General features: G+C 35.5%; 2 protein-coding genes across 6 annotated transcripts; one reads left to right on the top strand and one right to left on the bottom strand.

Annotated features, from left to right (window-relative positions):
• Positions 1–837: 837 nt before the first annotated feature.
• On the bottom strand, positions 838–97,801 carry XRCC4 (X-ray repair cross complementing 4). 5 transcript variants are annotated; one of them, XM_087958229.1, is made up of 9 exons: positions 97,598–97,801; positions 91,412–91,665; positions 88,889–89,040; positions 86,115–86,302; positions 64,646–64,812; positions 62,947–63,099; positions 59,773–59,876; positions 37,042–37,186; positions 838–3,397 (listed from the first exon to the last, which is right to left on the bottom strand). In XM_087958229.1, the coding sequence occupies exons 3-9, from the start codon at positions 89,025–89,027 to the stop codon at positions 3,292–3,294; spliced, it is 1,002 nt and encodes a 333-aa protein (XP_087814355.1). In that variant the 5' UTR covers positions 89,028–89,040; positions 91,412–91,665; positions 97,598–97,801; the 3' UTR covers positions 838–3,291. The 5 variants fall into 5 exon arrangements, with proteins under 5 accessions (XP_087814355.1, XP_087814357.1, XP_087814356.1 ...); XM_087958231.1 differs by lacking the exon at positions 97,598–97,801 and adding an exon at positions 97,458–97,569; XM_087958230.1 differs by lacking the exon at positions 91,412–91,665 and having other exon boundaries at positions 97,458–97,801.
• Positions 97,802–97,897: 96 nt separating this feature from the next.
• Positions 97,898–105,240, top strand: TMEM167A (transmembrane protein 167A). The gene is made up of 4 exons (XM_026672147.2): positions 97,898–97,937; positions 100,332–100,441; positions 101,931–101,965; positions 104,171–105,240. Exons 1-4 carry the CDS (start codon positions 97,935–97,937, stop codon positions 104,239–104,241), a joined length of 219 nt encoding a protein of 72 aa, XP_026527932.1. The 5' UTR covers positions 97,898–97,934; the 3' UTR covers positions 104,242–105,240.
• Positions 105,241–144,179: the final 38,939 nt, after the last annotated feature.

The raw sequence follows: 144,179 nt of genomic DNA on the forward strand, positions 1-144,179 counted from the left end.
ATGAGGTTGATATAACGATTGTTTGTAGAATTTATTTATTTATTCCATTTCTATACTTACTTATCTCAAAGTGAGTCTGGATGGCAAACAGGTCCTAATAATTAAAACCATGAATACATACAGTTACAAATTACACACATAAGCAACTGAATATAATTTATTTATTTAGTACTTTAATTTATTTGGTTTGGTATGAGATTTTATTATTGACAGCCATCTTGGGAAAACTGAAAATATTTCAAAGTAAGAAAGCATTCTCTGCAAACTTTCCTTAACACAGCTACTAAAAAGATACTACAAAAGCTGATTTATAGCTTCTCTAGGTCCTCTTTGTCCTGAAACTGGGCAGTACTTTATAGTGCCCTACTAGTTGGATCCAACTACCCCTGACCTGTAATCTACCAGATTAGAATTCTAGAAATGGGATAATTACCTCTTTACTACTAGTTGGAGTTTACATTTCATAACAAAACAGTAATCTCACGGATTAAATAATGCTCTTTTTACAACACAGAGTTTTATGTTGTTAGAAGAATACCACATTTGTATGTAGTACAATAAAAAGACTTATTGCAGCTTAAATTGTGCCTGGTATCTGGGAAACCTCTTACAATCATGTGACCAAGCCAGTTCTCTTAACTACTCCATTTTCCTCTTTTTTTCATATTCATAGGATCATCTTTTTCCCTTCCTCCAGGTAGGCAATAATAATAGCCAAATGGCTGACTTCCTCGCTACACTTTTTTTTGTTCCAAGAGACTTCTTTTGAGGAAAATTGTAAGATGTACGAGTTATTTTGATTCTGTCCTTTCTATCAAAAAAACCAAAACAATGCAATTGTTTGCAGACAATATTTTATTCTCATGGATGGTTCTTTCAAATTAACTGCTTTCAGCATTCCAGACATTTTTAAAAACTGCTAGCTCCATTGAGGACTATTTCCAGGTTACCTTTAAAACAAAGCTAATACTTAAAACTGTATTTTAATTGTCTTATTAAAAGAAAGATTGTACAAGCTTAGTTGGGGGGGAAGGAGAATAGAAATTCAAGGCTTCTAGAGCAAAAACTAAAACAATAACACAAAAGTTTTATCCAACAGAAGATACAGGTTCAGTAGGCATAACCAGAATTATATGCTGAACAGAGTATTCAGATATTCTGTAATTAAGAAAGTATTGAAATGACCTAAAATTATTTCTTATAGGAGTACTTTACATAAATCCTTAACACTAGGATCATTTCCATAGTACAATACTTGTACAAATAAAACATCAAGTGGTTGTGTTTATATGAAATTTCAAGGCAATTTTTCAAAGGTCACATACTTTGTAGTAGTGGGGAAAACAAGCAGAAAAATACCCTTCAGATTGAAAAAATATAAGATCACAGAATAAAAGATAGGTTCAGCTCAGTGCAATCTGGCTTCTAATGGCTTTCTACATTTCTAACTTGGCCTGTGTTCCTAGTGATGTCTTTAATAAACTGTGTTGACATCAAATGGCATGGGTGTGATATCATCATTGTTCAAATGATTTAATTACATACATGGGCTATGAGGTCTGAAGTAAGTTGTCAATTAGCTAGTTGGGATTGGAAGCTCTGTTGCTAACCAACATGACTGTAAAATGTAATGTCACATGACTGTATCATCTTAATAATAGCTGTTCCGGCAATTTCAGTTCTTGTAGAACCCAATCTAGGTTGGTCACTGGAATCAGAGGTTTAGTCTCCGAGCTTTCAGACTTGTGCTGGAGCCCATCCTCAAGAAGCTTCTCTCTCACCAGAATGAGAGATCCTGGGATACGTACATTTGCCTTCATTCATAAATTTCAGTTGTAACCATTAGGCAAATGCCACAGGTAATTTGGTGTAGCATCATGTGATTACCATGGACAATCTCCTGCCAGCTTTCCCATTGACTGTCAGAAGCTGACAGTGAAGGTTGCAAATGGTCAGCACATGACAGTGACAAGAGGCAACTCTCATAATTGTGAATTAGTTGCTGTTAAGTGCTTAAATCAAAATAATGTAACTACAGAGATGTTGCAATGCAATTTCAAGGACTAGCCATAAGTCTCTTCATACAGTGTCATTGTAACTTTGAAAGGTTGCTGAACAAATGCCATTAACCAAGATGACATCATTAAGTACATGTTGTCATGTGCTTCCCAGGGTCCCCACAGCATACATATGTGCCCATTTTCTTATTCATCAGTTTATAATCCTACTTTTGCTCCATATCAAGATAATACATATAGCAGACTTTCATCTTTTTTTTTAATCCATAACAATCCTGTGTAGTTCGCTGAAAGGTAGTGGCTATTAAAGTTGTTCAGTAGTGATATTTGATAGCTGAAAATAGAACGTGAATATTTTCAATCTTAATTCACCATTTTAATAACTAATCTATTATCATAGCATTTTTCAAAGTTTTGTGCAGACTTTCCCCAATCTCCTAGATTTAAAACTGGCAGAATTCCTTCATTGGCTGAAAGTTCTGGAAGTTTTAATTCAATATGCCCAGATATAAGACTGGGGACAAACTGGCATATTATGGCAATATGGTAATTACTGAATTGTTCAATTATTTATGTATAAGAATTCTCCAATTCAAAATGTAAAACAATGTACAACAGATTGCCTTATCTCCAAGATGTCATAGAAACCCTTGCTTTTGATATTCCAAGTGTGCTGGTAGAAGTTGTGGGTCACTGCTTTTGTTCTCAAAACAATGGTCGCTAGGGACCATTACTGAGCAGGAAATGGAGTAAAGGCCTGAAAATAACTTTGCAGCAAGAGACTTCATTTTGGACATTTAAAAGCTATGATCAAACAGAAGGAAAATATTTGTCAAATGGATTAGACACTGTATCTGTTCTTAATATAGGAAATATTTTCGTTAATCATAAATCCACTATAGACAATTTTAAGACACCTTTCTGCCTGAAGTCTTGAGTCGCAGCCTTTCATCTTTCTTCCCAGTTTTCACTGCTGCCATTTTGATGGTCTAGTAATTGTCCTTCCTAATCCTGAGGATAAATTAACTTTTCTTACTCACATGAACTGGAGACAGATTAACTTCCTGAAGTCTGTAATGCCTTCAATGGAAAGTATTGACTGTTAGTGATTCATGGGTACAACCTTTATTAGCAAAAGATAAAACATTAGTTGAATATTATTTTACAGTCAAATAACTCCTTCCACTGCTACATGTAAAACAGTTTCTTTGAAAGAGATAATGATTGTATTTTTAGCAGCTTGTAGTAAAATCGCATCCTTCTTCCAGAAAAGTCATATATCATCAAACAAGTCTTCAGGGTCACCTGTGCTTTTCTCTTCCTCTGCCTTTTTCAAGGTCAGCTCCCTCTCCGTTGATTTTGATGGAGCAGAATGTAGTCTAAAATTCAAGACATATGAAATAAATTTATGCTTGTTACTTTAAATAAAATTAAATGCCGGCACAACACTGTAAAACATTATATTTTAATATACTCTATGTACTCTTTATTCAGATTTGGGAGAGAAAGAATATTTTTCAAAGATGCTTGTGGCTTGCTCCTCTTAAAACAGCATTTAAACTATAGAACTGGATAGTCTCACTTTTGCACTTAGTATATTGTCTTAATTCCAAATATATATAAAATAACAATTTAACCAATGAAGTAAATGGTAATGTGGAGGTGTTTTAAATTTTCTCATATGCAACTGATAATATTTTCAACTGTTTTGATAGTTGAAATATAGCATAAATCACATTTCACATTTCCCGGGCTTTATATTCTGTATATCCAGTAAGCAGTTCTTTCCCTTTTTTTAAAAAAAACGGTATCCAGGCATTAATTTTTTTTGTGTATCCTTCTTAGCAAGTGGCAGAACCTAGTCATTCTTAACTGTTCTCAAAACTGTAAACAAGGTCAGACCTGGTTAGACCACCAAAAAAGAATTAGGGTTAGCCATTTTCTTTTAACAACTGATATAGTTATTTATCTGGCATTACATCTGAATGATTTCTGAATTCAAGCATATAATATACAGTGAAGCCTTGTGTCGCGACCATAATCCGTTCCCAGACTCCTGGCATGACTTGATTTGGTCATGTCTGGACGCACAACCGACTGCGCATGTGCAGTAAAAAAAATAGCACCAAAGGAGAAATCAGCACAGAAAGGAAATCTTTCCGTGGCAATTTTGTTCGCCACCCGATTTTTGAATTGTGACCCGATTCAAAAATCGAGTGGATTTTTTGTTTGCCACCCGATTTGGTTACAAACAGGAGCGTTCGTGACCCGAGGTTCCATTGTACATGAAAAGATATCTCAAGCATTGTGCAAAAAGTATTTGAAATCCTGAAAGATTTTAATGAAATCTATTTAGTTCAAGGCATTAAATACTAAAGCCCCACTACATAATTCCCCATATTTAAACTAGGGGACAAGAGTAGCCTAAGACATCCATTCTTCGAAGGCAGCCTGTCCTGTCTTCTGCCATATCTCCCTCAGTACATCACCACATTAATGCAGTTCCTCTCCTGTCTACACCATTCTCTTGTATTCCATTCATTATCACAGTTGATGGTGAATGATTCTAGTACCACAATTCCTTACTAGTCAGTCACATTACATTCATTCCTGTGGCTGCTCTGATGTCACTACACAGCCACCAGCCTAACTATCCATAAAGAGCCATCAAATTGAACCCCTCTGAAACTCCTCCTCACAATCCCCAACCTCAAGTTCCACTCAAGTCAAGTAAGGAGACGGCTTCCGCTGGAACTCCTGCTGGGGAGAGTGTTCCCCTGCCTGTCTCAAAAATGGCTGGAAACTGCAACACTCCTAAGTTCAAATACTCTGAAGTGCTTTCACAACTTCACTTTCTCTTTCCATATTGGGCTGATGTTAAATTTATTGCTGATTTAAAATTAATGGGGCCAAAATGAAACCATGCATGAATACACCTGCCTTCCAATGTCAATATAATTCCAAATATGGAAACATGTATGACTATGAATTACGCCCAAAACACAAAGAATGAAAACAAAATTTGCCTTGTTTTTACAGAAAGTAAGCTTTTTTAGGTATGAGGGGTTTTTTTTTAAACTGAAATGAGCTACACAAACTGAAAATGCAAATGTGAGTATTTCAATAGAAAAATCACAGAATCCAATAACCATCGTATGTGATATAGTGCCTATCTTAATATTAACAGGAATGAGGCTATGTAATAGATCAAAGTAAGTTAAATACTTCAAGTTTCTCCATTCTTAGCTAAGGGTCAACCCTTAAACCAGGGCTCTCTTAAACCAGAGACTTGCTGTACACTGACATCTCAGCCTGAAGAAGAAATTATGATAATTTTGCATTTATTAAGATTAATAGGGTTAAATTGCCAAGATTTTACATAAGATCTACCTATGTGTACAATATTTGGTTCCTCCGCAACTTGTCATATCCATCAGTTACTGACACTTTTACTAGTCTTTTGTTCTTGAACTCCCCGTGTGGGATTTGAAAGGCTACATATTGTAGCATGGTTCAAGTATTATGAAATGTTTCCCTAGAAATTGTAAGAAATATTATGAAATGTTTCCCTAGAAATTGTAAGAAATATTCAGAAAACCTTTTGGCATGGTTTTATTGGTTTCTCAATTTTAGTGTTTTATTAATTAATGGTGCATTGCATAAAAATAATGGAAATTGACAAATGTCTCTGGGTTATAAAATGAATATTTGCATTCTATGTTGAGTTTTCAGATGCTAAGGAGTTTTGCTTCCAATCACTATGCAAAGCAACAATCTATATGCTCATTCATGGAGTGATACAAATTCTCACCAATAGTCCAAGTGATTGAAGTATTCTCCATATTCTTGGAATTTGATCATTATTCCCAGCCAGAAAGGTCAACTCTAAATCTAAACACATCTGGAGGGCACTAAATTTGGGGGTTGGGGGGGAGAGACTGGACTAAAACATTATTTGCATATTTAGGTAGAATTCCAGGAATGAAAAAGTCAAATCTATTTTGCACAGCAACCTGCTCCAACTAAAATTTTCAATCATTTTAATTCAGTTATTATACCTATTTTAATATATATTTATGTACCTGACAAAGGTAATTAGAACCACAGTTGATCTTAAATTTGGCTGCTGTTTTGTAGAAAAACTCAGAAAGACAAGTCTGGGATAAATTATCTCCACCTCATTCCACCCAATCTGGTCTCTGTGCTGTAAGAGAGATATTGATTTCATCCAATATGTAGCTCTGCATAGCCATGTTTCTGACTTTACTCATCTCAAATCAATAGTGACCCTAAGACACTCAGATTATCTAAACTAAGTTTGCAAGTGAGGACTCTATTTAGAAACTTCGGGAAAGTGATATATGCATTTTCTAATTGATGAAAAAGAACACATCCTCTGTTACATTCTCAATTATCTTCTCTTCTAGTATTAGTCATTTCTAACAACCAATAAAAATAAAGAGACAGACTTCTTTCTTGTTGCCATTTGCTCTCAATGTGGCTTCCACAGAGGAAAGATTCCAAAGCACTATTTATATTCTTTTTACGTACTGATTCCAGAAAGGCAAGGCAACCTAATAAAATCTCATATCATATAATTTGGCTGGGGCGAAAAAATGGAGAGCTCAATATCAAATGTTTCTAGGAGGGAACCATCTCTTGCCTTAGGAATAGCTCATATTCTGGGGAGGGGATGGTAGCGGAGTGGGAAAAATTGATCAACTCTGTAAAGTACAATGCATTAATTGGAAGTTCACCTAAAAAAAAACTCAACCAACCAACCAAAACCTGACATTTGTCTGTCCAAAAAGATTGATATGAGTCTTAGCTATCTGCTTCATGTGTCCAGGACAGAATAGCATGTTTTTGAAAAGATATCTGGTGATGCTGAAAACAAAGAGCCAGAGGAGAAGAGTTGCTCATTCATACTTTTTCTAAAGATTAGAGTATCACTAAAGTATCGCAGGTATCCTCATCTGGCAGAAATGTTTGGTTAAAAAGAAAAAAGAAAGCACCTGCTTAACTCACAGCATCATTACACAGAAGGTGGCTGGAATTTCTAGATAAACACTTTCTCTAGGTGCCAATTTAGCAAAGCATGTGTAAATTCTAGACTGAAATTTAATAGTTTTCCAGTCTGGGATTAAAATAATATTGGAATTAGATGTAGAAACCCTCATACTTTTATGATATGTTTAGGTATGACTATTAAATAAACTAAACACTATCCAAATCAAACTTTTACTAATATGGTATCTACCTTTTATGTTTGCTGAACATAGGTGGTTAACCACACAAGTTTATTATTTTTAATTAGTGTCAATTAATTCAGCATTTACTTTATATAGCAACTGTTAATTATCTTGGGAAAATTCCTGTTTCATTTTAATTATCTTTTTTCTGTTGTTGCTTATCTACCAGTGCAATAGAGATTATTGACAAATAGACTTTTCTTTCCCTCATGTATGTATTGCAAAGCTCCTTTTGAGTGAAGAGGATTCTCTGGAGTAGGGCAAATAAAGATACAGGAGAGAGAAAAGGAGAAGTTAAAACATGAGGCAGTTACACTAAATTTAACCCATTATTATTTATAGTTTGTTGCACAGTCAGCCAGTTGTTCAAGTTAGATTTGGCATTTTGTCCATCTAATGAGTATTATTATTTATTATCATCAAGCCTTTGACTCATTGTTAACTCCTGATGGCTGCAGTTTTCTTGCCTCCTTCCAAAGGTGAAAAGTGACTGGGTGAAGAACTGATGGTCACCCAGTTTCTAGTCTAGAACCTTAACCACTACACCAAAATGAGTGTCTAAATGTACACTATCATTTAAAATTATAGACAAAGTTTACAAAGTTAGAATTAGAGACTTTAATGAAACGGATTAGCATTTGTCTTTGCACAATAGAAAAAAGGTGCTATGTATATACCCTACCCGAACAAAGCTGAATACCATACATGTAAGTACCGAGAAAACTTAGAATGAATATATATATATATATATATTTGTTTTCTAAGTTGAAATTGTGAATCATAGTTGTTCTTTGTTAGCATATATATAGATATATATATATATATATATATATATATATATATATATATATATATATATATATATATATATATATATATATATATATATATATATATATATATATATACATATATACATACATACACACACACACACATATATACATATACATATACATATACATATACATATACATATATATATATATATATATATATATATATATATATATATATATATATATATACACACACACACACACACACACACACACACACACACACAGCAATCATGCAAAGTATTTTAAAGATCAATATAAAAAAGAATTACTGTTATTAGTATTTATGGACAGTGAATTAGAAAATATGGTACATTGATTTTGCATATGATAATGCAGCAAAATTATTGCATGCACAAAAATGGAAGACTAATGAAATTCCTGCAGTGGAGGAATATATTCTGATTCCTCACTTTCTTTCCTTTTTTCCTTTCAATTTATCTTTTACTCTATGAAAAGTTTTTTTTTTTAAATGAATGAATGAATGAATGAATGAATGAATGTCCCCCCACATGGTTGTTGAGGCCAATTCATAAAAATTGCACAAACTTGTACAAGACTTCCCTATTAGTGTTTGGAAAAAAAAGTCTTATGAAAGAATACTCAATGGATTCTTGATTTCATCATGCATAAACACATTTTATACCAAGAACCTCCCTAGCATAGGCTCTGCTTAGCTTTATTGGAAAGTTAAGAGGGAGCTCCACATCAAGTGCTTCTATGATATCAGTTCTTGATCATTTAAGAATAAGACATGAGTTCATGAAATACAAAAAAGCAGAGTTTGTACTTAGTCCTTAGATGGTCATTTTCCTTTCCCCTGAAATGCAAAAAGGAAAAGCCTGCTCTGGTTGCACTTCTCCTCTAGTGTTCATCATTTTCCATTAGCTTCAGAAATAGTTGTTCAAGGTAAATGTTTAATGAGCATTAAACTAACATCTGCCAATAATTTATACACAAAGCTTCTTACAATGTCAGGTGGGTTGTTCTTTTCCCATCTCTGGGAAAGAGTAATTCATTTTGAAAAGAGTGGCTATCACATTCTGTAGTGGGTTAGTGGGTTAGTCTTGCAGACAGGAATGCTACTATCAATTCTTAATAAAGTTGAAGGGAGTAAATTATTTAACTTGGGAGCTAATTTCCTGTCTGCAAACAGAGGCAGATCTTACAGAAGAATGCTTTTGTGAAAGTCAGGTAGACTGAAACAACTTATTTCATCTTGAAATAACTCAATCATGATCCTCTGTGACCTTCTCAAGATTTTCTTGGTATAGAATTACATCTTGGAAAAATAATGATATACTAACCCCAGATTTGTTGATACTTGATTGTTTTACTGAACTTCCTACAACTCAATTCAACACAACTTGTGTGAACATAGTGCAACTACAGACATACAGAAAACAGATACCACTACCAATGGAAGAGCATATTTGTTGCTCAGGGTAGAACTGTGGGATCCTTTGTGCTCTCTGAGCTTTGTTGTTTTCTTGCATGTGTTTCATTACTAAACTAGTAATGTGCATGATGACATTTGAAGAAAAAAAAACCCGACACACTACAAATACAAACAACCAAACACGCTGCAGGCATGAAAGGACATCATCTGCCTTGATTCTTCTATCCCACTTCTGCATCAAATATTACAATGTGCTTTTATACTTTCAGTTTCTGCTATATATGAGCTGCCCTGACAATTGCACCTATCAATAAATCTATAGCTGTTAGGTACTGTATATTAACAGTTTATTTCCTCTCACACTCCAAAATGTATGAAGTGGTTTTGTTTGACCATTGTCATCGCAGGCTTGTCTAAATTCTGCATACTGCAAAATAGTGAAAAATGCTATGGAGGTGGGTTGGGGAGAAGAAAAGAGAAGGTAGTTCTCAACCCACAACCACATTTGGGAACATAATTTCTGCTGCTAAGCAGGATAGTTGTTAAGTAAGTCATGACCAATTTTACAACATTTTTGTCATGATTAAGTGAATCACTGCAGTTAGGTGAATCATGTGGTTATTAAGCGAATCTTGCTTTCCCCATTGTTTGTTGAAAGCTGGCTGGGAAGGTCAAGAATGATGAACACATGACCCTGGGATGCTGCCATCATAAAAACATGTCAGTTGCCAAGGTTCCAAATTTTGATTATATGACGATGATGACATTGTTATAGTCATAATTGTGAAACTGATCGTACATCATATTTTTCAGTGTCATTGTAAGTTAAAACTGTAATTAAACAGCTGAGTTTAAGTCAAGGACTATCTGTGCCACCAAATTTATAGTGAATACAGTATGAATAAATTTGATATAAAAGTAAATTATGACTGCATACAGAGTATATTGATGAGGAAGGCTTTTCCCATTTGTCTTTCTTTTTTCAAAGTTTAATTGATTCATTTAATTATTGTTTTATGAAATGAATTCCTCTACTGCCCTACCAGATAGAAAAAAAGGAAGAACGGGTGGATAATATTTTCCAAGCATAAATGTTTCATTTAAAACTGAAGATGTATGGTTTTCTCTTCTGAAAAATAAATAACAATAATATGCTTATAATTTGCTAACATGGGGAATGCTCTCATCTGCAATCATTCCAGGGGCGGGATTCTACCTGGTCGGACCAGTTCTATAGAACCGGTTGTTATGATTCTGCCCAGTTTGGAGAACTGGCAAATCACATTACCGGCTGGCCCCTCCCCTCTGCCCACTCACTCCTTACCTGGCATGCGCGCCATCAAACTTGCCTGCTAAGTTGCTATTTTTACTTTTTCCCCCCCTCAACCATCAGCTGTTCTTCTATGCCGGGAGATTTAGATTAGCTAGAAAGCAGGAAATCGTTGGATGTCTTGCTTTCTAGCTAATCTAAAAGCAGAGCTGAACCTTCCTTAGGACTGAAGCTTCTATTTTTCAGTGCAGACACAGGCAGCAGATTGCAGAAAGGTAGATCTCTGAGTGAATCTGTGATCCTGTGAGCAACTCAATCTGCCTGCCTGCTTTGCCTGATTTTGGGTTAAAGTTGCTCTTTTTTAATAAAAAAATCAATATTTACATAAATATTTACAATATTTACATACAAGCGACGCCCAGCCAGTCACATGACCACCAAGCCACACCCACAAATTAGGCCACGCCCACAGAACCATTTGTTAAGAAAATTGAATCCCGCCTCTGTATCATTCCTTAAGTAGAAGCACATTGTTGTTTATGCTGTAAAACCTGGTTTCATCATTCATGCTGAATAATCCCGGGGGCAAAAACTATCTTCATTTTATACTTTGGAGTAACCATTTATGTGGGTCCAGGAAGGACTTAATTAGTAAGAAATTGCTGAAATAAACAGAACTTTAAAACTTAGGATTTTAAAATAGCTGTACTATATTTTTGTGTTTTGAAATCAATGGCAGTTGAATAAATTCTGGAGACATTTTTACTTTTTTTACATAGAGATTCTTTTACTTGCAAGGTTCTGTTAATGAGTTTTACAATAGAGTTAGTGCATCTGGTGGTATGTCATGTCTGGTTTATCTAGGAAGGCTGATATCAATTTACAAATCTGAAAGTTCAAATCTTCCACCTTCTCTTAAACAGCACGAGAAACTAGGGAACATCCCTTCTCAGTTGCTTTCTCCACCCATTATAGGTTATGGCCTCTCTTATCTCATCATTCCCATTTCTTTACACCATGTCTCAAGGTCATTCTCATATACCATGACATACACAAGTATTTCTTAATGACAACATTCTATAATAGAAAGAGGGCTAGCTTTCCCAGATCATTATGGTCATAGGAAAGGATTCTGACAGTGTTTATAATCATATTATTAAATCCCTAGAAACAAGGCATATTTTAAGTTAATAGAACTATCTAAGAACAATTCTGCAGATTTCAGTATAGTTTATTTTGTGCAACACATTAAAATATTAACATGTAACATTAACCTAAAAAATTAAATCCAACTTTATAATTATTAATTTATCAATATATCAGTTCCTGGTGATAAAAGTTGGATTCCATCCTTTAGGTTGATGTTACATGTTAATATTTTAATGTGTTCCACATTACAAGATTGTATACACACATTTACAGATTTATTTATTTATATCCTGCCTTTATTATTTTTACAAATAACTCAAGGAAGTAAATATCCAACACAGCTTCCTAGTTGAACCAAATTCCTGATTTGGGGATTGCTAGAGCTAAACTGGGAGGTTAAAAATCATCCTGGAAAAACTACTTCTATAGTATTTCAGATAAAATAATGTCAGTGTGTTCACGTCTATTCTAAGGGGTCTTTACCACTGTAATCATATGAAACCTGGAAAGATCTAGATACATCACTCAAATTTCTTTTGTTGCTGGTATTTCTAATAAATTGTTATTTTATTAAAATTAACATTATATAATATCTTTAACAGGTATGTTAATTTTGAATCATCACAACTATAGCTTTTATGAAGCTATTTGTTTTTTAAATGTTACTATTTGGAAAAAAATATTTGCAAGCTCATTATATAAAGTATATCAATTTTATAGGTATGTTCATATCTGACTATGTGATAAATTATCACATTAAAGAGCAGAAATAATCAGAGATGAAATAATTGTATTTTGAAAATGGTTATGCATGTACTGAAACTTGTTTTTCACTTCTGTCCAATGGAGTAAAGGAGAGATGTGTACAAAATATAATGAGTTAGTCCATTATTTGAAGCACAGGCGAACTTTCATAAAACTACCATCAATAGTATTGGCTGATGAAATTGGCCTTTTCCTCTAAATAGCTAATGGTAGCCAAAACAGTGACAAACAGAGTAATGTTTTGGGTAGACAAGAGAATTAATGAACTCAATTGAGAAGAGGTTGCCAGCAGACAGCAAAGGCTAAATGTAGTCATCTCTAGATAGACGGCTAAAGACAGCTGTCTTCTTAAATCTTTAATGCCAATGTTACTTAGGATTTATAGCTAGGCAACTCTTCTGACAGAAGGATATGCATGTTCCACATTTACATTACTTTCATTCCACAGGTGTAAAAACAAGCATTATTATTTATTTATTTGCTAATTGTGTACTGTATCCTACTGGACCTGTTTATATTCTGAGTAACTTATAATACTACCATGCAACAGTTGGTAAGATACAAAGAATAAACTGAAATGTCACAGGAAGAAGAGTAATGCAATCAAAAGAGATGTGAATAAAATAGATTAAAAAAACCAAAAGGAACAAAAAAATTTGTTCAGTAGCGATAAAACAGTCGAACACTCAGATTTACTAAAAGAGAAACAATCAACAAAATTCTTTACCAATGTAATTAAATGACAAACATGAATCCTTTCAGTTAATTTGATGCAAACTGAGCAAATCAATACAACAATCAGCAGGAAACACAATTGAATTGTATATTTTCATGCAATAGCATATGTAATCCTTTTAAAAAAATTAAATAAAAAAGAAGAGAGTAAGCCAATGAATATAAATACTACAATAATGCTTCACTGTATAATATTATTTATTTGATTGGTGTGAAATAGTACACTGGTGGACTTATTTAAAAATTAAAAAGCTGAGTGAAGAAATAGGTAGCTCAGGGAAAGAAAATCTCAATTCCATTGTAAACCAGAAGTATTTTGTGTTATAACTGCTAGTCCACTGAGAAAGGAGTCTAACAAAAATCATAGTAGAGTTTCTTGAGGAAAAGCGGGACAGAAATGTTTATTTTAAAGATGGTTATTGTTGTGCCCAATTTATGAGCATTTGATAGATACACACCATATGCAAACACACACATACACGCACACACGCACACACACACGCACACACACACACACACACACACACACACACATATATGTATATGAGAGAGAAGAAAGTTGGGAGGCTATTGTGTATGTGTGGTCAGATATTAATTGCATTCTATCAAGTTGCTTTTGACTCCTAGCAATCATAGAGATAAATTTTCTCTATGACAATCTTTCCTGGCCTTTCAAGCAGTTGACAAAATATCTTGATCTGAACTGGTTTGCCTTAACCTAGCTTAGGGTTAAGTTGGTATTGGTTCAGCACAGGACAGGCCATGATTTGAGGGTGGATATTGCGCAGGCAAAAAAGTATAAATCATCCTAACAGATTGATTTTAATTTATTTTCAAAGCAATGGCACTTTCAAAGGAAACGCTAATACGGGAGAAATATTCTTGCTGTAATCGATCCCGTTTTACGTCTCTTTAGCTTACATAAACACAAATAAAAATATGTGTGCAAACTAAGTTGTCATACTGTTCATTTGAATGATCCAATTTCTCTCCCGTTTCCACTACCACCATCACTATCAAGTTATTCAAAACAGATTTGCTTTTAGTGAAATACGCTATGGTCTAAAACTGAAGACAAAAATTCATCAAAGCCAATAAAAAATACATTAAAAGAGAATGTCTGTGTTTCTTTGAACACAGATGTGGCAGCAGGTATCTCTAATAACATATGATGTAAAGATCAATTTGAATATCAAAGAATATATTGAAATAGTTTCAAAATTGCTACCATTTGGTTGACATAAGTGGACACAGCATAGAAATGTAATGAGCCCCTACATCCTTGCTTTCCTTCCTACTCTCCAAGTGAAAACACTCACAAATTATCTTAAATGAGCAGGCTGCTATAAGGCAGGAGTGAAAAATGTCACATTAATAAAACTATAGAACACTTACTTCATTGTTTGCGCATTGAAAACAATCTGTTTAGAAATGACATCAGCACACTTCAGTAAATAACTGCACTTATAAACCTTTTTAGCTTAGATATAAGGCAAGAAAGCATAAGGCAAGGAAATGTAAAATTGCCAGTTGCTTAGAAGGAACAAGTCTTTAAAACACAAGATCTCTTCTGTTGTAGTTTTAATAGAAATACAATAAAGAAATATCCAGAATAGCCATATCTACACTGCCTGCAGAAAAAAAAGAGGAATGTTTGCATAAAATTTCTATCCTGCATCATAATGACAATGGTGATGATATGATTATATTTAAATAGAAATGCAATACCACTCATAGGAGTATATGTCGAAACCAGATAAACTATGTGTAGATTCCAACTACGATTTTATTCAAACATAAACTGTTCTTTGTGAAATAGGACTTTTGATACCTGAGATAAACCTTGATCCAACAGTGTTATCTATCTTTGATATTTCTATACCACCACAATTACTCATCAGTAGATGTTTCACAAATCAATAAAAATGGCAAAAACCATAATCTTCATAAAGTTCATAAAACATCTATAAAATTAAAAATGCCAATCTGATAATGACATGCCCTACAGTTAGATCAGACTAAGAAAGAGATGCTGAGTTGCCTAAAATTACTTTTATTAAGATAGCCTATTCTCATCAAATCATGAATGTGCTTCTCCTTTGATTTTTGTGTGAATTTGGGTTATGTTTGTCTTAGATGCTTTTGCAATGTTTATCTGTTCACTGCCTTGGTAACAGGTCTTCCTTTCTCTGTCAAGTTCATCTTCTTTATTCTTTACAGACGGGAAGTAAAGTAAATTTGGCGTTAGTCACCAAATGCCTCTCAGAAAAGCGGTTCCAACCACTTTGGGAAATAGCCAGATCTGGGGGAAAGCATATTCCTAAGAGTGAGGGGAGCTTCTGGGACCCCACTTGCATAACTTTCTAACTGAGGAAAATCAGAATATTCATTCATTCATTTCAAACAGAAATGAACATTGTGAAAAAAATGTGCTTCAGTCCCATAAAAAGGAGTATCTCTGGAGATCACCAATCCAAGCTTTGACACATGGTTGCCATTACTGTGAATCTGATCCACAAATACAAGTGTCAATTGCACCTGTTTCTGGACTTAGAGCCCCAACTCCTCTCTGGCATTCAGCATGCAGTCTATGCTCCCTATCCCGATCCTCTTCTGCTTCTCACTGTGGATAGTAAAGAGACTCCCACCTATTTCTGCCGCTAGTCTTCTTTTGCTGGAACAGGTCTCTGGAGAAAGCCAAGAGGCTGTTCATACAAATCATACATGACAGGTTCTATAATATTCCACAAAAAATTGTAGAAAATGTCTTGCAGTCAAGGCAGTAGCAGCAAGGGCAACAATTGTTTCTAAGCGGCCTCACTAACAAGTCTAAACTCCCTTTTAGTGATGATTGTATCAGTCGTCTTTCCTTTTCTTCTTAGACCATCCTGTTTCCCAACAATTGCGATGATGCAAGAAGTTACGACTTCCCACCTTTCCCTTATATCATCAAATTTATACTGTATTCACCACATCCTTCAACCTTTTCTCCAGTTGAAATGTCCTCTTTAATCTTTATCTTTAATCTTTATCCATGCTTTTAAAGAAACGAGATGGCCATAGAAATTAAATAAAAATAAAATAAATAAAGGCAAGTTTCTCTGTTTTAAAGAGCAAAAGTGTTAAAAACAGAACATAAGAAAAGGACAGTATCCTTTTATACTTACAAAATATGTTTTGTCAGCATATACCAATTTCTTTCGCAATTCTTTCCTGTACTATTTTTATTGTTTTCTACTCCTTGCTATTTTTTAAGCAGATAAGAAAACAAGCATATATATTACCTTGCATATTCCAAGTTTAAAAACTTTCAACATTAGCTTGGAGAGAGGGTTTGCATGAGACTCTAGAGACCTGTCTGCAGTCAGGAGAAATAACTGTGCCAACTGACAGACTTCAGGCCTCACTGGCAATTCATGTCAGTTCACATTTTAAACCATGAAAAATAGGCTGAAGTTTATGTGCTAAGTACTTGGCTGCTATGCTACTTTTGAAAAAGGCAAAGAGATAAGGAAGAACCCCAGAGATCTGATGACTTTCAGAGAGGACATTATAAAAGTTTGTGAACCCAATATTTATAAATGAGGCTGTCAACTGTCTCAGGCTGCAGGCTAATATATTTAGCCATTACTAAAAGGATTGTTCATTTCCTCAGTATAATGGTGACTAGCAAGAAATGTCTCAACAATCAAACAGCAATCAAATAGTACAATTGCATCATACAGAAATGCAGGAAACATTAAGGAGAACTGACTTGCAGATGGAAATAGATGAAGATTTCATTTTAGGCAATGCTTCCCTCCTTCCCTCTTACCTGTATAAATGTGATGTGCATGGTTTGGATTTTATTTTTATACTCCAGTTAATTTTTAAAATTTTATATACAATTTTAAATGATTCAGGTTGTTTTAATCTATTATTTCTACTTTAATTATCTGTAAATTACTTTAGTATATGTAACAATAGGAAATAGTATACAGCTAATGGTTTTGCAACCCAACAGACAGACATAGACTTCAGAGGATAATTAGGACTGCAGAAAAAACAATTACTACCAACCTGCCTTCAATCGAGGACCTGTATACTGCAAGAGTCAAAAAGAGGGCTGTGAAAATATTTATAGACCCCTCATATCCCGACATAAACTGTTTCAATTCCTTCCCTCAAAATGACGCTATAGAGCATTGCACAGCAGAACTAGACACAAGAAGTTTTCCCCAGGGGCGAAGATATCAGCTGTAACTTCGGAGCCCCGAAATTACAGCTGTAACGCGGCGACGTGGCTCCGCCTTCTCCTCACAAAAAGGAGTGGTAAACCAACCGATACACTGTCTGTAAATTTATGAAGAATGATGATGTTCTTATGTTATGTTTTATGTTTTATGTGTTTTTATTTGTTGTTAAAATCAATAAAACTTTTACAAAAAAAAAGAAGTTTTCCCCCGAAAACCATCACTCTGCTAAACAAATAATTCCCTCAACACTGCTCAACTATTACAAAATCTGCACTACTATTACTGTTATTTTCTCATCACTCCTTATCACCCATCCTCTCCCACTTATGACTGTATGACTACAACTTTGTCGCTGTATCTTTACAATTTATATTGACTGTTTCCTAGTATGATTTGATTGCTTATTGTACCCTATGACTATCATTAAGTGTTGTACCTTATGATTCTTGACTCTTGACGAATGTATCTTTTCTTTTATGTATACTGAGAGTATTTGCACCAAGATAAATTCCTTGTGTGTCCAACCACCACACTTGGCCAATAAAGAATTCTATTCTATTCTAATTAAATAAATGCAATATTATAGTATTAGCACAATAGTGCTTAAATGCCTTGGCTGTAATCACAAAAATGTGGAGTACCACTTGAACACCATGGCATTGACAAATTCACCATCAGTCAATTGCAAAAGGCAGCTTTACTTGAAACATCTTGTGACAATATCTGCAATTCCATCAAATATTCACATCTCCAAAGTCCTTTTATACTTCGATAGGCAGACAAAATGCCATATTCAGTTTGAACTGCTGGCTGACTATGTGACAAATCATATATCAACACTTACATTATTTTATGCATTATTTTTTTACCACTAACAGTACTGTATTTTATTTTCTCTAAGATGACAACTTTTATGTAAAAAGGAAGATATTTCCTCATATTTTATACTTTACTAAGTATAATAGTTAATATTAATATTTATTTAATATTTAATAATATTTAATATTCTAGATATTTAAATTTGTTTACTAAATTTATTATCCTTCTCATCTTGCCTATTACCTTCTCCTATTGTATCATGATTATATCATATTTTTATTTGTATGTACACCAAGAGCTTATGCACTGGAGACAAATTCCTTGCATGTCCAACTACACTTGACCAATGAAGAATAATAAACAAATAATAAAAATAATAAAGAAATAATTAAAATTCTGAAAAACTATATATTTTTACCTGAATAGGACCATGGAAAGCATGCTTCTTCCCAGAACTGTGGCTTTTTCTTCAATACATTGTTTTCATGTTTTAATCATACAAAACAAAATTTAACTGAATCAAAGAATTTTATCTCTTCATTTACAATATTAATACATGTAACTAATCAATAATGAGTTCATTTTTCAGCACATTAATTTTTTCAGTGTGTTTCTAAATGTGCAAAAAGAAAAAAAAGTCAGAAATTAGTTACAAGACACAATAAATTACTATGCTACTATTTATAAAAGTGTTTGGTTGCAAATTTAAATATGGCATATGTGTGCTTAGGACTCAATGAAAACAATTTAAATCAACAAATAGATGTAGTAGATATACATGTAATAAGATCTGTGATAAAGTCATGGATTAGTGCAACCTTCCTCAGCTTCCTCACTTGTGAACTTACATTTAGTGAGAACAACTGAGTATAATTTTCATATTTGTCCATTTTCCTTATATGTTTTCCTCTTCCATTCAATGTTTATAGGAAGAAGAGAAATTATAAAGAGAGAAATGGCAGATGTAGTAGCAACATAATCTTAGTCTACACATTTGGTTTACAACTGACTGCTGGCAATATCAGCAAGCTGAAAACATGCCAATAATTTCAGTTTCATGATTGAACAACAGAATATAATATTCAAATATATTATAGATAAAATGTGGCTTTCTCTCTGGCACATTGTTTTCAAGTTTTAACTATACAAAACAAAATTTAACTGAATCAAAGGATTATTTTCATTAAATTTATCAATACTTGTTACTAATCAATAATGAGTTCATTTAGCAGAAGATTGATTTTTTTCCCCAGTGCATTCAAAATATGCAAAAAGAAAACAATTTGTTTTGACAATTCTAAAAATGTTGGGAAATATAGTAATTCAAAATGCTGGACTACAAGTTTAGCTACAACTTTAAAAGTACCCTGAAATTATGAGTGCTCAGTGTTAGGGTTTGGGGATTAACCCTGGAAGAGTATTGCAGCAGTAGTCAAGCCAGGCAACCAAAGGAGAGCGGAAGGGCCCCAGAGTATGCACACACTGAACACAAACAATGTTTGTAGTTTAAATAGTTTTTAATCCAGTTAGAGTTTAAGCATTGTCATTCAGTCCATTAAGTCATTCACAGTATTTCCATCCAGTAAGACTCACTATTACAGTCCAAGTTAAGAGTCCTTGCAATATCTTTATCAGCCGATAAAGATATCTTCTCTCCTCCGGTTTCACTCTCCAGAGAAACAAACGCTGGATATTCAGCAAACAGTAGCAAACAATAACAGTTCAGTCACAGGCACTCACAGTCAGTAATCACAGTTAGTCGCAGCAGCACACAGTTACAGTAACAGACAGATACAGCCAGTAAGCTTTCCAGCTTCTAATGCTTCCTTATATTGTAACTTCTAACCGCACCCTTAATCGGCTAATTGCCTGCTGCATTGTGCTTAAAGTGATAAGCACTTAAACCATGATATCTAAGTTTTATATATTTATTCACCCAAACCATATTTGGTATCAATGTTATACCTAACATACTCCCTTTTGGGTGAAATAAATATATAATACCTTTACAATCTAATCCCATATTTTTCACAACACTCCTGGTGCTTACTGGCACCTTGGGCTTTAGTAAAATTATCAGCTAAATTGTCCTCCGACATACAGTACTCTAGCTGAATCATCTTACTTCTTACAGATTGTCTCACGTTTAGGTATCTTAGATCTGTATGCTTGCTCCTTGTTTTTACTCCAATATTTGTGGCCATTTGAATTGCTGCCTGATTATCTTCATGTATAATTATAGGATAATCCACAGTTATACCTATATCAATTAACATTTGTTTATACATTATTAATTCTGTACATAACAATGATAAACAGGAGAATTCTGCCCCATAGTAGACAAACTTATATGCTGTTGTCTTATTGACTTCCAGCCTATTAATGTATTACCCAGCATTATGGCTGTTCCTGAAGCTCGACTTTCTAGTGTCTCTTTCTGATGCAAAGCTAGCATCTGCATATGCACTTAGAATTAAATCACCCTTTGGTTCTAAATACAATGAATAATTCATTGTCTTTTAAGATATCTTAATATCCTCTTAGCTGCAATCCAGTGTCTTTCACATGGTGCAGAATTGAATCTAGCCAACTGATTCACGCAGTACGATATATCTGGTCTAGACCAATTACTAATATAACTCAAACTACCAATTAAAGATTGATAAATCACCTTATCAAACTCAGGGCTTTGTACATCAGTGTTGCTAAACTCCTGACTCATTGAGTCTTAGCTGGCTTACAAAGCTCCATCTTGTAATCTTTTAGCAATTTACTTATCTTATCTTCCTGAGATATCTTATAACCTTTCCTTGTTTTCTTTATATTCAAACCGAGATACTTCTTTATCTCCCCTAATTGCTTGATCTTTATTCTCTTTCCTAATGATGTTATTATTTTATTTGCTTCATCATTAGTTTCAGTTATCAATGCAATGTCATCTGTGAATAGTAATAATAATGATACTTTCCCATTTGTCTCCCTCTTAAACAGACATGGATCGGCTAAACCAGCTTTAAATCCTATATTGTCTAGTTCCTTTACAATATACTGGTTCCATTCATAGCCTGATTGTTTAAGACCATAGAGACTTTTCTTTAACAACCAACAATCATTATTATCCTTATTTTCACTTTTAATACCAACAGGTTTTTTCATATAAATAATATGTTTTAATGGGGCGTGCAAGTAAGCAGTTTCCACATCTAGATGGTTAACTATATAGTTTTTACTAGCTGCCCACACTAAAGCTGCTCTCAAGGTTGCTGCCTTAAGACTAGGTGCAAACACCTCATCGTAGTCATTAGCATTCTGCCTAAAACCTTGGGCTACTAACCTTGCCTTATGGATTAAATTACCATCCTTATCTGTTTTTACCTTAAATATCCATTTGCAGCCAATGGATTTCTTTCCTGCAGGTAATTTGGCATTCTCATACACTTTCATATCACTTAATGAATTCAGTTCCTTATTCATTGCTGCATACCATCTTTCTTTTTCCTTAGTAGGATACTTTTTAATTTCTTCTACAGAATTAGGAACTTGATTAATCTGGCACACTGTGTTAGCCTGGTACCTATCAGGCGGTCTAGATACACGTGTAGTTCTTCTGGGAATTACAGGGCTTACAGGAGGACTTTGTTGAACTACTACCTGTTCATCTTCCTCATCCTGTTCAGCTATTGAATCTGTTTCTTCCTTTATGGGCACTATTTCATCCTGTATTTGTCTCTTTACTTTATTTTTAAAGTTACAGGGATAACTAATGGGATTTCTATAGGATTCAATAATTACATCTTTATTGGCATCCTGTTCTAATTTCTCCCATCCTTCATGTTCTAGAAATTGGGCACTAGCACTACATAACACTTTAGATGTGCCTTTCTCCCAAAATCTATATGCCCTATGGTTTGCTTGATAACCAACGAAGAAAAATCTTTAGCTCTATGTTGCCCTTTTTTTCTGAGTTGTGCAGGAATATGCACCCATGCTGGTGCACCAAATGTGTGCAGGTAACTTAGGTCAGGTTTCCTGCCATGCCATCTGGTGAATGGAATTTCACCTGTTGTTGTATTAACAACGTTGTTCAATATGTTATTAGCACACATTGTAGCCTCCCCACAAAGAATCAGGTAACCCAGAATCATTTAACATTGTTCTAACCATTGCCTGTAGTGTTTGGCCTCTTCTTTCAATAAAAGCATTATGTTCTGGCCTGTATGGAGCAGACTTCTTATGCTCTATTCCAGCTATCTTAAGTCTGTTCTGGAATTTGTTATTAATAAATTCTGCACCATTATCTGTCACCAGGGTTATCAGTTGTCGCTAGACTTTCTTTCAGCAAACCTAAGCCAATTGAAAAAATGTTGATATGTTTCAGTTTTGCTTTTCATTAAATAGCAAAACCCATATCTAGAATAATGGTCCATAATGCTCAGTATATATCTAGCACCCCCATACTGGGTTTCTTTGGACCTATTATGTCTGCAAATACTACTTCTAAAGGTTCTTTTGTTTTGAAACCATTTAGCCTATTTGCAGGCAATACTTTGCTCTTATCTTCACAGCAAACATTACAACGCAAATATTTATCACAAGGTTTTAACCTTATTCCTTCAGATAACTCAACTGTACGTTTTAGCATTTTAAAATTTACATGCCCCTAAACGCCTATGCAATAAATGGATACATTCATTATGAGGTTTTATATTATTAAATACAGTATATGCCTCCCCTTTCTTACTATTATCTAAGACATATAATGTTCCATTTAAAGCTGCAGTTACCCTTTTGTTATCTTTTTCAATTATGCAATTATTATCTTTAAAAGTAATTACATAACCTAATTTATCTAATACCCTTACTGAAAGCAAATTAAACTTTAGTTGCGGTACATACAACATTTTTATATCCTGGTTTATGTACGGACAACGTGCAAAACCTTGACCTTTCGCTTTCAGGTTCCAGCCATTGGCAAGAGATATATGTTGAGAGCTTTTAGACATTTTTATAAATTTTGTCTTATCTCTTGTGATGCAGTGGGATGCGCCACTGTCAACCACCCATAAATTATTCTTCACATCAGAGTTGCTAAACGTGGCTAGTTCAAATGCTTTCTTTGGCTTTTTTACATTCTGGCTTTTTCTCTTTTGCAGAATCTTGCCAATGTCTCTTCGCCTCCACAATTAAAACACTTTTAATTGTGTATGCCGTTGAAGATAAATTCTCTTCTTCCAGGTGCTGTAATTTTCTTTGCTGGTTTCTTTCAAGCTTTGAAGATAATTTCTCTTTCTTATCTTCTCTCAGCTCGTCACGCCACGCCTTCTTCTGGCTTCTTCTAGTAGCCTGCCTGTAATCTCGGTTAATGAGAGGCTTTCTTTTGGCAATACCTCTAACGAAGTCACATAGTCATCATAGCTTTGATCTAATGAAGATAATATTATGTAGACTTGTTGCAGTTCATTAAATATAAGCTCTTTTTCTTGCAAATCTTGAAAAATGCTCTTCATACAGTTTAAATGAACTAACATATCTCCATTCCTCTGAAGATGCGTCAAAAGCTTCCGTGTAAGATTTATATGTGCTCCTACACTGTCCCGAACATAAATCTTCCTGAGGTTCTCCCAGCAGTTTGCAGCATTTTCTTCTCCACGAATATGGACAAGCTGCTGATCACAGAGAGTCAGTCCTATGATGCATAAAGCCTGCTCATTCTTCAGTTTAAAGTCTTGTAACTTTTCGTTATCATCATCATTAGCAGGATCCCAGCTACTCACATCTGGTGGGTTTGCTATAATGTCCCACAATCCTTCTCTGCGTAGAAGTAAACTACATTTCATTGACCATGAAACATAGTTTGTTCCATCCAGCCTGGATATCATGGACAGTTGTGTCAAATTTACTTGTGCCATTACTCTTCAGATATTTTGACTATTTTAAACTAATTAAAACAGTTTGTTTTTACAGTAATGTGCAACTCACACCAACTCTCTCTGCTATATCCTGGTTAGTTAGACTATGCTGCTGGGCCCATAACCAATGTTAGGGTTTGGGGATTAACCCTGGAAGAGTATTGCAGCAGTAGTCAAGCCAGGCAACCAAAGGAGAGCGGAAGGGCCCCAGAGTATGCACACACTGAACACAAAACAATGTTTGTAGTTTAAATAGTTTTTAATCCAGTTAGAGTTTAAGCATTGTCATTCAGTCCATTAAGTCATTCACAGTATTTCCATCCAGTAAGACTCACTATTACAGTCCAAGTTAAGAGTTCTGCAATATCTTTATCAGCCGATAAAGATATCTTCTCCTCCTCCGGTTTCACTCTCCAGAGAAACAAACGCTGGATATTCAGCAAACAGTAGCAAACAATAACAGTTCAGTCACAGGCACTCACAGTCAGTAATCACAGTTAGTCGCAGCAGCACACAGTTACAGTAACAGACAGATACAGCCAGTAAGCTTTCCAGCTTCTAATGCTTCCTTATATTGTAACTTCTAACCGCACCCTTAATCGGCTAATTGCCTGCTGCATTGTGCTTAAAGTGATAAGCACTTAAACCATGATATCTAAGTTTTATATATTTATTCACCCAAACCATATTTGGTATCAATGTTATACCTAACACTCAGTCCAGACCAGAAGTGACTCCACAGTTTTCTGAGCCATAGAAGAAATAAATACTCTTTTGCCTTATGCAAAAAATATTCACCTGCAAAAGCAAGATCTCCTCCAGATAAAATCCTTGTTTGACTTCCACTTTAAGTGTATGAATTACCAATGGGATAATATTGAATTTTAAAAAGTAATTTGTTAACAAAGAACTATTGATATTTTTCCAAGTCATGCTCTTCTTCCTTTATTCAGCTGTCTGAAGAACAATGCCTTATCTGTACTGAAAGAAGTTACTCATTTGCTTAATTTACCATTTTCATTTTCGTAAAATCTATCCAAAACTACATTTCTAACTGAGTTAACTGTGAGGAAAAGATTACATTGCTACTTCATTTCTTCTGGTTCATTAGATAATTGAAATTATGCTAAAAGAAATGTATTCTAGTTTACCCCATGGGCATAACTAAATTGGATACTTGTCATTCAGGAAGCCAGCATTTCCACCTCTGATCAATAGCTCAGGATATACTTTATTTTATGTAGTCTTGGGAATGCTGCAGTAGTTAACATCCAGTCGATGCACTGAATCAGAAGTTCTCAAAGAAATTCAGTAATTTTAATGGATGTTTTGCATCCAGAGTTTTTATTCAATCAGCTTAATTCAGTCTCAGCTAATCAACTACTGTATTAAACTTAACTAGTTCACTCAAATCATGAATTTCAAAGTATATTGCATGCCTAATATTTTAGTATATAAGGCAAAAAAACCTCACCCTTACAACAGCATTTATGATTCACATTCAACTGTGTTCTAATTCTCATATACAAACATTTTTCTGTAATAAACTGGTTTACATGAAAATTAAAATTCTACAAGTATAATAAAGCTTAGTCTCATAAATCTGAATATCAATGAACATTGAAAGCATTCCAAACTCAGAATTTTTATGTCCAAAATATTGCACAAGGTTATTCTTGAGACCTTTTTATAGCTCTCTAGAATTTATACGTTGTAGATTGTATCTTATTTACATTTTCATACACTGGCATTGCATAAGGCTTAGGGATTTTGAGTTGTTTCTAAGAAAAGATATTGAGGCATTTATATGTTGGTCTGGCATCCATTAGTGAGTGGCACAGCTGAGAAGGGATTCTATAGTATTCATGAAAACATTTTGTGGCTTAAATGTTTATGGCCTATTTATAATACATTACTGTGGTGTTGATTATCAATTAAGCTGAATAAACAGTGAAAAAACAGTGAAAAAATAGTATGCTCCTGGATGAAATTGGGTTTTAAATGCATTATTACTAAAATCTCATTAATAGACTCACAAACTATATTCAGATTTCAACATGGAAGTAATATTTTTAGCTCTCTTAAACGCAACAGATACTGAAAGTGGAATCAAGACAATCCATCTCTTCAGAAAATTAGAAGAAATGCATTTTTTCTGATTGCTTTATATTTTCAGTAAATTTTGGAGGACCTTTCATTTTAAAAAGTAAATTATTTGGAGAAAATCTTATCTTTCAGATAAATAGTATTTTTCAAAACAAAAATAAAATGATGCCTTTTCCCTCAAAGGAACATTTTTCCATTAGGTCATCAAAGTATCACAGCTCACATGTGATGATATGTAAATTTCAACATTGGAAGTATCTCAGCTGTTGCAATCAACATTTCTTTCATAGAAACTTCATTCACAGCTGTGAATTAAAAAGGTAATTTCACAGCACTTTACTCATATAAGTTAGCGAAAGCTTTATTGTAACTTACATGAAACTACCTATGTGAAAAACAGTGACAATAAAGATGATCTTCTCTAGAGAAAAATGTACCACCTATTCTCAAGGTCTGCCTAGATGGTTAAAAACACATCTGCTTTAATTAAAAATAACAGTTGCATTGCTTCCCAAGTTTCATCTATTGTTACATAAGCAGATTTTCCTTTCATTCCTTCCTCTCTCTGAACTTAAACACAATTATTCCAGAGGGTTTCCTAACTTTTCAAAGATTTGGAGATGCAAAGGGATTTCAGGAAGATGAGGAATGAGAATGAGATTCTATCAATCTTATCGTATAAGATAGCTTTTTTAAAAATCCCAATACTATATTGAAAGCAATAAAGAAAAAGAATAAAGTCCTATGCTTAGCACCTCCCAACCTCTTGAAATAATTCTAAGTATAAAATGGTAAAGGTTCCCCTCACACATATGTGCTCGTTGTTCCCGACTCTAGGAGACGGTGTTCATCTCCGTTTCAAAACCGAAGAGCCAGCGCTGTCCAAAGACGTCTCTGTGGTCATGTGCCCAGAATGACTAAATGCCAAAGGTGCATAGAAAGAACACTGTTACCTTCCCACCAAAGTGGTTCCTATTTTTCTACTTGCATTTTTACATGCTTTCGGACTGCTAGGTTGGTAGAAGCTGGGACAAGTTAACGGGAGCTCACCCCATTGCTCGGTGCTAGCAATTCGAATCACCGAACTACCGCCCTTTCTGATCAACAAGCTCAGTATCTTAGCCACTGAGCCACCGCGTCCCTAATTCTAACTATATATAAGTGCTATTGGAGATACTATAACACATTGGGTGTCAAACTCGATTGCATCATGTGACATCATGATATATCACAATGTTTTTGGCCTTTGCGGAACCAGGGTGGGCATGGCCTGTGCGTTGAGGTATCCAGCCCACAGGCTGCCCATTTGACAGGCCTGCTATACATGTTAATTTTCTCAGCTAAGATACAGCAGTTTCTTCTTCCATTTCTCCAGAATTTTGTTACTAGCTTTTTTTAAAATCAAGCTTTTTTCTATTCAGGAGAGGGAGCTGTAAAGGCAGGCCAACCTGTGTGACAAAGATATCTAATTCCTATATGACAAAGGACCATTTCCACTCTTATAAGTTGACTGGCAGTCAGATGCTATCAGGCTGCCAGTAAATGAGGGGTGGAGATTGCAGCCTGGACATTCATGACAAACACTCTATGTATACTATTTAATACAGACTAAATGCTACAAAGAGGTAAGCACTTGACAAAAATGTAATTTAAAAACTGCCAAGACAGGGAAGACTTGAACAGGGCCAGGTGAGACATGTCTGAGCAATTAAAAGATATTTTTTTTAATGCTAAAATAAGTTTACTAGGAAGTTGCAAATTACAATCTGAAAAAGTACAGAATCCATTGTATATCTGTACTACAATGAAGAAACTAAAGCTCTGTTGAGAACAATTTTTCATTGATCAAATATTTTTAGAGTTTGGGCCTTAAAATTACCTCAGAGGTGGAACAGACACTTCAAAGTGGCTTTCATATATGTATTACTAAGATGAGATTTCTGAAAATAACCCATGTAATGAAAAGGTAGTTATTAAAGCATATAGTAACACTAGTTTCTAAAATATTTCAGCATGTGGTAGCATTTCCTTATTTCTATAGGGTCAATGTAATATGAAACATAATTTTACAATGTTTTCCAAGTATTTGATTAAGAGATTATGTTACTCTACAAAACACAAAATTAAAAATAACTTCTTCTTAGACTCAAGCTATAGTATGTCCACACTGATCTTCCTCAAATAAATTATTTAGAAGCTTAGTTTAAATAAGTTTTAACCATCAAATATTTTTATTTGTGAAAGTGGTTCACAAAACTCCTTGTTTAAATACTGTGAGCATAAGTCAAGAGTCACAATTACAATATTATCACTGAAATCAGTGGGGCTTATATTAATCATGGACCTTTACCTTCACCCTAATAAAACTATCTTGGTTAATGACATGCTAACAATTAGTTTGATAATAAAAAAAACATGTAGAAAATAAATAGTTGGAACCATAATCCCAATCTGTCCAACACACACTGAGGTTTTTTTTGTTGAAAATTTAAGAATACTGTATAAAAACTTTTCTGTGATAGATCACACCATTTGTCCATCTTTCTATATGTAATTAGACCTGAAGTCTTATGCATCTTTTCTATAACTACTAATCTTGTTTACTCAATATTCCAGGAACTGAATTTTATTACTGAACTATGATTTTGTCCCAAAATACAATGGAAAGACAAAAACCAAAATTCTAACTCAGAATGTGAAAAGGATATAAGAATGACATCATAGCATAAAAGAACAACAACACTTTTGGGGATCGACTGTCAGACCTTTAAGGTAGTTCAGACAAGAAGCCATGGGTACTAAAATTATTTTTATTGTAAGATTAGAGTAACAGAATCTTGCAAATCTGAAATCTTTTTACTTTACTATCCCAAAACTAGGGAGTGCTCCTTCTGAAACGCTTCCCACTTCCCATCTGTTTTTATGGACTGACATACTTTTTGCATGATGCTGGGCTAGTCTAGTCTATGGCTCTTCCTCCTGCCTCCCAAAGTCATACTCACATACTGTTAAACGAATACATTTAACACAAAATCGGCCAAATTCATTTAAAAGTAATCACGGTTAAGGCTGAAGCCTTATAAGGAGATACATTGTAATTACTGTAGCTCATAGTTCTTTTTCCCCAGTAATAATTATTTAGAATTATTAAGTGGCTTCACTTATGCAGTAATACTTGATCATGGTTGATTAGCCAGATATGATATAATTACATTTTTTTCAGATTTGAAAGGAAACTTCACTAAATTGATCAATATTTCCCAATTGTAAGGGCAAATTCTAAATTCATGCTTAGGTCTCCTGTTTTTATTGAGTGATTATAAAAGGAAATCTGTAATTTATATAACAAATCATAGGAATAATTGGAGAGGTTTAGTGCTTAAGACACTAAACACCATGTTAGAAACCAGGAGATTGTGACTTTTAGTCCTATCTTAAATATGAAAGCTAGCTGGGTGATTTTGGGCCAGTCACTCTCTCTCAGCCCAACCCACCTTCACAGGATTGTTGTTGTGGGGCTTGAACTTGTCAATTTGACATAAAGTTGTCTAATCTTTCAAACTTTGATTTTGAATTACAAGAAGTTTGGCAATACAAAAAAAAGCCAAATAAGCTCAAAGACCATACTTTTATATAGAGTGTAGATTCATAGAATTAGTCACAGTTGTCAAAATTCAGCTGAGGACCAAGTTCTAATACACCTTTTTAAACTAAATTACATCAGAGCATACCTTCATAAAACACATACACTAAGCCTTTCAATTATTATAGAGGAGACAAATGCAGTCTCTACAACATATTTTGTTCTGTAGAAATTGTACCATAAGGCTGCAAACATCCAGATGATTGCTAGACAACAGCAAACACATTTTTCTACATTCCCTTGTTACCATTTAATTGTCAAGATTTTTCTGCAGCCCAGATCTGTTAAACATGAAAAAGCAGCAATACAGTTGCTAGAAACAATGCAAATAAATTAGAGAAAATGTTCAGTATCAATGCACTTCTACTTTACGTACATGCATAAAAAGTTGTGTTTCCTTTATTTATTTAATTTATATACTGCCTATCTCACTATCTAAAGGAATTCATATTAAAGGAATTTGTTCCCAGAATACTGTCAAATTTCAACTACTTATATACAAATTTATTAATGAATACAATTGAAGATAATTAGGACTTTAAAGGTCTCAATGGGATCCAAACAACTAGATAAACCACTTAGTTTCACATCAATTTCTCAAACCCACAAGGCAGGAATTTTACAAGTCTGCAAAACCAAAATCCCTTATAATGGTAAATTAATGGTAAATTAATTTATATAACACCACTCCTGGATGAATAAAAACCTAATGGTTTTATTATGGATAGGCTTGGAACCCAATAAGACCAGTTAGCCATCACTAAATTGTTCCAGTGATGGAGCAAAAGTGAGCATACCCACATTTAGACCAAATTTAATATTTAAGATGAAGAGCTTTCTTTCATATAAATTGTTTTATTATATATTCTTATTTAGCAATTTAAACTGTTTTCTAAATTGTAATTCTGCTTATATAATTGAAAATGTGCAGCCTATGGCAATGCAATTTAAAGGGGGGGAAAGTACTATCTATCGCAGTTTCAACTTCCAAAGACCAATCAAAAGCTTATTCTAAGAGAATTATTTAATTCACTGACATGAAACATAATGAACATCAACATCACATCATTTTTTAATAAACATGACATGAAAGCTTTACCTACAACTCAAGTCTTCTAGCTGGCTACTATAATTGGAATTATGCTATATTTCATGTCACCTCCCACTTTTATAGTAACATGAGAAAAAACAATTAATTAGCTTTGGGCAAACAGAAATGATAGTATAGGTCTAATGTTTTGGCTCATATTAAAGAGAGCATATAAATGATCTCTCTATCATATCTCCTCCATTTCTTCAAATTCCCCAAATATGAAAATAAAATTAGCATCAATTTGACAATGTATTCCATTTAATATCCAATCTCCATGCCACTCCTGTTCCTCTTCCTCAAAGAAGCCAAACACTCTGGTACTTTATAGCAGCTAATATGATTAAGTAATGAGACATATCTCTCATTTCATTTGGATTAGGGATATATTAAGTATTAAGTAAAGATTTTAGTAACTCAATCTGTCCTTCTAGTTTAGATAAGGATACTTTGCTACCTAAAACAAAGAACAAACTAGTGATCCCTGCCTGCAAAGTTCTACCTTTTGCATGAAAGTTGGCTGCTGATAGTGAGCTGGACACTCTTAGCCCAACTCAACTCATATATGTATTGTTATGGGGGAAATAGGAAGGAGTATTAAGTATGTTTATCACCTTGTTTACTTATAAAATAATACAGACAGGATAAAAACTGTAAAGATTTCAAAATTGGTTTCAGGGTTCTTTTTAAATACTGAGGTAATAGATGGGAGAAAGTTATAACTGAATAACTTTCTGGGATTAAGAGGTAAAGGATGAATAAGAGAGTTTCTAGCATATTACTGTTTGAACTGTTTTAATTATTTAATTTGGATTGCTAAGGATTCTGTATGAAACAGACTTAAAACAGAAACTAGAAGACAAAGACAAAGTAGTATTCTTCCCAAAAACAATTTATCTGTATGAAACTCTTGCAAAAGAACACCATAAAAGCACTAAACACCCAGTAAATTAGAATAAGTAATTGTTTCTAAAATGCAGTGCAATGTTAGAATGTACTGTATGTTTGGAAGAAAATGTTTTTTTTAATAAAGGGACTGCAGTATAAACTTCATACTCTCAGTGGGCTGTGGAAAAGGTTGATGCCTTTTTATATGGGCATCCAATTTCAGAGAGTTAAACCTTTTCAGTAAAATATTGCCTCATATGAGACAACAATACCAACGTCTGCAGGGTCCTCTGAGAAAGCTGAAATTCAAGATAAGCCAAGGATTTTGCAATTTGAATCACTGGTAGTAGCAAACCACATTTTAAACAAAGCTTGAATTCAGGGCTTAAACAAGGGATCCACAAGCAATAAATTAGGCAAAAGAAGAGATATAATCCTTCAGGAATTCATGATGTACCCCAGACTTGCTACGCTTTTAAGAAGGCAGAGGGTTATCGAAAGAAAAGCTGTTTATGTCCTCTACAGTGTTTTGAAGAAAATCCTATGCAACTTTAGCAAGACATTTCCCAAGGAAATAATATAGATTACTAAACGAGGTGGTACAGGCGGCCATGCACTTAAAATTCCCATGAGAGTTTGCACAGGTCAGTCTCACACCCACCAGAAGGAAAACCCATAACGTTAGTCTTTAGTTTTCTTTGATCCCTGTTTGCAACCCACTCCAATTCAAAGTATAATTGACAGAGTGGCAGCAGGAGAGAAGAGTTCTCAGCATCAAAATGCAAAGCCGTGGCTTTTCAGATCCGCCTGACAAAAATGTAGCAGTTGCAACAGAATTCAACTAGCATTATTCAGCAAAGACTGTTTGTATGTTAGGGCTTTAACACAACTAAGACATGAATTGATTTTTAAAAAGGAGCAAACCTTAGTTAAATATCAAGTATCCTGGCTCAGTTATTTTGTATTATAACTTGTAACAAGACTTCCATAATAACTTTACCCATCCTCAAAAGTTGCACAATGGTGTTAGTCTTTAACATTCTCATTTACAGATGGGGGAATCAGCCCAGATAGCATCTTGCCCAGGGCCACCCAGTAAGACCAGGACTGAGCTGGGATATGAAATGAGATTTCTAACATCCAAGCCTAATAAACTATTCACTGGACCACACTGGTTTCGGATCCAGATGCAAAATGAGTCATGACCCTGAAAATAAGCTGAATATTTTTGCCATAGCTAGGATAAATGAATCATTCATATTTCCTGCAAATAATAAAACAGGCTTCGCTTTTTTTCTCAGCATGCCAAGTTCAATCCTGCCCCATTTCAATGTTCCTGTGTTTTAAGGAAAGGGGCATATGGTTAGAAGCACCAATGTTACTGCTTCCAAACCAATTTCTAGAACGTTTGTTCTTCTATACCCTTCTGAGTAGACACAAACATTTAGTTGTATTTTTATGTCAAACATGCAGGCAGATAAATAAAATGTTCCTAGCCTATTGTTGTTGTTATTATTATAGAGCTTCTCTTTGAAGGAGATGGGCAGTTAAAAATTGTGATAGATAGATAGATAGATAGATAGATAGATAGATAGACAGACAGACAGACAGACAGATGTCTTATAGTTTTGACTAAGAACCATCCCTGCCCTTTGTAAGAGACAGGATGTCTTATAGTTTTGACTAAGAACCATCCCTGCCCTTTGTATATTAAAATATAAAGCAGACATTTGCTTAGAACTTTATTGCTGTAACTTCTATATCTTGTTATTTGCAAAATGGAAAAATACAATGATCATAATTTAGCAGGTATTCTGAAGATTCCATTTTGAAATTTATGTCAGTTGCCTTCCAAAATCTTGATATACAGAGTGATTTTGTTCCCCCGAGATTTCTTGGAAATGCTTTTACAAAAAAGCAAAAGAACTCTATTCCAACCAGAATCCCAGGATAGTAATCTTGTGTTCCACTAGGTTGCTAAAAGTTCTGTCAAGATTTCAGCCCAAAGACTTACTTTACTATGGACTTTACTGGTATAATGACATCTCTTTCCATAGAGTACCTTATTGCATTTGAATTACAAATAAACCTTTTTTTCTCATACAATGCCATTTTGTATTTCTTGTTTGCTTGTTTCATGAAAGGGATAATAAGAGCCAAAACATATAGTGATGCTTTATCTATTGGAACAATTAAGTAAATAAAAATGTAACATCAAAAATTTAAGTTATAAATAGAAAACCGCATGAAGATTCTGACCTCTCCCATGAAAATATAGATTATTGCAAAAATATCTGAAGATCATTTATTTGTAAATACCCATGTTAATTACTAATACAGCAATGAAGCTCTAACATTACTTTTTGTCTTAATTTTAAAGAGTTATCTTAAATAACATTTATTTAAGCAAATAGATCTTGGAAGTTTAAAAATAGCTTTAATGACTGCTTACATTTATAAAATTTATAAATGGAACATTACAAATGCATGAAAACTGGCTGAGTGACTTTTGGGCCAATCATTCTGTCAGTCCAATCCATCTCACAGGTTGTTTTGGTGGGAAATATGGGAGGAGGAGAAAGTATCAGATTTATTTATAAAAATAATAAAGGCGGAATAAAAATAATTTAAAAGAAGAAATGTGACGAAAAATAAGTTATTTAAAATATATTAATCACATATGTTGAATCTATCAATATGCTAATTTATTAAAGATATAGATTAGTGTCTTGAAAAGAAATATGCCACAGAAAAATCAAAAGTATGTTATCCTTTTCTTCCTTGGAATGGATAGTTCCAACAGAAATAGAAATAGTTAAATTTCAAAAGAGGAGGGAAAACAATTAGTTCTGAAGTTTAAAAATAAAATCATACAAGAAAATAATAGTACAATTTTACATAATACCTAACTAACAATTGAAATATTAATATTAAATTAGCCATAATTAAAATGTATAATTTAAACAAGAAATCTGGATTAGACAGATTGTTTTATGACAGAAACAGGTATGATTAGAAAAAAATATTTGATTTTTTAATTACTCCAAGGGAGCAACAGCAAAATTAAAATAACATTACCAATTCTAATTAAAGTACTGAAAATTCTTAAGTTGCCAAAAATATTAAGGACAGTTAGAAATCATTACCAATGCATAAAAATCAAGGAAAGCTGAAAAAGATCTGGTTTATTTCAGATTTTATGACATTTAACAAAAATTCTAGAATTTATCATATGTAGTATTTTCAGTTATACTGAACACCAGGAAGAACATGTAACCAATTTTGTCCTATTGGGATTCATCAAAATAAGTAGATAGATGTTATTTTATAAGGTTCAAATTCTTTACGAAGAATTGAACTCACAGACCTTCATACTTTAAATGATTATATGTAGCACATTAACTTTAGGAACTATCCATGTCCTAATGCTCAATAGTTTCAGAACTAGTTATATTATGTTATATATGCAGTAGCTTCCCTTAATTACTATGAGCAGTGATACTGATGTTACATTATGTCATCATGCCCCATGTTTGATATTGTATATGACTTTCATTCTCCCTCATGAGGTGTGAATAAGCTAAAATCCATATATGGGAACATGACATAATGTAACATCTATATTAAAGGAGCATAGTAGCTCATGTGGTTAGGAGGCTGGGTTGAAGGATAGGATGTCCCTATTCAAGATAGGAGTGCTGCTGCATGTTGGGGGGTGAGTTTCTTCAGGTCTGACAGGGACAAAAAAGGAACCCCCAGGGGCATCCCTCGGCAACAGTGATGTCCTTGACTAATCCTTTCAACCCAGAAGTGTCTTAAATGGTATCTCCAACATGAACAGGATGGGGCACATCCAGGGGTGGGATTCTACCAGTTCGCACCTATTCGCTAAAACCGGTTAACATTCCAAGCAGTTCAGAGAACCGGTTGTTAGAAGAAATTACTGGCCTAATCCCGTAAGGAAGGCAGGAAGGAAACATTCTGGTGTTGCTTATAGAAACTGCCTCTCCATTAACCCTTATTACATTCTTGGCAGGACTAGACTTCCTGTCTCAGGAACTTCTCTGAGTTTTTTCCCCCTCCTTTGCTGGTACTTTGCTTGTGTGGAGTGACCATTCAAAGTTACAATGGCACTGAAAAAAGTGACTTATGACCATTTTTCACACTTACGACTGTTGCAGCATCCCCATAATCATGAGAGACCAGGCAAGGAGATGCGTGCCTCGATGTGAGTGATATTGAGTTGGCCACGCCCAGCCAATAACATGACCACCAAGCTATGTCCACCCAGTCACATGACCACCAAGCCACACCCACCAACTAAGCCACGCCCACAGAACTGGTTAAAAAATATGAATCCCACCCCTGGGCACATCTATATTTCTCTCCTTGGAATGAATGCTTATGTGATGGCAGACACTATATGCCATTCTGTTAGCTCATGGGATTTTTATAGGAATAATCAGTAGAGAAATCATAATTAAAAATCATTTAGATTAATGTAACCAAACATTTGAAATACGAAGACTATAAAAAAACCCTAAAGAAATATACTTTAGTAAGTACAGCTTCAGTAGATGCAAAATTTGATCAAATGTCTGAAACAGTAAAAGTCATTTTAAGAATTAACCTTTCTGTCTAGTTTAAGGATTTACAAATGAACACATAATTTCATTTTTTTCTACAGCCAAACGGCATAAGATAACTGATTTTAGGCAGAGTATTAGGATGTAATTTTTTTATCTGGAAAAGTTTATACACATATTATTTTTATGTCATTTTGGTGAATAAAAAAAGGAAATAGATAACGTTATATAGTTTTATACTTCACTCGTAATACTCACAGTAAAAATGAAGTATTTATGTACATACCAAGATTTTTGTATTATAAATTTATCCCTCATGTATGTTTACAAAAGCTTACGTTTCTTTTGAAGTAGTTTGAGCTTCTTGTAATGTCACCTTTGGTTTAGTGTTTCCATTTTTTGAAGTCAGTTGTCTTCTTTTTCTACTTGGAACAATATCAGTAATATCTGGACTACCAAGTAATGGATCTCTTCTGGGTTTGACTGTCAGAACAGAAAAGATAACATGATAAGACAGGGAATTAAATTATCAATTCTGGGAACATTATGAGAAGGCTGCTTATCTATGGTACTCTGAATGGTAATTAGAGTAGAAATAATTCAAGACAATTATTTTAGGCAATATGAATAGCAAATGTTACAATTGTTGATGCCTTGACAAATGCACATTTATCTCTCTGGGCAAATTTTAGGCCATATTCCTCTATTCATCTTACATTTGCTTCTGCTCACAATGTTAAGTTTCCTCTTTCTTCACTTTATAGAAAAATACCAAATCCAGTCTAAACTGACTATGCAACCAACCTTCAAACCATAATAATATAAATAAATAAATATTAAACTTGTATGTAATCCAACTCACAACAACTTTGGACAACTCACAATTATCAAGCAAAGGAAATCCCATTAAAATCAGGAAAAGGTAAAAGATGGCCAACAAAAAAGCCAACACAGTTCTAGTCTGCATAAACAGAGGGATAGAGTCAAGATAATGTGAAGTGTTAATACCACTTTATAATGCCTTGGTAAGGCCACACTTGGAATGCTGCATTCAGTTTTGGTCGCCATGATGTAAAAAAGATGTTGAGACTCTAGAGAGCAAGATGATTAGGGGACTGGACACTAAAACATATGAAGAATGATTGCAGGAACTAGGTATATCTAGTCTAATGAAAAGAAGGGCTAGGGGAGACATGATAGCAGTGTTCCAATATGTCAGGGTCTGCCACAAAAGAAGAGGGAGTCAAGCTATTCTCCAAAACACCTGAGGGCAGGACTAGAAGCAATGGATGGAAACTAATCAAGGAGAGAAACAACTTAGAACTAAGGAGAAATTTCCTGACAGTTAGAACAATTAATCAGTGGAACAACTTGCCTCCAGAAGTTGTGAATGCTCCAACATTGGAAGTTTTAAAAAAGATATTGGATAACCATTTTTCTGAAGTGGTGTATGCCTAGGCAGGGGGTTGCACTAGAACAGGGGTCTCCAACCTTGGCAACTTTAAGACTTGTGGACTTCAATTTCCAGAGTTCCTCAGCCAGCAAAGCCCACAAAGTCCACAAGTCTTAAAGTTGCCAAGGTTGGCGACCCCTGGACTAGAAGACCTCCAAGGTCCCTTCCAACTCTGCTATTCTATTCTATTCTATTCTATTCTATTCTATTCTATTCTATTCTATTCTATTCTATTCTATTCTATTCTATTCTATTCCATTCCATTCCATTCCATTCCATTCCATTCCATTAAATTCTATTGCAAGCGTCACAGTGCAGATAGAATGGAGTAAGGAGTCCCACTTTTTGGTGTCAAGGTCTTCATTGGAGTTCTAAACAACAGCAGAATGAGGATCATCCAGATTCAGGCGAAAACTTATTCTTGAGGTAGGTGCTTCTACAGAGAAAGTGCACTTCCAGAATCCCGATAAATAACATTGTTTAATCCAAGAAACCCAAGGTGTGCTAACCCTGCAATACTGAAGAGGTTGGGGAGATACTGTACAAGACAAATAACCAGGTCCTGTGCCACAAAGGACTTTATAGTCCTTTATAGTCCCAACCATCCCCTGAATTAGATTAAGAAGCAAGCTGGCAATTGGTGTACCTATGGGCATACTGAAACATCCACATCACTGCTCATACTTCTGCATTCTGGATCAGTTGAAACTTCTGTATAGTCTTCTATGTCAGCCCTGTGTAGAGTGTGTAGCAGTGAAATATGCTTTAATCTAGTAACATACTACTTCCAAGAGTAAACTTTCATTTTATGAACTTAAGAGTTCTAAACTTTTTTAAAAAGTTTACATTCTCTCTAGAGGTAGCTCTACCATTTTTTTTAGCATCTTCAAACTTTTATTTTCTTTAGAAACATTTCCAAATAAAGAGATCAAAGTTTGCAAAAGAAAAAGACGGGAAATTCATTTTCCAGATTTCCCTTTTCTGATTTGAAAGAAACCAGCTTGATGGCATACAATCTCATTTTTACGTTTCCCAAGATGCAAATGTGAGAGGAAATAAGCTTTTTTCCCCATTTATGAATTGATCCCCAGGATTTAGGTTAATAGATAGAACACACATTAATTCAAGCTTTTAAACAGAGGATAATTCCATTACTAGAATAAGCATACTGGTCTCAATAGGTCTCATTCCTAAACAAATAAAAGATATTAGTGATAATAGTTTCACTTATTAAATTTAAGTTCTCACAGATGCTGTTTGATTTTTCTCCATCATATAAAAATGTTTTAGTCATATCAAGACTTAACATTTCAGTTCACATGTAATATAAGTACTATAAATTATATAAAGAAACTGTATCCGTACACATTTAAAAACAAGATATTTTACACAATATAACCTCAGATTAACAATAATCACAAATCCTTGCTGTAATAATTTAAAACAAACTTGTTTCCTGATGCATTCTATTCTGCTATACTAAAATGCACAGAGGTGAACTCTTGTGTGAAACCATTCTAGGAGTCGAAGCTATACAAAATATTTAGTTTAGGCACCCCAAAAGATAATAAAGAATAATCAAATATCTGCTTCTGCTCAAAGCATTACAAATATTCAACTGATTTTATAGAAAATGTAAATGTTATATTTCTTTCAGTTTGGTGTAGTGGTTAGGGCATCAGGATAGAAACCGGGAAATGTTCTGACCTTAGGCAAAGAGCCAACTGGCTGCCTTTGGTCCAATTACTCTGCTGAGAAAATTGTAGGGACTTATCCAGGCAGTTGCCAGGAGTCAAAGAGATTTGAAGCTCCCTCCCCCACAAACACACTTATTTCAAATGTGGCATGACCCAAAAAGTCTGTTCTCTTTTGTATTAAGGATGAGATTCCATAATTTCTATCAAACTCTTCTTTTTTGTTTCATGAGCAAGCAGGCATGGGCATGTAATGAGTACATGGGAAGAGAAAAAACAATTAATGTTTGCCATGGTGGAGAATCCATTTGTTTGGATCAGAATCTACTGATCTTTTAAAAAAGAAAAGCTTAAAAAGCGTTTTCTTTGCTTACATAATGTTCATAGAACTATAAAGTTACACATAATTTGTCAAAGAGACAAACTATATTTGTCTAACTGTACCTGTGCTCCTTAAGATCTTCAGGAATAACTGTTATTAATTTTCCACTTGAAAAATTCATTACATGTTATGTAGTATCTCTTGAAATGAACAACACAACGTCAAGCAACTAAATGAAATTAAGATTACTGGTTTTGGTTAAAACTAGCACAAATATTTGAGGTACTAAAATACATCCCTTTCAAAGTAAAGATTATATTTTTTTCTAAATATTTCTGTTATGATAATTGCCACTAAAGCCAAAAATGAAGAATAAGGGAAAGAGATAAAATACCCACATTTATTTGCATTACAACCAAATTGAAAAAAAAACACAAATGAATTTTAGCCACACATCCTAGCCCTGTGCTCTAAGGCACTTATTGCAATAGAACTTATATCACTTCACAGTGCTTTACAGCCTTCTCTAAGCAGTTTAAAGAGTCAGCATATTGCCCTCAACAATCTGGGTCCTCATTTTACTGACTTCAGAAGGATGGAAGGCTGAGTCAACCTTGAGCCAGTGAGAACTGAACTGCTGGCTGTTGGCACAATTAGCCTGCAGTACACTTCCCACCTTTACAAGATATATCAATCAAACAGGGTTTAAGTAAAATGAATCTTTAGCTCAAAATGAGAAAAATAAAATTATGTCGCGACTACGCAACACACGCTTTTGAATCGAAGCCACAGCGACCTGAAGGATGGCATTCCTCTTCATCAGAATAAACTCTGTATCATAATAATATGCGCAGTCTATGTAAAATGCTTTGAGATGAAGCTATACATATTAACCACGATTCATGTGATTGAGTTCATACGAATAATTATCATTAATAACGGTAACCATGGGTAATAAGGATAATCAGGGGTAATGAAGGGTAATGAGGGGAAATTATTATAAATATCGAATCCCAGGAAACTCGGGTTAGATCCAACTTTATTTTGTTTGCTTAGCTATTATCTCGGATGCCTTGCGGAGGAAGGAATAAACAATAAGCTTTTCTGTTACCAAATACTGAAGCGAAGAGTGTCTTATTTTCTCCCTGCATTTGTGCCAAAGAGTAGCTGAGAGGAAAGTTGGATCTAACCCGAGGCTACAAAAATGGATGTATGGATAAAAACGAATAATACTGCCTGTTTATATAAAGATGGGTTGTATTGGAGAGGGGATAAAATATATGTTCCATCAAATTGTAGGAAAAAGATATTATCCCAAAGTCATGATGTAAGGCAGGCTGGACACTTTGGATTTTTAAAAACACTACATTTGGTAAGGCGGCAGTTTTGGTGGCCACATATAAGATCAGAAATTGAACAGTACATTAAATACACGTTTGTGCTACTACGAAACCTCAAGTAGGAAAACCTTTAGGACTATTACAAACTGTATCGGATCCAAACCGGCCGTGGACTTTATTGTGGAAATGCCCAGCAGTAACGGATATACAGTAATCCGGATTATCATAGACTTGTTTTCAAAACAAGCTCACTTTACACCATGTAAAGGATTACATTTGGCAACAAAATTAGCAAACCTATTTATAAAACATGTATATAGATTACATGGCACACCCAGGAAGATAATTTTGGATAGGTGTGCAATTTACAGTACGATTTTGGAGAGCGTTTGTACGCCTTTTAGGATGCTCTCAAGGTCTTAGCTCTGCATACCATCCCAGCACCAATGGTGCTGCTGAAAGAGCTAATGCAATGATTGAAAGATATTTGAGATCATATACATCTTACCAAAAGCGAGAATGGGCTGATTTACTTCCATTTGCTGAAGTAGCATATAATAATGCTATACATGAAAGCACAGGATATAGCCTATTCCAGGTAGTAAATGGGATAGAATTTGTGCCAATCCCTGATTTACAGTGTGACGAACAACAACCCATAAGTGTCCAAATGTGGTCGAAAAAGGTTCAGGATAGTTGGGATAAAGTAAAAGAGACTCTCAATAAAACAGCACTAGAATATAAACAACAAGCAGACAAGAAAAGAAAAGAGTATAAAACATTCAAACCTGGAGACTATGTTTACCTATCAACTAAATATATAAAATTACACCTAAATAGTCAAAAATTGGGACCAAAATGTATTGGACCTTTCCAAATTACGAAAGTGATAAACCCCATAACTGTAAAACTTAAATTGCCACCACGGTTACATCAAACACATCCTGTGTTTCATGCTAGTTTACTGAAACCTGTAGAACACATTGATATACCTCAACTTGAGGAATCTGTAATAGCTAAAGATGTAACCCATGCTGAAACTGATAAAATTCTAGATTCGCGGATATGTAGAAAAGTGTTACAATACTTAGTGAGATGGAAAGGGTACCCTGAAACAGAGGCAACCTGGGTGAAAGTAGCAGATGTGTGCGCAAATAGATTGATAAGACAATTCCATACCAAATATCCCAATAAACCTGGACCACAACTAGAGAAATAATTAGTGATATAATGTATATTGTTTTATAGACTGGTTCCTGGTAGAGGGGGACACATGTCATGATTATGCAACACACGCATTTGAATCGAAGCCACAGAGACCTGAAGAATGGCATTCCTCTTCATCAGAATAAACTCTGTATCATAATTTGCGTGGTCTATGTAAAATGCTGTGAGGTGAAGCTATACGCATTAACCACGATTCATGTGATTGAGTTCCTATGAATAATTATAATTAATAATGGTAATCATGGGTAATAAGGGTAATCGGGGTAATGAAGGATAATGAGGGGAAATTATTATAAATATCGAATCCCAGGAAACTCGGGTTAGATCCAACTTTATTTTGTTTGCTTAGCTATTATCTCGGACACCTTGCAGAGGAAGGAATAAACAATAAGCTTTTCTGTTACCAAATACTGAAGCGAAGAGTGTCTTATTTTCTCCCTGCATTTGTGCCAAAGAGTAGCTGAGAAATTCTAAGCTGTTTCCTGTGAGATTTTCAGTGGTAGAAGAGACAAAAAATAGAGAGCTTTTATAATAACAGGCAGCATCCTAAAAAAAACTCCTTCCACCCCATATATATGCATATGTATGTTACATATGTCTGTGTCTATATATATTTCAGGAAATATAAAGTTCTAACCAACCATAAGATAATGCTGGTCTTCCTAATTTAGAAGCAATTCTAATGAAAATGGTTCTACTTTGCACAAAAAAAAAACAACAACACAAAATGACTGAACCTTGTTCTGTAAGCCACCTTGAGTCGCCATGGACGAATAGGCGGCAATATAAATTCCCTAAATAAATAAAATAAATTTTAAAAAACCCTAAGATAAAGAAGCATAAACTAACAGACCCAGATTTTTTTTTATTTTTTCATTTTATTTATCAAATGTATATGGTCATCCATCTCACAAGAAAAGACTGAGTGTTGCTTGGGGGGAAATTTTGGATAGGGGATAGATTTAGAAAGATGGCAGAAATTATGGTCTCGAAACTATAAAATAACAATGTCAACAGCATATAAAGAGAATTTGTTAAGATATTTTACAGGTGGCATCTACCCCCGGCAAGAATAGCAAGGATGTTCAAGAACAAATCGGAAAAATGTTGGAAGTGTCATCAGATACCTGGATCATACTATCACATGTGGTGGACGTGTGTGGAAGCTAAGAGATACTGGACTAAAATTCATACATGGCTGGAAAAAAATGATAAAACAGCATATAGGTTTGAAACCAGAGCTATTTTTATTGGGTATCTTACCTGAAGGATACAATAGAGAATTGACATATTTAATTATAAATGTTTTAATAGCAGCTAGAATTGTATTTGCTAAAAACTGGAAAAATGAAAAAAATTCAGATAGAAGAGGAGGTGATTAGAAAATAATGGAATGTGCAGAAACGAGCAAATTGACATTAGAAATTAGAGAGCAAGAAGATGAAGAATATTATAAAATATCGGATTTATTTTACCAATGGCTAGATAAGAAAATTGGGAAATAAAATATACACTGCTCAAAAAAATAAAGGGAACATCTAAACAGCACAATGTAACTCCAAGTCAATCACACTTCTGTGAAATCAAACTGTCTACTAAGGTAGCAACAGTGATTGACAATCAATTTCACATGCTGTTGTGCAAATGCAATAGACAACAGGTGGAAAGCATAGGCAGTTTGCAAGACATCCCCAATAAAGGAGTGGTTCTGCAGGTGGTGACCACAGACCACTTCTCAGTTTCTATGCTTTCTGGCTGATGGTTTGGTCACTTGAATGCTGGCGGTGCTTTGACTCTAGTGGTAGCATGACACGGAGTCTACAACCCACACAAGTGGCTCAGGTAGTGTAGCTCATCCAGGATGGCACATCAATGCGAGCTGTGGCAAGGTTTGCTGTGTCTGTCAGCGTAGTGTCCAGAGCATGGAGGCGCTACAAGGAGACAGGCCAGTACATTAGGAGACGTGGAAAAGGCCGTAGGAGGGCAACAACCCAACATCAGGACCGCTACCTCCGCCTTTGTGCAAGGAGGGACAGGAGGAGCACTGCCAGAGCCCTGCAAAATGACCTCCAGCAGGCCACAAATGTGCATGTGGCTGCTCAAATGGCCAGAAACAGACTCCATGATGGTGGTATGAGGGCCCGACATCCACAGGTGGGGGTTGTGCTTACAGCCCAACACCATGCAGGACGTTTGGCATTTACCAGAGAACACCAAGATTGGCAAATTCGCCACTGGTTCCCTGTGCTCTTCACAGATGAAAGCAGGTTCACACTGAGCACGTGACAGACTTGACAGGGTCTGGAGATGCTGTGGAGAACGTTCTGCTGCCTGCAACATCCTCCAGCATGACCGGTTTGGCAGTGGGTCAGTAATGGTGTGGGGTGGCATTTCTTTAGGGGGTCGCACAGCCCTCCATGTGCTCACCTGGCTGCCATTAGGTATCGAGATCCTCAGACCCCTTGTGAGACCATATGCTGGTGCGGTTTATGCCCTGGGTTCCTCCTAATGCACGACAATGCTAGACCTCATGTGGCTGGAGTGTGTCAGCAGTTCCTGCAAGATGAAGGCATTGATGCTATGGACTGGCCCACCTGTTCCCCTGAATCCAATTGAGCACATCTGGGACATCATGTCTTGCTCCATCCACCAACGCCACATTGTACCACAGACTGTCCAGGAGTTGGGGGATGCTTTAGTCCAGGTGTGGGGGGAGATCCCTCAGGAGACCATCTGCCACCTCATCAGGAGCATGCCCAGGCATTGTAGGGAGGTCATACAGGCACATGGAGGCCACACACACTACTGAGCCTCATTTTGACTTGTTTTAAGGACATTACATCAAAGTTGGATCAGCCTGTAGTGTTTTTGTCCACTTTAATTTTGAGTGTAACTCCAAATCCAGACCTCCATGGGTTGCTAAATTTGATTTCCATTGATTTTGTTGTCAGCACATTCAACTATGTAATGAACAAAGTATTTAATAAGAATATTTCATTCATTCAGATCTAGGATGTCTTATTTTTGTGTTCCCTTTATTTATTTTTTGAGCAGTGTACTATAATATAACATAATAGTAAAGATAAGATAATGAAGTTGAGATTTGCTCAAAAAGGATGATTTGAATTTATAATTATAATCTAATAAGGAGTTAATAATAATAATATAGTATGCATAGTTGATTTATATAATATGAATTTTAATCTAAATTTAGAAGGGAAAGACTGTTGATATTGTGCACAAGAGATATGTACCAACTGACACACTGTACAATGGAAAGATGGTTTTATTTGATGTTTTATGTTTGTTTTTGTCAATGTTTGTTGTCAAAATAAATTTAATTTTTTTAAAAAAAAAGACTGAGTAATACATACAGCAAAAAAAATATAAAAACAATAAACATGTCAAAAAGTCAATTTTTTTTTTGAAAAGCACACCACACAAGAGATTTGATTAGCTATGAAAGTCATCTCAAGATCTCACTGATTCCCTGAGACCGCCTCCAGGGCTGATAACTGTCAGAAAATGAGGGATGGAACCAATCTCGTTTCAGGGGATAATGTTAATTAAATATACACGTAATGTTAATTAAACCTGGCAGTTGTTAAGTAACTTTATTTTTTCTACACAACAGATTAATATGGAATAAAGTTCATTCTTATATTCAACTGTTATCCAGAAATTAAAGGGAAGTAGGAAGTGGGTGGGCGTGGCCAGCGCGTGACACATCTGGCCGCAGGTTGCGAGTTTGACTGCTCTAATATCTACCTATCCAATCAAATCTAAGATGAGTCTCTCTCTGGATTCCTATGTTAAGAGTCCTTCTGGGACCAGAGGCTTTCTCCATTGTGGCCTCTCTTCTTCGGAACAAACTCTTGAGATTAAATTTGGATCAATCCTATTAGGGTTGAGAAAAAACTGTTAGGACCTAGCTATCTAAGAGACTTTGATAGAATGATGTGACATGACCGCTTCTTCTTGGAGTCGATTGGAATTTTGGTTTATTGAAACTCATTTGAGAGAGCAAAATTGTTATTTTTAATTTTTTTAAAGTTTTTACTGTACTTCAGAATTTAAGCTTATTAAGACTGACTAAATAAATAAACAACATTCTTTCTCCTGGAAACTTCTATTTAATAAGAGGGGCATCTTAATTTTCTCTTTCTCTTCCCTCCCTACATCATATACATTCTTGTTTGTTTACTCTCAAAGTAAATAATAATTTACTCTAATAATTCACAGTAATTTCCAAAAGAATAAAAGCTATGAAAAGGGAAGAGAAAATTATAATTTCTATTTGTTATATTCTAAAAGTTCCTCTCACATGAACCATGTTGATTTATAGGTCTGAATTGGCAGTTTGCCATCTGGCATGAGGACTGACAGACGGGATAGAACAGTGGGGGTTTATTACCTACTTATACACTACAACAAGTCATCATTACTACTATTCCCATTCCATAGATAAGGAACATGGGAGGGGGGGTGTCTAAGAGGAAGAGGTTACCAAAGACCAGTTCACAAGCTTAAAAACAGATTATATAAATATAATAAACCATCCTGAAGCTAAAATTCTAGTTTGGGTTTATTCTTAAATCCCAACAATCTGTGCATATAACATAAAGCACACGAGCCATTTTTTGCACATATTTTGCAGATCTGCAGGCTTAAGACAGAATTTATATAATGGTATTTGGGAATGACATTGGGAGATAGAAGGAAGAGTAACAGATTAGACAATGGTCAGACAAGCAGCGACTGAGTCAACCAAAGAAATGGGAGCATGGCAAAAAAATCTCAGAAAGGACTCTAGTTTCTTAGATTGTAAAGTGGGGTGAGATATACTTTCAGATTTGCAGAATCATGTTAATGTAAATTTATAATTACTTTTGGGTAAACGTCTTGTCTGTACTAACTCCCAAGGTTGACACTTTATCACTAGAAGTTTATATATAAAGATGCACTAAAATTCACCTTGAAATGGGCAGTAGTACAGAGCAACATAGAGAAAGGGTCTTTCATTTGATTTCTTTCTAGCCCTCTGCATCATTCTTTAATGTGATCAGTAAAGTGAAAACTAAAGACTTCACATGAAGTGAATCACTTAAAAGAACTACTGTACAGAGAAATCAGGAGTGCGGAAAAAGGAAAACACCAACCTCTTTTGAGTAAACCACAACAGTATCTATAAACTCTACACCTGTTGAGCATAAGATTTTTTCTAATAAAGGAGCAGGAAACGGTTTTGGAAAAGAACGTTGGAGAGATGGCGGATACTAGAAAACAAACAGAAGCCTGAAAAGAAAATAAACTCTGCTGGATTACTTTTATCAGCTTGTATTAAACAAACTCCCCTGTCCCTTTAAGTTGCCTGGCTGGTAGAACCCAGGCAGAAAAGAGAGCTAGTTTCTCCAGTTGGAAAATCTTAAAAGAAAGTAAAGAGCCAGAGATTCAAGTAAGGAGTTCCTTGTATGCCCACAGGTAGAATCGGAAGACTTACCGAGACTGCTGAAATACATGCAGAACAAGTCTCAAATTGTCGCAAAGGTGCAACTGGACTTTCTGGTTTTCTTTGAAAACGTTTCACTTCTCATCCAAAAAGCTTCTTCAGCTCTGACTGGATAGTGAGGAATGGAAGGATTTATACTCCTTGCAGACAGCTGGTCACCCGCTAAAAGAATGCAAATGACCGGCTGTCTATAAGGAGTATAAATCCTTCTATTCCTCACCATGTAGTCAGAGCTGAAGAAGCTTCTTGGATAAGAAGTGAAACATTTTCAAAAAAAAACCAGAAAGTCCAGTTGCCTCTTGAAAAAGCACTTTTAGGACAACCATGACCAGGATGACTAAGAATTTCCATAGACATCAAGCCTCAAATTGCTGCTACCAGAGCATTTTAATTCCTTTGTTAGACTTTTTATTTTTAATGTTACCTTGAGTTTTTGGTTTGGCCTGCTGCAGTTCCAAAGAGTCTATTTTTGTTTTCAACCCTCGCCCCTGAATGGATTGGATAAAATCATCTTTGACATCTACATCTTTGGAAAGTCCAGTATTTGCTTTCCATAACTCATAACTCACTAGTCAGGCCCACAACTGTCTGTCTACAAAGATCTTTGCCACAAGGATACCCTATCAGAAGGCAGTATCTTTGGCTTCAAACTCCCCCCCCCCCCCCCAAAACTAAAATGCAAAATGTGAAATACTTTTAAACTTGGAGCATATACAGTAATTAGTGCCAAATTCTTTATATTTACATGTTAAATATTCATTTCATGCACTTTAACCATAATATTAATAGCAGTGACATAAACTGTCAGCTTGTTAAAATGAAGCATTTAAGATATAAAATGAACCTCCAGCCCCAATTATAGGTTCACCAAGAAGAAGAAAAATGTAATGATGAGAGTTTATAAAAAATGTTTTGACTATGAAAGGAATTAAGGTTTCCTTCAAAGCATAACAATGAAAGCTCTATATTATGCTTTGAAATGGTAGGGACATGGATCATAGGTAAAAGCTCCATTACTAAACTGGTGAAAGCTGAGGAATTATAATTTTATTATCTGAAACTTTTACTCATTAGTTTTTTCTTCCCCAAATGATTCACTTTTAAATGCCTAGCATGAACCAACTATATCAACAGGATAAATATTTCTTACTTTGTGTACCTGAAAGTGGGAAAGCACTGACAAACCAAAACTTGTTGAAATATAACATGTTCATTACATAACAATTATTTTTGCAATATTTTCCTGGAATTTTGGAATTATTATCCAGAGTTTAATTTATCCTACATTATCTCTGCTTACTTAATTTATGTTTCAAATAAAGATAAATTTCTTTTTCTTTTTTTGCAATTTTATTTTGCAGGCTTGCTTAGATTGAAATCTGTTTGGGATTTTTAATTTATCCCAATTTCATTTAAAATTGTAAAGTAAAATGTTCAGCATTTTGCTAATAGTTTGTAATAACCAGAATATCTTCTTATTACTTGATTTTCAGCTCTTTAAGCTGATAATTAGAAATTTGAAAATATTTTCTCATGTTAAAAAGAAAGTGGCTAGCGAACGGTAACATTGTTTTAATAATTTGGAGAATAAATACAATACATTATATTTATTTACACTGTCATCCTAAACCAGAAGTTTTCTTACATATTCTAAACTATTACTTCAAGTTATTTATCTTGACTTTTAACTGGCCCAAACTATAGTGAACAAAGTTGGGTAATACGAGAATAACAAAAAATTACATTATTTTAAATCTATATTATTAGTTCTGCTGTCCCTTGTTTTTATTTAATAAATTTATAACCCATTTTTCCTCTAAAACAGTGGTTCTCAAATATTTTGGCTTTGACCTCTTTTCATTCTTAAAAATTATTGAGGACCCTGAAGAGCTTTTTTTTTCTGTTTGTTGAATCTATAAGTCTACATACTGCATTAGAAATTAAAACTAAGAAATTTTAAAATATTTGTTTGAATTTACAGACTCCCTGAAAATGTGTTTGGTCTCCAGATTTCATTAAGAAATACAGCTCTAAAATATTATTAAAATTTAAAAAATGAATATATAACTGAAACCCTCAGGTAGTATTAAAAAATACACTTATATAACAAAACCTCAAACTTACATCAAAAGAAAATCTATTTTGCTAAGACTGTGGCATGTAACAGTACATGCCATTAAGAATATAAAGCCACTTAGATAATATCTAGTATGAATTATCAATGAAGAGTTGTAGCATTCAATTATGTCTCAATCTACCTGCAATTTTGAATGTTTAGCATTCAATTTTACCTATTCCATATTGATCCAAGACCATGTTTCACTAAATACCTCTATCTAGCTATATTTGTTTTTGGCAATACATTAGCTGAATTACATTTGGCCAACTGAGATAAGCTACATGGAAAGGGCTACCTTTGGGACTTCCGGTTTGGGTCTCTTCAGCGACAGACCAAAATCCACGATCGTGCGCGGTTTCGATCTGTGCTTGCCACTGGAGCGCCCGATCCTTTGGATTCGGGGCTGAAGCCACCCCGTAGAGGTGGTGAAGAAGGGGGAGATTGCTAGCCGAGGGGAGGGGAGCCGCATCTCTCCTCCTTGGCTGGTCTAAATTCCCTTCCCTGAAGGCGGTTGCAGCGGTGGTCAGAAATGCCAACTCAAAGAAGAACCTGACTGGATAAGATAGTGCAGGAGGAAGACAAAGAGGAAAGCAGGACAGACCTGGCTAAACAACAGAGAACATCTAAGCAAGGTACCCTGAATCTAAAAGTACCTAGAGGGATACTTCTGAAAAAAGATCTTTAAGAGGCGAAGGAGAGAGAAAAGGAGGCTAAAAACCCTTTTTTAACCTTTATATTGACAATTACAAATGGTATGCAAAGAAATTTATATTAATCTATTTTGACACTAATAGGCAACCTTAAGCTGAAATCTAAGTGTCAAAAGGAGAATAAAGATTTTTTTTCTTGGTCATTTTAAAGCCCTAAAAAGGAGAAGAGTGGAGGCAAAAGGGTGGGACTTGGAATAATGGAAAAATGGAGTGCCACCTGGAAAAATAAAGAGGATTAACAGTGAATCTTTGAAAAGACTCCCGAGGATACATTGTAACTGAAATCTTATTAAAAGATACAGTAACCCATGGAAAGGAAAAGTAAAGGAAAGAAACAAGAAGGAACAGTCTGGGATCATTTGGTGATTTAAAAAAAAGGTTTTGGCATTGGTTTTTTTCCTTCTTTTTCTGTTTTTACTTAAAGTCAATCGGGTGGTTGTTCAAAAGTGTTTAAAATGCCATCACTCCTGGAGGAATTGAAGATGAGTCTTAAAAAACAGAAAAAAGATGCAGAAAGGGGAGGAAGATCCTTTGGCTTCGTATTTGAATATTTTGAAATGGAGATTCTGAATTATGAAAAGCAAAAGGAAAAGCTTCAAGAGCAAGAAGAAGGGCGGGACAAAGAAGAAGCCATTTTCAATGATCAAATAATGCAAAGTGTGGTAATGAGGGGGAAAAGGGGGAAAGGAGTTAAAAGTTTGAGATCAAAGGGAACAGCCAAAAAGAAAAATAGTCTGAAAAAGAAGTATAACAGCAAGGAGAAGCAGAAAAGAAAACTAGAGAAGGGGAAATTAGAGAGAGAAGGGTATAAAAAAGGGATGAGAAAAAGGGGGGAAAGATAGAAAGGAAATAACTTATGAGAGACAAAAACAGGAAATAAAGAAAAAGGGAAAACGTACTAGGATTAAAGGTATTTGCTCAGCTAGAAAACACAGAGACAATGGTTAAATTTAGTTAAAAGTAAGGATTCTGCAATGGTACAAAAGATAGTGTTGTGACAGTAGAATACTGTAATGATTTAGAAACGAAATAAGTAAATAATCTATGAGATAAAACTATTGTTATGTAATGGTATGTTTATTTATAATTAATGCAATAATAAAGAAGAGAGGGAAACATTGTAATTGTTTCTAAAGATTGATAAAATATTGAAAAGAAATGTAAAAGATTTATAACGAAATTTATACCAGTTATTAGAATGAATTTGAATAATTATTTTGCTTATTAATAGTAAATAATTTATAAGATAAAACTGTATGACTATCCAATGGTATGCTTATTAACAGTTAAGTAATAATGAAGAAGGGAGGGAAACATTTAATTGTTCTTAAAGATTGATAGATATTGAAAAGAAACGTGAAAGATTTACAAGGTTCAAACCAGTACTAGAATGATTTTGAATAACTATATATATTGTTTTTGCTATGTTTTTAGAATTTTTCTTTTTACATTTTCAAGGGGAAGTACCAAGCAGAGTCTGAATGATGAGATCTATATGATATACTCGTAAAATAGATATTAGAAATGTGAATGTTATAATTTTAGAGTGCACAAATTCAATGTTTAATGAGATTTCATACGATAATAACAATAAGATTTAAATAATGTTCGATTGGCAATCATAGGGGGAATTTTGCTTCTCTAAGAATGTTGGAAGACAACATATGAAATTGTAAACAAGACAGACGAAAGTATAAGTACAATGAATAAATGAATAAAAAGATATATAAATTTAGGTAAAAGAAATACAATTGAATAAGAAGAAAATGAGATAACCATGAAAGAAAATTAAGAGAAGTAAAGGGAGAAATAGTGAGAAGTTAGAAAAAGAGTAATAAGATATGAAGTTGAATACATAAGATGAATATGAATATGAAATTGTGTCTGTATGGAAATGTGATAACCCGGAACGATGTTGTACTCAAATAAGATGTTTTATTTGTTTTGTTAAAACTCAATAAAACTTTATAAAAAAAAAGGAAGGGCTACCTTTGTAAAGAAAGCATCAGCAAGCGATCCTGCAAAATACCATGCTGTCAACATCCATTGAAATCTATGATCTATTATTTTGATAATTCAAAATCTGGATTAATTTTTTTTTCCCAAACCCACTTCAAGAGGTTTGCTTTCAAAGATCTAAATTCTTAAGACTTGGCTATTAGGGTGATTCACTATCCTTTACATTCAGGAGAAGCTGTTTTGAAGGTACTTTAACTCATAAGACACTTGCCTGTTAATTATACAGATTATTTTCTCTCTTTATAGATTTCTCCCATACAGATTTCTTCTGCCTTTATTCATGCCTCCCCTTCTTTAAAATGAATCCTTTAAAAACTTGCTGTATGATTCACACTCAGTTTTTAATGTTATAAGTATATATAGTTCATCAGTAGTGGTAAGACACATCCAATATAATGTTAATAAATAATATGTTAGGTCCTTGAGAGGGTACTTTTGATTGGAAGATCCAGTAGATTTTTAAATGAATTAGGTTACATGATATACCTACTTTCCAATAATCTTATTTCTGAGTCCATGTATACCTACTTCTGAAGTTTATTTCAGTAGCATTATATGTCAAGATTATATAAAATTATTTCATTTAGGGCTTGAATATGCTTTAATTTAAAGTATTCTAAAACCAATTATAAATACAATTCTAATATGATGTAGAGCTTCAAGGGAATTTGAGGAAATATAAAGAAAATAAGGAAACAATCAGCTGAGGAAAAGAACATACTTTTAAACATGATCAGTTAATCCACAGCAATATGTATCTGCTCTAACTTTTCTATCCTAATTTTATGCTTGAGGCATTTATTCACTTATCATTTTTCCTGAAATTGTTGGCTAAAATATGGAGAATCATAGCAAACAGCAAAATGTTCAGTAGTCCAGTGATGTTTCCAGATGCAGCTACATTTTGCAAGTAATTAACCAAATTGTCTTCTCCTTAAAGATATTACTTCGCATGTACAGACAGAGAGGAATCTATAAGTTATATCTATAACAATTAGAATGATATGAAGAAAAAAATAGTATATTCTCAGCATGGAGCTACATTACTCCCTCTTTGACACAAAGCATAAATAATGCTTATTTTAAATAAAGGTAGGAGAAATTAACCAATTTGCCTAATTATAATGAAACAGCATAAGAACCATAGATCTCTTTACTGTTTCCAATAAAATATTTAACTGAGTTTATATACATACTCAAGTTTTGACGTAAGAAGTGTTTTACCACTGCAACAACTCTTTGCTGTTCTCAGCTGTATCACAAAAAACTTATCTGGTTTTCTTTATAGACATAAATATCTCATTTAGATCCCCAAATACTGTTGCCCCAAATTCTATTGTGTTTACACACAACTTCAGATCACTTTTTCTAGTTTCCTACATGACAAAGAGCCTGTACAAATCCAACTGCTAGAATGTTTTGTTGAACAGTCTCCACCTCAGCCAAGTGAGAAATGTTCTATGTACAGTCACACTAAATTTGTTCACCCAGTAGTTTTCATGCACTTTTTAATCTTTTGCCTATGCACTCCAAGGAAAGTAACTTGTTTATATAGCGCAGGTAATTCTATGCTTTGCCAGGCATCTTATGTTAAATGGTCAATCTTTTTCAGGCCTGAGGGAAAGCTCAGCAGAACAGATTGAATTGACAAGTCAAAGGTCAATCTTTAGGGGCCTATGTTCTGATTCAAGTATGGATTTTCATTTAAGAGAAAGTCTTTTGCTTTGCTGTTAGCCTCCATAGTTGCCTATTTAGTCTCAGATTAAGTTGTTTAATCCACTCTGCTGACAAATACATTTTAAGGGTACCAATTTTAACTATTCCATTGTTTCCTTACTGCCAAAGAATACCTGCTATTTTCTTCAATCTATTTTTATTCAAAACAGAAGTATATTGATTTTGTAGTCAAGGATTCTAAAAGACAATTAAAAAGCACCATACTAATAGGAAGCATGTTTCAGTTCTTTCAAGCCAATTTGCATTTATTGTTTCACTCTGAACTGGTTTTGAAAAATGTTTCAAGTTCATGTGAAAGTTAAAGAGGAAGAAAAGCAAATCCAAAAGAATCAACGTCTCTATCCAGCATATAGCAATAAGCAATAGCACTTAGACTTATATACCATTTTATAGTGCTTTACAGCCCTCCCTAAGCAGTTTATAAAGTCAACATATTGCCCCCAACAATCTAGGTCCTCATTTTACCCACCTCAGAAGGATGGAAGGCTGAGTCAACCTTGAGCCTGGTGGAATTCAATCTGCCAAATTGCAGGCAGCTGGCTGTCAACAGAAGTAGTTTGCATTACTGCACTCTAACCACTGGAACATGCAGCCACATGATTCTTTAAAGTATTTTTTCCCTGGGATTGTATGGCAGCATTAAGGACAGCCACATGATCCAAGGAGAAGACATTGTTCTTTTAAAAAGTTGCAGATGCTTTAAAGTGTGCTTCATTCATAATTCTACATACTTCAAACAACTTTTCCAAATTAATTCTGAAGTCCTGTGTAGCTCTAAGGATATTTTTTTTTAGTCCAGCTCTTGCTGATCTGCTTTCCTTCAAGTTATTTTGGAACTGCAGTGTACTTACTGCATTGCTGTTAATGATCATGTCAGCTTGAAACTATCATCCTCAAACATCTCAAGGGGTCTAGATCAACAGAACCTGTGTAGTAATATTATAGTCCTTTTCTCTGAGCTTCATTGTTATATGTCTGTTGCATAATAATAAATGTGTATCAGAAGAATTTATTGGAACCTAATTTGCTTTTATGAAGAATGGAAGTCGATAAATATCTAATTTAATATTCAGATGAGATCTTAATAGTTAATCTTTAGAACATTCTAAGCTATCCTGATGTATTAAGCGCTATTCACCCATCCAGAAAAGTATCTATTTGATAATTTTGCGCTGATACCTGTAACCTTTAACTGGGCAAAATGATGCACCAAAGGGCAAAACCTTTTGAACCAAAGTACCTCAAATGGGCTTACTTAATGCACTCAAAATCCAGGACCCATGCCTCATATGGAATTGAAAGTTGGCCAATTTTATAACACATTTTATTAGACATTAAATTATGAAACATTATCATAAAGCAGTTTATGGCATAATTCAAAATGTCATAAGACATTTCCTGTGCTGATGTTTGACTCTGCTATATAGTTCAACGTGGCATCTTTTCAGGTCAGATACCTCTCTGAATGTATTCCAAAGTGTTACTTGTCTAGTATTAAAATAAAACTGCTGTCACATTGATGAACTTTATGTGTCCCTTTTGCATTTATTCAGTTCCATCATATTTACCCTCCTTTTTATAACCCTTCTTTACCACACCACATTCTGCCTGCCACAACCTGAACTTAACTTTGAAAAATCCCTACATTAAAGATTGGAAATGATAAAAAGCAGTATTTTTATTTTGGATTTCTTTTGCTTCGTTTCCTTTCTTTACATACATAAATATACAAATTTCTAGTGCCTTTGTATTCTGTTCAAGATGTATAGGTAGTGGATTCATTCAATTGTCCTATTCTTTCAGCCTTGTAGTAAAGCCATAAGGTTAAAACACTTGCAGTACTGCCAGCTGAGCAACCTAGTACTAGTATGAGATTATCCTTTATATTAATGGCTGCTGATTGTTTCCACCATTCTACCTTTTTTAATGGTGTCCATCTGCTAAATTGTGCTCTCTGGGTAGGCAAGGGTGGAAGCATTTGAATGCAGCTGTAACAGAATTGCTAAAGGACAGAAAGGCAACCTTTGCACTAAAAAATAGAGCTCTACTGTCCTTATACAAATCTGACACACTACTGCAACAGCACTGCTGTGTCGGTTCTGGCACAGCACAAACCCATCAGGGATGGGACACACCCGTATCAGGCTGAAATGCCCAATTAGCACCTCTCTGATCCTATCCAGTACTGATGTAATGAGTGATGAAGTGTCATGGATTTTATGAACCTTGAAATTGTCACTGATTTAAGGATGGAAAGACTATTTTAATACTGGGGCAGTCAATGATGGCTTAGTCTGACTCATGAACTCAGAAGGCAATGTCATGGAAACGTAGCAGAAAAATAATGTTTTGAATACATGTTGTGCTGTATTAGGTACAAATGGGGAAATGATTTTGCATTCTGAAATAAATGAAACCACTTTTTGAGATAAAATAATCATTTTTTAATTGCAATACCTGGCTAACTAACTCCACCATGATATTTTTATTTTTTGACTATCAGAAAATAGATAAAATTAACCAACAAATAATACAGTATTTCATTGGCATGAGAGATTTGCATTGTTAAGAACTACTTCTACATAGCAAATTTAGATTGCAAAATGGAGGAAAAAAACAAACCAAGTCTTTTAATTGCTGAAAATACAACCAAATCAATCCATGAATAAGTACCAGACATGAGTTAAAATAATGAATAGAGTGCTTTTATTACTAATGTATACCAAACAGAAAAACTTAAATGTTATGGGAAAGAATGACAAAAAAGTAGAATAAAGTACTCTTTGCAAATCAAAGATCTGAGGATAATTTTGCCAAAGACATCTGTAACAGCCCAGTCTGAGCAACAATATATGTAAACAAAATAAACCAGCTTCCCAGCAGTACAATGCTTTGCCAAAGAAAGCAGTGTCAGGTAAAAGTTATAAACAGCTAAGAGACCTATAAACATTACACTCTAATTTGTTTTGAACACATGAGAGAGCACAATGATTTACAAAGAGTCTTGCAATTTAAGTTACCCACACATTGAGAGTCTGTTTCAAATCTACTTAGGACCAAATGTCAGAGTCCTGACATTGCTTCAACATTATTTATAGGCTTAAGAATTAATGTGAGAGCAATTTCCCTTACAAGCTGCTGAAGAGGCTTCATTTATGGTTTTTTTCCTAAAAAATAACAATGTTCTTGATAATTTCATTCATGGAAAGTCTTTCCTTCTTATGAGAGATCAATTCATGATTCAGAAAGTAATTCTTGACATGACCATTTGTTCAGTGACTGTTCAAAGTTACAATGTGCTGAATGAAGGGACTTACAATCTATGCAGGAAGTTATGGCTGTTGCTGTAAACAAAACTCTGTACTTGGCAGCCTGCCTGCATTAATAACTGTGTGTGTATGGGGGAGGGAGTTGCTGCAACTTCCTTCACCTGCCAATTTCTCCATCATCTATGACCTTCTAGTCTCCTAACACCCCAGCTCTGCCCAGTAGCTCTTTCCAAAGAGACATTTTGGGACAACGTGGCTCAAGGGCTGATTTTGGCTCTCCTACACTTAACCCCCATTTTGCAATGCAAAGCCAGCTTCAGAGCAGGTGAGGCAGCCAGGTCAGGCATCCCTGCAGCCAGGTCAGGCAAGAAGACTGCAAAGGTTAGATGGAATGGAAGAGTGCAGGGCAGCAGGGATCTTGGAGTGCAGGGTGGCGAGGACAACAGGACTGGGCTGGGGTGTTGGCTTCCCACGGTGTGGCAAGCAGCCCCAGAGCCTTGCATGGTAAACAAAAGGGCAAAGATGGGTGGGGGGGGGGAAGTGGGTGAGAGAAGTTGAAGGCAGTCCCTTATCTTACTGAGGCTAAATGTTGGAAGGCACTGGGTGGGTCCTTGGCTAACAACCAGTAAAAATTGCTTAATGATGGCAACAGGAATTACCAGAGTTGGTATCACTAAGTATGCAGCCCTGTGTTATCTTGCTATACAACTACATTGCTTAGTAACTAAATTTCCAGTCCCAATTGTGGTTGTAAGTCGAGAAGTACTTCTAATATATAAAAATAAAGTCAGGTCCCTCTTCCATGTATTTGCTTTTTCAAAATTTTCTGGTTGTTTTTCACTGTATCAAAAACATACAGAACTAGAAAAGGGAACAGCTGAGATTTTTCACCAAATTTCTGAGCAAAGAAATGAGTGGATGATGTCCAAATTCCTCTGGAAGAAGAGAAATTATCCAACGATTTCCAGCAGCCTACTACAACTTAGAAAAGTCCTGTTACTGAAGAAGCCAAACAGAAGTTCTCTGGAGATTAAACTAAAGAGGGAAAGAGGATTCCATAATAAAAACGTCCTTTGGCCATCTATCTCAAAATCAGTGAAAGGACAATTGCTTCCTCCCGATAATTAAAAAAAATTAAGCAAATTGTTTCACCAAATTAAATATAAAGCAAAATTAAATATTTAATTTTGTTTCACCAAATTAAATATAAAAGGGGAAAAAGTCAATGAGTTGTCTGCCTGTCAAGAATGCAATTTTTTCCTGAGTTCAGTTCTTTTTCACCACGTCTATAGTAACTGAGTTCCCGTTAATAATCATCAATTCAATAAGTCAGTCTTTAATTAAGTTCAGGACTGACTGGATGGTTGTTCTTTCAGTCTACTATACATTTTGTAACCATTTCCAATTCTATAAAGGCATTTATAATCTTTTCAGTGCGCTATCTATCTCAATGCACAGCTTTCATTCCGGTACCTTATTATTATTAGAAAAATCTGTATCTTAATATTTTGATTTTTAAAGCACCAAAATGGACTTACTGTACATGATTCTCTCCAAGATTAAAGCTTTTAAAATTGTATGCTTTCATATTAATAAGGAACCTGACAGTTTGGATCAATTAGAATGGATGGTTGTAATGACATCAATATAAGCAACTTGGTCTATCTTACTTGACTCTGATGTTGTCAGTTGTATCAAATTTTCACTTTCTTCATCAGTGCTTCCTTCATAATTTTCTTTTTCAACTGTACTTTTTGAAGCAATTACTGTGTCCCTAAAAAAAATTCAAAACTTTATCAAAATACACCAGTATTGTAGAACATATGAAGTTCATAAAAAGGCAAGAAAGGGACAATATGCCTTAGTAGAAAAAAAGGAATGGTTTTAATTAATTTTACTTTATAATGTTGGGTAGCATTTGAAATAGTAAATTATTTTTACAAACACATTTCTTGTTGCAATGATGGAGACTGAAAATAGACAAAAGAGATTTGTGTCGTTCCCAGCATTCTGACATTCAAGAAACTATTGAAGGTCGTTTTCTCAGGCGTTGGGTACAAGGTGATTCTAGGACCCTCCTTTTGTCCTTTTGTTTGTTTTGCTTTGTTTTGATTCATGTTGAATACTTCTTATGAATATTGGCTCTTAAGATCAGTTGTATCATCTTTCCTCCCTCCCTCCTTCCTTCTTGTCTACTACCTACTTACCTGCTTACCTACCTACCCACCTATCTATCTACCCACCTTAGTTGTAAGTCGCAGAGTTGTTTGGGAGTTGAGGGTAGAGGAAGGGCATATAAATTAAATAAATAAGTGAAAGGAATAGAGAACACACATTTTATTATATATTTTATTTGTTATTGAACTTTTCACTCTTTTTCCTTTTGAATTCTTTATATCTCCACACTCTATTTTCTTTCCCTAATCTCTGGCTTCAATTTTACAAAAATGCTTTAATAGCTGTTGTCCCACTGCCAATGTGAGACATTCAAAGCCATGAAAGTCAATGTTAGTCCTATTTGTCTAAATGTTACCAATAATGTTGACAGATGCTGGTTCTCATTAAACTTTTAATATCTTATCTGTGACACTGTCGTATGTTTTCTTCCCAATTTATGGCACAGCAAAACTCTGTATATAACATTTCTATAACATTAAATCAAACTTTGCAGTCATTCAGTGCCTTAGGGAAAAAGTAAGTATATGCTTAGCTTTTGGTGCATGCCAAATCTATTCTAACATGACAGATTAACCAGTAAGATAATGTATTTTCCAATAACTAAATCCTATAGAGATGATTGTAGGGTATGTTATCAGGAATCCTATTATATAAATTCTCACATTATATATTTAAATAGAAATAAAAGCAAAGCAAGGTAGCTATGTTAATCATAAAAATGTCATAATAAAAATACTCCCAGGTCACAAACATAGTCAGGTTCTATATAACTTTCTTTCATACCAGAACAAAAAAATTGTATTTTTAGCCTATAAGCATGCATTATAATTATCTCCAGAAATGTTTTCAATTATATATCTTATATTACCATCATTGTGTGTTGAAGTCAATGTAATAATAAAAACAAATATAAATATAAGAAATGAAGTGGTCTCCTGGTTAAATTTAATGTTTATTTCAATCCCATTTATATATTTAAGTTCAAAAATTTCATCTCAAGGCAAGACTTAACCAAAGTTGATCCATAATTTTATTTAAGTAAAGACATTCTTATGTCAGTGGAGTTTATGATAATTATGTAAATATTTTATTGGCAACAATACAGAAAGAAGTCATTGTTTTTTTCTAGCCTTTAAAAAAAGGCAATTATTATATACACAACTATATGAAAGCACAGGTGCCTTTCTCATGAGAAAGCCATACACAGTTTAGACAAGGCCACATGCACTTTGCGCAAAAGGCAGCTGAGGCCTCAGGAAAAAATGCAGGAGGAAGACAGCAAAGGTCAATTGGAGCCACCAAGGCTAGCAGAGGCAGCAGGACCAGAGTGACAATGCCTGCAGTGTTAGTCAGAGCAGGGCAACTAAAAGGGCAAAGATGGGGTGGGGAAGAGATAGGTAGATGGAGGAGCTTGCAGTCATAAGTGCGGGCTGGCTGCCAAGCGCCTAAAATTTTAATAATGTGACACTGCAAGGGTGCTGCAATGGCTGAAATGTCAGGGACCACCCGTTCAGCATTACCATAACTTCAAAAGGTCATTAAATGAATGGTTTAACTTACGAACTAGATGTATTTATTCCATTTATAGGTGTGTATTGACCCCTGGGTATTCCTAAAAGATGTAGCTCCTACCAAGAATATCTTAAATAGTTTCAAAATGTTCCTGATAAACATTGCATGTATACTTTGAATCACTATTTAGGCTTGGAAAAAAGATTACAGCATAATCCTAATATCAATAGCATTATAATACTATTGTTACTGCAAAACTCTGCACATTTAGTAGTTTGATATTTTCTGAATTATATATGAATACAGAGCGGCTTTAATCTTTAAGTCTTATTAAGAAAAATGGCCATTTTTAGGCCCCATTGTTAGGTTCAATGACATCAACCTAAGCTGAAATATTTTTAATGAATTTATAGGGAAAACACTTACTTTCAATTAGTATTCTCTAGCAATCACAGACCCATAAGTAGATCATTTGCAAGAGAAAATAGTTTTCAGATTTCATTTCTCATTAACTATTATATTTTAAAAATATGCAGTTTAATAAATAAATTAAACATATTAAATTATTAAATAGAATGCTTCAAATATACACTACAATTAAGGTGACCAACTTTTTTACAATGAAAAGGAGGACACAAATAAACTGAAGAAAAAAAACAAAGCTGGCGCATTCTTGCGTACAGCACACTCTTGCGCGCGTCACACTCCCTCAAAACAATTCTCCTGTGTGGAGCGCATGCATCTCATAATCGCATCTCGCCACACTGTAATGAGCCTTGATGAATCGTTATGTCAAATACGTCACATCACACACAACGGATTGGAAGGCATCGATCAAATACGGAGATTTATAGATTAGTCTTCAAATATCAAAAAGGAGGACATGTAGGAGGACACTTTTCGAGGGAGGACAGAACTTACAAAAGGAGGACTGTCCTCCCTAAAGGAGGTGGTTGGTCACCTTACTACAATAAATGCATCATTGCCATTCATGAGAATGCTGAATTGCTTAGTTCTATAGAACTAAGTAATATATTACTTCATTTCAAGGACATGCAGTCCTTGAATTTTGAAGCCTGCGCAAAATAAAGAACAGAGCTACATCTATTTCATGCATGATGTTTACTTAGTGGAAGGAAAATAATAAATTATACCTTGCTTGTGCAGTTTCTGGTACAATTTCTTTGACTTCTTTTAAATGTTTCAGTAAACTTCTTATCTTTGTTTTCTTTTCATTGAGGACCAAGACAAATCGCTTATAAAGATCAGTTTCCAGTTCTTCTTTAGCTTCAACACATTTTTGTAATCTTAAAAACAAATGCCTTTGTTAATTGCATAATAAAGAATAAGATAATTGTAAAAAAATACAATGTTGATCTTGGGAAGCTTAAATCAAAGTCATCGAGTATGGCAGAAATGATGACAGTGAATAGAAGCACAACTATACCAGCAAAATAATTTGATTATGATTTCATTATTGATACAAATATTATACATATTTATTGATTTTACATTTGGAAGAGATAATTATTTTAATTGAATATCAAAGATACATGCTGAATTTTTAAAAACCTATATAATAGCTTATGGAAAAAAAATCTCAAAATATGCAGGCTCATACTGAATGCTATCAATTTATTTGCACAATGCATATTGCTAGCATGCGTACTGCTTGTATTCTGAAAGTAAAGCATCATTTTCTAGCATCTAATTTGCTGCAACAATACCTTTCAATCTCTCAGTGTCCCAGTGAGTTGACAGAAAGCATCCTGAGAGCTACTTTGCCTGCCAGTAAATGAATTTGGGATTAAATCTGCCAGTTGATAGCAGCTATTTTATAAATAGGTCATTTTGTTAGTACTACCACATGTGTATCAGGACCATATGGAATCTCGTTCTGCTGTACAGTCTCATTAATTAGAAAAGCAAAGTATTGCCAAACTTTCCAGAAGTGCAATCACTTGTCATGCTACTACACGAGCACTAAAACATTGAATCTACATATAGTAATTGCAAATTGTTACTGATGTTGGGGATTTACCCATCAAAACATCCATCCACAATGGCACTAAATATATCTGATATAATACATAGGAGTATGTATGTGTATTATATCATGTGTATGTATAATATATTAATTCTACATGCATCATCCTATAAGTAAAGCAATGTAGAATTGGAATACTGTAGAATAGGATAGAGCACTTCAGTCTTCCAATTTAAAAGCACATTTCTTTTTGTACATTAAATGACTAAATGCATTTAAACTTTTTATTTATATCAAATATATTTGAGTCCTCGCACACTAGTCCATGTCAAAATGTTAGAAAACATAACTTTTACAGCTTTATCTACTAAATAACTTCATAAATGACAAAGAATCATATGATGTGAATATTAAATAGCTAATAAATAAGTCAAGTAATTTAAATGCAAATGACTGGGTATCATTACTGCAGAGGTCAATTCGGTAAATCTTGCTAGAAACATTAGAGATACTAATCAACTACCTGCAGAACTCCTGTACATAAATTAAGTTTTAATTAGTTTGGGGAGTGGTAAGAAAGAACAGTCTAGAAATAATAAAAACGTATCAATATATAAATAAATATCTCTGTGCAATACATCCTAGCAAGATTCAAATTTTCAGCAGGACTTAAACAGCGAGAAAATATATTTCTGTGTTTTCACTGATGGATGTAATCCAATAAAGGTCATATCCAACTGATTTAATTAATTCCTGGTTAATTAATCCCTGGTTTAGTAAATAGGCATTATATTCACATAATAAAAAGTATGAGGGAATCAGAAGAAAAGTTTAAAAAAACCTGTGAATATTATTTTTCAACTTACTGTTCTTGCATGTCACCCAGATTATTCAGAAGCCTTTCATTCTCTTTTTGTAGGTGATCATTTTTGGCATGTAGTTCTTTTACACAATCTAGGCAATGGATAATCAACTCTCTAATGACTTCAGGTGAGTTTGTAACTCTTTGTAATTTCAATGATCCAAGTCTAAACTAGGGCAAAAGAAAGTAAACATATTTTTTAATATAAAAGGCCCTGAAATTCATTTTACAAGACAAAAGGGGGCAGGAAGCACTGGATGTTTATCTGATTATTTCTCCTAACTACCTAATGTATCAGTATTGATTTTTCAACAGGTGAGGGAACAAATATGTTAGTGCACTTAGTCATTTTAAAATATCTATAACTGACATTAAAAATTGAAAGCTTTGTTGATGTCAGATATAAAAGATGGATTTTTAGAATACAAGAAAATATATTAGATTTATTTTCAATGAAAGATTAACTACACAAGTAATCGGTCAGTCAACCAAATACAATTTCAATCTTTCTACATGTTGTATTTTTGTGCTTCACTGCTAATAACATCAATGTGTTTTTACACACAATGTTTAAATTTCATTCATTTCATTCTAATTATCATAATTTCCTCCCAACTTTTCACGGTTCCATGGTTTAGGCATTAATATTATCAAAATGATGAAAAAGTAACATTATGATCAATCCTCACATTAATGTTCTTCACAAGCAAGTATAGGAAAGCTGAAGTAAGAGTACTTTACAACATGGCCCACTCTGGAACAAGGTTGTAAGTACCCCCAGGGAGGTCTGTTATAACTTAGAACAATTGCTAAGCAATCGGTTGTAAGTCAAGTACTATGTGTAATGTTTCAAGGAGAAATGCTTCATCATGTTAATCTGTTTTGTGAAGATCCTTTTTAAATGCTTTCTGGGGACCAAGCAAATAAGTCTTCATTTGAAATATGGAAAACAAAACAGCTTGACTCCATGCAGACTCTGTTCACATATTATGTGTTAATAAACAGGGCAAACTGATCAAACAGTTACTTCTCTCTTTCCTATATTGCCCTGTGTTAAGAATTACCAAGTAATAAGCAATCAGTTACAAATAGTTTGGATAACCATTTTAACTTACACTGCTACAACTGAATTGCACAAATGCTAAATATAAATTTAGACTTGCATCATGCTTTTGAAATAAGGACAAAGCAGGGTGAACTGGCAGAACAATATTATGAATAGTTTTAGCATTTTAAGAAGCAGAGTATCATGGCATATCACAATATGCACAGTGCACATAAATTGATGTTAAACTTCTCAGTAAACCAATATTCATAAACAGATTGACATTTAAGAAAATTTATGAAACACATATAAAGTGTCTAGACTAGAGTAACTGTTAGGTATTCAGACACCATGTCTTGAGAACTACTTCTCCTTGAGTTGTTGCCTTTTTACTTTCAAAGGTCATGGAGATTATATATGTCTTTCAAACCTACATTTGGAATTGATGTGTCAATATAAATACAGTGATTTTAGTTATTTTATAGAAATTATGATCAATGAAGAGCACATTTTTTTTCAATGAGAGTAATTGAAATCATATCCTTCTAGAACTTTTCAGAATGTTAGAAGTCTCAGCTATTGAAGGCAAGGAGTTTTTTCTATTCTGCTGTTTGACTCCAAGATTGGTAATTCATAAGAATAAGCATGAGATAATGCCCAGATTAAGGCAAAATATGCAAGTCTAAACAGAACACTAAAAATATTTTGCCATTATGTGCAATAGCACTACTCTCATTCTCAAATAATTACAGCTGGTTTTCTTAATATAGACTCATTTTGGAAACTCTTTCTGAAGCCCAAAATCATCCCCAGCTAAATGTAACTAACAAATCACTTTTAAGTCACATATAACAACAAAAATTTATTGATATATTCAGGAATTTTACAATATGGCAAAGCTTAATTTGGATCACAAATAGTGTAATTAACGGCTATGACACTGGCAATATCCTCTCACACATCAATTTATCCCCTTACTGAGTTCCAGCTTCATTTGACTGCAATTCTTCTACTTAAAAATGTTTTTCAGAATACTTTTGTCCTTAAATACAAGCTACTGGCAGAAAATCTCTTTACTGCTTTACTGTTTTTTCATCTACATAACAAAATTGAGTTTTAACTAGCACATTTCTAATTAACCAGGAATATTACGTACTGTCTATCAGTTTAGAAAGAATAACAAAGTGAGGTTAAATAATAGCAGAAGGAAAACTTTGCCTCCTTCCTGTGATAAGAAAGAGATTGTGAGTTTAAGAAGAAGGCACAGTTCACTTCTGAGAACCCAAAATCTAATCATATTTGTCCTCAATATGGGTCAGCAACATATTGCAAAAAGAAAAACAGGTGATACTGAGAATACTTCCACCAAAACACAGATACAGCCATAGAAAGCGTACACTCCAAATTTACCATCCAGCCTCTTTACTTTTTTCTAAGCAGTTTTAGTTGGCAACATACATTAGCTTTGGCTTCCAAGTACTCCATCTACAGTATATACTTTCCCCTGCCAAAAAAATTCTTAATCCTGATAAAGTTATTTATTTTATGCCATTAGACTTGAAGACCACAGTCTTTTCCTCTTTTACTGCTTGGTGTCTGTTGGTTACCCTTCTCAATGTGGGCCTTCCATTTTGACTGCCAGGGCTTTAACACATTTGATACATTAAAAAAAATCCCACCTTCTATTGCTTTTAAAATCCTCTGAACCAGCAATAGTCACAATAACTTGCATCACAAAGCTCTACAAATTATATTACTTACATTTGCAGGCCAGACTTCCCCCGCCCCAATTCCTCCAGATATGAGAAAGCTGATAGTGACAGTCCCACCAAAACCAAAGGGCACCCAGTAAGAAAAGAATTAAACCCTGTCAATAAATCAAAGGAAGGCACTGATTTTTCACTCTTAAAGGCAAAACAAGCATGGGATACTTGAATCATTTAATTCAAAGACAAAGTTTTCATCCAGATGGGACTAAATGCACTTCCCATATACATGTTTTTGTTGGGTCAGAGCTAGTAGTTTCCCAGTTCTCATCAGAGAGAATGTTTCTCCTCTTTTCCATCATTATATGATATATGAGAAATGTTGACAAAGCTTAGGTGAATCCAAAGTCTAACATTGCAATGGTGAAAAATATCATATATTTTAATGCCATTCTCAAGATTACATTTTATCATGCCATTTCCCCATCCTTTATACCCATCATGCTATTTACTTTTGATAAGAAATATTTATGCAAAGCATAGAAAAAGAGAAAGAAGTAATAAGCCAAAGAAAATAGGGGTAAGAAGGTAAATAAGGTAAGGAAAAGATTTATAATTAAAAGTAATTTGCAATAAAAGCATTCTTATATCTCTCCACACTTTTCACTTGCAAACCATGCTGGCTTCTGTCATGTTTATACATGACTTCATGCATTATCCTTTGTTCTTTAAATTTTTCACATTCTTTTTTTATGAATTCATGTAACACACAACTTCTTCGGTCTCTTCCTTTCTTTCTTTTGCAATTCAAATTTCATTCTCTCCAGACAATCAAATCACCCCAACCTATTTTTGTGTTGGCCATTCACATAAGTAAAATATCAGAAGATATATTACCCAACGAATACTAATGTCACTGATGGTATCAGCTTTATCCCCTAAATCAAGGGTGGGCTTCCAAAATTTTAGCAACCGGTTCTCTGCTGGGTGGGCATGGCCATGGTGGGTGTAGTCTAGTGGGCTTCCTGCACCACAGGGTGGGGGCATTTTGCTCTTCCCGAGCTCTGGAAGCTTTTCTCGAGCTTCCAAGAGGGTGAAAACTGCCTCCCCAGGCTCCGGAGGCCCTCTGGAGGCCAGACCTTTCGGAGCCTCTGGGAGGCCTGTTTTTTGCCCTCCCCAAACCTCCACACAGGCCCTGTACTTACCTGGGAACCAAAATGGAGACTCCTGGGAGGGGAGGGGCCAGCCAGGGTTGGGATTTGCTAGTTCACCGAACCGGCAATTAAAAATGATAAAATTAGCAAACCAGGGCAAACCAGTAACAGCCCACCCCTGCCCTAAATACTTTCACAAATTTACCTATTTCTGGAAGGTTATTAGATTTGATGCTAACCTGGTTTCATTTTCTGGAAATGAGGGTTGGAAATTCCTCTTGCAATATTCAAAATTTGTCATTTATTTCTAGACTAATGATTCTTGATCTTGCTCAACTATTTGGGTCTTGACAACAGCAGTTCATTTCCCTTTCTTTTTATACTACCAGACTGATTAAATGTCTAGAGAACTTGAAAGCTTTCAGACTCTTTTGAAATATGTAGATTCTTGCTAAATTAGATTTTAATCCTTTTTGCGTCATTTATTTACTGTTAACATATTGGCCTTTAAATGACTTAGATGACCACTATCCGATGCCAAGAGTATTTTTAAAAAATTAGAATAGAGGACTTTTGCCACAGAACTATAGTTTTTCATATATATATATATATCTGTAACACTCTCCTAAATGTTATTTCTGAAAATGAAGAGCTTCTTTGGAATGGTATTTTATGCATTATTGGGAGGAACTATATTGAACTCTTTCTGTTCATAGTTTTCTGGAACCAAATCAATATATTGTGAAAAACACAATATTAAATATCTAGGTTTATGGAAGTTCATATTCAAGAAAAAATATATAATGTTAAATGCTAGATAACTTGTAATTATATTATTAATAATAAAATTATTAATAATAAATATTCAGTATTTTTTTTCTTCTGATTGGTAATGTTTGAGTTTGTAAGCAATAAAAATAGTTGGAAATAATTAAAAGGTAGGCATTTTAGAATTGTATTTGTTTGTTTGTTTGATTGATTGATTGATTGGTATACCTATTCATCTAATACCCTCAAAAGAAGACACCTCATGCATCAGCTGGGCTCTAGCCTTACTCTGCTCTGATGCTGCTGGAAAAAGACAGCTCTTCTTTCTGGAAGGCTAGGAGGTTAGGGGCCTGTCTCGTCTTAAGGGAAAGGGTGTTTCAGTTGCCAATATGATTAATTGGAAGATTTAGATTCAGTGGAGTTTACATGTTAATGCACATGTATTCAAAATTTATGATACTGAAACTCCATAAAATAATAAATGAATTTATGATTTCTCCATGGATAAAAGTAAATGATAAATAAATATAATATTTAAATAACTAAAGAAAATTACTGCAATTTATGCATAGTTTTTCACTTATGGCTAGACCCACAGGTCTCCAAATTCCTTCTGGATTTGAATCTCAGAAGCAGATTTGCACAGTTCACAAGTAAATTTATATACAGCACTCCCACTTTTCCCATATAGATAGATGCTTTAAAAATATTTCAACTCTCCACTCTAAATAACTTCTCAGTTTGACTTCCCAAATGCCAGTTGTTCACATTGGGTTAACAGATTAAAACTATATTACAACTGATACTAAAACATATTCATATGATTTAATACCTAGATGCTCTGATTTCTCCCTATCTTCTTGATTTTTGTGGTTAAATTCTATGTGACAACTCCTTCAAAGTGGGAATCTGTGTGAAAATATTGTCCAACCTGGATGAAAGATTAGGGAAAATGAAGGCGAAAAGTAATCTTGTTTACTAATTAATAACTCAAGCATTGTCATGGTGTTGTTATACAAAGCATTTTCTTCTACTCTGCATTATTATACTGCAAATAAATATTTACTCAGTAGAAAATATAAATGTTGTTGGTAAAACTCTCCAGAGGGAAAGAAAAAAATACTTCACATTGAAAGGGGAGGAAATCCTGGCAATTACAAAAATATTTATCTTAAAAACAATTGGATTGTGCCAGCTGAGCAAAGAGTCAAAAATGGACTCCGTAATTGAAACAATTTTAGCTAAAGGAAACTCAGTTGCAGTTATAGACAGTTACAGAGTTTGTTGCCCGTTTCTATTTCTTCATCATAAAACAATTTTTTCTTTATTCTGATGATGAAAAAACACACCTGAAGACAATAGCTCCACATTACTTTTAAATACAAAAGCCACTTTTCCAAATATGTTTTTTCTAAACTACCAGATGTATAACCTTCTCAAAGCTTTCCTTAGCTTCCCCCCTACCCACATCATAAGTATCTTTACTGGAAGCCAAGAGCTGATTCATGCAAGTAGACATACTTAATTCATGCAAGTAGACATACTTAATTTCTCACAGCCTCCTTTGAAAAATGTCCTGCTTGAAATGAACCAGTATAAAAGTTCCATCTAAATTTTGTTCAACTTGTGGCAGTAGTTTTCTAAACAGATGTTACCAAAGTACTTTTTGGAAGTATAAAATTTGCAAGACTATTTAAGATCATTGAATAGTAACAGTGTGAAAATCCCTATTTTCTCCACAAGGACATTGTACAGTACCTAGAACCCTCTCATTTTATTCCACTACTGTGAACAGCAGAAATATGTTATAATTCCTTCCTCAAGCTAAACATTTCAGGAAAATAAGAAAAAATATGCATTACACTGTTTGTAGACAAAAGTGCATCTAACCCTTTCTTAAGCTCTGGAAATGCTAGACAGAAAAACTAACAGCATTCAATGCAGTAAATTAATTTCTTTGAATACTCAAAAATTCTGACCCTATTAAAAATCAGAACATGAAGTCACAGTCTGGCAGGATACATGCCTGTAAGCCAACATTATCACTATTTCCATAAATGTCACTGTTCAATTTAAATGAAATACAGTGATCAATTTAAATGAAATACAGTGAATAAAATAAATAATAACCCTCCTGTCTAATATCTAGCTCTTAACAGTCATTAAAAACAAAAGACCAATTCAAGCATGGAATGGTATCACTCACCACTCAGACTATGAACAAGGATTTCAGCTATAAAAAACTTGAAAGCATTTTGAACTAGCAACATTTCAGAGGATGGATATGTTTATAATGCCTAACCATTAGGCAGCAGCAGGCACCAAAAAACTCTAATGTCAAAGACCCCTTAAATGTGTGTGTGTGTGCAAGTTGAATTACAACATCTGTGCCAAGATTAACAAATGTGATCCTCAAGAGGCCATTATTTCACTGATTTACTTACTGGAGGCTTAACGTAAAATGTCTTTTGTATATATTTGAGACAAATTGTTTCCAAACTCTGCTAGGTCTTTCAGGAAATGCACTTTTTTTTTCTTTTACATGCATATAGTGACAATTTTTCAAAGGAGCAGTTTTAAATTAGTTTGCACAGTATTTTAGACTATGCAATACTTTTATTAGACTGATTGCATAGACAGCATATACACAATATCAGTATTCATTTCTTCAACTTTGAGTGCAACTTGAACAGCCTCAGAAACCATGCAATCAAAATTGCTTCTTATATTGCATCAGCTTCAAATTTCCTTCATTGTTACAAAGTTATTTATTACATTGTAATAAAGGTCTTATGTGGTATCTGTCCAAGACTACATTTATTTTTGTTCTACAACTATAGGCTGAGATATGCAGGAATCAGTCCTATTTAGCTTAACAATATTCTGAATAAACATGAGATTTATATATCTAGTCATTAGATTTATATTCTGTCATTCTATGAGCTCAGGACAATGTAGATAGCTTTCCCTTCTCCAATTTTTCTCCAACCACTTGCTAGTGAGATAGCAACTTATCCAACATCATCTAGAGTATGGATGTCAAACTCGCCATGTCACTTGCCATCACATGACATTTCATTATGTTTTTCCCATTCACGGAATCACAATCCTTTGGGGATCTATATGTAGTCCTCAACCTAGGACCATTTGTGATCAGCCCAGCACTCCATTATCTCGTGATTGCAATCTGGGTACTTGAGAACTAGTTCATATTTACAACTAGTTGCAGCACCCTATAATTGTCATTTTCAACCTTCACTGACAGGTTCCCCATAAAATCAATGGGGAAGCCAACAATAAAGTCTCTGCCACACACACCCTTCTCCAGCCCCTTTGTGCTCACATTGTGTCAGTTTTTTGCAACTTTTTGCACACCTTGCACCCTCCCTGATCTTTCCCTGCAACCCCTTAATCCCTCCCCCACTTGTCAACAGCCACTTACTTATCTGCCGACCTTAAACTTGCAGTGTCACCTTCTCCACTGACTTTGGTTGTAAGAAGCCAACAGGAAGTTGCCTTGCCTAATGACCATAAGTTAACAACAACCAGGACTGCAGAGATTGTCATGATTAAGTGAAGCCACTGAGCTTTAGGACCATTTGCTTAGTGATGGAAATCACCATTGTAAATTGAGGATAACTTGTACATAAGGCTTATTCCCCAAGTAGGACGCACAGTATTGCAAACTTAACCTGCAATACAATACCTCCACATTTTAAATTCCACCAAACCCACATAAAGTGATCATTCTCAGATTCGATTTTCCTAGTCCAGAGAAGTCATTAAAATAGTTTCACATTCATCTTTTTCCCAATAAATAACTCTTCTGAAATCACAGGATACATTTCTAGTAAAAAAAATGAACAGAGGATCTTTTTAAAATGTTAACTGACCTAATGTGATAAATAAATTGCTACATATTAGTCCAAGGAAAGTATTCAATATTGTGTTTCCTGGGATACTGCTTTGCAATATTAATTACTATAAAGAATACTCAAGAGATTTGGCCCACAAATTAAGTGTTCTGTCAACATATTCCTTCACTTCTAAAATAAGAGTTGGAATAAAACTCATAGTTGTCATCACATAAAGCTACATTTCTGAATAGAATCTTAACAGCTTATTCTACATGATCATGTGATTATATCCAATGTCCATGGAAGCACCAAAATCTTTGTAGTTGTACGTCAGCAACTCTAGGTAGGGAAAGTATAAAATGATATACTTTTATGTCATACTGACAAGTGATAAAACAGAGCCAGATTGGGATTTCTTGTTAATTTATTTTTCAGTTCTGCAAAGTATAGAAGCCTTGCAAGTTCAGCAATATCCTTTGGAAATTGAGTGGGGCAGTAGACTCAACACATTTACTGAATTCAGCTCCAACATGATCCAGTGGCCTAGGTTGGTGTTTAGCTGATACTGTTTCTCATGTGCCAAGATTTTCCCCAAATGATTATTAGCAGTAGAAGCTTCAGACAGTGATTCAACGATACAGCTTTGGTAAGTTATTGGTAACTCTTTGAAAAAAATCCAGCAATAGCCAAATATTACTGGAAGCTATACTGATAGTAAGTCCAAATTTTGCCCATTTCTCCTAATCATAAGAAGCTGGCAGTAATTTGCTTTTAGAGAACAGTTGATACCTGTGCAATGTAATTCTAACAGAACAACTCAAACTGTTTGCTTTTAACCTTGTCATAATAACCCCTCCTACAGTGTTCTAAATCTTAAGAGAAATTTTGTGTGGTAAACTGTTTTCCCAAATGGGAATAGTTGTGCATGGGTAAATTTGTTCAGTCAAGAGCCTATTACTACAATCCTTCATTATAGTACATGTTCTTCCAGATTTCACTCAGGGAGCACCTTTCTTGAATATGGAAAAGGATCGTGCATCTGGTTGGCTCAGAAAAGAGGTGTCTGGTGTAATCCCTGTTTAGAATGCCTGTATGACCATACTGTACTGGTTAAAGCAGAATAATTTAACCCTTTATTAAATTATCTATTCTCAATGTTCAAAAAGCACTCCCACTTTCATTTTGTGACCATGCAAGAAGCTAAATTATTTTTTAATTTGAATTGATTCCTAATTTTTAAAAAATCCATTCCAGCATGTGCATTATTCCCCATGTGTTACAAAGGCTTAGTATCAGGGAAATTAAAGGGTAGTATTATAATACCACTTTTCCTTTTTATTACTAATACAATCTGATAATGATATCATAAATAGGTAATGAAATAAAAACAAATACTTTGAGACACATGCAGACAAACCTAAGTAAACGCTATTCTCTGATATGTGCAACTTTCATATTTATAGAGTTTACAAATTTAATACGTGGGTTCTCTCAGTTTCCACAGCAATACACAGTCTGTTTACTAAACATTACAATCTAAGAATGTTTAGTCTTTTTTTTTCTTCAGAGAGAAGCCAAAAGTTAACACAAAAGGATAAATGCATGAAGAATTAGTGAGTTCCAAAATGAACTTCAGCCAATCCCACAGATTTTTAGGACCAAAAAGCTGAACTACAGCTGTTTTAACTTAATGTAGGTTATTGCTCAGCATACACCCATTACTATTTTCCTACTTCAAAAAATGGAAGAAACATTTATATGGATTTCCCTCAATGGAGAGAAAGTCAATTTAAATATATAAAAATATATAGCATGCAGTAGAGTTTTTAAATTCTATTGCTCAGTTGAAAAACGTTGGTTCAGGAAGAGCAACAGAAGCAGTTGTTTAATCAATTTGGAGAAGGAAATGAAAACAAAGATTTTTATGGGGCTCAGTCTGTTTGACAAATGTGTCACACATTTCAGCTCAAAGGACTGTCTTGGGGTTTTGCCTTGATTCTACTTTAACAGCAGCAAAATGCTCTACTACAGGGCAAGATACAGCACCTGGACCTATGTTATAATATATTATAATAAGGCATGTGGTTCCTTCTGTTTGTGTTTAAAACTGTCACAATCTTTTACTTTCTTTACCAATTATAGCAATTCAATGGTCATGCTTTTTTTTTCTTTTGGTCTTCTGTTTCCCACTGTTGATAAGGTACACCTGGCTTGGATCTATGCAACCCAGTTGATGTCCACAAGTCTTTTTCCCAAGAATACACATGCCATTATCCAAATCATGCACAACCTTCTTGTGACGCTTTGGACAGCATTGTGAGAAAGGCATACATGATCTGGAAAATAGAACATGTAATTTGGAGAAAGGTGAATGTGCCTTTCTAGTGAGTTATCAGAAGATCTCAGAAAACTCCCAAAGCATTATGAGAAGAGTGTGCATAGCATCAGGAAGAAGGCCTGGTGTAGCCAGCAGCTGCCTCACATAGGACCAAGCTGAGTATGCCTTGTCAGCAGTGGGAGGAAGAACATGGTGAAGGTCATTTGGGCCCTGCAGAGCAAATTATTTATTAATTAAATTTATTGGCTTACCATGGGGTAACAACTCGGGTGACTTACAATATTAAAAAGATAAAACTATACAACTACTACAAAAATACAATACAGAACCCTAAATAAAGGGTGCGTAAGGCAGGAGTAACATGAGAGGATACAGGTGGGATTTGTTATTAATGTTTCAACCACCTTTAACGTGTACCCACCCACCCATGGATCCCCAAACCAACTGGCAGAGCTAGGTCTTTAAGGTCTTCTGGGCAGCAACAGCATCACCCGAGTCACCAGGAGTGGAAATATAGAGTATCATCCATATACTGCAGATACTTCAATCCATGGTTGACAGATGATCTCACCTAGCAGCTTCAAATAAATGTTTAAAAAGGAGTGAAGAGAGTATGAGCCCTGTGGCACACCACAAAAAAACTGTGAGCTGGATCTTTCCCTATTAACATCAATTGGGACCGGCCTTGGACAGTATGATTACATATTGTATGATTCTGCATACCACAGATCTATATAATTAATAACTGTTACATAATATAAGGAATCAATTATATTGAATGAAATAACATGAATCTGAAATCTACCAAATTTAAATTCTCAAATTTTGACAGATAAAAAAATGAAATCGAAACCTTATTCTACTGAGTTTTTTTATTGCCATACTTATTAAAATGTTGTATCCTGCAGAGAATTTGCTTTCTCAGACTATGAATCTTGCATTATCATGGGAAAACCAAGAACAAAGTATCTCATTTTCTAAACAAAATGTGAAATCGAATAAACATTTTCACCACAAGTGTAGTCTCAACTGTTCTTCTGCATTTAGTAAACACATATGGACCCATTCACTAAATTAAATGAATTATACAATAAGTACAATTTTAGACTATCTTGTTTATGTTTTCTGTTTTTGCTACATCATCCTGACGGTTATCTACCAGAAGAGAATACTATTGTGTAATATTATTGAGGGACTTGTTTTAAAAAACAAAGACCAGGGCAAAATCATAATGAAAAATAATCCCAAATGAAATGGAAAGGCAAGAATATTGACATAATTTGAACTTAAAATTACATCCAGTTCTCATATGTAGCCACAACAGTGAAAGTCCCATCTTACTTTCCACAAATTATTTCTTGTTACTGCTTTTAAATCTATAGTTTACCCAGGAACAGCATGTCAGAGCTGTAAATATCTTTTGTACTGAAGTGTTCCTGGTTCAGGAAGGTCAAACACAGTTCAAAAGGCTTCTACTCTTATTAATTAATAGTAAATATAAAAAGAAATGTGCTATAAGAAAAATGTTTTCCATAGGAAGCTATCATGCACAATCATTAATGAAAGTTGCACATATTATATTCTATACTATCAGATAGAAATCTAAATTTTTATCAGAATATATTTAATACAGCAACTGTGTATTATTTTCATTAACAATGAAATGATTGGCCAAGGACTCAATTAAGAATTTTTTCACACATATACCCATCAATAATTGATTTAAAAAGTCTTTAATTTAATAGTCATTTTCAACTTGGGAGGTATCCTTTGTGTGGTAGGGGAGATTTTAGCCAGGCACTTTTCTGTTCTCACTTGCACAGGAAAAGCATAATGAACGTTTATATCAGAAGGTTGTGAGAAATGCAGAGGTGAACAAAGACCAGCATTAAATCTATATAGACACTCACAGAAAACAATTGCCTTTTTAAAAAATTTCCTCAACTGTTTTAATGCTTTAACTATTTTCCAAGCTATAAAAAATGACACAAGTTAAGTCCTTTTTGCTTTAAATGTCTTTAGCAGACTCACACTGTCTTCTACACAGTATGAAGTGATTACGTGAAATCTGAACAAGCATATATTTTATTTTCATTTTGGTACTATACTTACTACATACTTTTTGTCTTTGCTGTCCTAGGAGGTGGCCTTGATGAAAGTCCATTGTTCCCAAAACTAAACACATGTGTTTCCAGATAGCATAAATAGGCTGCAATTTGATGAACATATGCAGCATTGGAACAATGCCAAACACAAACCTTTCTGCTTAAAATGTTATAGAAATACTGTCTGGCACGTCTGATTTTAATTACATGGCAATTAAAATCCACAAGCTTTCAATATCTCTGTCATGGTTATCATCGCTATTCTAAAAGCAGCACTATTCCTAAAGGTCAAAGTGCAAACTGTAGTACAAAAAAAATATGATTCATGTAAAGCTGGGAAAAATACACATCTTCCTCTGGTTGTAGATGACTATGATTTTTTTTTTTCCTAGTTATGATCAAGCATTTTAAAATGATAACTTAACAAGGAAAACAATGCCTCCTATTTTCTTTTTGTTTAGATTTTGGCTCTTTAATCCTACAGTAAAAGTAAATGCCTCCACAGTCATAATATTATACCAAGGCTATGACTTAACTATGGCAGTGCTGTGTCATAAAAGTCTTAGCAAGAGTCAAATATGGGTGGAGGCAGGGTAGGTGGGTAAGTGAATAGGAGGCTGCAGCAATGCAATAATAAAATCAGTGAACATCAGTGCTAAATTACAATGTATTCATACCAGAATTCATAAAAAGTTAATAATTTACACCAATTCCACAGATGGGGACCCACAGATGATAACCAGCCATAACAAATGCCATGTTGTGCATCAAACACGAAACGAGGCTGTGTGCACCACCCTTTACCTCACCGATGCCTGCATGTACATTAGAGGTGGGGAACTATGGCCCCTTTATGACTGTGGACTTCAACACCCATGGTGGCTCAGGAATTCTGGGAGTTGAATTCCACAAGTCATAAAAGGACCATAGTTCTCTATCCCTGAGGTACATGAGCAGAAGACTTTTCTAACAACTTCTGCTTCTCATAAGAAACCAGTTCAGGAAGGGGACGAGCAGACCCCAGAGATTAGAGCTCTCGGTGTCTTCATAAGGCTTTACCCTCAGGCTTTCTCAATAAACCATTTAAATGCTTATATTTAAATCTAAACAACATTTATCTCATTTTCCTGTTAGCTACTCTGAAATAAGTAAAAAATATTATTTCCAGTGGTGCGTTTCAGAATTTTTTACCACCGGTTCGGTGGGTGTGGCTTGGTGGGTGTGCTTTGAGCACACACACTTTGCGCACGCATGCCAAAGCACAAAGGCTTTCTGACTCACCCCCTGCAATCCTGCACTCTCCCTGTCACCTCAGCAGCTGCGCAGCAATCTGCAAAGCAGCTGCGCTTCAAAAAGCAGGGAATAAAGGTTAGTATGGGAACCCGGGCAGGTGGATGGGCTCAACAGCAGTGCATCGGAGAGAACCGGTTTGGCCTCCACTGTTCATTGGCGCTACCAGCTCGGCAGAACCGGGCCAAACTGGTAGAATACCACCACTGATTATTTCCATATTATTTTATACATTTTTATGAAGAGCATGAATCAGGTTTTCTAGTTTAGATTCCATGTATCCAGAATGACAAATATTTAGTAAATGGCTTGGCTGGAAATACTTTTTTTGTCAGAAGGCTAGAACCACTTTTAAACATAAAATTTAACACAGCAGCTTTTATCAAAAGGCTCATGTACTGCTAAAAAGGAAGCTAGCTTTCATAGTTAGGAATCACTGATGGGAGATAGCTTTTTAAATAATCTAAATAAATGCACAAATCTTGTTCTTTCTCATGAAATAATGCTAAGTGGGGGGAAATTGTCCCAACTACAGATGTTTTTTGATGTTCTAGAGAAAAGCAATAAGGCTTTAAATGTTCCTTTCATTTGAGACATCTCCTTTCAAATAGGCTTTTCAACCATGATTTATTTATTAAATCTAATAAACTTACTATTTACTGTTCAGAATACTTTTCTTGTAATTTGCATTATGATAATAAGTATATTATTGGTACCTATGGTAATTATAAGGTACTGTATTGTATGCAATGAAACCTGGATTTAACTTAGGGCCATGCAAAATACCATTTATTGTAAAAAACATGCATTAGTTTGCTTCCTCCTCATAACAGATATGAATCACCGCTTTCTATTTTTATTTTTTTATAATTATGCAAATGATTTTTTCCATAGTAGAAGTAACATATATACCAGCATAAACATAGTAGGCTAGAGATGCTGGAACAATATATGCGCTTTTCAACAATACTATCACTTTTCTGTTTCAGAAACATCTTTGCCTCCTTTCTAAAGGTGAGATAAAGTGGCTAGAACAAGGTTACCCTTCTTGTGTTGTGCCTAAGGTGGAACAAAAACCCACACTCTTCCAGTTTCTCCCCACACTTTGTCATCATACAGGTGCTTTTTATACCCTTTAAATTAATTGGGAGGGATGCGAGAGATAACTATATATTAATAGGCATTTATAAGATATACAGTAGGTCAGGATCTATGACATTAATCTATAAACCTGTAAGACAATTTATTTTAAGCATATTTGTGATGCAACTTATTTCTTCACTTTAAACATCAATTTATCTATAATGTGAATAAACAGATGGAATTAAAAAGAATACTTCTCAGTATCTAAATGGTTTAAGAAAACATTATTTGATAACTATCTTAAAGTCTATTTCTGTTACTTTAATCAGACTGCAAAGAAGTATTTCTGATGCTGGAAAGATTTTGAAGAAATTGCTTTAACCTTAAGAAAATAACTGTATAATTAAAACAACAAAATTACAGGCACAAAGAAACAGATAACAAAATCAAAAAAAGAGTAAAAACACTCTCAAACCCATTTTCTTGTCACTAATTTCACTGTTCAGTACCATGGTTTGTGCTAACTGCTGAAAAGCATAAGATGGCTATGAAATCACACAATCATCCTTCCATAATACTAACAATAATGAATTTCAGATGAAGGATAATCTATTCAAGAAAAATGAGCATCAATGCTTCAAAAGAAATGAGAAAAGCAAATGAAAGAGCAGATGAAAATTTTTGGCTTTAGAGATCAGGCAGTAGTAACTTTTAAATACAATTTAAACATTAGTGGGTAGTTGCACATCATGGCAAAATTAGGGTTAGTTCACACTCTATGCTCCAGCTTTAGTTCAATTGTTGATCTTTATTTATGATGTTCTACAATTGGTTATAATCAACGAAGACTCTATAATTACTCTTTCTCTAAGGCCAAATGATAGGCAGGGTGAGATTTAAATTTGACTTAAATTCTGTTAATATTAAAAATAAAATAAAACAAAACAAAATTGGAGTCCACGAGATAATGTTGCCAAGCGGAAAAGTCTAGACAATAATGTAGGATTTAAAAGTTTTCCTCACAGGAAATTATTTCTATTCAACTGAACAAGCAATTCTAAACACCAAAAATTGTAGCACAGAATATATGATCCAAAACATGAAAATGATATTTAAATTGAGTTTAAGCCCTTGAGTAATAATTTTGGAAACATTTAGAGGTGAAGGGTCCTTGGTGTTCTCTGAGCTCGCTTGTTTTCTTGCAGATGTTTCATTACCCAAACTAGGTAATATCATCAGTGCTAGGTAACATTTAGAGGCATATTTAAAAAATAGAAAATGTATATTGAATTGATAAATGACTTTCTTGCTTTAATCATGTTGAAAAATAAAATGCTGCTGTAGGATTTCTTTTTGAGCCAAATTTTGCATATGCCAGAAATTTATCTGGCTAAAACTTTACTAATGTTCACAAGAAACTACAATATCTGCCACCTGATTGTACCGAAAGGTTTGCCAGTTCCCAAATATTGTTTATCAAGAGCTCTTTAATCAATTTAATTGCCACCTCTGATGAGAAAGTCTCGCAGGAGTCCCATTATTTGCAATGTGCAGAGAGCTGCTAGGTGAAGTACTCAGAAAGATTTACTTCCAAGTGGTCACCTACTTAGATCAAACAGTAAATCTCTGACTCTTGTTATGGTGTTTGTTTAGGTGGCAGCAGTTTAGCTGGCCAAGCCTCAATGGCCCCTTACTGAGCTCTCAGTGTGTGTGGCCCATATTGCCTCTGCATCTGCTTTGACACACAAGCCCTACAGTGTACCAGGCCTATTGTTATTTTAAAATATTTCTCAGCCATTTATTTTGCCCTTATCAGTCTAAAAACTTTATAGAAGATGTTAAAAGTTTAAAACTCGTGAAACAAAGCAGTTTGTTTTTAAACAATCTGCTAATGATTAAATGCAATTTATCCTTATTATTTTTCATCTACAGATACCCCATGTTCTTTTATTTGCAAGTTTAACAAGATCCAAGCAATCATATTAATGAATGCAATATTATATATCAGTTGAGTCCTCTCGTTATATAGATTCAAACCCAAGCATAGTTAACAGAAAATTAATTTAGTATAGAATTATTGTACAGATATAGCATTTTATTATTATAATCTCAGTAACAGTAAAACAGAATTGGAAGGGACCTTGGAGGTCTCTAGTCCAACATCCCTCCCTGCTTAGGTAGGAGATCCTATACTTAATCTGGATAGTGAAACTTTAGAAGAAAACAACAAAGCTCAGATAGCACCAAGGACACCTCATTTCAATCCTATGCTACAAATATTTTCCTTTATTGAGATCTTATACCATTCCGGACAAATTGCTCTCCAACCTTTTTTCTTAAAAACCTCACAACTTCTGGAGGCTACTGTTCCACTGATTAATTGTTCTCACTGTCAGGAAATTTCTCCTTCGTTCTAGGTTGGATCTCTTTTTGATAAGTTTCCAACTGTTACTTTTTGCCGGCCCTCAGGTGCTTTGCAGAATAGCCCACTTCTCTCCTGTGGCAGTCCCTCAGATATTCCATTGTCTTCAATGGAAGTATAACTATTTTCAACAATTTTAATTTTCTTTAAGTAGATCTTTGAATTTACATTTATCTTCTGATAGAACTATCAAATATATTTTCATGGCATTCCATATAGTAACTGAAAAATATCTGCAGAAAAATGTAAGAGAAATAGACTAGAATCGTTGCAAGAATACAGTTGGAGTCATACAGTATTTCAATCTAGCTCTCAGCAATTCTTTTACTACCCATGAATTAGTAATATTCATTTTTAATATATGTTGGAATGAATTTCAACATCCAGAATAATGAGGGGCTGTAAGTATCCAAAGCTAAATTGAACCTATGCAGTCATATATCATATACAACTATATACCATATTCACCATATTCCTGACCTAAATTCCTTTATTTTTTTTGTCGTATTTAGAGGCTGCTCAACTCCATAAGACTGTGGGCAGCTTGCATTGTTAAAAATAATTAAAAAAACAGAGACCACGTGAGTCAGGAGGAAAATATAATCAAGTATATATTCCACAAGAGCTTAGCATACCCTTAACCCAAGCTCAAAATGCAAACAGCCAGGTTTTCTCTAACTTTTTGAAAATCACCAACATAAGAACTTTACAGACGTCTGAAGTGATGCTGTTTCAAACAAGAAGCTCAGAAGGCAGGCTTCCTAGGTCCCAAAAGATGGCATTGTTTAATTAAAAGAAACTAGCGCATACCATTTAATTTGTTAAATTCTGACGTTGCTTTATGTTGCTTTTATTCTTCTCATGCATATAAGAGCGTCAAGCTACCATTAAAGGTTGCATCCTTTTTCTAGAAGGTTATCACTTTACAGTAATGTATTTCTGCAGTTTGTTCTTAACTTGAAAAGCTGCTGTTTCAAAAAGCCTGGGGCAAATTGGTTTTGATTCTGCTGTTTGATATGTCTTTTTAGAATTCTGTGATTCACTTCGTTGTTTTCCCTATTGTTCTTTTAATTCTTTTTTTTTTTTAAATATAGTTTATTAATTTTTACAATTAAAACCAGTCACAATACATGCACAAATAAGCAAAAGAAAGAAAAAAAAGAAAGAAAGAAGAGAGAAGAGGAAGAGAGGGAAAGAATTTTGAGAAAAGAAAGAAAGAAAGAGGTTACAGGATAAAAAGTATTCTTATTTTAACAGTTTGCAAGATCTTCTTTTGTTTTCATCACCTTAACTTGTGTCATATAACCACATCTGTTTTTAACTTATATCGCTACCTCATTATTATGTATTGATACTTTTCTTTTATGCCTTATGATATATAATTTATCTTTGGTCAATCCAATTATACCAACAATTCCAGCTATCTTAATATAGTGAAGTGTCTTTGTTTTTTAGCGCCAAAGTCAATTTATCCATTTCTGCGCATTTTGAGATTTTTTCAATAATCATTTCTTCTGATGGAATTTGATGTTTTTTCCAGTGTTGAGCGAAGGCTAATCTGGCCGCTGTTAAAATGTGTATTGTTATGTATTTGGTTTTTTTGGAAATTTGCTTATCAAAAATCCCTAGTAGGAAGGACTCTGGTTTGTATTCGATCTGCTCTTTGGTGATTTCTTCCAACCAAGTTTTGATTTTCTTCCAATACTTTTGGGTTTCTGCACAAGACCACCACATATGGAAAAAGGTTCCTTCTTTTTTCCTACACTTCCAGCAATGCGGACTCATGTTGGGGTGCATCTTCGCTAACCTTGAAGGGGGGAGATGCCATCTATAAAACATTTTATAAAGATTTTCCTTGTATGCTGCCGATTTGGTAATCTTATTGTTTCTGCCCCAAACTTTCTCCCATTCCGTGGGAGAATGTGATGCTGCGCCCTACGTTCTTACTCCAAGCAATCATATTTCCTTTTACAATTTCTTCTTCTAGTTCTGTTTCTAATAAGTAGTTATAAAATTTTGTTATGTTTTTTTTTATTTGATCCTAATAAAATTTTATCTAACTGTTGCAGTTTGTTATTAATTCCGAATTCTTTTTTTGTCTTGTTTATATCTGCTTTGAATCTGAAGGTAAACCCATTGATCAATTTTATGTCCTTGCTCCTGAAGATCCAGCCTCGGTTTCAAATTTCCTTGTGGGTCTAATAAGTCTTTGTATTTAATCATTTTGGTAAGCTCCAAATTGTTTGGGTGAATCATTGCCTCCACTGTTGAAATCCATACTGGTACTTTTGTATAATGTTTTTTCCTTATTTTCCTCCAAATTGTTAATAGTGCGTCTCTAATTAAATGTCTATGGAATTATTTTTGACTGGTTTTCCCTACGTCCCATTGTTCCCTATTGTTCTTTTAATTCTTAATATCACATGCACTAACTAGAGTTGGAAATACCACTAAAAGATACATTACATTAAAAATAAATACATTATTTCAATTTTCCTAACAATTTCCTATCAGTTTGGCTCAAACTCCAGTTTATAGAATAGGCTTACTTCTTAAATATTTAAATGCAGGTTGCCCTCGACTTACAACTCATTTAGTGACTGTTCAAAGTTACAACGACACTGAAAAACAGACTTACAATTGTTTCTCCTACTTACAACTGTTACAGCATTCCCCATAGGCATGTGATCAAAATTCAGATGCTTGGCAACACATATATTTACAATGGTTGCAGTGTCCTGGGGTCCTGTAATCACCATTTGAAACCTTCCCAGCCAGCTTCAGACACCCAAAATCAAGGTTAAGCTAGATTTGTTTAATGACCACATGGTTCACTAAACAACACCAGTGATTTGCTTAACAACCATAGCAAAAAAGGTCATAATATTAGGCATGACTCACTTAACAACTGCCTTGCTTAGCAATGGAAATACTGATCTGAATTGGGATTGTAAATTGGAGTATCTATTTAACAAAAGACCCACATAAATACACATAATAGAGATTATTAAAACAATACTGATTAATATTAATCATGTTCTATGTAATATGATCTTAACAGTCCCTGGATGGAAAAAAATAGGCAAAAGACATATCAACAATGCACACTGGTATGGATCTTCCTCCCAATCTTTTTGTATTGATGGACTTCAAACTCTCTTGAGTCCAGTTAGGTCCTGGCTCAACGGGACTGGTATAGTAGTTCTTGGCCACTGTAAGTTTGCAACCATAGAGATTTGGCAGTATATAAATATAAGAAATAAATAAATAAATGATACATATTTGTGTACATTAAAACAAACGTAGCAATGTTTCAAATCACAGGTGTGTGTGTGTGTGTGTGTGTGTGTGTAGATATCTACATGCATTTGTTCATGTATCTATATTTGTGTGTGTGTGTGTGTGTGTGTGTGTGTGTGTGTGTATTCATTTTTAACAAATGAATCCTGCTCTACAAAGCTTTGGAACCGAAAAGTCAACATAATTTTTATTCTAACTATAGAATTTTTAAAAAGATTCCCACAATATTTCTCACTGATTTTTAAAAACAGAATATTATGCTAATACTTCAGTAGTATACCAGAATTTATAATTTCTGAGATTTAAGACAAACACCTAAGCATCCATTGTTCCAGAAGACTTGACCTCAAATATTGATTTTATGACATAAAAATGGATAAATAAATGTAACAAAGCAATACTTACAGTAACATCTTTCAAATTCTTTTCATATGAAAAATGAATTGATTCTCCATTTATTTCTTTTTTAGAAATATCAAAACGGTATGTATCTGAGAACTGGTCAAACAACAGTACTTTTTTAAGTTCTTCTACATACTTTTCTTGTTTCATTTCCATGTCAGCAGCCTCTCTGGAAATCTTTTCTTCAGACACTAATAGACAGTAATTCAAAGAATTAAAATAAATTTGAAAGAAAGGCCATTATAGTTGTTGTGATATGAATAGATAGGTTTCAAACACATTTCAATTTATTTGAAATCATACTTTTCTAAAAGTATAACCAAAATATTACATGTTTTAGATTTTCTTTAAAATAGTGAAAATGCAAGAGGCCTTCCTAACAAGGAACCTCTTATACCATATTTTTAAAATTGAGCAAACATTTTACAGATCACAGCACTATGGTTATATTTGAAAAGACATTTAAAAACTAAGACAATTGAAGTTGTCTGCTTTATAATACATAATTATATGTAGAAAAGATGATCAACTTCAAAAGATCATTATGGAGGAAACACTACCATAGTTACCAGTAATGAAGGATACACTGTATCTCCAGTACAATAGTCAGAGGATCTCTAAATACCAATCACTAAAGAACATAAAGAGAAAGCTATCAATGTATTTAAGTTGTAACTGTAGTTTCTATCAGTACTTGGATAGAGATGGTAGGTATAGAATGCTGGCCTGGATCAATCTTTGATCTGTTCAAAGATCGTTCAACTAGAAGTCCACTGAAGTTTTATAATATATTATATTGTAAAATTTATAATTTAATATGAAATTATAGATTTATACAACTCGACAGAAGAATATAATTTGGATGTTAATTTAGTAATCTATAAAATATCGATTTTAGAATAATTATAATCTCCACTGATTTCATACAGTCTCCAGAGCCCAATAAAGGAACTGGCTATGATTTTCAGGTTTTACTCTTCCCAACCAGGGGACAAGAATAAGCACCTGTAATGAGGCAGAAACAATGGAAGCAAATTTTCCCTTTTCTGCCTCATTGAATACTCAGAATTGGCTCTAGACCAGGGGTGGGCAAACTTTTTGGCTCGGGGGCGCATTCACTTTTAAAATTTGACAGACGGGCCGGGTCAGCACAAGATTTTTGGGAATCGCCCCCCTTCCCCCTTCTTCTCCTCCTTCCCCTCCCCTCGGAGGCCCCGAGTCAGGAGTTGCTACTGCCGGCACGGCTCCACGCGGCTCCAGTCCCACGTTGCCTCGGGAAGGGAAAGGCAAAAAGGAAGAGCCGCGGCAGTGCTTTGCAACGGCAGCAGCGGCACCGGAGGTTCAGGCTCAGCGGCTCCTGGTTTTGCCTTTCCCGTCCCAAGGCAACTTGGGACTGGAGCGCGCGGAGCTGCGCTGGTGGTAGCAACTCCTGACAGCCCCAGCTGGACACCTGAGCAGAGCCCGGGCAGAACTGCCTGTTGCTGCTGCGGGCGCTGCTGCGGGCGTCTGGCTGCCCAAGTAAAGAACCGCACCAGCTCAGGGCAACTGTGAGGAGCAAGAGGGAGAGGCAGAGAAGGAGGCAGAGAAGGAGGAGAGCACCTGGCCAGTTGGGGAGGCTTCTTGTGCTGCCAGTTGGGGAGGCTTCTTCTCACTCCACTCTGCTTCTCCAACATCCGGCGCTGCCCTGTTCTGTGCGCCGGCTGCTCGGACTTGCTGGGCCTGACACAGAACAGGGTGGCGCTAGATGTTGGAGAAGCAGAGCGGAGCCGAGATCATTAGCCACCTCTTTCGCAGCACAAGAAGAACAGGGTGGTGCCGGACCATTGGAGAAGCGGAGCAAAGCCGGAGATTAGTAGCTGCCTCTTTCGGCTCAGAAAGCTTCCCCAACCAGCCGGCTGGTCTCTTCCTCCTCGGCCATACAGAACAAACAGGCAGAGAAGGAGGAGAGCAGCTGGCCAGTTGGGGAAGCTTCTTGTGCTGCGAAAGAGCGGCTATGATCTCCGGCTCATCTGCTTCTCCAACATCCGCACCGCCCTGTTCTGTGCGCCGGCTGCTCGGACTTGCTGGGCCTGACACAGAACAGGGCGGCGCCGGATGTTGGAGAAGCAGAGCAGAGCCGAGATCATTAGCCGCCTCTTCGCAGCACAAGAAGAACAGGGTGGTGCCGGACCATTGGAGAAGCGGAGCAAAGCCGGAGATTAGTAGCTGCCTCTTTCGGCGCAGAAAGCTTCCCCAACCAGCCGGCTGGTCTCCTCCTTCTCTGCCTGTTTGTTCTGTATGGCCGAGGAGGAGAGACCAGCTGAGAAGCACGCTGCCAGGCGGGGCCACGCAGCGCAGGGCAACACGCCACCGCCCAGCCCTGGCGAGGGAAAGCAGTGGGCGTTCCCGGGCGGTGGCCTTGGCCCCGCTACCAGGAAGCGGCTGCCCAGCTCCGTGTTGTGTGTGCAATTTTTGGCGCGCGCGGGTCTCTTTGGCCGGCCCCAATTTTTTTTCAGAGAGGAATATTTTTTTTTTCAGAGGCGGGCCGTATTAAAATGACCAACGGGCCGGATGTGTCCCGCGGGCCGTAGTTTGCCCACCCCTGCTCTAGACTCTCTTCAAGGAACAAAAGAACAAAATTATAAAATAATTGTGAGTATAGGGTAAACTTCAACTAATTTTGGGATAAATAGAACATAAGTAGAAAAGGGTGAGTGGGAAACCCATTAATAAATCAATGGTAGTAAGTCATACAGTAATTTATCAAATTACTATACTTTATTATAAATTTATTATACCTCTTCCAGTCCAAGATGATTGGCCATCACTTAGTATAAGATCAAAACCCATACCCAGATCTTTGCACCAAGTTATTTGCAGAAAATATGTTGTGTCTGGATCAGAAATAGGACACAGCTGTCTCATTTTCTTCTCCATATTTTTCTAGTCACTGTTTAAAAAAAAAGCAGAAGTTAAAAGTTACAAAGGTAAACAGCACATATATTTCCATTTCAGTGAATATAAGCAAATTTCAAAATACAAAATTCACAAGCACTGCTGACCTGTATATAATCTGTATAGATTAATGCAAACATTTAGATAAAATAATTTCATCTTCCTATAAAAAGTTAAATTTACTTTTAAAGGCTATTATGAAGACATATTTAAGCTTTGGGTGTTAAAGAAGGTTTTTACACGCAAAAACTCAATAAGTAACAATTCAGTATTGTGGTGACCTCAATATTATTAAGCATAAAATGGACAGCTTTAATATATAATTTAATCTGTCTTAAAATTGCTTATGAATGCCACATTCAGCTTTTAGATATAAAATCTATGTAAAATTATCCTTATTAACCTTAATAGGGGAAGGGGATGGGTGGCACAGTTATGCACTTGTTCGACTCCTTTGGCAGGTCCCATTCAGTATTGATAGGGAGTGAGAAGTCCAGCCCTCAGCTGCTATTTTGTGGTATGCCATAGGGCTCAGTACTTTTTCCACCCCAACATCTATAAGAAACTCTTTTTCCACCCCAACATCTATAAGAAACTGTTTTTCCACTTTCAACATCTATAAGAAACCTTTGGGTGAGATCATCCATCATCAGACGTTGAGGTAAACACTGTATGCTGTTGACACCCAACTCTATATTTCTATGCTTGGTGACCCAAGTGATGTCGTAGCTGCCCTTGCACAGTTGTGGGGAGGTTGTGAGGACCTGGATGGAGAACAACCGGCTTCAACTGAACCCTGGTAAGACCAAATGGTTTTGAGTATGTGGGGCTCCAAGACCTGGGATTTTGTCATATTTGACTCTGGATGGGATGGCACTGCTCCCAAAAGACTTGGACTGCAACTTGGGGGTTCTCCTGGTCTCGTGACTCCTGTTCAAGAAACAGGTGGCAGTGGTGACTAGAAGAGCTTTTGCACAACTTTGTGTTATGCACCAGTTGTGGCCTTTCCTGGATTCCCTGCACTCGGAGAATGTGCTCTACATAGGGCTACCTTTGAAGAGCATTCAAAAGCTACAGCTGGTGCAGAGTGCGGCAGCACAGGTAGATTTGGGAGCCCCAAGCATGGCCTCTGTAACAACACTGCTCCGCGCTCTGTGCTGGTTACCACTCTGCTTCCAGATGCAATTCAAGGTGTTGGTGATTACGTTTAAAGCTCTTCATGGCATTAAGTCCAGGTTACTTGAGGGACTGCCTCAGCCCATTGGGATTGGCCTGTACCACTTGTGCTGGCAGAAGAAACATGGTGCGGGTCCCATCAGCCTGAGTATAGCAGTATATGATAGGAGTATTTAAAGGTCAGATTTTCCCATAAATTTATAGACAATGTGTGGACGAAATAAATTAGTTCACTCTAGAAAATGAAGTTCGCACAAAGATTTTAAACGGCACAGATATCTTCATAACTTTTGTCAATGTTTTTTCTCCAAGCTCCTGCTGTTGCCCCTAGCCTAATAAGGTCACAAGGATAGTATTATCCATGTAGCCTAATGACACAATACATTCCATGTAGCCTAATAACACAACACATTCCATGTAACTGAAGACATAACAGAAGCACTAACACTGATAAAATAAAAGGCATATGTAAGATCCAACAAAGATCCATGAATATTTTCTGTGTACTTAGGTACACAAACCTGCCATTACAATTCATGTATTTGCAGAATTTCCTAGAAATATGTGTGTTCCTAAGAAGCACCAATTCCTTCAAAACCACATTTCTCTTTTAAATTATTCTAAAAATATGTAGAAAAAGTACACTATGTACATTTAAAAAAAACAGCAGTTGTTCATAAAATAGTCCATAGTTTATTCAAATGCATTATTGCGATTTTCCCCCTAGAAAGTATTTAAATAAATATATTTAGTTTGCTTATTTTTGACATTGAAAAAAGACCTTTAGAATTCCTCACTAGCTTTAAAAAAGTGTTTAAGAATATATGATATGGTGGCAACTGAATTATTGGTAGAATTTTTATTTAATAATGCTATCACTATTTAATTAAGATAACACTTACAAAACCAAACATTTACCAACATTTGTTTTAAAGATAATGAGAATGAATGTTTACCCTGCATTCTAGTATCACACAAAATAATTGTCAAATGGATTGAAACGGCTTTCAAGGAATAAGTAATGACACTTCTATAATCTTATTTGCAATACCTGTAAAATTAAAACATTTGGTGCCAATGTCCTTTAATCATTACAGGCATTTTTAAAAAGCAAAATGATTATGGTAATAGAAAGGCTAGTGATTTCTCCTAACTGCACAAAAGAATCATATTTCATATAAATATCTCACCATAAGACAAGTAAGAAACAAAGATTGACTTTCAGGTGGGAATAGCAGAGTTCTACCGAAATTTGTCCATCACTAGCTTTATTGAGAAAAACCAGACAGTTGGCGATTGAACTGCTCATCTTTAGTACTTTGTGTATTTAGTGGTTGGCATCTATGATCTTTATTAGGCAATGCTTCCTTCTGGGGGAGAATCAGCTGTTGGCTGGCATGTAATTAGTTGGAGTCTGCTCCACAAACAATGACTGTCCACAGTTCTAATGAATAAACAAGACAGTTGTTTTTTAATTAGCTGACAAATCATTTGTATGCTGCTTTGAGTAACTCTCAAGCCAACTCTTGGCTTCCTTCATTACACTACAGAGTGTCATTGATATTTCAACTTCAGCTTTTCATTTCTGGCTTGCAGAACTGTCATTTGACTAAGAAAAAGGTTTAGCAACAGGTGCCTCAAACCTCAGCCATTCTGCTTTGGGAACATGCAGATCTAAAAGATTGCAGCTTTAGCAGTTACATTCATAGCCCAATCCTGTCCAGGCAGTACATGTGTACTAGGCGCTGAAGAAAGTGGTGAGTCATGTAAGGAAAAACCTGAACAATTAATCATGCAGCATCATTCCATTTCTTGGGGAAATATACAATAAAGAAAGTATGGTGTAAAAAACCTATCTGTCTTATCCTCTAGTTTCTTGGTACCTCAGAACATAATAAAAGCATTATCTATAAGGGAGACATGAACATCTATTTAATCAGAGGTTAAAAAGGCTATTTAGAAAGAAGGATTATTACATCTTCTCCATCTGCATCTATGTTAAAACAGTTATTTCATGGCTTGTTTTACAGTGAAATTTTTAGAATAAAGACTTTTTTAGATAAAAAATAAAATTTCACGTATCCCTTCATTTAGAACTTTAAAACCTTGAAAACAATAATAGCCTAAAAATACAGGACTTACACACACTTTGTTAATTGTTATCCCTCAAAATCTGCATGTTACATTTAGAGTACAGATTTAATATTTTTATATATGTTAGAATGATCCCAATATATCTGCAATATATTTTCTGTATCATACTTCTTTGGCAACTCAGAGTTTTATTAGTATGGGGGGGAAATGGATGGAAGTTTTGGTGAAAAAGGAAAGAATATATCCTCTCAAGTCACACCATTACTATTTTAGACTTCTGATTTTTTAAAAAAAAGGATTTTAGTAGAGAAGTTATTTTACAATGAAATTAACTCTTCTCCCATTTTATACAATTCCTAGATTTTGTTCAAATCAACTTTGATCCTATTGCCTTGCAAATGGGTTTCACTGAAACTGCACTAATGTAAACAAGGATGAAGACATTTCTCTAGTTTTTGCTGACCCCATCTCTTAACTAATATTTCAGACCATAATAAACCCCCACCACCACCGCCGACCCGGGGCGCGGCAGGCGGCCGGGGCGGGGAGGCAGGCCCTCGAGCGGCGGGGGGAAGCAGGGGACCGGAACCGGCGCCGCGCCCAACAAGCCCAGGACAGGGAGCATGCGAGGCTGTTTTCGGGCAAAACCAATCGGTATATTTCATACCAACAAAAAGCCTGATTATTTTAATTTTGATTATAAACACCACCACAATTTCATTTGGAAAATCGTATTTCCTTTTTGGGGGGTTTTAGGTGGTGGAGAGGGTTGGGAAATATCGGACATGAATAAGAACAAATGAAAAGTGATAGATATTTTTTCAGTGTAAGAAAGCTCTTTTTGAGATATCAAAAGGTTTCTTTTTAATGAACTTAGTATTTAAAAAAATCTAAAGCAGTTTATTGGAATTCTCTTGCGTATTATAAAGGATGCAGACTCAAAACAGAAACTGCATTTCTACTAATTTATTATATAGTAAATCATATTGAACAAACAGCAGCTATCATTTTATAAAAGATAGGGTCAGAGACAGAAATCAAAACCCTCATAAATATTACAGTCTGGACCAGGGTGTTGCTGATGGACACTTCCTATATTTAAAACAGTAAAGTTAAACTTCTCAACAAACAAAACAGGGAGTGATGGAATCCTATACATCAGTTAATCAGACTCACAGTTGTAAGCAAGAGAATCAATTTGGTATAATGGTAAAGTGGCCTAGAAATCAGGAAACTGTGAATTCTAAGTTTGCCTTAAGCATGAAAAAACAGCTGGATAATACTGGTCCAGTCACTCTCAGGCCAATTCATCTCACAAGACAAGAAATGGGAGGCAGGAGTATTAGGTATGTTCACTGCCTTGATTTCTCCCTCCCTCCCTGTGTGTGTGTGTGTGAGAGAGAGAGAGAGAGAGGGAAGGAGGGAGGGAGGGAGGGAGAGAGAGAGAAGAATAAAAATCTGATCACCATCACCTCCCTTTTCTCATGCAGCATGTTCCTGGGTGTTGATACAGGCTTTAGTCTTAACCAACTGCCCTTCAGCCTTTGGATGAATACTGTAAGACACGAGTGTCAAACTTTATTTCATTGAGGGCCTCATCAGGATTGTGTTTGACCTTGACGTTTTATATACAACCGAACTGAAGATTAAAAGGATGCAATCCCCCAAAACAACCCAAGAAATCCATCAAAATGATATTTTTGCTGCTATTAATAGCAAGAGAGGGGGGGGGGGGAATTCAGCAGAACTTTAAATATAAATGGTATATCTATATTTAAAGATCTGCTGAATTCTCTCCCTCTTCAAAAATGCCTGTAATACTACAATGTTAAAATACCTACATTTCTGAATTATATTGTATTTCTCTCCCATTTTATATTAATTTAACATCAACTCACAGCACTTATTCAAATATACCTGTAATATTGATTTTCACAATGAAAATGTACAATGTGCATTAAATGAAAAACTGTAAAGGAATGAAAACATGTTGATATGATTTTTTTAAATATTCCTTTTATCAAAACATCTGAAGAAGTCTAAATTTCAGGTTTTCTTTTTTTTTTCTTCAATAGAAAATCACAATTACTTTTAAAGTAGATGATAGACCCAAAGTAATAAAATATATTATATTAATATATTAATACAAAGCTCAGTTCCTAGCAACTTATGTTGTGAAATTTTTTGGATCTAATGAAAACCATCAAAGCCAACACTTATCAAATGCTTAAACTCAGCTACGATCCATTTCCTGCCACCTGTATTCCACTGTGTGCTGAATGAATTTAATTTGCTCTTTATTCTCATAGTCACATAACATTGCTGGATCATTTTAAATGACTTTCTGTTAAACATTCAAATCGGAATTTACCAATCCAATCTACTTTGCTTTATTTATTTTTTAATAAAAGAAAGCCTAGTTAATAATAAAAATGGAAACAATCTTGGATGTGGTCTAAATGTTACATCAACTTATAAAGAAAATAATTCTTTTTCATTTGAAAAAGAAAGAAAAAACATCATGACTGACAGAAAGATAGAGAATGGTCTCTGCTACACCAAAAGAGAGACATTTCTTGCAAATATAGAATAAGACCTGATTTTTTGTTCTTACCATTCCAAAGTATCCAACAGAGAACATAGACACTAGGATATTATTGATATATTATGTATACCCTATTCCTGGAGATAATGAACCTTTTTATAACATGATTAAAAAGTTATCTGGTTCAAAAATGAGATAAAAAAGGGAATCAGCATTTTAGAGTAATAATTCCTCTCTTCCCTTCTCTTTTCTTCTCTTCCCTTCCCTTCCCCTTTTCCTTCCTTCTTTTTTAGAATTTTAGTATTTTAGGTTAAGAAAAGAGATTGCTGAGGTAATTATTATTATTGGCTTCTTGGTTTATTTAGAAGAATTATTATAAGTTGTTTCTGAAGAAGAGGAGTTTTGGTTGCAGAAAAAGACTGGATTAAAAGATGAAGAAAAGAAACAGGAGGAGAAGAACATGAATCTGGCAAGAATTATACCATGTTGTGCAGATAAGAAGGAAAAAGGCAGGCCTTGTCTGCAGAGTGATGTCATGTTAGGACAGTGGGCACAGTAAGGGATTAAGTCAACCACAAGATGTACTGACTGTAATCAAGGATGAACTCGTCTGTGGATACCATCATTTGGAATCTGGTCAAAGATCAGTACAGTATGACTCAAGTGTAAATAATGGCACAGAGTCATATCAGTGATATTCAGTTAGAAGACAAGAATTGAAGAAAGGAAACGTTAGAGGAGCTGAAATAGACTAATATGCATCACAAGACAAAAAGATCAGAAAGCTGTTTTGCGCCCAGGAACAGACTGGATTTATATTGGCGCAGCTGGAACGTGAGAAAGATTGCTGAAAAGAACCACTTCTACAGCTTTTTAACAATGTATTTGTGCCAGTTCATATCTACATAAACATAACTAATTTTATAACAAATAAATATTTGGAGAATATCCACAGGGAAGTCAACCACAACAAAAGAGAGGGTGTGAATAGGCAAAGTCCTGCCTTTTTTTATTATGGATGCAATGTGCATGGCCCCATATTAAAAAGAAGTGGGACTTTAATCTTCCAGTTATGTCCACCACTTTATTGCCCTTGATCTCCCCAATGCAGACATGGTGCTGGTTCTGTTGGTGGCCTTTGCAAAAATGGAAAAGGTCAGTTGAACAGAAATCGAGAGAGTATTTTTTCTTAGTGTATTACCTTATCTTGTTTCATGTAAAAAAGGATTATTAAGAACAAAATGTTTGTTGAGGCAGAATCTTCAGTCTTCACAGATATAAGTTCTATCTCATGTACTGATGTTTAAACTTATTTGGAAGTGTAAACTTATTTGGAAGGATTGGACAATATGGGAGATTTTTGGCAAAATCTTTCGTCAAAGGCTTTTGAATAAATTCAGTAGCTATGAGATAATAGAAAAATATATGTTTTTTAAAATGGGAAACAGTATGACTAAATGACCAGTTTTTATAATCATATACCAAAAGCAAGTGGAGGACATCCTCCAAAGATCCTTTTTTAGGCCTGTACTTCAGATTATAAATTATCTAAAGTTACCACTAACAAATCATATGGTCAAGTTTGCAGTTGGAATCAAATTTACAGAACATTAAAACTTGTGTATGAACATCTATGAACATCAGGCAATAAAATGGAAAATCTGGTTCAATAAAAGTAAGTTTATAATGATGCATAGGAACAAAATTTCCAACTCTGCATATATACTTATAATGACTAACCAGGAAAAAAAATCTAGGCCATGGCAGACAGCCTAAAGGAAGCAGTATAAAACTAAAGAAAATACTTAAAAGATGCATATTAATACCAGATTTGGTCATCATATCCCTATTTATGATTTATTTCACTAATGTTTATTTCTGGGTAGTTTGATGTTGAAATACTGTGAAATACCGGAAAGGGGGGGGGGGAATCAACTTTCAATGCTATGACTAAAGGAACAAAAATTCAACTGATGGCAAAAGAAAATATAAGGAAGTAGTCACTAACTTGAAAGTCAAACAATAAGAGGAATTTGACCATTAGTAAGTAGTTGATTGATAGAGTAATTTGATCAGATAGGCCAAATCAAGCATCAATAAAATATCTTCAAAATTTATCAATATACAAGCTACAGATCAGAGATTTGCATCAATCTGTTCTATAAAACAAGCCCTGATAAAAAGTTACCAGCTCACCTATCAGAACTTTGTAAGAAAACACAAGAGTTTCTGTGACATAGAAAGTGTACTTCTGTCAACCAACTCACAAATGCCAATGAATCACTTAGGAGAAGTTTTCACTTTCCTTTTTCCCAATTTGCAAGGTTAGGAAGAGAAAAAAAATTAGGTATTGGGAAAAATAAAAATGCAATACTATTCCTCAGCCCACGCGTGACACCTTTGAGTTCTCAAACGTCCTCGAGTCACAAATTCACAAGGTGTAACCTTTCTCCACCAAATCTTCTTACCCTATGCTACCTCACAATCACATGCAGACACAAGAAGGAAGCTCATATTTGGCTTGGGGAAGCAGAAATGGGACCAATGTTGAACCAAATAAGAGAAAAATGCCAAGAAATTGTTAATGAAGCTCTGACCCGGAGAGAGCATCACTGGTACTCTTGATATACGCACACCTTTTATATCAAATGCCATGAGTGTGGCCGGGGTGGGTGGTGGGTGGGTGTCTGTGTATCTCCAACTGTGCCGGTTCCTGCTCCCCCCCTCCCTTTCCTACCTTGAACAGCACTGAAAAATTCGACTTCCGTTTTTTATGCGTAAACTCCGCCTGTGTGTGGTGTGTGTTTATGCGTACACGGAAGCGCGCACGCACAAGAACACATAAATGGCCTTGCTTTTTCTTTTCATAAATGAACTATCGAGAACTTACCGCCGTTCCTTCCTATCCCAGGCTCAGTGACTCTCACTTTCTCTTTCTTCCAATCACAAGCCAGACACTTTCTCGTCGGCGTCTCTACTCCGTCCAATCGGCAGGCGCCTGAGGCTCATCTTTCTTTCAGATCCCGCCCCCCTGGTTACCGGAAGTGTGATGTGGCTCGTGGCGGCGCGTAACTATGGTAAGAGCGGCGTTCGGGAAAGAGGCCTCCCGTTTGGAAGCCACGGGCGGCCGGGCCTTGCGGCTCCTTTGGCGGGCGCGCCCTTGGGAATGGCCCGATAACGCGCGTGGAAGGCCGCTGTGGCCCCTTTCCCCCCAAGTGTGGCCTCGCCCGCCTTTGGCGTTGCAAAAGAGGCCTAGATGACGACGTCGTGAAAGGTGGTGGCTCAAAAAGAGAGCATCACTTCTTACTCCTCCCCGTCTTCTTCTTTGTGTAAACTGCAGTTGGCGAAATCTTGGCCCGTTTGTGCCTCAAGAGTTTTGTGCGAATCTTGCCTTTGTAATTCAGGGTGCAGTAATACTGCAGTTTAAGTTAATCGTGGATAAAAATGGGTTGTGTGTAGACACAGCCCTCTATATGTATGCAGTAAAAGCGTTTGTTTACTGCCTATCTTACCTCTGTGCCTCCTGCTTTTATATTATTCGAAGAAGTGTAATACCTTTGTTTTATTTTTTCGTCGAAAAATTGCATTTGTAACCAGTATTGAAAGCACTTGTGGTCAATTTGCACAGTTGTTGCAATTAAAAGATTCACGTTTTGATTTCATTGTCTTTTGTCCCTGGTGTCCTAAACAAATATTTGCTACATAGAATTGTACACTAGTTCTAGAGATGCCAGGCAAAATATTTAGGTGCCTTTTTTGCTGATCACTGTTTCTAAAACACAAAGCAGAATCTACTGTTTTCAACCTGTACTGTGCTGCAGTCTGATGAATCTCAGCACTTTGTGGAGTGTGCAATATGACAACAGATAAAACATGGCTAATGTGATTTTTAAAAAATGACAGAATTTCCCCCAAAGACAGAACAACAGGGAGCAAAAACAAGAAGAAAATGTGCAGTACTTAAGAAGCCTTCCAAAACAATACAACATTAGAATCAATAACTTTGTAAGACGTATTTACATGGAGATAATTCTGCTGCATTAAGTTGTGTGTCCTTCCATTTCTATTTAAAATCAGCTTGTATATTTTGTTTTGCCTCCTTTTATTACATTTGAGGCAAAAAAAATAGGGGACAGAAAGTGAAAGAATTGTGACATTTAATTAGGACAGTTGTATCAGTTATATTTAATTACAAACTTAATTGCGCTATGGCAGGCAGAAACTTCACGGAAATAATAGGTATTGAGTCAGGAGGTCCTTAAAAGAAGAAGAAATACAATCCTAAGCATGTCAAGTAGCAAGAAAAATTTGTCTTTTGAAATAGATCCTTGGAAGGATTGAGAATTGTTTAGCAGCACTGATTGTAAGAACTATTTTTGTAGATCTGGTCGACAAAAAAGTTCCTCACTTAGTTCAATGACACAGTGTGTGAATTGACAATTCTAACTGGCTTACTTCAAACTAATATCTGAAGTCATATGTTCAAATAAATCCCTGTCTTTTGGGGTCATAAGACAGGAATTTCAATTTCCACACTGTGCACTATTCAAAATGGTATAGGTCCACTGTTGGACTAGAAGACCTCCAAGGTTCCTTCCAGCACTATTTTGATTGATTGATTGAAAAAATTAGAATCCATTATGAGAACAGACAAACCTACTACAACAAATGAGACTACCAAGTATCAGTGTTATTGATTGGTATCAATTCTTCAAGGTTTAAAGCACAAATCAACTTGGCCTTTCTGAACCCAAACTAGATGTCAAGGATTACAGCTGGGCCTTTCTGCACATAAAGCATATCCTGAGCTCTCCAGGTTTACATCTAAATTATATATGATTTGATTCACTCTGTATTGCACTTTGAGATACTGTCGTGGTAAGAGCAAAATCTGCCCCTTTCTCATGACTGTATGCAGTCATCTCTTACTGAGAAGACAAGAGTATTTATTTGTATCCCATCTTTATTATTTTTACAAATAATTCAAGAAGGTGAACATATCCAACACAACTTCCTCCTATTTGCCCCACAACAGCTACCCTGTGAGATAGGTTGGGTTGAGAGAGTATGATTGGCCCAAGGTCACACAGCTGGATTCATACCTAAGATGAAACTAGAACTCAGTGTTCCCTTATTTTTAGATTGGTATATTCCAAGTTTTGCTTAAAAGCCCAAGTTTGTAATCAGATCATGATACCCAACAAACATTTTGACTATTGAAATAGAATACAAACTAAGATTTTAATTTGCAAAGCATGTAATTTATGAATGAAATTCTCAATATTGAAAAAGAAATTGTCTAGTATTTCATTGCTTCTTGCTTTAGATAGAATGGATATATTAGAATTATAACATAAATAATAATAGGCTATTAAATTTCTTATTTTTGTATTATGGGAAGAAGTAAATGAATATAGTAAAGAGAACTTTTAAAAACTGGTGAGTAACTAATATATCACATTTTCTTTCAGTCTGCGATCTTCAATTTTCAGAGTCTTCTGACAGTAATCTTACTGCTTATATGTACATGTGCGTACTTAAGATCTTTGGCTCCCAGATTACTGGATAACAATAAAACAGGGTATGTGCATTTCTAGAAATTTGGGGAAAGGATATGCATGTAAGCTTGCTTATTTTTAATTTTACTATGTTGATTTTTTTTACATTGATTCATTAATACAAATCATTCTTAATCCTCAAAAGCTTAATTACAGTATAAGTCACAGAACATTTTCATTTTCTTAAAATGGAGCCTGCCTTTCTAAGAAGTATGAGATTTCACTATTTAGACCATTAGAGAAAATAATTTAAAAGTTAATGTCATCCCTCAGTGTTCTATATTGTTTTTTATTATTATTTTATGGAGATTTTACAATTCTGTGGTTTTATTTGGCATTTTTATGACTGTAAATAGCTGAAACCTAGTTTGAAGCTGACAATGTACAAATCACATAATAAATATGTAAAATAACTTACAATTTAATACTTATTCAGTAAAACACTAATTAAGCTAAAATGCCCAATCTAAAAGCCCTCTTTCTAAATAAAACTTTCTTACATATCATTTTAAAATAAGCAATAAAAGTAGCACATCCTTCATAGAGTTCACTCTATATTTTTGACACCATGCCTTTTCTTTGAAACTCAGGAGTTTAAGAATGATTGCAGAAGCTAAATTGAATTTCCAAGCAACCTGGTATGAAGAAGGCCATTAGGTTTTAAAAGCCAAATTAAAAAATAGCCAAAAAATGTAATTTGATGTCTATTTTTACCATTTAAATATATTTTAGTAAACTGCAGTTGTTAAATAATTTTCTCTAAAGCATTAATAAAAATTTGGCTGCAACTTCTGGAAACCTCTGGAATTCACATTTAAGTGATAAATTCCTCAGTGCATGAGGGGACATTCCTAGGACCTTTTAAGGAGGCCTTGGTTTGTCTTTTCCTTACAAACCCAACACTTGACCCCACCTGCTTGAACAACTTTTGTCCAGTCTCCCATCTTCCTTTTTTGGGAAGGTCGTGGAAAACATGGTTACTCAACAGCTACAGGGGATCCTCCTTGAAACAGATTTCCTGAACTCTTTTCAGTCAGGAGTCAGGCCTGGCTATGGGACGGACAGCTTTGATTGCATTCATGGATGATCTCTGATAGGAGCAGGGTGGGGTAGTGCAACCATTCTTGCTCTTCCTGATCTTTCAGTGGCCTTTGATGCCATTGTAAAGTAACACCATGGAAATAGGAAACAAATGAATTTAACAAATAAAATAAATAAATAAATAATGCTTTAATGAGCTTTAGGTTAATCAGCTGTATCATACAACAGGCTATAATATCCATTTTTGAACTAAATGAGCAAACTCAAGATTTACAGGGCAATACTTAAAATTGTGTGTTGTGTCACTTGTTATGGCATTTGTAACAATTCAAAAGCATTTTAGAACATGAAAAATATTAGCAGATTTCCAATTCCTTAAAAATAAGTATTGGGATATTAGTCTTTACTGTTGTATCTGTAATACTGTAATTTGCTTCTAATCATAGTAAAAATAAAAACATATATTTTCAGATTATTGGGCATATTTTGGAAGTGTGCCAGAATCGGTAAGTAGTTTCTAGTCATTTATACATATACAAGCATGCATATATTGTTGTCAAATAATACAGTTCAGTCTAGCATTTAAGCATGTGTAAATTGGTTGAAAAATGCAAATTGCTAGTAGTATGAGTTCCCACAATCTAATCCAATGTGGTGACCAAGGTATGACTAATTGTGAACAGAGCCTCCCCCCTCCTGATCCAAAAATAGGTATAATTAATGAACAACACAAAGCCGTAAAAAAGCCCTCTTAGCCATGGCTACTACCTGTTCTTCAAGCAGGAGCCTCCAGACACTGGGATAAGATATCCATTTTTTTTTCTTTCATTTAATTCTGTCCAGTGCTCAGAGATTTCCTGGACAAGTCCCTGTAGTTTTCTCGACAAGGTCTCTCAGAAGTGCCTCCTTCGTAAGGTTGAGAGAAAGTTACTAGCCCAGTCACCCAGCTGGCTTTGTGCCTAAGGCAGGACTAGAATTCATACTCTCCTAGTTTCTAGCCTGATCCCTTAACGCTGCACCAAATTGTCTGTCTCAAGATATCCACAATATCACTTAGCATATTGATGACACTTCGTGATCTTACCCCATGGCACCCCATATAGGGACCAGGGATGGAATCTCCCCTCCCCAATAACCATCATCTGGAACCAAACATGGAGAAAGGGGGTGAACCAGCACAAACAGTACTGCCAATTCCTTGAGCTGATCAAGAAAGATACCGTGATTGATTGTATTGAAATCTGCAGAGAGGTCAAATACAGCAAGGATAAATGTTGCTTTGTTTGCCAAGACAACTTCATCCTTACTGTATGCCAAGATAATATCATTCGTATATTTTCAAAAAAAATTACTTTGACCCACTGACATTAAGTCTGATTTTCTTTGATTTAGAGAATAAGCATACATGATCTTGAATTTCTGTATTAACAAGAAAGATTTCTGGTCTATTTTAAAAACATCAAATATCAAACAATGCACAGCATAGTTGATTCTTGGACTAATTTTTATAGAATGTTTGATGATGATTTTGCCTTAAAATCATAGTTAATTATAGTTAAATATGACCTAAAGTTTTAGTATTATAATCTCTCACCATTTTTGTTTTGTACATCAGTAATCTTTAGGCATGTGTACGCACACACTGAGGCACATCTCTATTCCATGTATGAGGGAAAAGATTGTGTCTTTCTACTTTGGTCCTTTACACAGAAATTGGGAAGATCAGATTGTAGGAAAAGGTTAAACAAAGTGTCCTTAAAAACAACAGTTTCTCAGTGTTCGAAGCAGCCTAGGGGACTGACTGTTTTGCAAAACAAGTACTTGTTACTTGTCAACAAACCATATATTACCGAGTGGGACCTTTAGAAGTAATTGGCATTGTATGATCCTGTAAGTTACACATAAGTGTCTGTCTTGGAAATCCAGATGTCTTTAAGTATTTTTACTGGATTTTGATTATTTTAACACTTTATATAAATATTCATTAATGTAAAATGCAACTCTGCTACTTTTATTTAAGGAAGTCTTTTAAATGTTCACACCTTTCAGATAAGTTGTTCCCTATTTGGAAAGTATTGTTAACAGACATGCTATCCTAATGGCTGATGGGTGCTTTCTTCAAGAAAATTAAAAACAGAAAACTTCAACACATGAATATTGTGAGGTGGATTAGCTCAATATTAATTCTAAACAGATGTGAAATTGCATATGTTAATTCATACAGCTATTTGCAGTTTAATTACATATCTGTCAAGTAATGATGTTTTGTAATGTTAATTTTTATAATCTTGCTTTAATGGAAGAAATTGTGAATTGTTTCTGGCTGAGGAAATTACCTGTTGAAAAGAATAAAATTATATTTAGTTATTGCACCAATATTTTAAAAGAGTAAACCATTTTAACAGGCATTTAGATTTTTCTTTAAAGAAAAATAGTTTATTATTAGTGTGGCGCTTAATTTATCGAAAGAACCTTTGAATTCTTTGTGTGTATGTGCAATAGAATGCCTTTTACTAGTTATGGAAAATGTGGATTTCAGGAGAATTTGTGGATTAACTGTTACAACATTTACACCTGAATATGCCACCATCCTTCTTTGATTGTATTCACTTGCAGACTTAAATAGCAGTATTTTATTTCATTCGAATTAGGGGACAAAATGCTTCCTTATATAAAAGGAGATAGTAATTCAGTATTATTTCTTCTTCCAGGTGAACGGAAGAGCCCTTACGTAGCAGTATGCTGTATTGCAATGGCCTTCAGTATTCTATTTGTACAATAAAAATGAGAAAATGTTAAGAACATGCTGCTGTCAATTTGCAATCAAATAAAAGACTTGAAGAAATAGAAGACAAAAATACATTCTACACCTCGATTTCTTTGTTTGGACAAGAAAAACTTTTGTGCTTCAGTATTTTTGGTTAAAGAGCAGTGATGTTGAAAAAAATACAGCTATTACTCCTTTTGATTGGATAACCTTTATTTATGTTAATTATTCTATATTTCAGTAAAGGCTTTTTAAGACTACAACAGTGAGTTATGTCTGCCAATGATGATTTGATGTTAATCCCAAAACACTTTTAAATGCTCTTTATTTAAAAGTCTTTATTTTTATTTTTTTCATGTTGCCATAGGAAAAAAATCTTTAATTACTACAGACAAAAAGAAAGTAAAATTGTATCACAATAGAAAACAGATGCAGATAGTCCTCGACTTACAACTATTGATTTAGTGAGTGTTTGAAGTTACAACAACATGGAAAAAAAGTGATGACTGGTCCTCACGCTTACAACTGTTGCAGTATCCCTATGGTCATGTGATCAAAATTCAGGCATTTGGCAACTGGCATCTATTTACAACAGTTTCAGCGTTGTAGGGTCCTGTGATTGCCATTTGTAACTTTCCCAGGTGATCTCCGATCAAAGTCAATGGGGAAGCCAGATTCATTTAATTATCATGTAATTTCCTTACCAACTGCTGTGATTCACTTAAAAACCGTGACAAAAAAGGTTGTAAAATTAGGCACAATTCACTTAACAACCTCTTTACTTAGCAGTGGAAATACTGGTCCAATTGTGGTCATAAGTCTGTATATTAAACTGTAAGGGAGAGTTAAACTTAAGACTATTTGGGACAGAAGATTTCAAATCCATTTCATTAGAGCTTTTCTGATTGTTATGTTTATAGGTTTTACACATTATAAAGCACATGCAATAGAAAATAATTTTTTAAAAATTATTCTGTTCTGTTACGACTTTATTAAACAAACATTTCTATGTAATACAGTCAACTGTTAATATTTATGTTTCACCTTGAATCTGCTTTTTAGTAAACAATTATATACACTTACTTATGGTTGGAAACTATTAAATTCCAGGACTTAAATTTCCTGCATGTGTTTCTGTCACCTATTGGGAAATGGAATACAATCTGGATTTTTTTCAGAAACACCAAACCATGTCTTTTAAACATTTCACCAGTATTTATCAGTATTATAGTGCTTCTAAAAACTGAAAAAACAATAAATATTAGCTTACTGTTAGGTGAAATTAATTATCTAATCTGATCTCTATTTGCCTGTTACCTACTTAGTGTATCAGTATAATTGTACAAGTACTCCTTCAACTTTTAACTTAGTTCACAAATCACGAGAAATGTTTCATGATCCTTAAATATAAGTTTAGCCAAACAGCTCTACCATGAGAATTATATTATGAAATATTGATTTTTCAAATTATTACTCTACAGCTGGTCCCCATTTAATAATCACTCATTTTAATAATCACTCATTCTAACGTGTGATGCCACTGACTAGTACTTGCCATCTGTCCTTGAAATTTTTACTATTGCAGCAGTCTCCCGTTATATCAGTGATCCCCAACCTTTTGACGCCGCGCCCGGCACCGGCATCAGCTGGCGCCGCGCCCGTGCGCATCAGCTGGGCGCCGCCATCTTTTTGATGAAAAAGTGCTTCCGGTGACCTCACGAAGCACGCTTTCATCAAAAAGATGGCGGCGCTAGCGTTTAGTGAGCTTTTCCGGTAGAAATGGCTTTCTACCCGGAAAAGCTCACCGAGCGCTGCGCGCCATCTTTTTGATGAAAACGCGCTTCCGTGAGCTTTCTACCCGGAAAAGCTCACCGGAAGCGCTTTTTCATGAAAAAGATGGCGGCACCAGCAAGCCGCGACCGGTAGGAGTTGTTCCGCTGGACCGGTACCGGTCCGCTGGACCGGTGTGTTGGGGACCCCTGTGTTATATGATCACAATTTGTGACCTTCCCCAGCAGGAAGTCAGAAATCACAATTACATGAGATCCCCACTTAATGATCTGCTCAGATCTCAATCATGATAACCTGGACTGCCAGAACTGTTGTCACTAACTAGCAAAGTCATGTCCATATCACTTAGCAGCAGAAATTGTACTGCCAGTTACTATTATAAGCAAGGATTACTTGTAGATTAATTTGAAGGAGCATGAGAAGAATAAAGCAATATAAAGATATTGTTAAACATCAAAAATGATACAGTATGGTATTAATTTGGAAAAGATGTGTGAAAACATTTAGTGTTTGATAATTTTTACATTACAGGTAATCTTCAGTTAAAAACTGATTGTTTAGTAACCACTTGCATTTACAATGAAAAAGTAAATTTGCAACCAATCCTCTCACTTATGACCTTTGCAGATCTGTAAAGCAAGGGAAAGCTGAAGATCATAAGTTAGGGTTTTATTTAGTGGCTGCTTCATGTAAATATCAAGTTGTTGGTCCCAATTGTGATGACTAACAGGGATTACCAATATTAAGGTGTAAATTTAATTGTGAAATTAGAGGTGTCAGGTGGGGGGGGGCAGTCTGCTTTGCAAGCATTGTAAAGCAATCATACAATATTTTCAAAGTAAAACATGTAAGGAGCAGTGATGGGATTCAAATTTTTTTACTACCGGTTCTGTAGGCGTAGTTGGTGGGCATGGCAGGGGAAGGATGCTGTAAGATCTCCAGTCAGAGGTGGGATTTTCCGGTTCTCCAAACTACTCAAAATTTCCACTACCGGTTCTCCAGAACTGGTCAGAACCTACTGAATACCACCGCTGGTAAGTAGTGATGTGTAGTATGCAGTTATAATATTGCTAAGTAATATTGTGCTACATGATGTTCCTCAGAAGCTTACCAATTTGGAAGAATGATAAATTCTCTTTCATTTAAAGTCTGATAAGATAATGATACCAAGAACTGCTTCCTTAAACTATGCCTAAATAGGATATTCCATTCCAGGTATTTATAAGGATTTTAAAATATTTTTCTGAAAAGAAGATACAATTTTTCTTGAATAATTAAGTCTGAAATTAGAAGAATATCTTATATTCCTTGAACAAAACCTCACTGAGTGAGGGACTCTAGAAAAATTCATTCTGGTTACTTTTTTCCCTTCTTATATCTGTATTTTTACATCTTAATACTTGGACCACAACTGCTTTATTTTTAGTTGTAAATTACTACAATAGTCTATTTTCACTAAATCCCTAAATTCTTTTTAAAATGAGAACATACTTTGAAGAGATCTGGTAGCTTAAGTAATATGTCAGAAGGTTCGGAAGCTAAATGGTGGGGAAAAAAACATTCAGTCTTTATTGATCACCCCTTGGGCCATATCAAAGTTCCAGAATTCCAGAAACAAATTATTACTAAAATTTGATAAAAGCAATTTAAAATGGAGTTGGATAAAATACAATTTTAAATGAAATTGGAATAAAATACAACAATTTCAGATATAAACACCACTTTCAGAACCTTCATAACATGATAACATGGTGTTTACACATCATGACATCAGTTTTGGGGCTTATAATCCAATCAGCAGACCTCGAAGATGTCTGCTTTGGATGTTACGTTTTAATATAAAAACTATCATGTATTAAATCTGTTTGAAGGAGATACATTCATGTAATTCCTTTACAACTTGAATAATAGGATTAGAAGCCAGTGTTGATAAATTGTTTGCATGCTAATCTGCATTGTATAATCATAAAGAGTTTCAAAAACAACTTCCTATTGAGTATGTAGAAATTATTATAAAGAATGGCAGTAGCCAAAAAAATGCCCTATTTTGCAGGACCAAAAATGCTTGTGATAATTTTTTATCTTTGTTTGATAGAACTACACTACTGTAATTAAAGTGAATATTCTTATTTTCCTAAATAAGAATAAAAAATTGTCTATTATTTAGTTTCACCTGTGGCAAACAATCATTTTGCAATTTTCACATATTTAAAAACTTCATATGATATTAATCATATATGTAAAGGTAGAATGGAGGTTTAGATTTATCAAGTCTGCAATACTACTTTAATGTTTCAATGAATAAACATTGATGAAATATTCAGTAAAAGATTGTTTTACAATCTTTCCTGTAAATAAGGGAGGAGAGAAGGTTCCAACTTATTCCAGTGTAGTAATACGAATAATTCTTTCTTTTCACTGTTTCCATCATTTTTTTCCACTTTTTTAAAGTACCCATTTTACAGGTGAAACACCTCTATAAAATACTTTTATTTTGAAATATAATAGTTTGGAAAGCAGCACAAATTTATAAATTATGTGACCATGAAAATGTAACAAGAAGGACAATGTATCTATCTTGCTTAAGCTGCACTTTTATGCCTCTAATGTGTAAAAAACTAGACAACTAACAGGTCTTGTTTAGTATTAAAAAGTAAAAGGAGAAAATGTTCAGTTTGTTAACAAATCACCTGGTCTGAAAGATAATATGTGGATATCGCATGTTTGGCAAATTATATCCTTTCCTGTAGCCAAGTTTATGAAAAGACTAACCATGTGGGAGTAACAAAATTTGCAAAAGTTAACATGTTTGGTTCCATCATAATGATAGTTTGGAGGGGAAAGAAAATCAGTTTTATGTGAGGAAGAACTGAATGTTGGTTTCACCTTTTGTCTGACCCCATATTCTCTTCCTCATTTATTTGGACCTGAATCTACCACACTTGAGCATCTGTTTCCTGTAGCAACCCTTATGGGCTATTGAAATATACTTTTGTACATTTTCTCTTCCTTTTCTTCCTCTCAGTTGGGAAAGAAAAGCTTTTTTTAAGCACCCTCAAACTTGGGGGGGGGGGAGTAACTGTTCATGGTATCTTAACTGAACTCAAACTCAAATAATTTGGAAAATATATTTTTGAAAGAAGGCAAATTGCTGTATTCAAAACTAGACTGCATGATCTCTCCATCATATTTAGTACTGTATATTTCACTCCGGTTAAGGATAGTCATATTTTGCATCAGCTTGAGATATCACATGTAGTACTCCTTTACTCACAAACTTGCATGCTAGGAATAGAAGTGTACTAAATATTTTAGGATATTTAATGTGAGAATAGTTAACAAAATTGATGTGATAATAGACCTGAAATGGATCCGATTATGCTAGGGGGTAAATAAGTTTTGGGTTTCTCTCCTTTTCTAAGCTTCAAACATAAAAAAAAACACAATTTGCCTCCAATGCATAATTATAGTTTCTTTTCAGGCTGGCATCCTTTCCATTAATGACAGTTTAAACATGTTTATACTATATATTCAAAAAGAAAAGATAGCTTGTATAATGCATATATTTGACTATATTACAGAGGTGAATATACTATCAGAGGTGTAGTTCCTTTGTGATTATTTCAAACTGGATGCCAGCTGATTCCAATTAATTTTGGGAGAACAGCTTTAGTCAAGTCTAGATATGCTGGGAATTAGGCAGCATATAAATTAATATGATTGCTCACAGAGTCAGCCAGATATTTAGACTGGATTTGGCATTTTTATCCACCTATAGCAGGGATATCAAACTGGCGGCCCATGGCTGGATGCATGACATATAGGCCAAGCCCACCTCACTTCCGCAGAGGCAAAAAACATAATGATATGTGATGTTACATGATGCAATCAAGTTTGACACCTGTGACCTATGGAGTCCTTTCCAAAGGACCTGGGATAGGCAAATGTTGCTATTTCATGGTGTTAAAGGTATCACTACAGGATGTAAGCTGTTCCAAGTAAATTGATTAATGATGATTTATCAGTGCCAATGGTGTGATCCTGTTCTCATTGGACTTGATTTGTAATAACAGATCATTATTTATTTCTTTTTAATATTTGTATATTTTCAACAACAAATGCCTTTTCTCTCAGTAGTCCTGCAGTTGCTGACCTTTGATTGCTTAGCCAACAATCTTGAGTCCTGTAGCTCACCAGATGCCCAGAAACTCCAACACCCAACACAGTGCTTGTTGACTCAAACAACAACCAATCCAGTATGAGTTTCTGTACTAAGTCTCACCACTTTGTTTATGGGAGAGACACTCTTCATCTGGTTCTTCTGACAGGACCTGTCCAAAATGGTTCAAACTCTGACATGGCTCTCATCTTCCTCAGAACACAGAAACCCCACATCAACCACATCACGGTTTATTCAAATACATACAAGTGTAATGCCAGTTCCTTTTCACATTTTAAATCGAGAAGTAGATGTGTTTGTTAAGCAGTCAAGGATGACTGATTGGTTGTTTCAGGGTATACAAACTTTGGCTTAAATGTGGTTTAAATTAAGTATTTTGTTATGTTTTGTCCTATGAGATTCTGTAGGTAGGTACTATCACCTTTTATCAATAATATTTAGGATATATTCTATTTTGTGAGGTGCTTTTAATCAGTGAAGAAACAATGTATGTGTGCATGTATTTTAATGTAATTTGGGGTTAAAACCAGAGCACTTTTTTATAAAAATGGGTTATTTTGGATAGTACCATTTTGCACAAAGTAGAATTGTACAAAATGAGTGTTCAAAGTATTAGAATTGAGTGGTGGTCTCTGGTTTCTTTTCCTGTAAGACTGCCTCAAAACTCTCTTCTGGGTGAGTGATACTAAAATTGCAGATGGGATGGAGAATTGCCAAAAATCACTTCCTTCCAAACTATTCACTAGAGCATCCACTTGAAAGAATTGGAGCCTCCACTAAATCTCACTTTTCTGCTCATGGAACAGCAGCTTGATCCAATCCACTATATTTAGACTTATTCTAAATATTATTTTACACACATAAGACAGGAATTTGAACATGATTATCTACTCACTGAAGTTGTAACAATTATGCGAGATCTGGTATGAACAGACTTCAGTGATCTTAGTATATTTACTGCTGTTATAAAATGAGATCTGTGGTAGTTCTTTCTGTTGTTTTACTTTCACCCAGAACAACAAACGTTCTTTTGAAAATACCTCCCAGCAGGTCCCCTTGAGGAGGCAATGTTTATTACAGTAGTTCTGAAGAGCTGGTTTCTCTTGTAAAATTTATGTCTAGAAATTGCTGTTCACAAAAATGGCAGATATGAGAACATACTCATGGAAGTGCAGTATAAAAAAGATACCTAAACAACTGCTTTCCCTTCCCACACATGTTTTGGACAGTGAGATATAACTACGCCTGTAATTTATAGCACTTTTAATGCTAGGTTTACAACAACACATTATTCGAGGTTGCTCTGCATCTGAATGTTATATGTTTTTCTGAGATGAAACAGAGATAGATCCTAATTTTACAAAGTAGAGCTTTTCAAGCATTGATGAGATTTCTGACATTTGCAGAAATCTGTGGGAGGATCCAGACATTCTTTTTTTTTCAGGCATTGAGTCTTACTAGGATAAATTTGAAAAATGATGCACCTCAAAAGCAATTTCTCTTTTCCTTTATGTTTCCGAGAAGAAATAAAATTTATGTAGAGATCTTCCATTTCTTCTTGCAGACTGATTTCATTTGCTGGCAACAATGGCTATACTTAAAACAATGGCATTGTTTATCAAACTCAGGATAGGAATAATAGTAGTTTTATTATTTCTTTTATTTATATTCCATTTTTATTATTTACTTTTTTAACAAAAACTCAAAGCAGCAAAAATCTAATATCCTCCTTCCCCCTCCTATTTTCCCCACAACAGATCTTTGAGATAAATTGGGCTGAGAGGAAAAAATGTCTGGCCTAATGTACCCAGCTGGCTTTCATGGCTAAGGTGGGACCAGACACTCAAGAGTTTCCCAGTTTCTAACCTGGTATCTTAACCACTAGATCAAACTGGCTCAATACCAAATAACAGTACAGGAATACAATAAAGCAACAATTTGTAATCACAATAATAGATGATACTAAATAAGGACTCTAAACCAGAAGTTCTTGATCTTTTTGTGATCCCTTTGGAAAGCTGATGAAACCAACATATTCCAAACATATTTGAATGCATGAAATAAAATACATAGATACAAATTACAAAAGAAACCAATATTGCTGAAATGCAGTTATCAATTTTTTTAAAGTGTGTAATACAGTAACATTCTTCTTTGGTAATTCACTAAATTAATAATGGCAATATCTATTTTAGGGAATATCAATGTTACAGTGTGAGATGTATGGAAATTAATAAACATTTTTAGAGTCCAGACTCCAGAGGCCCTAAATTAGTTTACCTACTTACATCATTGAATGAAAAGCTGGATTTTATTTAGAGAGGAGTATAAATAAATTGTGAATTTTTCTCATCCATGCTCATGGATCCCCTGAAATCTCTCCAAGAGATTCCTGAAGCCCATGTTAAGAACACCTTGTACTATACTAAAAGATCCACAATTTAAAATAACATTAACCACCACCAGGTACCAACAACATATTGGGCTACCAAATAGCCCTGTGCAGCCCATCAGCATTTAAAAAAAATCAAATTCACTACTGACAAACATTGCTGCTGTCCACAAAATAATGCTATGAAGTGCCTACAACACCTCGAGGCCATAGTTAGTGATGCCACCAACTCCAACGCTTTTGCCATTCTACTAGACATGAGACGATTGGTGTGTCAGGTGTTCCTTTTCAGCCTACAATTATTTTTAATATACCAATGTGGCCCTTTCCCTCTGGGAATTAAAATATTATTTTTAATAGTATGAAAATAATGAAAAAATGGCCATATGAAAATAATGAAAAATGAATAACAATTTGTTAAAACTCATTCTTCCCAAGCATTGGTTCGTGCTTTCTTAAAACATTATGGAATTTTTCCAGGAATTTTTTTTTTCTTTTCTCTAGTCTAGCCAATGTTCTGAGATTGCCAGATAGTCACCCATTTGATAATATGACCAGCTGAAAGAGATTCATTTCTGAATGAAGAGACTCGGGAAAGGGCTCCCAGGCAGATAAAAGAAGGTGAAAATGATTTTGTGGTATAAAATAGAATTGTATCTTTTGAAGTATGGCTATTCTACCTTTGCTTATTTCATAAGTCTGCAAAGAACACTTTAACCTCTGTTGAATGCATTTTTAATCTCATCTTTATTTAAACATGACATTATGATTTCTTTCACATCTTTTCACATGCTTTCTTTTGACCTCAAGTTTACATGAAGTAATATGGCTTCATTGGATACCAATGTATTTTTCTAGCTCTAGATATTTTGATACTTTTCTGGAGCATCAACTTCAGAAAATTTCTGAAGTTCTATCATGTAATTCTATGTTTGTGTAACACATGACGCTGCCATGATGATGCAAGTTTGACACCCCCTGCCCTATAGTTTTCTTGGCAAGATTTCTGTCAATGAATACTTCAGCTTCAACCATAACAACACAAGAGCACACAATAGATACAAACTCAAGGTTAACCGCACCAAACTTGATTGCAGGAAATACGAGTTCAGCAACAGAGTGGTCAATGTTTGGAATACTCTACCTCAGGGGTCCCCAACCACCGGTCCGTGGACCGGGACCGGTCCGTGGAACAAGTCCTACCGGGCCGCTGGCTTGCTGGGCGCCGCCATCTTGTTTTGATGAAAAAGTGCTTCTGGTGAGTTTTTCCGGGTAGAAAGCTCACCGGAAGCACTTTTTCATCAAAACAAGATGGCGGCGCCCAGCTGATGTCGGTACCGGGCCGCGGCATAAAAAAGGTTGGGGATACCGGGCCGCGGCGTAAAAAAGGTTGGGGATCACTGCGGTCTACCTGACTGTGGTTTCTTCCCCAAACCCCAAAAACTTTAACCTTAGACTGTCTACTATTGACCTCACCCCTTTCCTAAGAGGTCTGCAGGGGGCGTGCATAAGCGCACCAATGTGCCTACCATCCCTGTCCTATTGTTTCTTTTATTTTTCTTATATGTACCCATTTCATGTATTCATAACTATGTATATACTTATACCTATTATCTTGTAAGCGATTGACAAATCAAAATAAATAAAATAAATAAAAATAAAAAGAAGTGGTTTGTCATTGCTTGCTTCCTAGGGCTGAGAAAGTATGACTAGCCCAAGAGCACTCAGGTGGGTTTGCATCTAAGTCAAGAATTGAACTCATAATCTCACAGTTTCTGGTTTGGTGCCTTAACCACCACACTATCCCAAACTGACTCTATACATTTTTGGGACAGTTGAAAGTATATAAAATAATGAAACTATTCCAAATAGAATACTTGTCTGCTATCAATAGAAACATCCCTTTTTATGCTGCTTTCTCAACTATTCTAATGGAGGCTTAAAATTCTCAGCAGTAGAACTTGGAGACATAAGGCCTGCAAAACAAAGGGGAAATCATCTTCTATTAAATTTTTTTCTATCAGAAGAAAACAGATATTGGATTACAGTCTAAATTTTGAAACATTTTTACAGCCATGCATTTAAAATCCCCTCTTGCTTTTAGAGTTCATTTTAAAAATATATGTCATTCTTTAAAATAACCATTTGGAAATGCTGAAAGAACCTATTTGTCATCATAAACTTTCAAAACCAGGGGATTAACTAGAAGACACAAAAGGCTCTTGTTTAACTTTGTTGAGCTATCATATTGGATGTTTCAGATAAAACAGACCTCCAGGTGATTTTAGATGGGATTTTTTTTTAAAAAAACAGAAAACCCATCCCATAAGAATATATACATTACAGTTTATGGCATAGCCTTAAAATTGCCATGCCATAAATAAACTTTTTACTTCAAATGAAAAACAAGGTGTTATATAGGAGAGAAATTAAAATTAGTGTTAGCTATAAAACAATCAGTAGCTTGTTATCTATTTTTTTCTCAACTATGTTCCCTTTAGAATCCTCAGATCTTCATATTAAGAAGACAAATGTTAATTAGCTTGACTGAAACATTAAATATGAAAATAACATGCAATTAACATTAAAAAAAAACACAAATATTTTTCCAATTGCTGCAACTCATCAAATTCACAAAGCAAGAGACTCACAATGAAAATGATCAAGAAACATTTAATTAGAGAATTTTAATAAAAACTGTCCATTCACCTCAATAGCAAAAAAACTTAGTTTGTAAAGCAGATGCCTAATTTCTTTTTAACTTACATCTACAATGGAAGAAATGCATACAGTTATGGAAAAGAAGATTCAAGTAGAAGTCTGGTGTGTATATGTGTGTGTGTGTGTATGTGTGTGAGTGAGTGTGAGTGTGTGTGTATGTGTGTGTGTGTTATTGAAGATTAATTTGTAAATTATAGCTCACAAAGCTAATTTTGCAAGTCTTTTGTTCAAATCCAACTGCTTAGGATTAAACAGTCATATAGATAGAAAACTGAAGCCTTGAAATATCAAAAGGCAAGAAATATAATTTTATTAGTATTTGAAATGAAATAATGAGCCATTCAAATGTCAGGATACAAGGAATTCCTTTCACTTTTTTCAGGGACATAAGACAAAGCAGTCCTATTAATGCTGCCATCTTCTGCTCCTTCATGTACTATCTATCCTTTGATCAACATTTCTGCTTTATTTCTTCATGACAGCATTTGAGATAAAGTATGCTGCATCTGTTCCATCAGCCAATGCACAAAGCATTAAATTTATTTTAAAAATATGATTCTAAGGTAATAGAATTCTAATAGGACTAAAATTTCTCAAAACATACATACAGTAAGTTCATCTGTTGCAAAATAAAACCTATTTACATATACACATAAACATACACATATAGTATTCATATATTTTTATACACATATATGTATGTATGTATATACAGTCATTTTGGCTCAATATATTCCTTAATTGTTTGCCAACAACAGAACTTCCCTGAATATATACAATTCAAGGTACATGCAAGTAAAAATCCGTTCCCTTCTTCCCTGCTGCCATTTTGTTGTATATTATCAGAAATATATATTCCTTGAACTATTTCCTATGTTCATTACATGGAGACTTCCAGTGATTTCATACTTGTCTAGTTAAATGAATATGAATGAAATCTTTCTTTCTGTAGATCTGTTTACTAATGCAATTAATTACTGCAAAAAGTTGCAGAATGATATCAAAATTTGCAGATAGACATGTCTACTTCTTCAAAAATTTGCTAAGACTTCAAACACTTTCTAGTTAAATTCCTGGGTTGCAATTTGAACTCTAAATCTTATTGCTAGGAGACAATAGCTTGCCTCCCAGCTGGGCTGTGACATTTCTTTCCAGGACTCCAATTTACATGACAGGTTCAAATGTGCTGCCACTTAAAAGCCTGAAATGGAATAATTAGGTTGAACTACAGAATATAAAGTTCTTTTCCTTATCTTCTGAAATTCTTACAAATTTAATTCTCTCTGGCATCTGCTATTTTTTCAGCAACCCTCATTTTTTTTCAGCCTAGGGACATATGACAGCTGACAGAGGAAGGAGCAGTGATCCAGGTATCAGAAAAAGATGCAGCATCTGGACTAATAACAGAATAAAAAATATGTGATAAAATACGATTAACCCAAGTCTTCATTTCCTTCTTAAAGTGTTTATCATTTTGGCACAGCTTTGAAATATCTGTCTTACATATAGTATTAAAAATATCTTCCTTATTCACAAAATACCTGGGGCCTCATCAGAAAAAATAGAAATGAAAACAACCTCATTACATAAATTTCCAAACACAATGTAAAATTGGAAGGAAAAAAAAAAGAGGAATCTGGATGTAGTGGGTGGCAGGACTATTTCCTCTAGTTGGTGTATAAGAAGAGGCATCCCAGAATGTTAAAATGTTGTATTAGGTCAAAAGTAAACTTGACAGTCTGAGTTAACAAAACAAAAAAAGAGTTGAGGAACTTTTGTTGTTGTTAAGTCTTCCATGATCAAGAGGAAAAGGTAATTTGATGTTATTTATCATCCATCCTTCCACCTACCTACCTTATCTACCTTTCTGAGCGGAATATCATTCATGCTCAAAGCTCACATGGTGCTTTGTATAAGTCACATTATAATATGGGAAACTTATAATAGGAACATGCAATGTGCAATGTAGTGAGCCTTTTATTTAGTATTTATTTGATTTGTCAATCACTTACAAGATACAGGTATAAGAATAAATATAGTTTTGAATACATAAGATAGATACTTATAAGAAAAATAAAAAACAATAGGACAGGGACAGTAGGCACGATTGGTGTGCTTATGCACGTCCCCTACAGGCCTCTTAGGAAGGGGTGAAGTCAATAGTAGACAGTCTAAAGTTAAAGTTTTTGGGGTTTGGGGAAGAAACTGCAGAGTCAGTTAGAGTATTCCAAACATTGACCACTCTGTTGCTGAAGTTGTATTTTCTGCAGTCAAGTTTGGTGCGGTTAACCTTGAGTTTGTATCTATTGTGTGCTCTTGTATTGTTATGATTGAAGCTGAAGTATTCATTGGCAGGTAGGACATTGCAGTGTATGATTTTATATACTATATTTAGATCGGACCAGAGGCGGCGTAGTTCTAGATTTTCTAGGTCTAGAGTTTCAAGTCTGGTGGCATAAGGTATTCTGCAATGAGTAGAGGAGCAGAGAACTCTTCTTGTGAAATATTTCTAGACTTTATCATTTTTTCAAAAACATCTGGAATAGAGTTTCTCAGCCTCAGCAATTTTCAGAGATGTGAACTTCAATTCTCAGAATGGTGTTGGTTGTCAATTTTAAAGATGCTGAGGTTGAGAAACTCTTATATAGAAATATGGATAGTAGTTGAACAAAATTTGCAACCGCCTAGGAGAAGTAAACTGACCAAGCATACATCTTTGTCTAACATAGTTCATAAAGATAAGCCAAAGTCACTGCTGAATTTCAATTTTTTGTTAACTAAGTGCTATTCTATTCCTTCCTACATTCCACCCATGTATATACTTTGTGTAGTGGTTAAGGCATCAAGCTACACAATGCAAAACTCTGAACTCTAGTCCTGCCTTGGGCATAAAACCAGCTGGGTGACCTGGGGCCAATCACTTCTTCTCAGCCCCAGGAAAGAGGCAGTAGCAAACCACTTCTGAAAAATTCTGCAAAGAAAACTGCAGGGATTTGTTCAGGTATTCTCTGAGAATCAGATATGATTGAAGAGAAGAAGAAAAAGAGACAGACTTCAAAAATACCTAAATCTTCAATAGGGTTTAGTGGTAGTAGCAGAACAAAGGATTATAAAGGAAAACAAAAGGGGTATGTAAAAGCTCCCTAATGTCTGTACTTGGAAAGCAGAATGAAATGATTGCATCTCTTTTGAATTTAACACATTAAAATATCACATTTCCCCAAAATAGTAGAAAATGGAAAATTCCACACATGCACCACATCCTTCTTCAGAATACATCATTGCTTTGTTCTCTGCAGCTGTCAGCCTGTACCCTTCCTCTCTCCCACCCCCAGCCCCAAAGTAAATGCAGCTTCTGGTCATCAAAATTGCTAAAGGCCATCCACTGTAATTAATGGTGTGGCTCAGTAGAACAAAATGCCATGGTTTATAAGGTAACCCTTGAAACACTTCTGTGAAATGTTCTAAACATTCGTTAAGGGGAAAAAAACCTCTAAGCCTTTCCCGAATTATCAGAAATGATAACAGTATCATAAAAACCTACTTCTAAAAATGGATGATCATGTGTGGCATCATTAGATGGGAAGCTGCTAGAAACAGCAGGACAAAAAGATAATGCTCAAGATTGTTAGCAAAATATTTTAACATAATCGTTATAAATTATTAGTTAAAAAAATTGCCACAATCTTCTTGTTTGATATTTTTCCAGCCTAATTTGGTAAAGTTACAAGTTTATTTTTAGTTTTGGACATATTTTACATGAAAGTAGCAATATTATATTGCATCTGTCTTATACAAATAATCAATACAATATATACTTCCTTTCATGTCACATAAAAAACTGTCAATCAGGAAACAGATGTACGTTGCTAAAATATTATTTGAAAATACCTATATTCATTGCTAGATGTACACACTTATATTTGACATGTTAATCTTTAAAAAACATTTAAAGACTTTCACTTTAAAATATGCAAAACATAATCCAAAAACATAGCTTCCTTTGCTCCTAAACAAATTAAGACACCAGACATAGAACTATCACTGAAGAAGAACATGTAAGTCTCTTAAAAGCACAGGTATGCCAATGTGAAGAGAAATGTTTTGTTTTCTAACATTTCTCAGGACATCAAGAAAAAAAAATTGGGAGGGAGGAATGAAAGAACAAAGGAAGGAGGGAGGGAGGGAGTAGAAGGGAGAGAAGAAGAGAAGAAGAAAATGAGTTCTGGGTTCTTATAAAAGAGATGGCCTTCATGCTTATATTACATAAGGTGCCTTATTAAAGAATTACATATAAAATACACTGAATGCCCATATATTTAGAAAGTATGATTTTTATTCTGTAATGTTACATATTTATTTATTCATTTTTCATTTTTTGTCTCTTATAATCAATAGTTATTAAAATCTACTTCCTCTACATTTCTAGGGTTCTTTTTTCTATCTATTTAAGTTTTTTGTCAGACTTGCTGAATATTTGCTGTAAACTTAACCATGTCTTTCTGTGCCCAAATTCTAAATTATTTATTTCACCTCTCCTGTTTTTACACTTCTTTGACTGTTAACCCTTTATTTACCCTTTTATTGGTTTACAACTTCAGCATAACACTTCCTTACTTTTACTAGCTTGTCTTCTTTTTCATACCTTCTTTTCCAGAGTCATTCAATTTGCTTCTTCAAACTCCTTTCTTCAAATATCTAGATCTGAGGCTAGCTGTTCACATGGTTCCTTTTTCTCAGCCTTCTTCCAGTTGCCTTGGAAATTATCATCTGGATGAATACAGAGAATATCTTTTACTGGTTCGCTTCTTCTGATTGTCCTGGCCACTCATGAATTCCTTTTTCCTCTTCACTACTCTTAATGGATACATAATAAAGAGTCGAGAAACCAAAATGGCTGTCTTCCCAGTTTTCTTCTATCCCATCTCAGCTTTGTCTGCAACTCCAGTAGCTTTTGGTCTGCTGGATTGCTGATTACAACTACCTGATTATATATTCCCATCTTGCTTAATCGTATTCTCCTCTAATCTTTCTTCTTCAGCTCACCTTTTTCTTCTTTTTGGAATGTTTGAACACTGAAGTGTTACATTTTTAGGGGGTTGTGGATACTGGTTACCTTCTCTGTTTCTCCTTTTCTTTATTCTAGTCTGGCATTTCCAACATATCAGAATGTGGTAAAAAAAATGTCAGTTAGATATTAGTGACTAAAGGAGAAGAGTTCGGAAAGGACTTCCATTCTAAGAAATATTATTAGAAGAAAGCACAAGAATAAGGAGCAGAAATCCATATTATGCCACTGTGGTTAGGCAGAGCACAGTACCAGAAGGTTTTAATAAGTTTGACCAGATGAATTGTCAAACTATTCTGAAAGAATCCAATATTAAACGACAGGAGCATTAAACAATACTGTTATATAGCACCTATTTCAGATTGTGCCAGATGGAGTGGAACTGAGTTTAGGGTTGTCTACCATAGAAGTTTATTAACTAGGGAACATATAATTTAATTTATTTTCATTTAAGTTACCCTAACTTTATGTTAATACATGACACTTATAAATAATTTTCTTAACAATATTTGTCCATCTTAATAGATTTCTGTTGCCAATATCAATACCAAAATAATACCCAGAATAAAATATTTAAAAAATTAAAAGATCAAAAGGGTTCTTTTTGGTATCAGTAGAGAAGCATTTCCTATCAGCCTCATATATTTAGGGACATAATTAAAACTGTGGCAGGGAGTTCTGTAGATCCATGTTTCATAAGTGGAATAACCAAATGTGTCTACCTTCTCTTCGTTTTAAATTCAAATAGCAGAGAATGGATTTGTAGCCTTGCATAATTACTTCCATGTAATTATGTACAGAGAAAAAGTATCTCATGCATTGGAACTGTATGCATACATGCAATTACAGATTGCTTTGGTGTATAATGTTTGTCCAGGACATTTGCAACTGTTCCTTGCACTTGAACTAGTATACAGGCCCATCTGAAAAATGTACATTCAATATTTGGGCAAATTCTTATGAACAAGTATCTACATTCAAAATTTCTTACCGAAATTAGGACCACATTTAAAATGGAGACATCTGGTCAATTTTCGTTTCCGAGAGTACAAAGGTGTAATTAGCACACAACACACTGGACTTCAAAGATTCAAGGAATAATATGGTTGGATGTTGATGAAAACAATGAACTCTTAAAATAACATCTGGGCTCCAGGTTTTAGATATGCTTTCTTCTCTAATTAAAAAAAGTATTAGAACTCCACCCTGTTCAAAATAAAAGTGGCAACCAACTAAAGCTGCTCCAGAAAGAGACTATAAGCTGCTATTAATACAGCAGGATAAAAAAAGGAAAAAACACACTTAATTTTTAAAAACTTGCTACAATAATTAATCAAAACATTTTAACACATCTAAAATATTTATTTTATAAAGAAACATTACGTTGTTGATGAAGTTTGTGTTTTCAAAAAGTACAAAAGGGTCTTACATCCTGGTTTTAATATTGCCCCTCCTGAATCACATAGTCACATTTTTGGCACTTGAAACCGAACTGCATTATGGCCATTTGTAGCATCCTGTGGTCACATGACCACAAGTTATTACATTTTTGTTGGAAATTGCCATTTACTTCTGGATTTTGCAAAAGCTGCCCCTCAGTGAACAATGGGTTTTCTTAATGACTGTGGTATTAATTTTATCACCACCACATTTGCTTAACAACCATTGCAAAAAGGTCATTTAAAAACAGGTCTGGTCACATGGCTTTACAATTATCATGACTTATAATGATAAATGCCAGGGTTATAAACTGAGGACAACCTGTATCGTCCAGCCTTTGCCACCTGAAACCCTGAAGATATGTTGAATTATACTTCCTGTCATCTTTCTTACTTTCTTCTTGTCAGAAGCACCTTCAAATTATAGACATATAACATTCAGCACTGAGCAAATAAAATAGGTATAAAATAAGTCATAGAAATAGTGTGTGTATAAAAAGTATGTATGCCAAATTTGTCTTCCTGTGTCATCCCTCAGCAAAGCCCCTTCCTTACATATTTTTCTTGTTCCTAAGCCTTAAGCAAATCTCCTGGGGGGCTCCTAATTGTCACCTTTGAACTGCCGCTTCCCATGCTCCCTCTCAGATGTGGGGCTCAGTCAGGTACAAAAAGGAAAAAATGTCCACCTTGTGGTTTTTAGACAAAAAAGTGTCTGGGGAGATTCTGGTTCCCTTTTATAGTATGGGCACTCCCTTCTGGGGGAACACGAGCCACAGTTTTCAGACCCCTTCATGGGCGCCTGGGAGGACCTGCTGCCCTTTTCCCCTATGCAGTGAGTACTGCCCCCTCCTTTCCTGCCCATGGTTTTCAGACCCCTTGTGGATCTGGGAAGAACTGCCACTTCCCTATGCAGTGAGTACTGGCACTTCCTGAACTAGGCTTTGCTTTTGGGCTTTCACAGGACAACAATTTTTTTCCTTCCCACGCTTCAATCACAGCCCATTTGGCTTTCCCTCTTATAAACAGAAGGTCCCACACTCTGATGACCCCTCCTTGCTTTCGCTGTTCTGTCAATCATGGCTCGGAGGAACTAACAACAGGGTAGAGGCCAAACAGAGTAATAAGATCCAGCTGCTGTCCAAGGGTAAAGCCACACACACACACACACAGAGGCATAGACACATTACCCACACTTTCCCATGCTTTAAAATTAAATTTTAGAGGTACTCACCTTCTTTCGAAGCAGCCTTTGAGCTCAACAGTAAAAATCCCTTTAAAACTTAGTTCCAAATGGCCAAGGTCCAGGAAAAATTCACCCAAAGATTCAATGGGGTCTGTGCCAGTAAGGAAGGCTTACCTGGGCCAGGTCCATTGGTTAGGTTAACTTGGAGTCCTATCTTTGGGTGCCAAATTGTTGGAAGAAATATCCTTCTGGGTTCAGTTTCAAGTGGGGAAAAAGGGAAACATGGAGGCTGTTTGGAAAGATGGCTTAATGGTGGACAGGATCACATGCCTTTGAGCTCTTGGGCAAAGAAAAAGAAAGGAAATGCTGAGAGTCCTTGGGTTTTATACCCTTTCTGGCTTTGAATTAATTTCATGGGGCACAGGAAGAGTATTCTGATTGGTTGCTGTCAGAGGTCATAGCTAGCTTTGTAGGTTGTGTGCTAACTTTGGTTGAAACTTCGTGGGTGGGTGCAATGAAAGGCAATTGAATGGCTCTGCCTGAAGGAGATAGATCTTTGTGATGTGGAACAGACTGTCCCAGGCCTTAATGGCCCATTAACAAAGGTGGGGGGAGGTGACTTTCTGCATCTCTGAGTTTCTACTTCTCTTTTAGGGGAAATATTCTGCCTTTTTAGTATATCCTAAAATATTTCATTTTCGGAGAGGGGTGCTTCCAACAGTAACATAGGGCTAATGCATACAATTGGTTACCCATCTTGTCACCTAATTCCTGTCACCTAATGTGGTATATCAACTTGCTGAATTATCTAGACTGTTTGCAGATTCTTTACTCAATCTTTTTAAAAATGAGCACTCCATAAATGAACTCTGTCTTTCTCTCTGTATCTCTCTGTCTGTCTCCCTCCCTCCCTTCTCTCTCTCTCTCTCTCTCTCTCTTGTGTGTGTGTGTGTGTGTGTATACAAGCTAAATGTTACCAGCAACATGATCTTTTAGAAAGGTTTTCAATTACCTCTCCACTATCATTTGTAACTTATTTAAATACATTTTCTAAGCTGAGATGGCTATCTCAAATACTTGAGGCCTCCAAATATCAAAGCACAACTTCTCACCAGTTAACTCCTATCAGTCAACCTGGCTGGGTTAGTCATATAACAACAAGATAAAGTAACAATAATTAAATAAAGGTAAACCAGAAGCCACAATGCCATAAATAAAATAATTTTGTGATGAAGAGTTTTTTCATTCTTTATAATGCCAAGATTTCCATTAGATGTGTTAGGAATTAGAAAGTTAATCCAAAATGTCTGTGGTATTGTAATGCAGTTTGAGTGGTTAAGTATAATCATGCACAGCAATGTCTAGATTACCATTTTGCAGAGGGAGAACCCTGTTAATCAATTATATCAAAAACATGTTTCCATCTCAAAGACTCATAATTTATTATGATATAAGCTTTCATGGACCAAAACACACTAAATTTTAACCATGGAAGTTTTAATACAACAAATACATGAGTCCTTGCGGTGGCAAAGTCTTTCTGCTTTATGTGAATTTAAGATGGTAGACTTAACAATTTTTATCAGTACTATTCAATCACACATGTTGCTGCTTATTTCTTTACACAGTGCATGGTTTGCAACAAGAAACAATGAAGACTGAATTGAACCAATGGTTGGAACTCAAAGAGTTTCTCCATTCTGGCATAAAGCTATTTGACATCTGATTCTTCATGATTTGAGAAGATTGAGAAGATTAAACAATTCACTATCTCCTCCCTTTCTCATCCATGCCCAGAATATTCCCATGGAATCTCATGGACATGGACAATCCAATCTTTCTAAGTCTTTTTTTTCTTTACAGATGGTCCTTAAAGCTCTCTTTTCATCTGCTATGCTTTCTTTTTTTTTCTTTTGAAAATTCCCTACCCTTTATATGAAATTATTTCAGTCATCTATGAATAGGAAATGTGCATTTGTTAAATATATAAATAATGTGCATTTGTTAAACTTTCTCCCTCTCCTGTATTCATTCAAACTAGATATTTAAACTAAGATTATGTTTTCTAAATGCCAATGAGTTAGTTATTAATTAAACTGGACAGTCTTATTTATCCAGTAGACAAATTACTAAATATGAGTGAGGGGAAAGCATTAAGAAGTGACTATTTAAAGAAATACTAGGATCATTGGTTTTAAATTTATGTTTTTTTCCTGATATTTTTGGAAATACCAATGTTTTCTGAACAATCCCCATTGATGTTAATGAAAAGGGAATTGGATTATCAATCAGCAGTCATGAACAAGTGGCCAGATACTGCCATTTGGAATCCATTTTAATGGATAGCTTTAGATATAATAAGGAAGAATGAGACAACAAAATACCAATGCTAATAAAATAAATTAATCCTTACCTTCCAGAACAGTAAATGTTGTATATAGACATTTGCATACTCGTAATACCACATTCTGATTGGACGACCACTGCCGCCTAGCGATTGGCGGTTTAACAAAGGTTGCGATTGGTCCGCCAACGGTGGGAAGTTTAAAACGATGCCATTGGCCGCGAGCCACAAGCAGCCGCTATAAAAGAGGCTGCCGCGGCTCGAGTTTTAGTTGAAGTTACTGACGCTTAATAAAGAGCTGAATTCAACTCCAGTCTCGAGTCTGTCTTTGTTCCACAACAGAACACTAAAGACATAGATAGCTTAATTAAATCATTTTGTGTTCATATTATGAAGACATTTACCTAGAGATTACTTGAAAACTCTAAGTCTACTAACCTCTTAAGAAATCATGAATTTTAGATTCTAACACATGCTATATTGTTTGAGTATTACTTATATATAATCAGTGAAAAAGAGACCAATTAATAACAACAGCAATAACACTTAGACTTATATATAACTTCATTGTGCTTTACATCACTCTCTAAGCAGTTTATAGAGTCAGCATATTGTCCCCAACAATCTCAGTTCTCATTTTACTGGCCTTGAAATGGTGGATGGGTTAAATAGGGCCCAATGTTCAAGTCTGTTAAGATCCTTCTGTATCTTAAGCCTATCTTTTGGAGTGTTGGCTATTCTTGCCACCTTGGCAAGAATATCCCATCAGGTAAATCATTGATGAAGATATTGGAGAATATCCCATCAGGTAAATCATTGATGAAAATATTGGAGAGTACTGGGTCTAAGACTTATCAAGGTAGTGGAAGCATGGGACTAGGAGGCCTGGCCAGCCCTGGCACCACCACTTCTATTTAATAAGGCCACCTTGTGCTATTCCCAAGGCACATGAGCATAATTGTCCCCTAGACACAGTATTCCGCAGGATCTGCCAAGTACCACTTACCTTCCAGTGGTGTTTGTTTTCTGTTCACAGGTACCTATGATCTGTCTGAAGCTGCTCTGGGTCCCAAGAGGCCTTATTTCTTGAAGTGGCTTTGGAGAATTCTCTCCTATGGTCTTTGCAGCCTCTGAAAATCATGCAAAAGCATGTTTCATGCTTGTGCGACTTCCATAGAATCCAAAGGTGACACATCCCATTCTCTCATGGCCTCTGCAACCTCTGAAAATCACACGGGAGAGGGCATGCTTTTGAAAATAGTAATTGTTGGGGGTTGGTGAACACTGGCATGTCACCAAAGACATTGTGGCATTTCACCTTTGACACATATGTCATAGGTTTGTCATAATTGCTTAGGAATGAAAGAGGATTCCCAATGCAAGCTAAGTTCAGAACAAACTCTAGAGAGATCCCTCCACAACAAGCATAGAACTGTGGCCTCTTGTTGCAAATGTCTATTTTTCTCCACTGCTCTTTGGATCCTCTCTAGAGGACATCAAAGTATATCATGTAATCCTTGTAATCTCCCACAAACTTTTTATTGATGATATAACAAGGGTTTTGATATTTACCAAAAATCATCTTAATCCCCAAAGCATTCTTCTTGGTCAGAATTCACCAAGTTTCAAGAAAACAATTTGTGAACTCTCTTCTCTTCCTCTCATTGTTATATGTATGTATTACCACAACATACTTTCCTATATAACATCTGCGTTCTAGAAGCTTTGCTGAGAATCAGGCAATTCAAAATATGGGTTTCTTGCCCCATCAATTATACTGAGCTTCATAAGAAAGAATTTGGAGTTGCCCCTCACTCCATTCATTGAAGCTAATTAGACTGGAATGAAAGGCTTGTTCTTACTCAGAAACCTTTGTCATGTCCTATCAATATTCTGTCTTCTGTATGTTGTTGATGAATGGGCTTTATAAAACCTGATATAATTATTTCCATTAGTTTTGTGAGATTGCTAACATAAAAGGCCGTTCACATTTGTTCCTGTAGTCTCTAATTTAAAAAAAATGTTCATAATATACCACTAAGCTGCTGTCCTTTGAACCAAGCAGGGTTGTAAGGACAGCTCTATAGGCAAACATTTCAGACAAGTCTCCCATCAGAAAATATAAACTAGTAGCAATATTTGAGGGAACAGAGCTGCTCTGGTTCCTCAAATGGAGTGGCACTGGCAGGATGTGTTAATACTGTACTAGAATTACTAGATCTGGAATACAACATCTGATGGCAGAGAAAAGAAAAGAGAAAAGAAGAGAAAAAGAAAAGGAAAGAAAAGGAAAGAGAAGAGAAAAGAAGAGAAAAGGAAAAAAAAGAAATCTTATTCATATATTTGATTTTATTTAGTGGACACCCTACTTAATATGCACTGGGTCTGTCCTCAGGCATTATTTATTTAGCACATGCTATACAATGTCAGGGAAATCTACACATGCTAGACATGCAATGCAGTCCTGACAGTCTAGACTACTGGTGTCAGTGTTCCAGAAAAACCCAACTCCAATTAATTACAGCTAGTTCATTCTGTTCAGCGCTTACACGTTTATCGTTGGTGCACTGTGGGGGATGATGTACATCAGCTCTTCCTGTTCCTCTGCTGATCTCACTTCTTTTCCCCACATATTGTGATGCCTTGTGCCAGCTTCCATTCTCTGCACATACTAATGCAGCTAGGTTTTTCCCACTAAAGTGGTGGTAGTGGTGGTATTCTACTATTTCAGCCTGGTTCTGCTGAGTCGGTAGTGTCAATGAGCAGCAGAGACCGAACGGTTCTCTCTGATGCTCTGCTGTTGGGGGCACCCACCCTCCCAGGCTCCATACTTAACTTTATGTCCTGCTTTTGAAGCACAGCTGCTTTGCACGGCACAGCAGATTGTCGCATGGTAGCTGCTGAAGTGACTGGGAGAGTGCTGGATTGCAGGAGATGAGCCAAAAAGCCTCTGCTCCTGTGCAAAGTGCATATTTGGCACACACGTGCAAAGTGTGTGCATGCACACATGCAAAACACACCCACCAATCCATACCCACTGAACCGGTGGTAAAAAAAAAATTGAAATGCACCACTGTGGTACCCATTTATCCACTTGCAATTTTGCATGCTTTCGAATTGTTGGGTGGGTGGGAGTTAGTGATCAAATGATAGAGCTCACTCCATCTCATGAGCCCAAACTGCTGGAGTGCAGACCATTTCTGGCTGGCAATTCCAGCCTCATGCGCTGATCCAGTGTTTTGCAACCTTGGCAACTTCAAAATGGGTAGACTTCAACTCCAGAATTCCCTAGCTAGCATTCTGGAAGTTGGAGGTGGAAGTTGAAATCAAAGCCAAAGTCCAGCCATCATAAAATCATGGCTGAGGAACACTGCTCTAACTCATACACATTTCCACCTGCCATTCAGTCCCTATCCATCATGCCAGCCTATGTAAATGTATGCAGCAGATATACAGCACACCATGACCAGTTTGAAATTGTAAATATTGAACATCTGGCTAGTGACAAAGAAATGGGTCATTTTTTTTAAAAAAAAATCATGTTCTATTCTTTCTGGAGAAAAATCAATATTCATTTGCTCATGTCTTTTTAGTTCTTTTTGTTGCCTCTGCCTGTCGTGGAGTAATTTTGTATGTGTATGTCAGCTCTAGTTATCATTTTATTATACAATCTACTTTAATTTCACACCATCCTAAATTATGATGAATGGTAGCCAAACATTAAACAAAACAAATACAATCTAGTACTCCCCTTATGAATGAGTTTTAGACTTGCCCATAGAAGCATTTGCTTGTTTTAATACTTGCCAGTCCATAATGAAGACCGCCATCCCAATCAAATGACCACTGAACGGAAAGTTTCTTGCATTCAAAGTGGGGTAGGGACAGGCGGAACAAGAAAAGCAACAAATTCCATTCTGGGAGGTTCTATTTGTCTGACTGGCAACCCTATCTCCAGCACAGAACAGGGACAAAGTATGAAACAAGGCAATGGAAAAAAAAAAAAGGCCAAAATTTATGGGTTGGACTGTGACTTGAAGCCCTGTAGGGACATCATGACTCAAAGCATTGCCTGTGCATCATGATTCACCACTTTATTTTGGAGCAAGAAAGAGATGAGATGTTTCCTTTTCTGTCTCAGTTGTTCATAGGGAGTACCCCAACACTCCACCTATTTCTCATTTTCCTTTATTCTTCCCAGTAACATGTTCCAAAAATACTTGTGAGTTTCCATTTCAGGTCATGAGTCATAGACTATACATGGGTTAATTCTTTCTGATTTTTACTTTGTGTTTTACTTCCTAAGGTATAAAATGAGAGAGATTTCCCTAACTAAAATGTGCATCTACCTTCCTGCACCACCAGTTTTTTTTAGTGTAATCTATAGAAACATTATTTTTTTATCCTAACCCCAACTATTCTGAGGTGTGGTCTGCAGTATGCAAGTGAAATACCACATGTATCTCTTGCTTCAGATAAAAATGTACCTTCCTGCTTAAAAACCACCATACCTTAATTATCTGTCTTCTTCCAAGAAACCCTAATAAGACTACAGAGAGGCATTCAGTGTAATGAGATGGAATTACTTTATAATAAATTGCAGTTTTGATTGTTGTACCATAATTCTGTACTTATGTAAATGTGTAAGCTTTAAGTACAAATTTAACACATAAAAGGCAATTTCACTATTTTTTTTAAAGCATGGCAGGCTCTTTTGCAGAGTAGAGAGGGGAAAAGGAAGCCCTCCATTGAAGCAATAGTGATTTTAATAGCATTTCTATGGATTCCTTCCCCTTCTATAAGCCCACCCAAGAGGAAGAATTCACTCTCTGGGATGTCTCATCAGCATTTGAATCTGCCAGCCTTTTCCCCCTTTACCAGAATGAACAAGTGGCTAGCTTCTTTTAACTCTTATCATGTCAGAATTTCCTGAAATGGAATTTCCTCATAGCCATGCAATGAATTCTCTTAAGCTGTACCATGAACTTAACTAGTTCTTTCCCTTGAACACCACTTCCTGACATTCACTTTTCATAATGTCTTACTCTTCTAGGCTTTTTTGGCCTCCTTTTACTTATTTTGCTTCCTTTAAGTATTGCTTATCAATTAATATCTGTTTTTCTGCCCTAACAACCAATCTCTTTCGCCTTTATAAAACTGACTTGTGTTTTTGAAGTTTTCAGCTGGGATATAAAAAAGTTAAAACTGATTTCTTACTGGTTAAAATGTCTAGATGCAGGGAACAAATAGAGGGTTTTTAAAAAGTTTAAACTTGTTGGAAAAAGAATGAGCAGCTGAATTTGCTTATCCCAGCTGCTGTTCCAAGGGCCAATCCTATAGTCTTCCCCATGACTCAGTTAAAGGATTCCTATCTGTGAGCCAGTAGAAAGTTACATGTCAGTATTTATACAGCTGGTATTAGAACTAGAAGTCTCTCAGGCAATGATTCAAGGACAACTTGTTGATAACTTCTGCTAATTGCAATGACATAGGGAAGTTGTTTTAAAAGAAACCTAGTCACTACCAAGGGTAAAAGATGAACTATGTTTAAGTAGAAGCGTGGTTCAATTCTTGTACCTCCTTTAACAATATAACAGAGTTGCAAGGGACTTTAGAGATCTTTTAGTCCAACCCTCTGATCAAGCAGGAAACCCTAAACCATTTCAGACAAATGGCTGTCCAGTCTCTTCTTAAAAGCCTCCAGTGAGGAAGCATCCATAACTCCTGAAGGCAAGCCATTTCACTGGTTTATTGTTCTCACTGTCAGGAAATTACTGCAATCATTTCAATTGATAAGTTTGCAAACTCTGAACTCTGATATCTACAACAAGGACTAAAAATGAACACCTATATCTTGTGAATTATAGGCAAACACTTTAAACTGCATTTTATATGGAATAAGATGGGTAGTAACAGATTTAAAAGTGCTATTTCTGTTTCAAATCTATGCAAATGTTTCTGTCAAAACCTTTCTCAAAGACCCATAGAAAGCTCAGATAAATGTTGCTGAAGCTTTGTAATTGTGTAAGAAGTAACACCATTTTGGAAAGAGAACATCTAATTTTAACTCCAGAGGGTTTGCTTCAGATGTCAGTGAAGAAAAGTGTACCTTTCTTGCTTTGAAGCTACAGTTCATCATTGCCTTCTCTGACACATAATTATTATACTTTTCACTGATGTTGATTTTTAGCTTGAGGGGCGATGCCTAAGTAGACCTTTTCCCTCAAATAAAAGCATGCTGAACTCAATTCTGTGGAATTGCAGTCCTCACGAGAATGTCACTCTGAACATGACTGAGTAGAACATGAAGACCCTATTGGTTAATGAAACAAATCAGGCAGCATAGTGATTGTTTGTAATTTTGTGATCGAATTTCTTATGTAAAACTTTTAACTTATTATTTGTTAGCAACAGCATTAGCACACTGGGAGCATGGGAGTCTACAATGTTATTACAGAGTAGTTTGGTTGCCTAAGCTTGCTAGTTCATTTACTTCAGGGGTATCAAACTCAAGGTGCTTATTTTTGGCCCATGGGGCCACCCTGGAAACAGAGGACTGCCCCGTGGTGCCTCTGCCAGCGAAAACAGGCTCCCAATCTCCGTTTTTGGCTGGGACAGCCTCCTGCAACCCTCTGCCAGAGAAAATGGAGCTCCAGAGGGCTGCCCTCCCGAGCTCCATTTTCATTGGCAGAGGGTTGCAGGAGGCCATCCCAGCGGAAAATGAAGATTGGGAGCCTGTTTTCACTGGCAAAGCACTTGGGCCACCACAGACACCCCTGACACAAGTGACATCAAGCTGGCCATGCCCACCATGGCCATACCCAACCAATTCCCTAAGGTGAAACACAACCCTGATGCAGCCCTCAATGAAATCGAGTTTGACAGCCATGATTTAGTTCATGTTCACACATTATCCAGGGTATACCACAAGAGATGAACTAGCTCCACACACAGAGTGGCTAACGACGTTCTACAGAAGCATCATCATCGTCTGGTATTTTTCTCTACCGATTTCACCTCACATTCAGGCAAATATGGCACTAGTTGGTTTTTATCTATCCCTATTAGCATCCTGCTAGAGTGGTACCTTTTTACTTATTTGCGTTTTTGCAGGTTTTTGAACTGCTAGGTTGACAAAACCTGAGATGAGTGATGGGAGCTCACATGGTGCTAGGGCTCAAACTGCTGAAGTACAGTGAGCTGACCTTTTTTGGCTGTCAAATCCAGTGTCTTTAAGCCACTGAGCCACCAGGTCCCCAAAAACTTTTGACTTAAACACTCATCAAATTTATTACTTTCCTATTTTGTCTATTTGAATCAATCAAATATATTCTGAATCTAAAGCCTAAAATATTAATCAATAAACCCAAAGCATTAAAATATTATCTTCTATAGTGTCAGTGTAATCAAGCACAAGGATATCAGGAAGTAAATCCATACAGAGAGTTTAGCTCCAACTAAAAATACAATTTAATTGTCCATTTTTATGTATATGTGTCTGTTTTTTCTTGCTTCGATAATACTTTGTTTAAAACTAGACAGATTTACTTGGGGAAGAAATTGGTATGACTTAAAACTACACCAAACAAAACCTAGAACAATGCACAAAATGTTCCAAAAGTCATGAGTTTCCAAAATGGCATGAGAATGTTGGTAAAATTTCAGTTACATAAGCAAGGTTTTCTGAAACTTTATGTGTATAGGGAGTGGATATTGGCATAATTCAAATACTACTCAAATAATTTTCTGTGGGTTTATAGATGTAACACTTATACATTTATGAAACAAATCCATTCTTCGGCCTGCCATAATTCCAGCTCAAACTCTGAACTGGTGTTTTAATTCACCATGATAAGAATGTTATCTTTGCTAGTATTTTTTGTCTCATTTAAAATCTTCATGCTTTTATCTCTTCAGTGCTAACAGTCACATTCAATATAAGTCAGGCAAGAACGCAAGAAACAGCTTGCAATTTGTCTGTCTTACAAAATTCATATGACAATACTTTTGAACAGCCTGAAACTAGAAAGACGCAGCTATGAAGAGGGCATCCATACTTTTCTTTTTTCTATCACCCATATTATATTAGAACTCTTCATATGGAACTTAATTTATGTTTTTCAGCATTTTTCCTTAACAAATTCCACCCTGGGCATTTTTATCTCATTCTCATTCTCTGTCCCCTTTTTTAAGTTGTATGAAAGTAGGACTTGAGAAAAAGAGCATATTTGTCTATCCCTAAATACTTAATTTATTTGTCCTTCCCTGCTCAGAGGTACAGCATAGGAAAACAAATTCAGAAAGAATAATTGTTTAGAAATTAATTTTCAATGGATAATTAATGCATATGGATAAGGTGAGAGTGTCTTGTACATGAGTTTCAAAAGTTTGTCAAAGGGGACTGCTACAAAAACTAATGCAATCTTAGAAGGCATCAGCAGAAACAACAATATCTAGGCTACAGGAAGCAATATCTAGGCTACAGGAAGTAATAGTCTTGCCCTGTTCATGTTATGTTCCATTCAGAAAATTCTATCTGTAGATAGAAGATTATATATATATATATATAATTTTAAAATGCTAAAGTATATTCACAAACTATCAACCAGAATGATAAAAGAGATAAAAGCCAAGTCATATTAAGAATAGAAATGAGCAGAATAACAGTAACAGAATAACCTAATTGGAAAGCATCCACCTGTTCAAACTGAAAACTCTATACCATTTCAAACAAATGATTGTCTAATCTTTTCTTTAAAACGTCCAGAGCATCCACAAGTTCTAGAGAAAAATCATACCATTGATTAATTGTTCTAACTGTCAGGTTGGTTCTCCCTTTGATTAGTTTCCATCCATTGCTTCTTGTCCTGCCTTCAGGTGCTTTGGATAATAGGTTGATCTCCCTGTTATTTGTGACAGCCCCTCAAATATTGAAACACTATCAGTCCTAGTCTAGTCCTTCTTCTCATTAAACTAGACACACCCAATTCTTACAAACATTCTTCGTATATGTTTCCTAGTCATCTTTGTTGCTCTTCTCTGCACTCTTTCTAGAGCTTAATATCTTTTTTTATATTGTAGCAGTCAAAACTGGATGCAATACTCCAAGTGTGGTGCTACCAAGGCATTTTAAAGTAGTATTAACCGTTCACATGATCTTGATTCTATCCCTCTGTTAACTACCATATTTTTTCAGAGTATAAGACACACTTTTTTCCACACCCAAAACTGGATGGAAATGTCTCTGTGTCTTATACAGCGAATGTTGCTGAAGTTCTATCTACCCGCCGGCCCCCACCCTTCAGCCTCTGCCTCCCAGCAATTTACCTCCTTGCAGCAAACAGCAAACAGCCTGGTCAGCTTCAACACAGCACAAGCAGCTGATTGTCGGAAGGATCGGCCTTCCGATCAGCTGTTTCAGGCTTCAGGGATTGCCATTGCCTATTGCTGCCTCCTCACATCCCATTTTCAGCCTCTGCATTCCATTTTCAGCCTTCATGTGCCCCATTTTCACCCTCCGCGGGCCCCATTTTCTGCCCATTCTGATCCCTGCCACCCAGAATGGGCGGAAAATGGGGCACACACACTGAATACGGGATGCAGAGGCCAAAAATGGGACATGCAGAGGTGGCAATAAGTTATGACAATCCCTGCAGCCTGAAACAACTGATTGTCAGGAGGCCGATCCTGCCGACAATCAGCTGCTTGTGCTAATCAGGCTGTGCTGAAGGTGACCAGGCTGTTTGCTGTTTGCTGCAAGGAGGCAAATTGCTGGGAGGCAGAGGCAGATTCCCCCACCCCACCCTTGTTTTCCTCCCCAAAAACTAGGTGGGTCTTATACTTCGGTGTGTCTTATATTCCGAAAAATATGGTAAGTTCATTTCATTCATCAGCCTCTTTAAAGAAACATTTCCAGCCTGATAAACTTTTCTAAAGATTTTTTTTATTTTAAAAAATTATCACTCCATTTAGAGGCAGGGTATTAGGATTACTCTGTAAGCCTATAAGGTGACTGAGGGCTTTTCCTGTTCTGTTTTTACATCTTATAAATATACTTCAAATGAACTGAGGTCTGGGGCTTTTGGCAGAGAAGTTTCTTTTCCCAGGCTATCATTTTTACCATTTAAAAGTAGGAGATGAAACACTGGTGCCTACTTCATATATCTGAAAAGTAAATCCTAATTCCTCTTATTCCTCTCCTGTCTTTGTTGGTCCTTCACTGGGCATCACATCTCTGTGCTTTTTCCTTGCACACAGCTGACTTCTAACACAAGACTAGATCTCTGTAATTTACCACACTTCATCCTTTGAAGTCCCAGACTCAATCTTGGAACTTGCACAAATAGCAAAGCTGGCCAAAAATATTCTTAGCTTCTGGCCTATATAATATATTTTATTTTTGGCTAGGTTTTTCTTTTGGTGGTTTGTAATGATCAAAATGGCCTCTGCAAGGTTTGGGAATCACCAAGTAAGTTTTCAAAACATTTTACAACAGACTAACCTTGATGCCTACATCTGGTGTAAAGTTCAGAGTTTTGCAATGAAAGTGGTGGATACTTTGTAGAATCCATTATTAACCATAATGGAACTAGCACTCAAGAAATAAACTGCAGACTAGCACTGGTATTATAGCCATGATGGAGTTGGAAAAGATATTCGGATGGTATAATAGTAGCTATTCCTATAGCAATTAGAATTGTACAGGCACAGTTTCCCCTGTGACAGTCTTGGAAACAGGAAGCTGGAAGCAGGACAAAAGAAGCAGGATAGAAAGAATATTCATGCTTTTGAAGGTTGAAGCTGGAGAAGATTCCTGAGAATATGATGAAAACAAATTGGATATGATGAAAACAAATTGGATGGTAGACCACAACCTACTTCTTAATAAGCTAGAAAAAAGCGGAATAGATAGCACCACCACTAGATGGATTCGCAACTGGCTGACAAACCGTACTCAACGAGTAGTCCTTAATGAGTCTAAGTCTACATGGAGGGAAGTAAGCAGTGGGTGCCACAAGGTTCCGTCTTAGGCCCAGTACGCTTCAATATCTTCATTAACGACTTAGATGAGGGAATAGAAGGGGAACTTACCAAATTTGCAGATGATACTAAGCTGGCAGGAATAGCTAACACCCAAGAAGATAAGCTCAAGATCCAGATGGAACTTGACAGACTAGAACACTGGGCCGTATCTAATAAAATAAAATTCAATGTAGAGAAAAGTAAAGTCCTACACTTAGGCAAGAAAAACCAAAAGTACACATATAGACTGGGTGAAACCAGGCTCAATAGCAGTAACTGGGAGAAACATCTAGGAGTCTTTGTGGACAACCAGCTAAATATGAGCCAGCAATGTGCAGCAGCAGCCAAAAAAGCTCATGCAATCCTAAATTCTATTAACAGAGAGATACAATCAAGATCAAGGGAGGTACTAATACCACACTATAAAGCCTTAGTAAGACCACACCTAGAGTACTGCATCCAGTTCTGTTCACCACATTACAAAAAAGATGTTGAGACTCTAGAAAAAGTACAGAGAAGAGCAACCAGGATGATTAGGGGACTGGAGATTAAGGCATACAAAGAACGATTACAGGCACTGGGCTTGGCTGGTCTAGTAAAGAGAAAGACCAAGGGAGACATGATAGCAGTCTTCCAATATTTGAAGGGCTGCCACAGAGAGGAAGGGGTCAAGCTATTTTCTAAAGTGCCTGTAGGCCAGACAAGGAATAACAGATGAAAACTGAACAAGGAGAGATTTAACCTGGAAATAAGGAGAAACTTTCTGACAATGAGAAAAATCAACCAATGGAACAGCTTGCCCTCGGAAGTTGTGGGAGCGCCATCACTTGAGACTTTCAAGAAGGGATTGGGCTGCCATCTGTCAGAAATGGTGTAGGGCAGGGGTGGGCAAACTCGGCCCACGGGACACATCCGGCCCGTTGGTCATTTTAATACGGCCCGCCTCTGAAAAAAATATTCCCTCTGAAAAAAAATTGGGGCCGGCCAAAGAGACCCACGCCGCGCGCAAAATTGCACACACAACACGGAGCTGGGCAGCCGCTTCCTGGTAGCGGGGCCAAGGCCACTGCCCGGGAACGCCCACTGCTTTCCTCTCACCAGGGCTAGCCGGTGGCATGTTGCCCTGCGCCGCATGGCCCCCGCCTGGCAGCGTGCTTCTCAGCTGGTCTCCTCCTCCTCGGCCATACAGAACAAACAGGCAGAGAAGGAGGAGACCAGCCGGCTGTTGGGGGAAGCTTTCTGCGCCCGAAAGAGGCAGCTACTAATCTCCGGCTTTGCTCCGCTTCTCCAATGGTCCGGCACCACCCTGTTCTTCTTGTGCTGCGAAGAGGCGGCTAATGATCTCCGGCTCCGCTCTGCTTCTCCAACATCCGCGCCACCCTGTTCTGTGTCAGGCCCAGCAAGTCCGAGCAGCCGGCGCACAGAACAGGGCAGCGCCGGATGTTGGAGAAGCAGAGTGAGCCGAGATCATTAGCCGCCTCTTCGCAGCACAAGAAGCCTCCCCAACTGGCCAGGTGCTCTCCTCCTTCTCTGCCTCCTTCTCTGCCTCTCCCCTCTTGCTCCTCACAGTTGCCCTGAGCTGGTGCGGTTCTTTACTTGGGCAGCCAGATGCCCGCAGCAGCAACAGGCAGTTCTGCCCGGCTCTGTTTAGGTGTCCGGCTGGGGCTGTCAGGAGTTGCTACCGCCGGCGCAGCTCCCCGCGGCTCCCAGTCCTGCGTTGCCTTGGGAAGGGAAAGGCAAAACCAGGAGCCGCTGAGCCTGAACCTCCGGTGCCGCTGCTGCCATTGCAAAGCACCGCCACGGCTCTTCCTTTTGCCTTTCCCTTCCCGAGGCAACGTGGGACTGGAGCCCCGTGGAGCCGTGCCGGCAGTAGCAACTCCTGACTCAGGGGGCCTCTGAGGGAGGGGAAGGAGGAGAAGAAGGGGGAAGAGGGGGCGATTCCCAAAAATCTTGTGCTGACCCGGCCCGTCTGTCAAATTTTAAAAGTGAATGCGGCCCCCGAGCCAAAAGTTTGCCTACCCCTGGTGTAGGGTCTCCCGCTTGGGCGTGGGGTTGGACTAGATGACCTACAAGGTCCCTTCCAACTCTGATTATCTGTTATCTGGATAATTGAAGAAATCAACCTAGAGTTCTCAAGGCAAAAATGGCAAGGCTTAAATTATCATACTTTAGATCAGGGGTCTCCAACCTTGGCAAATTTAAGCCTGGCAGACTTCAACTCCCAGAAATCAAAGCTGGCAGGGGAATTCTGGGAATTGAAGTTTGCCTGACTTAAAGTTGCCAAGGTTGGAGACCCCCTGCTTTATATAGATTATGAAAACATAGTCCTCTTCAGATGTCAATAGTGCTGAGAAAATGTAAAGAAAGAGAATGATCAACAACAAGGTGAGTCAATTATAGTACCATTGGGAGACCTGAAGGATCAGGTTAAGGACAGATTGTCTTGGAGAAAATCTGTTTTCTCACTAAGAGTCAACAATGACTTGATGGCACATAATCAATCATAGAACAGAGTACTATCCATGTGAATGAATTGCAATGTACAAGGTCTGGAACATTTTATTTTTCAATTAAATATGCTCAGATTTCTATATAAACAAGAAAACTTTGATTTATTTTGGGAAGGGAAGAGAAAAACTAATACTTCTGCAAGCTATGATAAATAATGATATTTTAAAAGCAGTAAAATTAGCATGAATCAAATCTAATACATTTTAAAAACAAAAGAAATGATAAAATCTTGCCATATTAAGATTATCTAAGAAAAAAAAATAGAACAATGTTAGATGTAGTATAACTCTTTTTAATAGTCATGCAGGTAATATTTACAGATTTTGGTTTGTATCACTTTTAATTTTAATAGGGTTATATTCCTTTTTCAATATTGTAATAAATCAACTATCTTAATTAAACAAGCATATTATAAATAAATAGATTTCAACTAAATAAAGCCTAATCAGCTAAGCTGTACTACAGTACGGTATAACTGAATTTCTAAATACAAACATGGAAGTATTTTTAAAGTAATTGTATAAGGAAGGAGTTACTTATGGCAATACTTTTCTCAGCATTAAGCCTTGACTCCCCTTATCTTCTCTTCCTGCATGTGCACTAGAGAAGTGGAAGAGGATTAGACTCTATTTATAGCCTAAGGAACAAGAGACTCTATCTTAATAACTGCTAATGGAAGAGATGCTATCAGGTGTCCTTTATATATTTCTACCAGAACAGTTCTCTTGGCTAGTTCAGCCTATAATGGCTATTTGCTCTATAAGTACCCACAGAATTAAAAGGCCTCAACTGGCTCATATCTTTACAATGATAATTGCAAATAATGAATTTGTCACTGATGCAAATATTCCCAGGATAACTTTTTGAAACTTTCCTGGGTTCAGTTGTTCAAACATGCAACTATTTATTTCATTTGAAATAGATCAGAACACTTGAGTACCATACCATGTATACTTAAATATTTCCTATAGTCATTTTCAACAAACTTATGAGATCTAAACTTATGAAATTGTAATAGCATGAGATTTGGGCGATCTCATCCCAGAGCTCTCATGCAATCTCACACCATAGCTACATTTCATAAGAGACAAAATTTCTGCTAGACAGGTGATGTGATTCCATACAAGAGTTCCTAAAATTCATAAAATTTGGGTCATTTTTAATTTACTATTGTCATTGTACTGCAAGAACATGTTATAGAACGATTGTCTCTTATGTTTTCTTATGATGAACTTTTCCTCCATCCCCAAAACCCAATCCATGTTTTAATTTTTTTTTAAAATTAACATTGGAGATGTTCCTGTGTTTGAGTTAAAATAGCATGCTTGTTACCATCTCTGTGGATACAGTTACTACAAATTTTCTGAATATTTCTGTATCACACATCTCCTTAGGTGTTAGACTGGAAGGAAGCAATGGATTGCTTGAAATTTACAACGTAACTGCCTCTCATGATGACTAGCATAATCAAGTTGGGAGTTTTGTGGCAAAGGCTACAAGGAAGTGGGAAGTTGTTGACAGAAAGAAAAGGGCTTCAAGTCTACATCACAGGATGAAATTTAAGGATATGATTGACTGAGAATTCATAATCATGAAATTTAACAGATTTTGCTGCATTTCAGACAAGTGGAAGAATGCAATCTTGGGTGGTCAGTCTGAAGAATATTTTTTATGTTAGCTGGCTGTAAGTGATTGCTCAAGTAGTATATCCTTCTTCCCTTTTATGGAGTGATACTTTTCTCTAGTGAAGCTAGTATGCTTTTATTTTTATTTGTGTTAATTATTTCTTCTCAGAAGGTAATTGGACCTTTTTAAATGAGCAAAATGAATATGATTGGGAATTAAATGTACAGTCCTAAGGCTGGAATCTTGTAAGAGTGTCAGTGGTATGTAGAACTGTGAGAAAAGTGGTATAAACAACTTTTAATGGTGAATTGCTTGTCCTTCCAAAGAAATGACAGACTAAGTGGATAATTCAAGACCAACCTTTATACAGTATATCTAGGAAATCATTGCACTAAGATTTCTAAATCAGCTCCTTTGAACAATAACAGTATGATCCAATCTGAGTCTATCACCAGTACCAGAAGTTCAGTCTTCTGAGATAACAGTATGTTATTTCAGAGTACTTAAAATTTCTAATCCTGGGAACAGATATCTTACTTTTCCATTGTTAACTTCCCTCAAAGTTTTATTTGGCAAACAGAAAAAGAGTACTTTTCAATCCTTTCAAAAACTTGGTGCTTATGCCCAACATTTTTTTTTTTACAAAGGTTCTCATTCTGCTACTTCTCAAGGAAATTGTTGAAAGCCTCTATAGTTTCCTCTGCTTTTTCCATGTTTCTTAGTACATCCAGATTGTTCTTCCTATTCCAATGAGGCCTGGTGCTAGGATCTTTGTGCCCCCTGCTGACCAAACAAAATACTGCTTGCCTCTTTGGAGTGTTCCTGTCTTGAAAATTGCAGTCTAGATTACCTAGCATTCATTCTATTGTGTTTCTAATTAATTGCCAGCTATTGTTTCTCATGCCAGCATTTCAACAAAGAAATCTCACATGTATCTATCGGCAACATTATGTAGGATTAGTATAGCTAGTTTTAGCCAGAGATCCAATAATATACTACTCGATCGTGTCAGGAACGAAGAAGTGCGTAGACGGTTCAACGTCGTGCCCATCCCCACGGTCATGAGGCAGTCCCGGCTACGATGGTTCGGCCATGTGAGTCGCGCCAAGGAAGAATCCATCATCAAATCTGCGATGAAGGTGACTGTCGGAGGAGCGAGATCGCGTGGTAGACCTAAGCAACGCTGGATGGACACGATCAAGGCCGATTTAGAGATCGTGAAGGCAGACCCGACATACATACGTGGCAGACAGAGAGGCGTGGAAGCAGTACTCAAGGACATTAGCGGACCTCGCCAGAGCGCGAGACAAACGCTGAAGAAAAAGAAGAAGAAAAGAAGAAGCCAGAGAAATGTCATTTTGTTGGGAAAAAAAACCCTTCATTTTGTTTACTTTTTTTCTTAGATGTTTTGTTCTTTGGGCCTCTCACTCTGGAAGGCCATGTGAAAGCTTCATCAAAGAACATATACTATCATGAATCAAGACAGCAGTGGAAACAAGGGTGACCCCTCTTTCTGTTGTAAACAGAAATGTGGTTGGAATGTGCTAACTTACCTTTTCTTGTCTTCTTAGACAAATTAACTACAAAGTTTTGCATACTTAATTACCACCCTTATCAGATGGATGCAGAAGGGTAATCATCATCATCCCACATTTTGGGAGTCCCATCATTTACGGGACCAGGGGACTGAATACCTTATTGCTTGTTACCTATTGCTTCCTAATGATCATGTGCTTTTGTTTTCTAAAAGTATATAAAATTATGCTAACCTGTATATTGGGGGAATCTCCATTTGTGATTTAGTCCAAAAGCACACATCATTTTGTTGTACAGAAAAACAGGGTTGCAATTTCCACTTGTGTGATAATTGGTTACTGATACCAGGGAAAAACCAATCCAGCTTTTGGTTCAACTGATCAATGATTTGGCCAACATTATAGATATCCTTATAGATAGTATAAGGTATTATAGATATCCTTAACCCAATTTGAAGGTCATCTCTGAAAGAATATACAATACTTTAAGAGATACTTTTTATATATAAGCAGAATAAAAAGTGAGGAAAGCAATTAGATTTGAATTTTTGATTTGCCAACATGGTTAAGGTATATCTGTTGCATTTTCAAAACAATGAAGCTAAGTTTAAAGGTAAGTATCATCTAACAGTCTCAGCATATAAAATTATCTTTATATGATTATGTAAGCTTAGTCTTCATATTATGGCACTAGTGCTCCTTCCTCTACTTTAACTGCTGAAGAAAAGGAGAGAAAAGACTAGTAACAATATAAACAGGGAAATGAATGATAATAAACTCAATACCTAATTTGACACAGATCCCTCTTCACCACATGCACATAATTTCTTATTTTGGAGACCTCCGAAAATGAAAATTACTTCAGTAAAGTTAATTAAGTAGAATAAAATAAAATTGAAAACTTTTCTAGTTGTCTTCTTAAACTTTCAGAAATCCATCATTCCATTAAAGCTGCTATTTAAATCTGCACAGCAATAATGCCACAAATCAACTATGTGATACTATTATAGTGTTTGTAATTCCCAGATTTTTAAATTTACTCCCCACTTTCTCTGATGGATTAATTTATACATGTTGAGAAAAAGAGTAGATACATCCGGAAAAAACTCTTTCAAAATAAAATGAACCTTTTTAAAACTGTAATTTTCTGATTTCAACCACATAGTATTTGTTTGAAAGCTATTTACACAGTGGTTTACAAACAGAAGTTGCACTGACTATAGGATTCTAAAACCTGGTGCCTTGTAGACATGAGTTGAATTAAGAAGTCTACTAAATTATAGAAGATCCTAGTTCCTTGACAGAAATCAATCTCAGAAGTTAATAAGAGTTTTCACTTGTTCTGCATTCAGTCATAACACCAGGATTCATAATGGAAAGACAATATATTCATATACTATGTTGGCTATATTTATGTAATTTATTTATTTATCATATTTGTAGATTGCCTATAAGGATTATAGTGATTAAAATATTTTGTGTGCTCCACAATGAATCCCAGGTTCTAGAATTACTCAGTAAAGAAAACTACTGTAGCTAAATAAGTTTAAATTTGTACTAACAAGCTGTATTTGTTAAATATCATTTTTAAAGAAACCAAGAATAGCGCTAAAATCATTCTATACAAGGTAACTGTTATTTTGTTTTTTTAAAAACCAACCGATGTTTTGAGTGCTTTGAGACTTACTGTGACTCCAGAATGAATATCATTTGAATATTGCCTCAAAAGCAAAACTTATTACAATTTAGCAGATGAGTCTGTATATGTAGTGCATTCATAATTACCCTTTTGGTCTATATATATTATTTCAATAGTGCTAAACTGATACATATACATCTAGAAAGAAGCAATTATATAACTTACATCAAAAATAACAATAAACATTTTTCTCTCATCTTACTTTCTTGTACTTGAACTATTTTATTCTTCTGTTTTCAAACCCAATTAGATACTGATTATGCTTTTGACATCCTAAATACAATGCATATTTTAAAGGACATTAACATTAACATTAAACTGCAGCACACATTTCAAGGCATAGGAAAATATGCCAATCTAATAATGATTATATCTCCTAAGTTTGTGCTGATCTCCTATAATCTTCAGGGTTATATCTGTAAAATGCTTCTATGATTTCAGA

The sequence above is a fragment of the Notechis scutatus genome, chromosome 2, assembly GCF_049901735.1.
Source record: "Notechis scutatus isolate UNSWTSFEM ecotype Mainland chromosome 2, rNotScu1.2, whole genome shotgun sequence".
In the NCBI taxonomy this organism is placed as follows: Eukaryota; Metazoa; Chordata; class Lepidosauria; order Squamata; family Elapidae; genus Notechis; species Notechis scutatus.

Excerpts from the sequence above, each read along its gene's own strand:
- XRCC4 (XM_087958229.1), bottom strand. The coding sequence starts at position 89,027 with ATGGAGAAGAAAATGAGACAGCTGTGTCCTATTTCTGATCCAGACACA. Across the intron at positions 64,813-86,114 it reads AGAATTTGAAAGATGTTACT|TTTAGACTTGGATCATTGAA; the intron begins GTAAGTATTGCT and ends CTTTTGCCCTAG. Across the intron at positions 3,398-37,041 it reads CAAACTACTTCAAAAGAAAC|ACTACATTCTGCTCCATCAA; the intron begins GTAAGCTTTTGT and ends CTTGAATTTTAG.
- TMEM167A (XM_026672147.2), top strand. Across the intron at positions 100,442-101,930 it reads CTGGATAACAATAAAACAGG|ATTATTGGGCATATTTTGGA; the intron begins GTATGTGCATTT and ends ATATATTTTCAG. Across the intron at positions 101,966-104,170 it reads TTGGAAGTGTGCCAGAATCG|GTGAACGGAAGAGCCCTTAC; the intron begins GTAAGTAGTTTC and ends TTCTTCTTCCAG.